The sequence below is a fragment of the Camelina sativa genome, chromosome 12 (assembly GCF_030686135.1).
Source record: "Camelina sativa cultivar CO46 ecotype springtype chromosome 12, ASM3068613v1".
Classification (NCBI taxonomy): domain Eukaryota; kingdom Viridiplantae; phylum Streptophyta; class Magnoliopsida; order Brassicales; family Brassicaceae; genus Camelina; species Camelina sativa.
In genome coordinates this window covers 5,110,941-5,239,865 of record NC_141891.1, presented here as the reverse complement: position 1 = coordinate 5,239,865, position 128,925 = coordinate 5,110,941, and the positions used below count along the sequence as shown (strand labels likewise).

The following is a 128,925-nucleotide window of genomic DNA, read 5'->3' as shown; positions in this document are numbered from 1 at the left end:
TTTAAACTCTAAAATCTCATTTGTGAACCCAAACCGACATATAATTTCGTTCTACTTTTAAAATCTAAACTCTAACCATCTCATTTGTGAACCCAAACCGACATATAATTTCGTTCTACTTTTAAAATCTAAACCCTAACCATCTCATTTGTGAACCCAAACCGACATATACTTTCGTTCTAATTGTAAAATCTAAACCCTAACCACCTTATTTCTAAACCCAAACCCAAACCGACATATATATTGTAAAATCTAAACCCTACCATTTCGTTTGTAAATCCAAATCAACATATAATTTTATTCTAATTTTTAAAATCTAAACCAAGCCAATATTTAACTTTCCTTAATTAAAAGTATACAGAATATGTTTCCTTAATTTGGTTTGCTTTTTAATTTAATTTTGATTTATTTTTTTAATAAAATATTAGATAGAAGATTATGATTGGTTGAGAGAAGAAGGGGTGAATGGAGAGGTTCACCTCTAGGGGTGAACCTAAGTATTTATCCTGAATTATCTAACCTATACGTATGACATTGAATAATAAAAAACCACCGTGTGGGAAAATTGTATTATTGTTGTGACATGATATTGTTTTTTAATCGGAAATGAAATATGATAAGATGTGGAAATTGTACGTCTAGAATCTAAAGGAACAGATAGGGAAAGATTGAGGTAGAGTGTTTTTGGGCTTATCTACCAGAAAAAAATAAAAAAGAAAAGATGACAAGTGACGGTCCAACACCTGTTCTTGCCTTTGTCCCTTTTATCATGTACATGCGATTCCAGTTATTATTATTTATTTATTTTTATTTTTCTAGTTTGATTCATTTGTACGACTTATTCCAATCTGTTTTTCTTTAGAAAAAATATTATAAGATATCTGTGATCTTACCTAAATCATCAAATACGGAAAGTTTCTATATGAGAATTAAGACGTTGAAATGTATCGGTCGTTCTGGATATGTATCAAAAAGTGTAATATACTACATTTATATAAAGTTAGGTTTTGACTATTGTAGATTTGTAGTAATCCACTAAATTGATAGACCAAAATAAAATAAAATAATAAGAGTTGAAACAATATGAAGAATTGAAGAAGAATTCACAATGGTATCAACTAGGAAAAAAATGATATAATGAGCCTGTTCGTTTCGTCGCCGCAAGTACCTGCGGCTGCGGCAGCCGCATGTGTTGTTGTTCGTTTGGTTGCTGCAGGTGCTTGCGGCAAAACGCTGCAACGAACGTTGATTCTAATTTTGGACGTCGATTAGTTGCGGCGATCAAAAAAGTTGCGTTTGCCGCAGTCGCTGCCGCTGCCACAGCCTCCTGTGTCAGACAAACGAACACGCTCAATATATATTAGAGATAGACTTCGATGGATTCATTTACAGATTTAATATATATAGGTGACATCGAACTATTGTCCCATAATATCGAAACCATCCTTACATGCTGCTATTATTCATGACAGTCGTCTTACGACTTTCGTTCTTACCATCAATATCATTTACGTATTCTTGTCTATATTGTTTTGCATTCTACGAACTTATTCATATCATTTAAAAAGTAACACAGTGAATCACCACGGCACCATAAGTATTCTTAAAATATGTATACGAGAACTTTTTTTACTTGTTACAAGAAAATGACAAAAAAAAGTAAACGTGATAAGTTAAAACTTAAAAACGGCCAGCTGACGACAAAGAAGCATGTTATCTAAACCAGCATCTTTGTACAATTTCTTTACAAAGAGACGTTGTGCGGTGTAGAATGGTCCAACCTAGTTTTAAAGTACATAGAACCGAAGAAAAATACAAGAAAAAGTTGTTTTTCAAGATTCATAACGATCTGGTTTTGCCATACAATATTCAACAAAACTTAAGAGATCGAACTTAAGAGATTAGAATAATCTCAAAACAAGGACTTCTTTTGATGGCTCTGAAAAACCTAAACTAAAATGGAATCAAAGTAAAAGATACTCGAATATGCAAACGGAGCCGACGAATTAATTTAGTAAGAAGATTCATTGATATACCTTTTGTTGACACACAAATATATACTCTCTAAATAAGTGAACGTGAGCGAAACATAAATTCTAATTATTTGGACCACTGACATTTTTTTTGGTCCACTTCATATCTGTCCAGCTAAGACGTACAGCACAACTTTGGCCTCATTCATATACAGGAACGCCCTTATCAATCACTCAACTAGATAACATATTTCAGCAGTTATCTAATATATATTTCCTGTTGAATCTTGCGGTAAAAAAGTTTAACTTTCGTATCGTAATACACGGTATAATTAACTTATAATCATAGAATTCTCGAATATCATATTACGTTCATTCGTCTACGCATTTTATATTAACTTCAATCATAGTAAGTTTTCTTTTTAATTAACCCAACCATTGTGCTCAATTCACCCATCAAAAAGATCATGGTGTTAAACCTATATAAAGACTAAAGTCATGGGAGGCTTGATTATATAAATCGTTATTACGGTTCATTTTCTTTTTTAATCTCCAACATATACAAAGAGAGAGTTGGCTAGGAGTTATTGAAAACATGTCCACATTAGAATAACCATCTTTTATCAACCAACAAATCATTTACAATGAACAAAACAAAGTAAACAACTCAATGAAATTAACCAATGTCCACCACCACGATGGGGCGTTTGATTTAGCAAAATCACAAATCTCAGGGGAAAATCAGCAAAAAAACACTCAACATTGAGAGGACCAAACAAATAAATAAAATAGATAATACAATTTCAATGACCCCTCTGTGTGTTTCTTTCTTCATTTTTTCGCCTCTCTCTCTCAAGCTGTATATGTGTTTTGTTCAATAATACAAGACGAGATGACGGTCGCAGGAAGAACAAGAGTACTTGCGTTTGACCTTGAAACAGAGTGGCAAGAAACAGAACAACCACTTTGTCTCTATATCCACCGCCGATACTTTTCCACCGCAGTATGGACACGTCCCCGGTGCTTGTTGCCTACCAAGCTCCGTCTTCTCTTCATGATACACAAATTCCAAACACATTTTTTTTTGCTTCTTTCGTTGTTTACTTCAAATCTTAGACGCTCCTTTATGTCTTATCTTTATAATGTTTCTAGCTACGTTAGCTGAGAAAAATCTAGAAGTGTGGAGAAGAAGAAGAAACGAAAAGGATTTTGTATTACCAAGAAAGGAAATAAAAACTATTTCAAGTGTACTAAGATGTGTTTTCCTCTCACAAGGACTTGGTGTAGGGTTTAGCAATACAACGACAATGAATATTTATAGACGATGGAAAGGGTGATGGCGTGGCATACTCTCCAACGATACATATATTAATATATCTTTTTCAATTTTTTTTTTTAGAGAAAAAGATCTTAGATAGAATCTTTAGAAACCAAGTCTATACGGTGTAGAAACCAAGTTTATAAAGTGTAGAAACTATCTGTGGATGATAGATACATATGTGACCGGTTTCACGATACATAAACCATATAGTTCCAAACCTAAACTAGGAATAGAAGAAACTCTAGGTCGACAAGAAGATGGGAACAAAACCTCAGTCGTTTTAGTGTTTCACTTTCTTAACAGAGAAGTTAATCTATATCTTAGGTTTCATAAGAGTTAAAACTAAAACAGATTCAAGACTAGTCTCATCTCATAACATCAGAATTTAAACAAGTCGATATGGATTCCGAAATCAATTGTTGTAGAAACTATAGTAAAAATGGTTACATAACTTACATCAAAAAAGAAATATCAGTCACATACATTTACAGACCACGTTGTTAACTTGGAAATTGCTTCTCAATACGATAAAGTTTCCGAGACATCTAAAAATAATTGCTAAATTCTACAATACAAGAGCTCTATGGAGAGTGTACCATTAGCTTCACATATCATTATCTTCTGTACAAGTACTTGGCTAGTGGAAAGCTGAGACTTCTCGCAGCCTGTAAACCATATTAGAGGAAACACATCAGCATGGTTTTTGTATTACCCCCTGTTATATGACTCAATAATTGGAAAAAAAGTGTTTTGTTACCTTCAGAGCCAGATCTTCAAAGACCATAGAGCGGTACCTAATAGAACCTTCTAATGGGCAGCTTCCGCTTTTGATCAAAAAGTTAGCATCACAAAGACTTGACACTTGCAGCAGAATATCAGACATCAGGTTGTTATTTTCTTTGTCGTAACCCGTTGGGTCTTCGTCTTCTTCTTCTTCCTCTTCGCCAAATGATGAATCTCCCACAGTGGCAATACACTGGAATATCGCCAATAGTCTTTCCAGTGGAAAGCTCCCAGGCCCTTTCATGACTGCTTCCTGCTCTGCCATTTCCTTTTTTTCCATAGATTTCTCAGAGGCCCTGAGGAGGAGGAACCATTGTGAAGAAAGTATCAGATTTCTTAATACAAATGCATCACAGGAACACACACCACCATTGCTAGACTTGTTATTAAACTCAGAGAATCAAATCATTTTTCTATTAAGCTATATGGCAAAAGAGAAATTAGACACTGTTTTTGACAACTTACTTCCGCTTTCTTTTACGATTATCCATGCCCCCAGTGGAGTCAAACATCGATGCGTCTAGCGTTGCTGGATTTCTTGAAGCGAGAAACGCCGCAATAAGAAGAAACTTTGCTGAAGTAGACATATGGAAGTCCAATGTTTCAAGTTCTTCACGGTTTTCAGAACTGTAGCTGGCTTTCTGCCTTCTCTCGCCTCTGGTGTCACCATCATGAGGGTGACTCGAGACCCTGAACATCTCATTTAAACAGAGAGCAATAAGCGGTTTAAGGTGGCTATACAGCCTTCTCTTCATATCTTCATTGGGTGAAATTCCTAAATCATCAAGTGGTTCACAATACTTTCTGAACAATGATGAGAAGGTAGTAGACAGTTCCTCAACTCTCCTGGTGACCCTACAGAATGGTTTCAACACAACACTGTTTGAAACCAAAAAATACATCAGTAAACAATATAAGTAAAGGATAGAGAAAGCTAAGTAGGGAGGCAAGGTTGCACTATCGCCTTACTCGAGGAATGCAGAGTACAATTTCCGGTTAGCTTGATTTCTCAAGAAAATTTGACGAAGATCCTCCTCAGAGTACTCAGGAAAATAAAGAGGTAGAGGGTCTGTGTATCCCATGTTTGAGTAATACACATCTGGTGGCAATCCGCTGATAAGTATTATACCAAGTTGAGGCATTTTCAAAACATTATACAAACTGAAAAGAAACTGCAGAATCATAGAGCCTTTATCCCAGTCTCTGATAAGATCCACATTATCAAATATTAAGTACACCATCTTCCCCATGGGTTTCCCATTCGAATTATCTGGTCTTGAAGTTCCAGAACCAGACTCAAGAGACTCTATCACATTACCAAGGGCTTCACGAAGCAAGTTGACAAAATCAGATGGCTTGTCACAACGTTTAGCACTAGAATACCCATTTGAAGAACACTTCCTATGAAGCAACAACTGATTCAGAATCGACTCAAACAAGATACGAGGACTGTAACATGTACGACAGCTTGAATAAACAAAAGGGCGACTGAGATGCCTGAGAACCTGAAGAACAACACTGGTTTTTCCAGTAGAAGCACTTCCATAGATCATTACTGGAAGAGTAGGGCAATCCAACGGACCCATAAGACGAATAAGGTCTAAAATCTGAGAGCGTCTGCCAGGGAAGTTAGATAGAACTGCATCCACCGTGATTGATTCATCCCCAAAAGTAAGATCATCAACGGTTGGTGGGAGGAGGGATTCATTAGGTTCTGGATTCTCAACAGTTACAGAAGATGACGACCTGGTGCTTCTTCGAGTGGCTTTCGAACTCTCCTCTCTCGTCATGTTTTTAAAACCTGTGTCCAAAAAGTTAGAACGAAACTAAACATTGGTAGGTGATACACTAAGAACAGTTACACAAATGTGAGTGATACCATCTCAATGTGATACAATTAAGCATCAAAAAAATGTGAGTGATACCATCTCAATGTGATACAAAATGATAATTCAAACTCATTCAAGCTCCAAGACTACATACAAGAATCAAGTTCAGAATTGAAATTGAAAACCCAATTACATTATATGGCTATATCAAATCAACTTCATAGCATAGCAAAAAAAATGCATAATGATCTCACTTCAACCAATTCTGTAAAAGATAAACCAAAGCATAATAAACATTATAAATACCCAATTCTGGATTGCAAACCCTAAAGTACGAACCTTTCTCTCAATATAACAAAGAATAGGAGCAGAAGAGGAGGATAAGAACAAGTGAGGACATAAATGGATAATGTGATACTAACCAGCGATGTAAAAAGACGAACTTTGGTTGGATTCTTTTAATAGAAACCCCGAAACTGGTGAACCCAAAAAGCTCTTTCTCAAACTGGTGAACCCCGAGAGAGAGTGTGGAGACCGTTGCTTCGTAATAATTAGGTCAGAAGAGATACACAGCAAAATCAACGACCCAAGGAGAGAGAGCAAGATGGGAGATACACAGTTCGATTACCCGACATCGTTTAACGGATCAAGATACAAGTCAAAAACGACACCGTTTAGCGATGTAAGTTCCGATCTAAAACGACACCGTTTAGCGATGTAAGTTCCGATCTTAAACGACATCGCGCGATTTAAGTTCCAATCTTAAACGACACCGTTTAGCGATGTAAGTTCCAATCTAAAACGACACCGTTTGACCTTAGTAATTATTTTTAACTTGGGAGACATAAATTCTTCAAGAGAATGAATATAGAATAAGATATATAAATTAATGACTATCAAACATACAATCATAAAACTTGCAAAACATAAATTTTACGCAAAGATAGTCAACAGAGCAAAAAATTTTCATCTGGTAAGAAATTACCAACCACATTCTTTCCTCTTTATTTCTTTTAATGAAAACGCAACACAATATACTTCTTTGAGCCATATATTGCTGCTAATCTTCTTTGAGTTGGGTCCTTTGAGATAACAACTTAAATTCATAGTAAACATATGTTTATGTCAAACTTGTTTTTACTTGCATGGAACAAAGTAACAGTAGCATGAGAAAATGTTGATAGTAACGAGACTCATTGCATTTTTCCTGGTCAATGCGTAAGTTTATTCACAACATCAAACTGAATAGCTCAATTACCTTCTGATCTTGTGATGTGTATTCGAACAAATTAATGTGGGTCTAATAAACAAGAACAAGTGTATTAATAGCTCCTTGATGTATATATACTCGCGTTGTTCATGACATGAAAGTAGCAAAAAAAAACAAACAAGAAGACACTAATTACATTCGAGGAATGGAGAGGCAAAACGATACCTCATTTTTGCCTGAACTTAAAATGACTTGAACTATCTTCTTAGCAATGTATGTGGTGGTGTCACATCAATTCTGGCAAAAATAACGAAGAGTATAATTTACAGAAATTGTAGACAATATATTTCCATTTACTGAGTATGATTTACGAAATACGGTTTTGATAAATTTCATTTATAAGATAAAAGTTTTATTATAATAAAAAGAAAGTGGGATTCGGTTTAGAGATAGGAAAAAGTATATAGTTTGAACAGTTCAATTATAATATAACTCGTAGTAGTGTCGTAGGACAATAGAGAGCTTTTTTCTAAACTATAATATCTTCAACTTCTTTACATTGTATAATGACATTATATAAAAGAGTCCACTAATTGGGATACACATATTTTGTTATTTGTAAAGAATTTTAAAAACGGGAGAAAGTTGCCATTTCCGCCGTCTGATACCAATATTGTCACTTAAGTATTATAACACCTTTTGGTCAAAATAATTTAAATGAAACTTTTGAGTTTCTTCAATTAACAATAAGATTAGATACACAAAAAGTTGGGGTTGGGTTGTAGTGGACAGGAATATGTGCCTCCATGTTTAATGAAAATTGAAACCTAGTAACTTTTATAAAAATGATATAAGTCCATTATTTCATTTTTATAATATCTATAGTCACACTAATTCTCAAACTAAATTCTCGATGATCATATATATTTCTGTAGAGTTAAACAGTATTAATCTCAACCAAATTAATAGTTTGTACAGTATTTAACTATATTTTATTCATTAATATATATGATCAATCTATATCACTGAATTCACTAAAAAGTTCAAATACTTCACATGCTGATACTACAACACTACACAGTCTACACTAGTCTCTGTTTTTTTACGGTACAACACTACAATAGTCCTTTTTTTTTATTGTTGCCCCACTACAATCTTACCAGTTACCACATAGATAGATGTAAAGGGAGTGCTCATGTCTGAAGCTGTGATAGTGCAACGCATGAAAGGTCTACAAGCCCTATAAAACTAAAACTAATTTTAATTAGTTGAAATGCTAATCATTGATATGACAATTGGTTTGCCTAACACATAAATACTTAATAATGATTTTATAGGCATATATTATCCATTAGTATATGCCAGTAACAATTAGTATTGGAGGATTACATGGGCATGCAAATGCAAAGGTGTCTTAGTGTCATAATTACTAGATATATGTAGACATACGAATATTGGGCCAACACTGTCTTGAGCCACTCTTTGGCATAATGACCTTTCCACTACAAAATGACAAATGATATATTTAGTTCACATGATCAAAAGCTTATTAATCCGTTCAAATAACTTTAAATGTAATTTTTTACTCAAAATAATCAGTTGAATTGCTATTAAAGATTTGTTTTTCTTGTTACATTATCTAAATGTGACAAAATATTGTAGACCAAAAATCAGAAAGAAAAAAGAAGAAGAAGAAGTTCGTAAAACATGTAATAACCAGTCTAAAAATTGATCTATAACATCGATCATGACAGTAATCACTGAAGTAACACCATTCATTTTCTAATACTACAAAGATTACCGTTGAAGCTAATGCAACCATATGATAAGAAACTATGTTTTGGGGAAAGATCATAGTTCTAATACTAATCAGTCTAATCTCTGATTTAAAAGTCTGCATCAAACTAAAGAAGATAATCTAAAGAAGAAAAGAATATTGTTGCTCAAATCTAATATACACCAAACGATGTACATTAGATCGAAGATTTATAAGAATTTATGTAAAACTAATAAATCTATACCAAAAGATAATGGAATGAAAAGGTGATAACACTATTCCTAAAAAAAGCAATACAAAAAGCACATTCTATCATGAAGCGAGGCAACTTATGTTTACACAAAGAACAATGCGGTCAAGTTCCACTTTTCTTGGGTCATAATTAATTTCTTCTTTTCTCTTCTTCAAAAGCAAAAATATAATAATAACAAAACAAGTGATTTATATATATGATTCTAATAGAAATTCAAAAAAAAAAAAAAAAAAGAGAAATAAAAAAGCCGAAGCTAATCAACAAAGGAAACTTGGATTCTCTTGGGTAGACAAGTACCCATGAATCCATCTTCTTCCTCCTCGTATACCTCCTCCCCTTGGTCAATCATATCTATACCCCCCAAACATAGGTTAATTACACTTATGCCCTCTTTCCCGCCGTTTTTGACCGTTACTAAACCCGTTTGAAAAACCTCTTTCACCCATTCCTCAAACAAACCGTTTGCAAAAAACCCACACCCTTTGTAAAACCTCTCTATCAGCTCCGCATCGACTGTAAACCCGAACCTCTCTTCTCGTTGCCCTAGGATCTCCTCGCACGAATCTTTGATCTTTGTCACAAAGAACTTAGTTATATCTTCGTTTGACAAAACTGTGAAATCAAACCGGTTTTGGATCGAGTCTAGAAAACGTTCTTCAAACTCGCTTGAGATTTGAGTGGCCGGTTTAGCTTCTTCTTCTTCTTCTTCTTCTTCTTCTTCTTCTTCATCTGCGTCAACTCTTAAGTTGAGGTCTAGAGCATTGGATTCGAACTTCAACTGTCTTGAGAACTCTTTCTTCATGTTGCTTATATCGCAAGCAACATTGCTTTCCTCATCCTCTTCTTCGATTCTCGGATTCTTCTTCTTCTTAATCACCGTCGGTGCAGCATCAGATTCAGGTTTCCTCTTGTGATTGACCAAACCTGAACTCGATTTGTTACACTTCAACACCATTGGTATGACAAAATGTTTATTCTCTACATATTCATCATCTTCTCTTGTCAAAAGAAAGATGAGTTGACTCTTCTTTCCATGAAACCCATCCAAATCTGAAGACCTTCCAGCCTCAAATCGATCTACGAGGAGCTTCATGAATTGAGCATCGGCTAAATCAACTCGTTCTATCAAAACAAGAACCTTTCCCCCCTCCTTTAAAGCGTTCTCGAGCTCCCCACACGCTTCACTTGCCTTGGATGTTCTCAAATTGATCTTCAGCATATTTTCGAGTGAACCGAAGAGAGAAGTTGTCATTGTGATAGCCAATCTTCTTTTAGCAGTCACGTCGTTCCCCGAAACTAGGATCCAAGTATCTCTCCTCTTACTCCTCTTAACAGATTCTTCCATGGCTTCAACGATTGATGGAAGAACTTCCTTTTGCCATGGAATGTTCTCATGAAGCTTTTCGGATAATTTACTCATTCTGATCGCTTTCTCTGGTTCTTCTTCATCCGAGTTCTCTGAATCAGATGGAAATGGAGAATGACCAAGTGCAAGAGTGATCTTGGTTTCTACACCTTCACCATTGTTAGTACTCTTAAATCCATCCAAACTTAATTCATCGTTTCTCTTTAGACCTTCTTGATGGTTACTTCCGAAACTAAACTCAATAGTACATGAGTTCTGTCGTCTGAATTTAGCAACTGAACTAGATGCACGTGAGTTTTGCTTCAGACCTGAGTCCACAAAAGAACCTTGTAAAACAGAGCGGCTCTGTTCCGCCTTCCAACCGTAGCCTTGAGTATTCATACCGGGTTTCTTGTGGTGAAGAGTTTGACAAAACCGGTTCCATTTCTTCCTTAGTCCATTCAATTCATCCTGAAACTTTAACCCACAAAAAGAACAAACGGTTTAAGTAACCGCAGAAACATTGATAACAAAACAAAGACCATTCATTTATCAAATTAAAAAAATGTACCTTTTGGTTAATGTTGTTGCTGTCTCCGTGAGGTTGCAGCCAAGGCGGTAAAATTTTATGCTGAGCTGATATAAAAGCTTTTGCTTCTTTTTCATAGTTAAAAGCACATTCTCCGCAGAAGTTGAGTTTATCTTCTTCCTCTTCTTCTCGTGTTGCTTCTTCTTCTTCTTCCTTAACTCTAAATGGCTTCATCTCCATCACTTGAGACGCCATCTCAGAACTGTGACCACTGAAACATTACGTAAAAGACAAAAAAAAACATTAAGAAACTTAGTATTTATGACGAGTACTTAAGTTTGTGACTAATGTTTTTTCTTTCTTTAAAAAAAACAAATGTGATTAATGAATTGAAAATAATTAAAAGAAGAGGAGACAAACCTGGAAGCATGGAGGGTTAGTGACAGTCCTCCTGAAGGAATAGAAACAGCTTGAAGAGCCCATTGAACATCAAGTGGAGGTTGCTTCATTTGACATCTCATGTATGTTTGGTAAGAAGCTGTCCCCAAAAGCCAAACTTTGGCTCCTGAGTTGCTATAATCATAAACCAATCTCCCTATCTCTTCCACTAGATGATCAGCCGCGCTGTAATTCGAAGAAGTTGTGCTGTTACCGCCGCTCCATACAGCCCAATCCAGATCTCCAAGACAAACAATGACACCTTTACCACCCCAAGATGTGAAAGAATCAATTTTTCTCTTCAGTTCCCTAACTTGTCCCTCTATATCCTCCTTCTTCATGAAATTCAAACCAACTTGAGAAAACTGAAACTTGATGAAATGGGTTTGTTTCAAGTCATCTGGAACTTCTCCTCTCTCGATTCTTCCCATGAGTTTTGCAACCACTCCTTCTGTAAGAGACACAGAGTCTCCAACTATGACAGTGTTCCTCTTCTTGTTGTTCTTCTTTCCTAGAAGCACTTCGATGACCGGGTTTGCGTCTTCTCTTACAGGAAAAGCTTGATCTGGAGTAAAGGTCTTTCCTTTAGGGAAATGGAAGAAAGGGTTTTGCTCAAAGGAGTGATGATGATTGGACAAATGCGCATGCCAGATTTTGCTAGGGTTAGGGCTTAAAGTCCCTCCTCCTTGATTGTTTTCACTAGAAGAAGGAGAGCAAGGAGAAGAGAAGACACCAACAGAGGAAGAAGAGCCGTAGAAAACAGGGGAAACAACAGAGGAGTCATCCTCTATGTTACTCTTCACGGAAACACTAGACAAACCAGCTTCTCTCATCACTCTACTCACACTAGGATCATCAAGAATCGACACAACGAGCTGCTCGAGCTCGACTTTAACCGCCAAGAACGGCTGGTTCTGCTGGCTCTGCTGCTGCTCCACACACCCTCTCCGCTGATGCGCCTGTGCTCTCTTCAGAGCCGCGACGAGTGCGTTGGAGAGCGAAGGCTGGGTCTGAAACAGAGGGTTGGGGTTCGTGGGAAGCCTGTTGAGAGCAACGTTGAAACAGAGCTCGAGAGCTCGACAATGGAGAGAAGGGTGAGCCATTTGGCGACCGAGGGCTGTGAAAGGATTTGACTTGAGACATGCCCTTCGGAAAAGATTGGATCTTGAAGAAGTTAAAAGTGTTGAAGCGACGTGAAGAGGAGTGACCTGAGAATGGCCTCTCCTTCTTGCTAAGGTTAGAGATTGCTTCAAAACTGAAGCAGCCTCTGGTGTTAGTGTCTGGTGCACGGTATAAGCCCCTGTACGCATCACAAAACCACCCACCTTAAAACCAAAACCCCTCTGAAGAATCTATCTCTCTTTGCTATGAAATTGAAATTTAATTTTCTCTCTACCCAGGACGTGACAAAAGGTTAAGACTTTGAAGCTTCTGAAACTTAGAAAGGAAGAAAAAAGTAACAGAGGAAACAAACTTAGTTGATATAAAGATATGTTTAGTGTGAGAGAAGTATCGAAGAGATGAGGATAGAGCAAGTTATGAATTTATATTGTTGGGTTGGTTTCATACTTTCGATGTTGTTTATACTTTTTAGTATAAATTAAAAATCATTTTTTATTTTTTTAATGGTTTGTTGTTTTATAATAAATAATATTCTCCTTTTGCTTTCGTCTTTTGAATAGTAAGGCAGCTTTCTGAAGCTTTTTAGAATTTCCCACTTCCTTCAAGCTTCGTTTCCCTCCACAGGTTCATCAAGTTAAAATGTGTTTCGAACTATATTATATTTCATCTTTATACACATATACATATGATATGTATTGAGGAAGGCCGGCTTAATAATAGCCTATGTTGCATGGAAACGAAAACGGATACGCAGAAACGAAACGTTTCGGAAACGGGACAGGTTTTTTCAAAAATTAAGTAATAGAAACGTGTAAGAAACGTATATATATATATATATATATATCCCCAAACATAAAAACCATATTTAAAAAATCTGAAACAATACAAATTCAAAACATAAATATTAAATAGTTTAATTAAAAGTAAAACTGTAAAAAAAACGTTCAAAATCAAATTTTTTGACCAGCATCGCCATATATTTAGAGATTTTAACTTTTAAGCTACTAATTATATTATATATTTTTATCATTATATGTATCATGAATTCTTATAATTTTAATTTATTTATTTATTAAATTTTGAAATTATAAAAAAGAGTTTCCGTCGTGTTTCCAAAACAGAAACGGAGTTTCCATCGTGTTTCCAAACAGAGATTTTTAGGAATCGTGTTTCTGTGACTTGTATCCGAGTTTCCACGAGTTTCTGTTTCCGAAACGTTTCGGAAACGGGAAACACACCTCAAAAAGAGTTTCCATGCAACATAGATAATAGCTGAGGCCCGGTTCAATTTTTTTAATGTTTCGTTATAATTTTTAATTTATACAATTATACCATAGACATTGAAATAACTGTATGATATAATTTAGGGCACTCTAAAAGTTTTTTTTGCTTCCGTTTATCAAAATATAATAATTTTGGCTTTACCACAAAACAGTTGATATTAACATCGTAGTACTTATCTTGAACTATGTCACTGATTGTTTTCTCGTATTTGTTTTTATTTCCCAAAACTTAGGCATGACGCCGGTTTAATTTTTTTTTGTTTCAACAATATCCACATTTATTTGCTTTCTTGACGAAGTTGGCGACTTATATATCTTCTCAAAATTTTCCATCAAGTATCTGATATTTGTAGTGATAATGGGAAAAGGATGTATATGAAGATTTGAAACCAGTGTCCTTCAAACTTAGCTCTAGTAAATTTCATACGAAAGATAGATATTAGGGATATTATATATCACCACACTCAATTCTCGTCATCTATACATAGTTTGAATTATCTAAGATTTAGATAGGTTTCTTTTTACATAGCCGCAAAATGTCCAATATACATTTGAGCTTATCTATAGAAGACATTTTGCTCCTCTGGACATAGCAGCGAAATGTCCAATATACATTTGAGCTTAAGACATTTTACTCCCCTGGTTCATACAAGCAATGACATCGTTCATACAATATATATGTGTATAACAATATATATATATATATGTACAATAATATTGATATGCTTTTTTTTTTTTTTTTTTGGCAAACCAATATTGATATGCATGGCTTTGCCTTGTGCATACGGATCTTGTGAGGATTAATCTCGATCCGGTTAAAACATATTTAGTTAGTCATATAAGACGACTGTAACAAGTTCTAATTATGTGCAATACATGTTTGGGCCGGTCATATAATATAGCAGCTAAGTGAGGACGTACATGTTTGATTGGTCTAGGACATGAATGGTCCTCTATATATCCATTATTTGAAAGTCGATATTGTCTAGGACATGAATGATCCCAAACGTACATGTTATAATACTATTTGAAATGACCGCATTGAAATAGTGCTTTCTCATAATGAGAACGATCCGGCAATTGAATCTCTGGTCCATAATCTTTTAAAACATTTTAAATTAAATTTTGGTAATATTTAAGGAGTCGTCATCACAAAGCTATTTAAACTTGAGAAAGAGAACAATCAAACTTTTCCACAAAATATAATTGCTCAACCAAATGAGCTATACGACATTAAATCTTAATATTTACTCTTTTGAGCTACTTAATAGTAGTTGTTAATACATATATATAATAAATTTTCTTTTTATGTAGGGAATAGTTTCATACAAAGGAACGGGTCATATTTAATCTTTTGCTTAGTCTCTCTCAAATCTCGATCTTCCTAATACTATAGAACTCAAAGAGCATAACCACAAAGAAAAGCAAAAGTTATTAATAAAGAGACGTCAAAGTAAATTTGCAATATATATAACCAACATAGAAATTATATAAAAAGGGAGGTGCGTCACTGTCTTTGAGGCTGATCTTTGAAGAGAGACATAATTTCATTCTTCAAGTCTTCCACAAAAGCAACAATCTGTCTCCTATCTTTCAATTTTCAAAGCACTACTCTCTCTCTATCTATCTATCCCTCTCTCTCCTTATAGATATATCGATCCATAATGGAATCTTTCATAATTCAGTTAACCCTGTTATGTTTTATCTGGTTAGAACATCTGAGTATGGCAAGTCTCTACAATAATTGATAAAAGTTTTGGCTTAAGATTTTTCCGGTCAAAGTTATAGCTCGTGAATCAAGAAGTGTAATGGACACTTTTTAGTGGGTTTTATAACATTACTATACATAAAGAAAATTCAAAACATTATATTTTTCAACTGAGTGGTTTTCATTTTGTTTTCTTTGGTTTTTTTCCAATTATTTTTAAAAGATGTTAAGATTCTGTGTGGTTTGCCAAATAAACTTATAGCTATACTTAGTTACCTAAACCTTTGTTGAAATGACAAATTTCACGATTTTATCGGAACTGCGACTTGTAGTACTTCTATATAACTTTTTATTCACGACGTCGGAGAATGATTGAGTGTTTATTGCGATTCTGTATGAATGTGTGATTAAAAACCTATTTATAATTGCAGAATCATTGTGCCATTATGGATTACCAATAAATACCGTAACATTTTGGAACCCTAAGTAGTATTATTCGATTGCACATTTACATGCATTCCCTTTGTAGATTTGATATGAAACTACTTCGGCTTAATAATTCGTATATTCTTCTATTATTCAAGCCATACAATAATCCAATATCTAATGATAATAGAAAAGATTGGTGGTCCTCACTGGCGCGCCATTGCAATGGTGTCAGGATGAGAAAAAAACATTGCATGTTATGTAGAATTTCAAGCTTTATTGTGTGACGCAGTTAAGTTACCAAAGACTTTTGATCATTCATGGTACTCGAATTATTGCCACCTTTCTTTATTGTATCAGTGATCAATTATTTTTACACAACATGTATACGTATCTCATAATCATTATGTCTGCTCCGTCTCCCATGCAAAGGCTGTACCTCACGTACCAAATCATCTAATCATGTTTAAAGTATTTCAAATGTTCAGTACACAATACTAATTATACAACAGTTGCTTTTTCTTAGTGGTTTTTTTTTTACAGATGTACGTAATACGCCCTCTTATTAGAGTACATCCTTTTAATTTGTTACCATGCGATGCGACCGAGTCTTATATATATTTATGAATCAACTAAGACATTGTATGAGTTAAAAGTGGATGGATTAGACCGATGAAGTGAAGTATCCTGACATTATCGAGATGCTTGTTCGTTGTTGTTACTAGGCGAATATACTCATTCATATTTTATCGTTAGTCAAATAGATGTTCTTTAGAACGGTAATAATGATCTTTCATAGTAAAAATTTAGATTAATAGTACGTCAGAATGTGTACAATCGATGAATTTTATGTTGGTTGCTAATTTTGGTTGAAGCACTTTTTTATGTTGAAGGCTGAAGCCAACAGGTTTCTTACGGTGGAGATATGAAATTTGGTGCCTAGAAAAATTATAAAACGAAAGATCTAAAATTTTATGATTACATCTTAAATATATCTAGTGTAGTAACATTTTTTATATAATTAAATGGTTAAACTAATTAGTAATACATTTTTAGCGTTAGATTTCAGGTTGAGTTCCAAACCATGATTTTTTTTTTTTAATAACCGATTTAAAATCTATGCAAGAAAATGATATTAGAGAGACAAGTCGGGGACAAAAGAAAGGACCAAAAAAAAAAAAGAAAAAAACCCCAAAGCAAGTAAAAGAATAAAGAAGGAAGGTGTGAAGAGCTTTTGCCCCTGAAATCTAAGAGAATGTGGTTAAAGTTACAGCTCAAGAAGAAGAAAAAAAAACAAATAAAAGCAAAAAGAAAAGGTTTTATAAGAAATGTAAAATAAAAGAGAGATTATAAAAGATGTATAATATGTCTGTAATAAGCTAGTAAGTACTTTCACTTTCTCGTTTTGCTTCATTTTGTATGACTATATACTGCATGCATAAAACGATGACGTATAAACTGATCATTGCTGCCACATTCTTTCTCCGATCTCTTAGTTTCTCTGATCCCAACGAGAATATTTCTCTTTATTGTTTTTCTTTTTTCTCCTTTATAAATCTTCTTTTTATGTGAATTTTAAAGATTTTTGTTTTTCAAAAGAAAGTAAATCTTCCAATGGTATAAAGGGTACAGCTTAGGGTTACTTTTATCAGATCGATTATCTTTTTTTTCTTTCATAAATCATAACCTCCAGGTTAGATTAAAGAAATCAGATTTAAAGTCGAATAAAGAAAAGTTCAAAAATCAAATTAGTCTCATCATTATATTTTCATAACTTTAGGGCTATTGCATCGGATAAAGATAATTTAGCTAGCTAGTTTGGATATATTAGTATTATAAATACATGAGAAATGGTAATGTTCATAAATTACTTGGGCTTAAATAAAATTATTAAGGGCATACTCAAAGCCCACACAAACAGTGTACGTTAGCAGATTTAAATCGGCACAGTAATTAAATGGTTCTAATTATTAAGAGCTTAAGTGAAGTATTTTTGTTATCCAGAGTTATGTATTTCTTTCTTCATTAGTGAAGACATATAAATGATTTGAACTTACAACTATAGGAGAATATTTTATTTTAGATGTATATAATAATTATGATTCTTTTCATAGAAAGGGGAAGATTAAAGTGGCTATACGATATTACGATATGTAGTACAAATGTTCAACTATAGCAGTCAAAAAAGCATTTTTAACCTTTTACATCTTTTATGGATAGTTTTCAGTATTTTTAAACTTAAAAAAGATGAAACTTTGGTTTCATATGATTCTTTTGATCATCTCTAGCGTCGTATCCAAAACTAAAGATCATATATATCTTTACTTTTGTTTTCTTTGGGAACATTAACTTTAGTTTCTATTTTATTAGTGATCAACTTCACAGTATATATATGTGTATCATGTATGTAAATTTATGTCTCAATCTTAATTAGAAACTTGAAATAACTGAATGTTGCAGAAGGAATGCTTATACAGTGAAAAATTACTACACCTTCTAAGAGGTTAGTTAACATGTAGTCATGTACAATATTTAGTTAATCGTAAAATTTATTGCTAGTCGAAGTTTGTTAACAAGATTAGACAAAAAAAAAAAATTGATGTGTCGACAAATATAGCAATGTCTGAATTATTATAGTGAAAAAAATATCATAATTGGTACTTCATTAACTGCCTAATATTTAATATCAAATTTTTTTATTAAAAAGGATAATTGAAAGCGTAAACGAGAAATGGAACAAATCATTGGAGAGGATCGGTCAAAGAGGAATAATTAAGCTCTTTCTTTTTAACACATTTTATTGTCATTCACTTTTGTATTTGTCTTTTGTTGGGTACAGTTGAACGAATGTTTCTTTACTTCCATCACAAGACAAATAAATAATTCAATACGTTTATAGGTGTTTTTAATGCTTTTTTTTTTTTTTTCATTTTTCGACTAGAAAAAATATCATAGTTACTATAGGTATATGATATTTTTCCAAAATTTATAGGTATATGATATTTTTCCGTTTGTTAAAAAGCTTCAGTATATGAATTATTACAATTAGTAAACTTGATTTAATTTGCCATAGAATCAGAAGTTACATGTTATATTATGATGATAGTATTTCTTCAGTTCTATTCTTCTTGTCCAAATGAATAGTATAATTATGTAAGATATTGATTCTCCTATATATGTAAAGGAACTTGCTTTATATACGAAATAAAACTTTATTCTCTGAGTTTTTATGTGAAAACTAATGAAGAGGCTAGAATAGAAGTTTTATAACTCTAAGCTAAGTTAAAATGAAGAAACTTAAGAGATGTTACAGAAATGGTACTACAGTTAAGCTAAGTTTCATACTCATTTTTCATAATCTTCACTAGTCACCGGATTGCAAAAAGAATTGATTTCGTCAGCGAAAGTTAATAGATTTATAAGAGTACTTGACTGATAAGAAAAGGAAGTAATTCGATCTTAGCTTATGTTTTAATCGTCGTTCTAATTAATAGACTTCTCCAATGACTCAAATAGTCAAATAAATTCACTTTTTATGATATATCATGAAATATATAATAAACCTCAAACAATATTGGTAGTTGAGTCCACCCAAAAACTTCTAGCAAACTTACATCGTATCCTTTGTGTTTTAAATGGTTCCACTCTTGCAAAGCCTGACATAGAATACGTTATGGCTTATGAACATCATGGTTGTAGACATAAGCCGTTCCTTCGTGTCATTGATGGCTTTAAAATTTCATGAAAGCCACCAATTATTTTTTGAATATCAGAGAGATATATATATCTATATTTTAACATTTTCAAAAACTGTATTGTATCCATAGGAGCTTAAGCGATTTAACATTCGATCATGTTACTTGAATGACCTTTTGATATTATATTTTCTAGGTTGTGGGCCAATATCATGCACAATATTTTCTTAAATACAGTCAAACACTCAACTCTAACTACGGATTCAACCGGGCTAAACCATAATGCATAATTCTCTGGGCCAATACGTGCCTACTTAAGCCCGATATGCTTCTTGGTAGATTTGAAACAAAAATATTGAACTAGTTAATTTGACTTACCTCTGCCTATATGTCTTTCGTTTTGTTTACTGGCTGTATTTAGGTCGTCAAAGTTGGATAACCAATATATATATGGTAGAAATCGTAACGTAACGTAAATTCAAAAAAAAAAATCGTAATGTAAGATTGAAACGAATTCGAACTACTCGTATCGTATCCTAGCTAACGTGAACGGATGTTGTTTCTGGTCTACTACACTGAACATATAAGATTTTAAAATTAATTTCTTAGATATTACACGTAACTATGTTAGAAAAAGACTAATTCTATTTCTAGCTCCAACCTCCAAGTAGACGTTTTCTTCTAGAAATCACTTCTTACTATATTATAAGAAACGAATGAAGTTAGAAGTGGAATCTACTATGTTCAGTGTTCAATTTATAAACCAAAATATAATAAGAATCCGACAATATTGGGAATGTTTAGTTGTCATATTTCAACCTAATATCATCAATCTCATATATTTTGCAAGGTGAGTCATCCAGATTTTTGAATCGTCCACAGATAACAGCTTTCACCCTAATATTTTATATTATCCAACATCTAAAGAAATAAAAACTAAATTTAATGCACATTAAGTGTGTCGAATTCTTAACCATATATTGGTCCAAAACCATATAAAGTCATGTCATATATAATCTCTTCCATACACGTGGTAACACATAATTTCTTTTTTTTTTTTAGCTAACGAATATTTTTATAATTATCTTTGATCACCAGGATCATGTTGGGCCACCCATGCAACGACTTTAATAATGTATAAAAACAAAATTATAAGGAAGTAGGAACTAAACACTGTTCTGTTCAGCATACATTTAAATACAACTCTTCCCCACACAACTTTATCAAGAGTGTGATTGTAATTGAGTCACATATGATCTCATCATGAGTTGCAAGATTCGATAGTTTTTCTCCAATTTGTTTCTAACATTCAGTTGTTCGGATCTCTCTAGTAGTCCATATATAATAAAGTCCCGAAAATATATAATCACGGGCGGCATATGGAGCAGGAGCAGAGCCGATAAAATTACTATACATTATATACTATCTTCCGTCCACTGCGTTTCAAAGACTACAGTACTACGTACGACTCGAATTTGTGTTTAACAAAATGTATAGAGTTATATTCACACTGAAACTACTTTGATTTTTAAAAAATAATAATAACCCAAAATCAGTACGACGAGTCAGCTCAAATGATAAACGGGTTAAACATTTTTGTCGTTGGACGTCAAATCAATAGGATTTAGTTGAGTGAGGACATGTACGTATTTGTGCTCATCTGCTTCACATGAAAATAGAATAATATATACGTTCTCCAAAATAATACTGTATATATTTTTTTTCTTAATATGAAAAAACTCCAAAACATTTTACCTCAGATTTTTTTTCTAAAAAAACTTGAAATTTTTCTTTGTCCTAGGTCATCCAATTTTTGGACAACGATCTATTTTCAAATTTAGTTGACACCAACAATTAATCGATATTTCTTCAGTTACACACTATAATAAATTTGCACATGCAATTCGAAGAAATGGTTTCTCATCTGACATATATGCTTTTATGATATATATATATATATATATATGATTTTTCTATATACCTTAGAGCATCTCCAATATATATCTCTATTTTTTCCTCTAAAATAGAGTAACTCAAAAATAAAACATTGACTAGTTTTTCTCCAATGTATTATTCTATTTTCAATTCTAAAATAGAGTTAGTGTAAAAAAATAGAGGTGAAAATAGAGTTGCTCTATATATAGGGTCCAAATGGTGCCGCGTATTTGGTTGTGCGGAGAAAGCGGTTTTAGAGTGCGGTACAAATCAACTGCAAGACAAATGTATTTGCGGTACAAGTGTGATTCATACAAATAAGTGGTGCACAATAATGGTTGATTGGTGAAAACTAATTTGCAGTACATTTATTAAAAATAAATTTTGTATAATCTAATAAATCTTTAACAATTGTAATTTTGTAATAAATTTTTGAGTTCAAAGAATATAGATTAATAAACATTAAACCACATGGCCACTTTGTATAATTAATAAACAATTCAAAATATTGAAAAAAATATTTTTAATGGGTTGAAATTCTACTAAAGAGTGATTAAAATTTTATTAGCTATAGGTATAGATGTAGTCATGTAATATAGCAAATTCAGTTAACTAAAAACAAAAACATAGAAATTCATTGATGTTCTATAGGATAGCAGTCCAGTATACTTTCCATCTAAATATAAGTGAACTAAAAAAATAAAAATAGAAAATTTAATTTGACCTTTTTTTTTTTTTTTTTTTTTTTGATAACCATATGCTTCATTCCATTAGAATAGAACACCACATACAAGGTAAGATACAAAGTTTAAATAACAGCAAAGGTAGGCAATCCCCAAAGCCAAAAAAACAAAGGTACATAAGTAGATAGGGGTCATCGAGATTGTAGTCTTGAGAGCTATGAACCAAATCCTGTGAAAGATTATGGAGTCTGTGAGGTCAAGCAATATCGGTGTAACTTCCAAAGACAAGTCGGTGGAAGAGAAGTTGGCCGCTGACTTCGATTGAAGACTAAGCGACGTTAAAGAAGCCAAGGTTGGGAACCTCATCGGGGTGAGGATGTCTACTCGAAGTAGAGCCTTAGCAGAGGTGTGAGCAGGGTTGCAAATGCTCTGGTTGAGGATAAAAGGAGCGATGGACAGGGTAACTGGGTACTGTGTGCAACTCGGGCAGAAAAGGTGGTAACCCCCACTCCATGGAGTTGGGATCATAATGCCACTGATCTTTAGAGTTTTGGGAGGGAACTTCACAAAGTTAAAAAATTGCAGTTTAGAGTTCTTAGTAGGCAAACGAGATGGTGAAGGGAGCGTGAAGATACATCGGTAATCACAGCGCCTTATGGTCTGGATCATAATGCCGAGTTCATTCAGGCATTTGCCTTCAAGAGCCGAATCAAAGGGTAGAACTAAAAGCAGGTTCCCTAAAGAAAGCCTTAACCAATCTAGCAACAATGGTGATTTACTTTCCAAATGCAGTCTTCGAACAAATGGTTCCATAAATCTACACACTAATTGCCTAGGGTGGGAAGGATGAGTTACGAGCAAACCTGGATAAAAGCATATGAGGAACAATTGCGACATCTAATGGTAACGGGCTCCAAAACCTTAGTGGGCCGAGATTTGTTGGGCCCAACAATGGGAAACCTAGTTTCTCAAGCGGGTGTATCGTACGGATCATGCGGCGGCCAGGTTGGGCGGATGTCGGATTCAGGGTCTCAGTCATCTCCGGTGAAGAGAGGGATGGTGGTTGGAGGTTGAGAATGGAGCTTGAGGTAACAGAATGAAGCTTAAGATCTCCGGTACAGGAACTCGATGCCAGAGTGGGAGAGCCGTCGTGTGCCATCGACATCCTCACCAGATTCAGCGTAATCGATGGTTCAAGAAGGTCTACTTCCGCCATCTCTGAAGTCTGATATGAGGTCTCCTCTTGGTGGATCATAGTTCCAGATCTGATAATAGTTGGGTCATCAGATACCATCTCCGGGAAAGAGTCTTTTTGCATGTAGGAGCAGGAAAACTCCGGCCAGCAGCTGTTCTCTTCGGAATTCAGATCGGTGATTGAGGTTAGGTGAGTGGGAGGGGATATAAAGGGATTAAAGGGGAAATAGAACTTAACTAAAACTAAAACTAGAGCAACAACAAGACAAAGAGAGCGAGAACGGAGAGAGAGGAGTTGGGTTAAGTCCCGACGCCGGCAAAGAAAAGCTTCGCCGGCGCCGGAAGAGAGAAACGAAAGGGGTTCCTCGATTATCACGCCTGAGAGAGAAATAAGAGCTACTTTTGTTTTAGACTTTTTGGTATTTTAAAAAAAAAAATAATGAAAAAATTTAATTTGACCTAAGTTTTTGCTTTTCTTCTAAATCTTTTTTTGTTCATAAATCTCATTATTTTATAATTTATAAACAAATATGAAGTAATTTTTATCTCCCACCCAATTGGCTCGTTTGAGCTGATATTTTGTTGAAAAAAAAAGGAAAAGTAATTTTTATCATTAAAAAAGACACATTTTAAAAGTAAATTATCAATGAGAATTATTAAAAACTTCAAAAACTTTTTGTTGATTATTAACCATTTTTATTAGTAATAAATTAAACAAAAATAATAAATCAACATTTACTTTTAGCGAGTGCGTAATTGGAAACAAAAACGCTATATAATTGGGAGTGACATAAATAGGTGCGGTTCATGAGTTAATAACTCTCCTTAAAAAACGCAAACTGATTTTTCTCACTTTTTCAAAAAAGCGCTAATAACAACTCTGTTTTTTGTGGATGGTGTATAAAACAGATTTTAAAAAAACGCACTTAGAAATTCGCAAATGTAATGGTACCATTCAACGCCATAGAGCAATCCTTATCATTTTCTCTATTTTAGAGTAAAATATAAAGTAGGGTTGGAGCAAATGTTGCTCTATAATAGAGATTTGACTCTAAAATAGAGTGGGGTTAGAGATGCCCTTAGGCTTTGGAATGATGCCCACATTATTTTGGTTTTATGGGTCACATTTTACGTCTATTGGTTGATTAATAAGTCCATGGTTATTGCTTAACTTGTTCAAAGCACCTTATGCAAGTAAGTTATTTCATAGCATTTTATATGGAGGATATGGAATTTTGATAAATATATAGACACTCACAAATCACAAGAAAGCATCCCCAAGACCAGAGATAATTGACTTTAACATAGATTTTCTGCATTCAATTCAAGGGACATTAAAGAATCTATTGGGTCCTATTGGGTTATTTTCAATAAAATTTAGCAAAAAAAAAGTTGACAATCAACCTAATCATCACCATTATTGGCCATAATCATTACGTACGCATACACATAACCATGATACCTATGTTTTAATATTTGAATTCTGAAATTACGTATCTCTTTTTTAAGACACATCATTTTCTAACGTTCGAATCCGGATCCTAACAAATTAGAAAATTAATAGGTAAAATATCTTTGATACTCTACTCTAACCTAACAAAAGAATACGAAATTGGAACCGTAAACACCCTAAATTCAGTAGTATAACCCAGATGAATGAATAAATATGACGACTAAGTAATGCATATTATGAGTGAAAGAGAAAGATACGATAATTTAGATTTCCTTATCTTCATTGGACAAAAGAAATCAGATTTTGATTGAACGGTCAAGATTGGATCAGGAGATTAAGATCTTACAATATCCCACGTGCCTAAAAACTCTCTGTCAGACTCTTTTTTGTTGTCTATAAAATGATCCATCGGCCCACTCTTGTATTGATAGTACACTAAATAGAAAGACACAACACCAAAAAAGAAAGAAAGAACAAACAAGAAGCAAAAAACAAAACCTTCCATTTCAAGAAAGAATCGTTTTTTTCTGTCCGAAAATGGACGATCTGGAACAAGAGTACAAGAATTACTGGGAAACCACAATGTTCTTCCAGAATCAAGAACTCGAGTTTGACAGGTACTTCCAGAATCTTGTAAACTTTTTCATTTTTATTCTCTTCTTAATTTTTTTTTTTTTAGTTCGTAGCTAATGTAATCAGATTGTTTTCAAATTGTATAAACTCTAGTTGGCCAATGGAGGAAGCGTTTTCAGGTTCGGGTGAATCTAGTTCGCCGGATGGAGCAGCAACGTCGCCGGCTTCTTCTAAGAACGTTGTCTCTGAGAGGAACAGACGGCAAAAGCTTAATCAGAGACTCTTCGCTCTCCGATCAGTCGTCCCCAATATTACCAAGGTCTGATTCATTCCATTTAATGCTTTCTCTTACTAATTTAATCAACTGTCTCTTTTATTCAATTTTTAGTCTAAATAATTTAATAAAAAAGTTTCGTCACCAGCAAAAAAATAGTTTTGGTCAACAAAAATTAAATAATCGAATAAACTTTGTTTCTCTTCTTTCTTTTGAAAGGATATAAAACTATACAACCTGGTTAAACAAAATCCAACCAACATTAAATAAATAGGCAAACCAAATTTTTGATACTCTTAAAAATGTATTTTGGTCCCCTGATTAGCCTAATAGCGTATCATTGTGTACGTGTATAAATGATTTGATTAGATTTGGATTTAATTAAAATATATATTCATGTTTATGTATTATATTCTTTTAGTTGGACAAGGCATCTGTCATCAAAGATTCAATAGATTATATGCAAGAACTTATTGAACAAGAGAAGAGGCTTGAAGCAGAGATCAGAGAGCTTGAATCACGATCAATGCAACTAGAAAATCCGATGAAAGATTACGATTGCGTCAATAATTTTTCTGAAAATCAGCTGCAAAATTTCCCGGACGACATAAATGTCATGAGATCAAAGAAGTTCAAGCAAATCGATTACAGCACTAGAGTACTACAATACTCCCCGATCGAAGTTCTTGAGGTAAGTGGTATAATGCATTTTTTTTTTGGGGGGTAAAGTTAATTATTCCATATTCCAAATGTTTATTTATAAAAAAATGAAAAACAGCTGAAGGTGACATGGATGGGAGAAAAGACAGTAGTGGTATGCATAACATGTAGCAAGAAGAGAGAGACAATGTTGCAGCTTTGTAAAGTGTTGGAGTCTTTAAATCTCAACATTCTCACTACTAACTTCTCTTCTTTCTCCTCTCGTCTCTCGACTACTCTCTTCCTCCAGGTCACACTCTCGCTCTTTCTCATATTTTTATTTTATAGTTAAACTAAATCTTATTTGGTAATACTGGCCATACTAGTACAAACTACAAGATTCTAAGTGCATTTGGTTGAAACTCATTTTGCACTAATCGAGCCAAATTATAAAATGATATTGAAAAGATATGCTAACATAGTTTAGAGGATTTTGTCTAATAAACAATTCTAGATCGATATGTTAATTGTAATAAGCTAGTATAAGATTAGTAGTTTGAGGCACTTGTCGGACTATAAAACACACCAACTAAAAAGATTTCTCTGCTTATTCCGTCGCAACTATTCAGACTTTTATTTATAATTTGATTTATATCTTTTTTTTTATTGGGTGATTTTGGGGGAAAATGGTCGCCTGACGGCACGTAGACAAATCTCTTACTAGGTGTACATAAATTAATAATATGAATAAAAAGCATATTACTAAATGCTTTAGTAAAGTGGATTGTTCTTTTTTTTGGATTTTTGGTTAAAGAAAATAGGTTACCCTTATTCATCATACAATAGTACCAAAATGTAATTTAAAGTTTCAAACTATTTTATCGAAAATCACTATCAAATTCAAAAGGGCAAACCTTTAGATGGACCCAATTAATACTTTGCTCCCACTTGTCTCCATTTAGTGGACCTTAATTCACATTACACCTTAAGTTTAATTTGTCTTTTTATATAATAGTATTATCCTAATCAAATCAATTAAAAGCTCCAATTATTGAGGTAGCCTCGAGCCCATCAGAATTTTTTTTTTTGAATTTCGCCTTGACTTTTTTTTGTTTCATGGGAAGTTAGATTCTCTTAAAAAGTTAAATGTCATACTCCATAAAACATTAGACTAATTTTAATTACTACATTTGCGTTGTGAAATCTTTAAATCTTAAGTGCATCGGTGTCGCATAAAGCGTCGTCTAAACATACAGCAAGCAGCACAAGAAGAACGTGGCTAATTAATAATTATATAACCTCACGCGCTTCAATTTAACGTTTGTCTCTTTCTCATTCACTCGTTTTTAGCACGTGACTTTTTCCCACATCAATTCTTTATAAATTAACAATAGTATATGCCGGCCAAACTAATTTAATTAGCAAATTTTATTTGTGTCATCTCCAGATATTTGTTCTTGTTATCTTATTTCAAATGAGATGATTGAACGTTTAGCCGGCCTCTACTATTGTTATGTTATTAGTTCTGGTACATACATACATAGACGGTCTTCATAGTAGTCCCTAGCTAATAAACCTTTTTCATATTAGAATTCGTTAAACAGTTAGTAATTAGTATTTGTGTTATAGTTTTATAATATCTCTATGTATTTTCTTATCATTCAAATACTAGGGGACTTTGGTTCAGAAAATCTAATTACCGAATGCTTAATTAGTTTCGTGATCTAACAGTCTATTTTGTTTTACTTGGAGTATATGCATGCCGTGTAGGTTGGAAAAGTCCAACTACAACATACTGTATATGGATGTTTCTTGTCTAACAAAAGAATATAGTAATAGTATATCGTTTATTAGAGCCCACCTTTATAACATTTCCTTAACACAAATTAATATAATCAGACGCTAAAGATACAGTAAGGTATATATATAGACCAGTGGTGGAGTCATGGAGAGTTGGTGAAACCTTACTCCAATCATTTTAACAAAAAGTATACACAAAGTCGATAATATCATTTTCAAACCTGTCTTAATCTGTCTTATTAAACCAAAGTAATGACTTTACCCCCCAATCTAATTTCCACAGGAAATAATTATATTACTTATGCATGCTTTGTCGTGTATAACCAAATTTATCAGTTCTAGTTTTTCTTTAACCATGTTTTGGTCCAATTAAACTCACATATGTGAGTTAGATATATAATCATGTAGGAATAACTTTGTATTTAATTTTAGTAAATCACTGAATTTGCAGGCGGATGAAGAAGAAAGCAGTGCAGTAGAGGCCAAGATACAAATGGCAATCGCAGCTTATAATGATCCAAATTATCTTATCAACTTCTAAATTACTTTTATTTTTTACTTAATACGTTTTATGCAATATATGTGAAGAGGTACATTGTTGTAACTTGTAAGGGTTGATTTATTTTCTGAGCTACAAAACGTCTGATGGTATCATCTTAAATTTAAATAATATATGAAAGTTCCTTTATGAAAAGTGAAAACTAAAAAATATATATCTAAAATAATCCCATTTAAATTAAGATGACAATCCAACCCGAGCAGTTGGATTCAAAACACACATAAAGGAAAAGGCTAAAAAGCAAATAAAGACTTTTTAAAAAGATTTTGTGGATGTTTTTGTCTTTGATTGATGAACAGAAACCAAATGCATATTGTAAGTTGTAAATAAAGCTAGATATGCCATTTGTAAAGTTAGGCAACAAATGTTTAGTAACTCATAAAAGTGACAGTAGGCTTGTTAAGGGGAGATACGTACTACTCATTTTAACCGACAACTTCCTTTTTCTGTGACATTGTTAAAACTTTAAACTGTAGTTACCATCTACCAATCATACTTAAAAATCTAAATCTTTCAGCTTTCTTTTTTTTTTTTTTGGACAAAAATCTTTCAGCTTTCTTATATTCTAAACCTAAAAATAAAAGCCAAAGTTATTCGAAAAATAGAGTAAAAAAAGTTCAGAAAAAAAGAAGAAATGTATTAAAACACAGCTAAAATTTTCTATTTAAAAAGTCCCAGATTTTATTTTTCCTGGGATTTTTTTCTGTAATTTAAATGACACATACAAACTGAATGATACAAAAGCTACATTAGGTATTCTTCAGACCTAAGTTCCAAAAGAATCTAACAATACCAAAACTTCTGCAAAGGATTCTTTTCTTTTTTTTTTCAATTGTTTTCCTTTTTCTCCATGACCTCTACTATTGGAACATACACTACTGAGTCTTCTTCAGATAAAGAAGAAGAACACCTGCCTAACTTTTTCCGGCCTTTCGGTGTTTTAAATCTCTCAAGTCTCTGACTCACGTCCAGTAACTTGTTTTTTGTCCTACAAAGCATCTCCATTACTGCTTCGTATTCTTCCTCTTCCGTAATCTTGCTCTCTGTCTCCTCCTCCTCTTCAGCTGTCTTTAAGCTCATTCCGCTGCTTAGCTCTTCATCATGTGGCTGAACACAATAAGAACAAATGTCTTTAACAATCTAAAGTATTCCAAAACTGCTGGTCAAGGCAAGTTCATGGAAGCAGAACTTAATTGTGGTTTATTCCTTTTTTTTTTCATATTAGAAATGCTGCAAAAACTCATTTTGCCGAAATAGTTATATCTCACCTCTTCGGTCGTCTTACTCTCTGTCTCTTTCTCCTCTACAGCCGTCTTTAAGCTCATTTCGCTGCTTAGCTCTTCATGTGGCTGAACACAATAAGAAAAATTACGTAAGAAATCTAATATTGTTCAAAACCACTGGGAAAGACAAGGTATTCTTTTTAATAGTAGATATGTTCTTATAAACTTATTTTGGCAAAAATGGTTAGTTTCTATCTTACCACTAGAGCGAAAGAAGAGTCATTCTGTTCCAGATACTGTTGAATTTCATCTGTGGGTGCAGGAAAGGAGACATTGGCCTGTTGAGTTTCCTCCTGGTTGTTATTGCAGGGAGAGAGAATATTCTGATTGGCAGCTAAATCATTAAATCCGGGTGGGAAAGTCTCGTCCAAAGAATCTTGAACTTCATTTGTATCGTTCTCCATGACTGCTTCTGGTTCAGAGTCTCCACCAGAGACTGTCTTCAAATCCTCAGGAATCTCCGGGCTGTTATTACAGGGAGAGTAAATTTTCTGATTGGTAGCTAAATCATTAAATCCGGGTGGGAAAGTCTCGTCCAAAGAATCTTGAACTTCATTAGTATCGTTCTCCATGACTTCTTCTGGTCCAGAGTCTCCAGAGTCTCCACCAGAGACTGTCTTCAAATCCTCTGTAACCTCCTGGTTGTTATTACAGGGAGAAATGGTTTTCTGATTTGTAGCGGAATCATTAAATCCGGGTGGAACAGTCTCGTCCAAAGTATTTTGAGCTTGCTTTGTATCTGTGTTGTTCTTCATGACTGCTTCTGGTTCAGAGTCTCTTCCAGAGACCGTCTTAGAATGCTCAGGTTGTTTCTCGCTCTCCATCTATCATATAAAAAGAAGGACTTCATTGTAGTCTCTTAAGGAATCCAGATAATATTCACATGTGAGAATGAAGCAAGTAACTGCGAGAGTTTTGTAACGAGTTATTTACCTTCCTATTCCTCAGTGCCATATACCGTGTATTTTTAAACCATTTGCTGACCTGAAAAAATTAAATTTAAGCACATGGAGAACCAAACGTTCCTTAGCTCTTTGAATGAGCCTTATAACCTTATATAACCTTCCACTAATATAAGAAACACTCGCAAGCCTGGTACATGTTTACCTTCTCCGGATCAAGACTCAGCTCTTTTGAAAGCCTATCCCTCACATCCTTTGAAGGAAGCTCATTCTCTGCAAACGCTATACGTAGCTTCTGGTACATTTATGCAAACAATTTCAAACTTAGTAATGGGATTTTTCTCTTCTTTTTACACATATAAAAGATACTAAAGCCGGGAAGAAGCAATTTCAGACCTCAACTGCAGCTTTTGGGAGTCTGAACATCGGCCTTCGACCTCCTTTATTTTCCACAGAGACAGAATCTCTCTTACGCTGTTCTGGTATTTGTACAGCATCTTGATCTTTCTTACTGCTTTCACACATATTTACAAGCTCGCTTGTTACATCAGATTCCTTTCTTCTCTTCCTTCTGTCGTTCGGACCCCAGTCTTCATCTTCACTACCTTGCTCTTGCAAAACTGCATCCTTTCCAAACATTTCCTGATAAATACAATAAAAATCCAAAAATTCACCAACCAAAACAATCATCAATAACAAAAAAATAGCAGAACAACATCGAAAGATTTTGGAAATCCATGGATGTACTCACATAATACAACTTTGTGTAGTCGACAGTTCTTCGCTGTCTTGGCCCACATACAGCTTCTTCATTACTTGTTTCGCATTGTTCCACCATATTGTTAAATCCATGGCCTTCCCATGATCCTGTTGAAAGTGCTACACCATCAGAAGATAAGCTAGTAGAACTGCTTTCTCCATCGTTATCACCACCACCACCACCACCACCACTAACATTGCTGCTGCTTCCTCCACCTTTTTCCCTCATTTCAGGGTCATAGTCATCATCCTTAGAGTCATCTGAAGGCCAATCCGCTTCGTTGTTAACTGTAGCTTCAGATCCAATAGGAAGACTAGCTTCTTCTTTGAAGATATCCTTATCCATAGAAAAAAAGGGTAAGAGCTTCAAAATAAGAAGTGTAAAGCAGAGTTCTGATAGTGAAGTGTCTCGACAGACTCTAGTACTTGCCAAAGTTTTACCTGCCAGTTGCTATCCGCAGGGAAATGAGTTCCAATCTGCGCATTCATTGTGTCGATGATTTCCATCTTGCAATCACACAATTTGCAAAACCAGCCCTGATCTCCGGGAGGTACTGTTAAGATTATTGAAAGCAATATGATTTTAGGAAAAAAAAAACCCAGGTGGAGAAGCAACACTGTATAAACTCTCTAAGACAATATATATGTATATGTACTGCTTTCTGTTTCCAAAGGAGGGTCAAGGCACTTCTGGTGAAATGCTCGATTACACGTTCCATCACAAAGTATTATATCATTGTCAGGAAAAGCTTCTCGAGAATTGCATTCTGCACAAAATATCTGCAGAAGGTAAAACCCCATCAGGCAATTCTCCAGTGTGACTTTCAGTATCACAGATAAAGATATGAATTAGAAAAACAGAGATTTTTTTACATGGTCATGATGAATAGATCCATCTAGAGCTATCACTTTATCTTCCATGCTTCCCACAGAACTAAGCAAATCAAGCTGGCGAATGGCGTCGCGTAATCCAAGCTTGCAGTTTAAGATCTCTTTTCGTGCTCTCTCAAGCTCCTTGTCTGGTCTAATCTTTTCTCGGCTGAAAAAACAAGGAAATACAAGAGAGTCAAACCACATAATTGTTTGCAACTTAATAAGGCCACGATTGTTTCTTCGCTTTTGCATGTAAACGCAAACGCAAATGCTCAGTTCGTTTTTATACAATCGAGGCCTAAGGAAAACATAGGAGAACTCACATTCAATTTAGAAACAGAAAAAGGTTGAAAACGCTAACAAATCTGTGGACCGAACTATTGACAGCTATAAACTTGATAAAACTCGTTTGTAACGCATACTTAACTATTCTATTTGGTAATATATCCGAGGCAATAGTAAAACTATAAAAAAAATTTCCATATAAGAGACACTGAGTCAATAGAGAAGAAATTAAAATTTTGTACCTCTGACCTTTCCAACCTTCAGTTGCGTATGCATCGATAAGATTCTGCTGCATCTTCATCTTAATAAGCAAATACCTTGTTCGCCTCTGCAACCTTAAAGAATCATCTACCTCAACCTTGTTATCCTTTTGCTGTCTCTTGCTTTTCCTCTTCCTTGTTCTCTTACCTTTCTCCTCCTCCTCCTCCTCATTCTCCTCCTCACAATGTACCCGTCCTCTAGTACACTTCTTGTTTCTGGATTTTGAACATATTTCTTCTTCGGTTTTGCGCTTATTAGGCTTAGGATTTCTCTTATTTGATGTTTCTTTACCTTTCTTTGCAAGTGATGAAAGTAAGGTAGACCCAATTCTCTCAACCGAAACACACGCCTTTTCGGTTTCGCGCCTAATTCTCCCCTTTGTTTCACTCTCCTCCATATCAAGAGTTCCCCCCAATCAAAGAAGACTTATATACTCCTCTTAGCAGATCATTTCATATTAAGATGTTCTTACCCTAAAATATTCAACACCCTTCCCAAATCAGTTTCCCTCACAAACACACAAACCCAATTTGAGATCAAAATCAAATCAATGACTCCTAATTTATCCATTTAATTGAGTGAAAAGGACTGAAACAAGTCTTATACGAATTAAGAAACAACACACAGGTAATACACATTAAAGGCCACTACTAAATTCAGACATGTTTTTTTGACTTTTAATTGAAAAAGATTGCAGATTTCTGATTAAAGCTGACACTTTTATACAAGATAACTAAACAGATCCAACATTACACTAATCAAACACAACCTTCGATACACAACACTAATCTCTTCAATCATGCTCATGACCCAATACATAACTCAAAATTAAATTCGAAGGGTCAATTCTAAAACTAAATCAGAGCAAAGGAATCCGAAGAACCAAACAAGAGATATATAACAAAGCCTAAGTTTTTACACAGAAGAGAGCAAACAAAACCTGGAAGAGAGTAAGGAGATGGGTATGAGGGAATTGGGGAAGGAAGAAGCCAAAGTGAAGATCTTTACGACAAGGGTAATGGGGAGATACTATAATTTTGAGGATTGAGTCACCGGCGGCGAGTTGAAAGGGTGCTTTCAACGGTCGGGTGTTTACGTCACTCTCCGGTCCTCTCCTTTGGTACTTTACTTTGGCAATGGTAATGCTAATTTGCTCACAACAACTCTTATTTATTTTCATTTTGAGTCCCTGTATTTAGACACCTTGTTTTAACTTCCTATTCAGGTTTTAGTTATTACATTTTTATACCAAATTAAAAAAAAAATGTTTTCCTTATCGGTTGCGAATATTGATATTCATTTCCTTTTTTAGTTTATTCTTATGTTTGACTCAGCCCATAAGTATTGGACTTCTTGTATGTATTTTGACTCAGCCCAGTTAAAAAATGGTTATCGGGCTGAATCACTAACTTAAGCCCATTACGGAATAAATAAGACAATTGATTTTTAATAAGGGGTTCAGAAAAATGAACGAGTGCGTCTAATATTTTGTTGGATATGGACTATGGAGATAGGAAATAGCGAGTATAGATTAATTTTTAGATAACAATTTGGATAAGAATCAACTTTCAGATAAGTATGTCTTGTTATTTGGATTATTTTTCAAGAATTTAAAGTTTTTATGGAGTTTTTAAATGATTGTAACAGTTAACTACATAAACAAACAGGTAATACTAATCCCAAACGACTGATATTTATGTAAACAAGAAAACATATATTGAATGAAAGATTTGGAATGAGTAAATGTTAAATCGGGAAACATGTCCCTGAATGGACAACCCTAATTAAAGAGGTGGGGCGGGTTACTGTTGTCGGCCTAAAAGCTAGTTTCTTGTTTATATTTTAAAAAACTTTTTGGAAAAAAAAACAAGTTTGGGTCGGTTTGGTCCATATAGAATTGAATATATCGTCGGCCTGGCTAGCCAAAGTAGTCAAGTCAATGTAGACGGTGAATACCTAACTTCCTAAATCTTATACTGAACCAGGTGTGGACTAAATTAAGTTTAGGCTTAACAGATATGTGCCTATAGTCTTAACGTTCATCATATCCAAAAACCAACTTTTTACTATCACAGTCAAATATTATGAAGGATTAGGAATTTGATTTACTGCATATTTATATGTACTGTTGTTTAATAAAGATATCAACATACGGACCACATGGGTGGAACTGAGATAAGAACAAAAGCTAGCCCATTATATTTTTTCACATTGTTGTTGTTATTCACATTAAGTTTGAAATAATCACCGACTTTAAATTTTGTGGTGTTGAGCTTGTTGATTGCAAGAAAACAAATCTATAATTTATGTGTCTCTATACTAAATGGGATGCATTACTCGGAATTGCCATCTTATTGACATGTGGGGTTAAATGTACTGTATTATTCTCTTTTGATATGGGAGGGGTCGTAAGATTTACATGAACGTCATGTTGCTTTGCTAAATTATTGTTATCCCTTCAAATCTAAATGATGGGCTATAGAGACAAACCGAGAATAGATTGTCTGCTTATGAAGTAACATTTCAAAATTATAATAATTCATTTCGTTGATTATCTTTTAAGACTGTTTTACTTACATATGCTGTGACAGTCTGATGAGTTAACTCTACCAAGATTAAATTCATTTTTACATGATCGGTTATAAATAATCTTGATTTTGTGCCTTGTGTTAACTCACAGCTGACTCTATAGTATAGTGAATAACGGATCAAATCTATTCATTCCCGTTCAGTTGGCAATGATTTTTCTAAACTTTTGAAAATGTACATGTCGGCTGTAGATTTTGTATTCCTGACCAAATTTATGTAAGTTTATCGTTAATGTTAAACAACTATGGTCATTTTTATATGTTATGGTGCATGCATATCTATACTTGTATACATAACATAGTACATTATATATACCTAAGATACTAATTAATTGTTTGTAATTGCTTCCAGTTAGCTACACCCAAAACTTAGATTATAAACAAACATGAGTAGTTGAGTACACGAGGGAATTACTGATTTGTGGTTAGTGTGTTGTTTTCGCCTATATGTCGGATAATGTTATATAATCACTATGTGTGCTAATTCCAGTTGTCACCTCTAAATCTATGATAAAATAAGTCATATGATTGCGATTGTAAACATAGATGTAGAGTTTTTTTTTTTCTTCTCGACTATGAAAATTAATTGTTCGTTAATAAATTTACCTTATCTTAAATTTGAACTGTGGACTAATTCATTTGGAAATTTTTGTGAAGAAGAAACATGAGAAATAAAAGGTTTAAAGAGTTTTGGATTATATCTAAAATTTAAGATAAACATGTTATTGGCGGTGAAAGACTGAAAGTGATGTTGTATTATACTGTTCTTTTTGTCCATCGGAAAAAATGGAGGTGATGCAGAGAAATCCACGTGGAAGATTCTATGTGGCGTAGAAGATTAGGAACGACGTTGAAAACAATAAAATATTAATTTAGAAATATTATAGCTGTACAATAGTATAATATACAATATTATATACAATTTATAAATGGGAAAAATCAAATTGAGGACCGACTCTTACCAACAACTATATGTTGGCTCTTTTTGGATGTATCTAATTACACCAATCATCCCTTCATGCACTGCTGCCTGAAGATAATATGACTTTTGGCGTCCACGAAAAAGGTGTTATTCTCCCAAAATAATTTCTGTAAAGGAGAATTACAGAAATTAATAAATACTATTTTGGTGCTTGGTCGTGTTTTATCGTTTTCTACTAGTAAAACGTAGTATATTGATAAAGACTACTACTTTAAAAGGTCCACACATAGTCATCGGGTCGAGTTTCATAGACTCATGTTGGGGAATGTTTTTAAAGTTTTAAAAGAACATTTAAGGTAAAATGCGATTCATATATATAGGATTAATTTAGAGACTGATATCACGACATAGATTATTTTGTTTTCATCAGGCAGTTATACTTGTACATGCAAATTGATCTGCCTAACCACCTAAGCCTTCGAAAAATCATTGTCTACTGTTAAACATTAACCAGTTCTTGTCGAATCAATCTCTCTTTATAGAACTAGACAACATAGTCGTTGTGTCATTAATGTCATCCATATTCAAAATATGATATTAATGTATGTACTTATTGATAGCCAAAATAAGGAAAAGAAATAACAACCCTAGTAGAGTAGTATATATGTAGTACAATCCGTTGTTTTAATTAGGTCACGTGAATATACGTGAATACAAATAGTTAGTATTCCACACATTACTACTACTAACGTATATATAATTCTATCTACATTGACACGTAATGGAGACGTGTCGTAAAGGCTTAGGGAGAGGTATTGGTTTAGGATTTAGAAAGAATTTTAATGACTTTAAAAGTTATGTAAAATATGTTGTTATTCAATCAAGACTTTTTAAATCTCTTTAAAAATTTGGTGTTATTGGTTGTGGATTTATAAAAAGTTATCTAAAATCTTGATAAATCTAGTGTTATTGGATTAAGAGTCTTATAAAGTCATAAAAAGTTTTATGTTATTCAATTAAAACAAAAGAATCTTGGATTGTTAATGAATTCAAATTTTGTGTTATTGGTTTAGGATTTTATATCATTTCCTTCATAACAAAAGTCATGAAAACTCTTTCATCAAATAGAAAGATTTTGAAAGATTTTATGAAAGATTTTACAAGATTAGGAAACACAAATCAGCAAGATTTAAAATAACTTCCTAAACAATCTCTTATAGAATCCTTCATTTTTACTTTCTCATTTTCTATGATTTTAAAAGTCAGCAAGATTTTTAAAAATACAAAGTCATTAAAATTCTTTCTAAATCCTAAACCAATACCTCCCCCTTACTTGGCTATGACTTTTGGCAACTTGCAATGATGATACTCGTGGTTAATGCCGCCACATCTGAAAATTCTTAGGAAAATTCTACGAATATACCCTTTTTATACCCATATTTTACATTTCTCTTAATCAGAATCAGAAAATTACAAAACGTTAAGCATCTATAATTCGTAAGTACGGGCCATGCAAATCAATCATTTTTTTTCTTCCTCTTCGTCAATGGAAATTAATCCATTACTTGATTATATATGTAGACATAACTATAACGTCAAGATTATCTATGGCTACTCACTGTTGGAACCGTTGCCTTAATTGTGTAACCCGTTTTTAGGGATGTCAAAATAGGTAATTCGACTCGATCCGATTCATACCTACATAAGTTCGAGCCTTTCGTGAACGGATTCAATCTAACTCATTTATTATAATAGTGTTAAATTATATATATCTAAATCTAATAATATAAAATTTAGTAACAAAATAGGTTGTATGGATTATCCATATATAAATAAAATAAAATAAAATAAATTAATTAATATTAAATCTATAATATATTATATAAAATAAAATTATAAAACCAACCAAAGTAGAATTTTATATATATATATATATATATATTTTTTCTTTTTAATTTACAGTAACAAAGAAAAATTTCACACTTATTTTAAATCATTGACATATATATTATTGTTTACTCTTTTTTAGCAAAAAAGAAAAACTTAACATTTATTTTACATATTTTACATAAATTACTTGCAAAAAAAAATATTTTACATATTAATATATACATATATATTATATTATTTATATTTTTTTGATTAACCTATAGGTAATCTATAACCTTAATAGGTTTACTTCGATAAACTTATAAAACCGTTGGATGAATACATCTAAACTCATTACATGAGTTTAAAATTTTAATTTATATCCATTAAAATAATAGATAAATATGATAAATCACTACAAAAAAAAGTTGAATTAAATCACTTAAATTGTATCAAAAACCTAAGTGATATTATTTTGAATCACTTATGTATAAATGAGACAAATAAAAATGATATAGCATCAATTATTATAATTGATGTTATCAGTAATTAGTTTGGCATCAATTCAATAAATTGATACAAATCTATATTGATTTGCATCATTTTTAAAATATTGATACAAATCTACATATTTACATCAATAAATAATCGTTGTATTTTCTAGCTTGTTATAAGCATCGCTTATAAAATGATACAAAATAAAACATCAATTAAATAAAAGATACAAATTAGTATCAATAATAAACTGATGTTAATTAACACCGATTCAATAAAATAAAACAATATTTAAATAAAATGATAATAATTAACACTGATTCGGTTTGTATAGTTCATTTTTCAAAAATACCATGTTTTAAAAACTACACAAATATTTCAAATAATTAAGCAATATATCACAAATCTTATGCATCAGTAATTATCATTTATTTCTTTATTATGTTCACAAACGTAGATTTTTTTTTTCCGAGTCAAGATTGTGCTTTTAAAAGAAAAAAAATTGAAATGCCAAAAGTATGATTTTCCTTATTCTTTTTATTCCTCATCTGTTATTGTTTTCTTCAATTATGTATAAAAACTGTTTTGTTAAAAATCAAAAAATCATTTCCACTATCCAACAAACCCCACGATCTCTCCGGATCTACTCAAATCCTTTTTAGTATAACTATTTTCTGAAACTCTTCTCCTAATTTCGCATAACACAAACAAAAGAATTTAGAAATGATCACACAAATATAAAACTCTTTTCTAAGAACTGTCCAAAAGGTTAATTTTCTTAGAAGTTCTTCTTTGAAGGATGCCAAATTGCCAATTGCCAACCATACTACTCCCAGTGAATCAAGTTATATGTGTACATCTCTAACACACAATCATATCGATAAGTTCATCTTCTAAACCTCCAAGATGACAAAGATTTGTTTTTTCCTTATTTTTATTATTTTTTTCTTTTGTATTTCGCACGTATGGCTCTGATTTTATATTTATTGGTTTTCATACTCAGAAAATCCTCATGGTGAAAGAACAACCAAGACAATGGAAAGAAAAAAGTGTGAAGAAAAAACAAGATGTGTGTTTATATATCACTTCAAGAAATCATAGCTAGATCGTGAAACTAAGTTCATATCACTTGTTTTGTTTGTTTGTTTTTTGTTTTTTGTTTTTTGTAAGAACTCTAATGAGTTCTATTAATTGAGTTAAATTTATGTTTTTTTCTTTTCAATTTTCAAATGACGTTCTTGTATAATAACTATTTGTAAAAATATTATAGAATATTTAGTAGATATTAAAAACAATTTTTGCTATATAAAAAAACAATTAATAAAGATACAAAATATATACATATATAAATGGATAAATACAAAATTTTATTTAAGATAATAAATCTGTTTAAATCAGAAATTATATTAATTAGAATTTTTCTATTATCATCGTTTATTGAAAAATTAACACAAATATTAACATCGGTTATTAATAAGTGATGTAAATAATTGAAATCAGTTCTTTTAGGGCATCTCCAATGGTCCTCTATTTTTGCCTCTAGTTTTACTTCAATGGTTCTCTATTCTCACCTATAAAATAGAGATTGCTATTTTTTCCTCTATTTATAGAGGAACCTTTGTAAAAAAAAATAGGGTTCCTCTATAAATAGAGGAAAAAATAGCAATCTCTATTTTAGAGGTGAGAATAGAGAACCATTGGAGTAAAACTCCCCTATTCTCACCTCTAAAATAGAACTCCTCTATTATAGAGGCAAAAATAGAGCACCATTGGAGATGCTATTATAGAGTTACTCTATTATAGAGGAAAAAATAGGGAAAACCATTGGAGATAGTCTTATAAAGTTACTCTATTATAGAGGTGGGTTTTACTCCAATGGTCCTCTATTCTTACTTGTAAAATAGAGATTGCTATTTTTTCCTCTATTTATAGTAGAATCCTTTTTTTTTTTTAACAAAGGTCCCTCTATAAATAGAGGAAAAAATAATAATCTCTATTTTATAGAGGACTACTGGAGTAAAACCCACCTCTATTATAGAGTTCCTCTATTATGGAGGAAAAAATAGGGAAAACCATTGGAGATGGTCACTCAAATAAACTGATGCAAAAATTAACATCATTTTTTGCAATTGACACATTTTCATATCAATTACAATAATTGATGTAAATATTTTGTTTATTAGCATCGGTTATTAATTAACGGATGTAAATTATTTGCATCACCAGATTATAACTTTTACATCATTTATAACTAATGCAAAAATTAAAAATAAATGATGTAAACTAATCCTTTTTTTGTAGTGAATCCATGAATTAAAATCTCGAGTGATCGTTGGATAAAAACATAGTCATATTTTGAAAGAATGAACATATTCAAAGGATTATAACAATAAATTGAAAAAGCGAAATACGTGATAAATCAAACGGTAATAGTAATAACAATTAATACTCTTTGATCTTTCAATTAACAGTCATATTTATCGTATAAGGAAATAAATACTATAATAATAAGTCAAGTCAATAATAAAATAATAATTTTAAGAAAAAAAAACAGCAACAAAGGAAAAAAATAAAAAAGAGAGGAGAGGTACATTATTATGTATATTTGAGCTGGTGCTGCTTCATCATCATCGTCTTCACCACTTTGCTCCGACAGGTCACCTTTTTCTCACGAAACAAACAAACTTCCTATTTTCTTCTTTCTTCTTCTGTGAAAACAAAAATTAAAAAACACATCTTTAATCTCTTCCTCTTGGATTCGGAGAGAGAGAGAGAACATAAAAAAAAAGAAGAAGAGAGAATTGAGAATTGATTCTCTCTCTCCTATTTTATTGTGTTCCGATCTGATCGGACTTTTTTACATTCTTTTATCATTATTATTTTTTCCGATTCTTACAGTTTCTGGTGTCAACGGAGAAATTTCCCCGGTGGTGGCAGCTTAAAGTTTTGATTTTTATCCTTCATTTATTTTTTTTCCTCTGTTTCACGAAGAAGAAGAATAATTCTTCGTTGATTCCAATTTTGTGATACAAAGAGAAAAAGGCTTTATGGTTCCATCAGAGATTGAAACTCTGGGAGATGAATCTGATCATCGTTTCGCCAATCTAAGAGGCGTACGTTGGCGTCTCAATCTCGGTGTTCTTCCCTTTCATTCTTCTTCTTCCATTGATGACCTTCGCAAAGCTACCGCCGAATCTCGCAGACGGTAATATATGTAGATAGCTTAAGCTTTTCTTTCACCCATTGCATTATGTTTCCAAAAAAGTTTCCTAATTTGGAGAATTAAGGAGCTTCTTCTTCTGGGTTTTAGCAAGGGATCTCTCTCTAATGGCTTCTTGTTGTGTCTATGTAGATATGCTGCTTTAAGGAGACGTCTCTTGATTGATCCACATTTGTCTAAACATGTTAGGAATTCCCCTGATCTCTCTATCGACAACCCCTTATCTCAAAACCCAGGTATATATAATAAGCTTTGGTTAGAATAAGCCCCTTTGGATAATGATACATTCTTGTCTTTAGAGTTCTTTGTTGCTGAGATTCTTTGGTGTCCATTTCTGATGGCAGACAGTACATGGAGTCGGTTCTTTCGTAACGCCGAGCTAGAGAAAACATTGGATCAAGATTTATCAAGGTTATATCCAGAGCACTGGACATACTTTCAAGCTCCTGGATGTCAAGGAATGCTAAGACGTATTCTACTCTTGTGGTGTCTTAAACATCCCGAGTATGGTTATCGACAAGGTACTAACAAACATATTGACAATAGTGTTGCTTTTGTAAATGTATGATCTGACATTTGTTCATTGGTTTCATTTTCAGGAATGCATGAGCTTTTGGCGCCACTGCTTTATGTACTTCATGTTGATGTAGATCGTCTCTCTGAAGTGCGTAAAAGTTATGAAGATCATTTCACAGACAGATTCGATGGTTTGTCTTTCGAAGAAAGAGATGTTACTTACAACTTCGATTTCAAAAAGTTTCTGGAGGATTTCACGGATGATGAGATTGGTGGTATTCAAGGAAGCTCAAAGAAAATAAAGAGTCTAGATGAGCTCGATCCCGAGATCCAGTCCATTTTGAGGTTAAGTGATGCTTATGGAGCCGAAGGTGAACTCGGGATTGTCTTGTCTGAGAAATTCATGGAGCACGATGCTTACTGCATGTTTGATGCTCTTATGAATGGAGCTCATGGTTGTGTTGCTATGGCTGGTTTCTTCGCTTACTCTCCAGCTAGTGGATCACACACGGGTTTACCTCCTGTTCTTGAAGCGTGCACTGCGTTTTACCATCTTTTGTCGTTCGTTGATTCGTCTCTGCATAGCCATTTGGTTGAACTCGGAGTTGAACCTCAGTACTTTGGGCTTCGTTGGTTACGAGTTTTGTTTGGAAGAGAGTTTTTGCTTCAGGATCTGTTGATAGTGTGGGATGAGATATTCTCAGCAGATAATACAACGAGAACAGATGAGGATAACAATACAAACCAGAGCTACAAGATCTTTGATTCTCCTCGGGGAGCTCTGATCTCAGGGATGGCTGTTTCGATGATATTATGTTTAAGATCATCACTGCTAGCTACTGAAAACGCAGCTTCTTGTCTCCAGAGACTATTGAATTTCCCAGAGAAGATTGATGTGAGGAAAATTATAGAGAAAGCTAAGTCATTACAAACTTTGGCTTTGGATGATGATGTACGATCATCAGCTCTATCTATAAACGATGGCTTTGATCAGAGCGTAAGTCCTGCAGTACCGGCCCGAACTAATAGCTTTCCTTCGGGATCGACTTCACCTAAGTCTCCACTGATAATTGCACCACAAAGTTATTGGGAGGAGAAATGGAGAGTTCTACACCAAGCCGCGGAGGAAGAGAAACCGAGTCCTTCAGTACAGAAGAAGAAGCCTTGGTTCAGGGTGAAAAGACTTTTCAGAACAGAGTCTGAGCCAACTCATAACGCCAAGTCATCAAATGGGAAAAGTGAAGTCAAGGTATCATCAGCTGCGCGTAACTTGCTTGAAGATTTTAATCGGCAGATCGTTTCTGAACCTGAGGAAGCTAATCCGATAGACGTTGTGAACAATGAAGATAGCTCAATTCGAGAAACGGAGGAAATAAACACGGATTTCGAAACTGCTGGTGAAGAGAGTATAGCAATAGAGGAGAATTCATCTGATGTTTCCTCAGATCCAAACAGTCCTCTCAGAGACTCAAACTACATTGAGAATGATACGGATAGCAGTAACGAGTCAGATTTGTTTCCTAATGAAACAGTTAAAGATCAAGAAACAAGGGTAGTAGATTCGCCTCTTTCCATTTCTTCCCAACCGAGCATGGAGTTTCCAGTAAATCAGTCTAAAGATCAAGAAACAGACGTAGTAGATTCGCCTCTTCCCGTTTCTTCTCAACCTAGCATTGAGTTTCCAGTAACTCAGTCTCATGAAGAAGAGGACTCTGCAGATAAATCTGTGGCCATTGTTAAGGAGCGTAGTAAGGTTTTACCGGGAAAATTCCAGTGGTTTTGGAAGTTTGGACGCAATCTCGCTGCTGAGGAGACAAGATCTAATAGTGGTGAAAGTAGTAAGAGCAATTTGGTTGGTTCTTCCGAGTCACATTCTCTTCCACAGGCCTCATCATCGTGCAGCAAAGGAGACGCAGACCAGAAGGTGATGAATACTCTGAAGAACCTTGGCAACTCCATGCTTGAACATATTCAGGTAATTCACTCTCATTCTCTCTCTCTAGTTCTATCATCTATGCTGAAAGTAGTGAATCAAACATCTGATGATTTTTGATTATATATGTTTCAGGTGATCGAGTCGGTTTTCCAGCAAGAACGTGGTCAGGTTCAGGCAGGATTAATAGAGAACTTATCTAAGACCAATTTGGTCGAAAAGGGACAAATCACAGCTATGACTGCTCTCAAGGAGCTTCGAAAAATCAGTAATCTTTTGTTGGAAATGTGATGGATCCTTTGATTCTTCTTGTTCGGCTCTCTGTGTATATATATAGTCTACTCTTTTTTTGTAAAGTATTGTTATTTAGAGCACGAAATATAAATAAAGGAATCATTTTCCTTATCATCTTATTCTTCAACTCTGCAGACTTTGCTGTCGAGAAAACAAAAGTTTTGGTTTTATATGGTGATGTATATGATATTATCAATAAAGATGCATAACTTCTGAGTACCTGTTCTTTGAACAATAGAGGCATAAGCATTAAAAATGCTGCTCACATACATTAGTTTTGAAGTCTTAAGGTAAAATTTTCTAGTACTTACACATGCGATCGAGAAGACTAAAGTAGAACACAACATTTCCTTTTCCGAGTTGAAGAAGATGGAGAGTATGCAGAAAAAAAAGAGAGTCTAATCTATGTTGTGAAAACCAGGGAGTAGTGAAGTTATGAAGCCAAAAACTATCATTTGAATCTCTTTCACTATTCCCCACCATTGATTCCCTTGGTTCCCTGCATCGACGTTTTCATTTTCATTTGCTCGGTTCCCATTATCAGCTTGATTCTCTTGTCCCTCTGAGCAAGAAAATAGAAACAAATTGCTTCGGCATAAGTTGTTTTTGTGATGGCTTCAGTAAACACCATGGGAGAGAGATTTAGCAAGTAATGTACCTGGAACTGCATCTTCATTTAGTGGCACTGCAGCTGCAGGATCATTATCAGCTCTTGCAGCAGGTCTATGAGGTCGAGGAGGTGGTACTGCTGCTCTATGCATGCCTTGTGAAAGCCATCGCACAAATGGTGCGAGAGCTCCAGTTTGGTATCTGTCAATATTTCAACACCAGACAGAGGTTAACTTTTTTGTTAACAAACTCCCAAAAAGAAGGTTCTCAATACTTGTCTAATGAATCTTTACCACAGGCCAATTTAACAAATTTAAGCATAGATTGGTTGCCATACTCAAGCTTCATAGACCTTTAAAGAGTGAAAGTAAACCAGATTCTCGAGACTTACAAGTAAATTATGGTAGCGAAAATCACAAGAACAGCAAGCCTTTGTCTTGATCCATCTTGGTTGAACAAAAAGATGACAGCAGCAAGCTTGAGTATGAGAAACAAATCAAGCTGAAACGCAATCTGAAACCTCCTTTCCACAACATGCCTCTGATGTGCAGCAGGTTGCTGCTGTTGCTGACCCTGCCCAGCTTGCGCTTGATTCTCTCCCCCAGTCTCACCCTCATTACTTGGTCTAGTACTAAACAACAAAAAAACAACCCATCAACCCCATCAAACCTATACTTTCCTACATAAACTCATCTGAAGCCAAACCATCAGTAATTTGACCTAAACAATGGTTTACACAACTCCTTAATTCTTCTAGCTACAAAGACACAATGGCATGATCATGTATCGAAAGGCTACTCCATCAAAACCGAGGGAGATTGAAAAGAATTACTAACGTGGGAACATTGTAAGTGAGAGGGATAAGATAATTTGAAGGAAGACCAGCGACATGTCCTCCAAATTGATGCACAGGAACAGCATAGATCCCAGCTCCACGGTTCATTTGTTCCTCATACTGGCCAGGATTCAACCCGGGAACAAGACCCGGATAAAAAACCGGGTACATTGGAGGAGAATCACCATTGGGATAAGCACGAAACCCAGAAGACGACGCTGGGTCCTGTATAACCAAACACCCAGAAACCAAATCACGAAGTCAAATTCAAATTCAAAATCAAAAATTCGCAAACCCTTGAATGATCTAGAGATAAAGGGGGAAACTTTAAACTGTTCTATCACTAATCTAGTAATCAAAAGACACAGATAACATCAACGGAGACGATGAATCAAACTAGGGCAAATCAAAACGATCGAAGTCGAAAGAGAAGATATAAGTCACAGACCTGAGTTTTGATCCCAGCAGCATCTTCTTTGTTAGCAGAAGGTTGATGTAACGCTGGTGAAGAAGAAGACACCTTTTCGGGTTCTTCCGCCATTTCTCAAAAAGGATTAAACTTTAACAAAGAAGCTCTCTGGCTCTGTTTTGAATCCGCGAAATTGTTCCTTCTTCTTCTTCTCCTTCGTTTGATAATTTTTTTCCCGATTGGGAGAGGAGGTGAAAAATGCTCTGCTTCTTCGTCAGCTTCTCCAATTAAATTTCGACACGTCAACCAATGCTTGTGACATTAGTATTTATTTAGGTTCGAAGTTATGGTAAATTGCATAAAACATCCTTGATTCTTCACAAAAAACGCAATTTTGTACAAACTAATAAAATGATGCTGAAAAACTGCTCCATCCAAAATTGAATAACCAAATGAAAGTAACATAATTTACCAGAGTAATCAAAGTCGAGATGGAATTCATTTTTGTTCTTTAACCCTTCAAAAAAAAAATTTCCTCTCTTCAAATATAATAAATCAAATAAGAAACCTGAAGCTTGTTCTAAAGCTCCACCAAAAAAAAAAAAAGATTACTTTTATCAAGTCATGAGCGTACAATGCCATTAAACAATACTAGGACTAATCTTAGATAAGATACTATCCAAGAATAAGATCATACATAAGGCTTGAACAAAAAAGAAGAAGAAGGAGATAAAGTTAAATGCAAAGACTTTGGATTCATTGGATTAACACACCGTTGGTACGTAGAAACATTGGACTCTCTACATGATCCAAAAAGACTTTAGCACGATGGTCATTCCCAAGTCCTTCAATCACAACTTTTCTGGCATGGTTTACGTTGAGATCGTAACAAATAAAAGAGAACGGTTTAGGGTTCTTATAATAAAACGGTACAAATATAAGCTCGCCGGTACGGAGTGCACCCCGGAACGTAAAACATTCATCATCCCCAACTAAGTTTGTCAAAGAAGGAACCAATAGAGAACATTTTGACCATTCTTGGTTACTGAAATCCTTGAGAACCCACAGGTCAAGTGTACCTCTACATATGGTACCATCCGTTAAAGCTATCTTTCCACCGTAGTTCACCAGTTTACTAAAACGTCTATCAGGTAACTCAATAACATTAAAGTCTTCAGACATCAGATTGAAGCTTATTAGAGAAAAGAATCGTATATCGACCTTAGCTAAATAATACACAACCCCATTTATGCATATTCCTTTACTTTCAAAGGAAGAAACACCTAGACGATGGCCATGCTTACATTCAATCATTCTCCATTCTTGGTTAGCTCCTAGAGTGAGAACTTGATGCTCCTCCGTCTCAATATTTTCTAAGAATTTAGCGCTGAAATGAACACGTGGAACATACCGATTTGTCATGCACAACACTTTGTATAGATCGTTAACTGGATCATATCCAAAAAAAAGATGATATGAATTTTTTATAGTTTTGACTCTGGGCAAAGCTACGAATTGACCAGTGCTAGGATTTCCAATCAACGCTTTAGTACCATTATAACAGCATATCAAGCCGCGGACGGGTGGAGAAATGCAATACCGTGAATCGGGTTTCGGAGTAAGAGTTACCCTATCCCTATGATGATCATCAGAAGACAACAGATGATCCTCCAGGGATCGGGAGACAAAGAAGTGCATGTCCAGACGGTTGACTGTGAAAAGAAGACGAGGCCGAGTAATAGAGTGAGTCAGGTACAACTCGGTGAAGTCTTTGTCGCGGATGATAGATGACCAGTATCTAGAAACGAAGCTGAGTTTGACTATGGATTTGGCCGGCGATTTTAGGAGAATCTCAAGTATCAGTTCCGGAGGAATATTCGAATACAGATCGATTTCTTCGCTTTCGTCTCGTTTCTTGGACCTAGTAAGACATTGTCGATTTTTCTTCTTCACCTTACCCATGGCGAGTCTCGGTGTTCTGCTCCCTGTTTTTTCTTTTTTTTTTTTACTCTTGGTTGGGTTAAACCCTAATCGCCCTTGTACTTTTTTTGCAAAGTCGAAACCCTAATTTCAAGAATAAACATAAAAAGTTTTGCCGGATTAATCTCCAATAATATTTTTACAGTTGATGAATACAATGCAACTTACTACAAGACAAAGCTGAAGCTGAGGTTTGGATCGTAGAACCAGAGGAAGTTGAGTTTGAGCAATTTGTTCTCGCCTTCAAGAGTTGTTTATGGAACGGCCAAAAACACTTGGGTTATAAATAAGGAAATAATGAAAACTACAATTCTATTTATGCACGTGAAGACTAGTGGAGAATATTGTAAAATTTTTGGTTTTTGGCCTACCTCAAAGTCCTTGTGCCACAAGATTCCTCTGTTATTCCTTTTTCTATAACTCGATTTTCCTTTATCTTTTTCGATTAATCAATGTAGGGTATTACTTCCATATATGCGGTTTCTTTGTTTCAAGGACAAGTAACAAACCCTTTAATTTTAAAGAAAATGTCAAAGAACAAAGTAATTGACAAACCCTTTTAAACCAATTTAAAGTAGTAATTAAACTACATAGAAAGAAAAAACAAAGTGGAGAAGCGAATTAGAGAGTGACTATAAAACGCCGTCGCTACCACCATAACGAGAGAAGTTAAACGGAGAAGCCATTCGATGGATAACTATGGAAGGAGAGACGAAAAGATCTGGCTCGGAGATGAGAACGCCATCGAGTGTAAAACCGGAAGCTGAATTGTTGGTAACTACGATAGAGTGTCCAAAGAGAAGCGTAGGGATGCGAGAGAAAGGCCTCATGAGACTTATGACGGAGAAGTCAAGCCATTGTGGAACGATGTGGTAAGAAGCTACGAGTGGTGACGTGGCGTTGATACCTTCGACGGATGTTTTAGGGAGGAAGAGAGTGGAAGTGAGGACTGGACCGTTTATCTCGTCGTTGGTGTTGAGGAACGCTCCGCTCCAATCTTCGAAAGAGCCGCTTGAGATCATTGCGTCTATAATTTTGGTTGCGATTTGGTTTTGCTCCGGCATGAGAGTGGGAAGTGAAGTGGAGGATGTAATGGTGATGATGGTGATGATCATAATGATGATAAGGAGGTGTTTGATGGTTTCCATGGAAAAATATATAATAAGAGAACCCTTAAATTTCTCAAGTCAAGAAAAGATGAGGAATGAAAAATATTTTTGTAGTGTAATGTATAAATAAGAGGATAATTAATAATGTGGGAGAAGTAGTTGAATCATGTAAAATTAGTTTTCTACTTGGTAGTGGTTGGACGGTGCAGATTCTGTAAATATTTTCAAGTGGATTTAACATGTGTGATGCCATGGCTGATTATGATTTTTCTACAAACAGATTTTTACAAAATATAGCAATAAGATATATATGAATATGATGATAATACTAGCTTACAAAATACAAAAAGATATACTTAATAAATTTGGAGGATTATGTTTTACGAAATCCATATATATCGTGGTGGGAATTGTAAAAAAGAATCACAAAGAGATTAGTAAAAGGAACGTACGAGACTAAAGTTTGTTTTAAATCAAAGTCGGTCTAGGATCTGAAAAACAGTTATAAAAGAGCTTCTTGTCTTAAACCTTTCTTGTTTTACACGATAACCAAAAAAAAAAACAAACACACTGAAATCTGAATTAAGGAGATCAATCAATCAACCAGAAAAGTGTTGCTTGTGAAATTTCTGTAAGGAGAGGATGTCCAGTTACGCCGGTCGGCCGCACAATAAAAGGCAGAAGAAGGAGACGTCTCTGTCTCTGTCTAGGTTATCGTTGGTACCACACGATGTTGCTCTGAACTGCTTGTCCCGCCTCTCGAGATTTGACAGAGCGGTCTTGTCTGTAACCTCCAAGAGCCTCCGCTCTCTCGTGGTTTCACCTGATCTCTGCCGCACGCGTGAGCTTATGGGTTATAGTTCCGACGAGTACTGGTATGTTTGCTGAAGCATACCTCCTTACTCAACTCCACGCTGGTTCATTCTCCGCCGTACTCGTGGAGATGATGACGACAACAACAAGTCTGTGAATCGTAGGCTAAGACCGATCCCATCCTACCCTTATCAGCCTCCGGAATCATCCTCTTTCGTGGTGTTAGGTTATGGGATCTATGTGATCGGTGGAATCATACACGGAAACCCCACTTCGGATGTCTTGCTCCTCGATTGTCTCTCTCACTGGTGGCGCCGCATCCGGTCCATGAGGTTTTTGATCCAAGACACAAACATGGGACACCTTGCCGTTACCTGAGGATCCGGAGATACGCAGGAACACAAGTAGGATCGACAAAATTGTGGTGATGGAAGACAAAATTTATGCGGTGGACGAGGATGACCAAACCATCTATTACCTGCCGCGTGAAGGTATATGGAGAAGAGGTAATATTGATTCTAAGGGGGGGAAACAGAAGAGACTGGTGTGCCGTAGGGGGGCTCTTGTATTGTACTGGTACTCGCGGGAGTTTAATGTGGTGTGAGCCAGATGAGTTGGATTGGAAGAAGGTAATGGGTTTGGATGTTTATCACTGGTGTAGATTTGGTTTAAATGGCAAATTGTGTGTTGAGAACGTTAATACCGCGTGGAAGCTTTACTGGACCGATTTTGGTTTCAGCAGAGTGACCAGCAACTCTCGTGGGAACATTGTGGTCTTCTGGAAGGTGTATCTCCCTAGAATCTAGGAGAAGAGATATCCTAGTCGTCATCACAAGTTTCTTATCACTGGTACTAAGAGGTTGGAGCTTTGGTGCGCTGAGATTTCCTTAAAGAGAAACCCTGAAGGCGAGGTTTGGGGGACAATTGAGTGGGCCGATCTTGTCTCCAAACTTAATCCTCACTCATACAACGTTAAGGTTTTGTGTTCTGTTTCTCTCAATGTCTGAAACTTATATGCTTCCAAGTTTCTTATATCATCCCATCTCATTGCATGTTTAATTTCTTTTCAGGTTTTCTTTTGGTCCATCTTCTCATTGCATGCATGTATGTTTCTTCTTGCTGAATATATCAGCCATTTTATGGATCTTACATTCTTCTTGCGTTTTTAGAATGCTCCTGAGCAACAACCAACGCTACAAGAAGAATCGACTCTGGCTCAGCTTTGGTGCATGGTACGCTTTTTTCTTTCCTATTCTTATTTTGCATGTTAATGGGATTTTTTAATCTCCATTTCTCAGTAACCTGAAACTGAATCTACTGGGATCATAGTATCATACATAACTCAACAAAACCAGGATTTGCTGGATATTTTGATTCATTCCTTTATAAAGATGTCCATATTGGAATCGAGCCTACAACAGCAACACCAAACATGTTCAGCTGGTAATGGCTTAATGTTATAAATGTAAATGATGTTTAACAGTTGATTCGCTCTCTTCTATCGAGCCTTCTTACATAAACCGAGATAATACCGTGTTCCTTCTGGCAGTTTTCCCAATCTTTTTCTCATTGAAGAAGCCTGTGGAGGTAAAAAAGAAGTTGAAACCATAAGGATTCCACACAAATAATTCTCTCTGTATAAAGAACTATTATTGATCCTCTGATATCTGGATTCAGGTTTGGTATGAATGGTCGGTCTCTTCACCTACTATAACTCCGATGCACAAGCCCTTAGGATTAGAGAGACTTTGACTGATGATGAAAAGTTGTGTAATCTTATTGTGCTGTATATTTATGTCACGAGGAAGACCAAAGTTTATGAGTAAATCAAATCTCTTTTGACCTTATTAATGTTGGATTTTTTTTCATTGCACTTCTACTACCGAGCTATCTCTATAATACACACGCGATTTTGCAAGTTTATTTCATCAATCACCCATCATCATACAGAAGATCTGCTCTATTCACCAGCCACACAAGATCAAAGCAGAAACATTGCCTCATTCGGCATGTTCTTCTTTACTAGCAAACTGCTGTATAGACCTGGAAACATAACCTTAAATTAGGCTCATGATTATATCCACCAATCATCCTTTTGACCTTCTTCTTCTCAACATTGCGTCGCATACTTTTGCTGCGTCTGCGTTATGTCTAACATTATGAACTCTAATGATATTGGCACCTCCTAAAATGCCTGCAGTAACAGTTGCAACAGTTGCAGCATCTCTGTCAGTGGCCTCAGGACGTCCACATATATCTCCCAAAAATCTCTTCCTTGAAGGTCCTATGAGTATAGGCGCATGAGACACTGCTATACTTCTCTTAGCCATCTCTTCTCGGATTTTTGGCAGATCCATAATAATGTCTAGATTATGATCTACACTCTTGGAGAAACCAATCCCTGGATCAATCATAACCCTCCAAGCTGGAATCCCAGAGAGTTCTGCATCTCTTACTCTCAAGTAGAGTTCAGAAGCAACATCCTTGCAGACATCATTGTACTGCAAATTCTCTTTGTTCTGCATAGTACATGGATCTCCTCTCATGTGCATGGCCATATAAGGAACCCCAGATTCTGCAACCACCTTATGCATATTCGGGTCTAAGCTTCCAGCAGATACATCATTTAGAATGTCAGCTCCGTTGCTTATTGCTTCTGAAGCAACCTCGGAGTTGAAAGTATCCACCGAAATGAGCTTTTCCTCCATCTCTGGCATACCACGTACAGCCTCTAAAACTGGTAGTAGTCTATCTAACTCTTCTTGACTAGATATTCTCGTGGCCTTTGGTCTTGTCGACTGTGCTCCAATATCAATTATATCTGCACCCTCGGAGATCATAGAGCGAACACGAGAAACTGCAGAATCTACCGATTGAAAGTGGCCTCCATCACTAAAGCTGTCCGGGGTAATATTAAGTATACCCATCACATGAGTCTTGTTAGAAAAATCCCAAATTTTATCTCCAATTGGTAAAACCCTTTGTATACCATCTTTTCCAATCTGTGACTCGCCACCTAGTCTCTCCCACGCGCGAAAAATACCACCGGGATGTGAAGTGAGTGAATGCCAATGCGCAACACTATCATTATCAACAGCTGATCCAAGCAAATCAACCAAAGGTGCCAACACAAATGACCTTTCCCAGAGTCTCTCATGAGGTATGATAAGTTTATCAGAACATATTCTCATCTTCCCGTAGAACAATATGTCCAAATCAAGTGGTCTTGGTCCATACCGTATACCATCCACACGTCCCATGTCTCTCTCAATTGTCTTGAGAACAGTCAATAGCTCATGAGGTCCAAGCTTGGTGACACCTCTCACTGCAGCATTGAGAAACCTGGGTTGATCAGTCACATGAACGGGAGCCGTCTCGTACAAACAACTGTGCCTCGTTACACAAATGCCACTACGCTTCATCAATCTCAAAGCTTCTCTGAAATTACTCATCCGGTTTCCAATGTTACTTCCCAAAGCAATCACAACTTCATGCTCTGTAGATTGAACTTCGACAGTTGTTGCCGAAGTTGAGAAAGCTGAATTACATAACAAAGTAACAAATCACACATCTTTAGAAACTTTTCTAGATGGCAAACCCAAATCAGCAGTGGAATCAATAAATTAGCAAAAAAAATTAAGTCTTTCACATGCTTCCACCGTTCAAGAAGTAGCTGACACTTTGATTCCCGAAGCAATAGTGACGAAAAATCAAAACTTTTTATGAACAATGAAGGGAAGAGGAAGCTGAATAGCTCAGTAACAGATACCTGAAGGAGTCAGTAAACGCGAGCCAAGAGGAGACACGAGGGAGAGAGACTTCGACGAATAGTATCGGTGGAAGCAGACTCGACTCGGAGCCACAGGCGGTGATGAGAAGCGACGGAGAAGGAATCGTCCGGTGTGAAGTAAGGTTTGTGACAGCAAACGAGCCATTATTGGAGAGAAAAAGTCAAAGATGCAATGTAATGATTGTGCTGATCACTGAGGAAGATGATGAAGGTGAAACGGGTACCAACTTGGATCCAAAAATCTGACTCGGACTAGACCCGACCCGTTTATCTAAATGCAATAACCAAAAACAAAACCAACGAAAAATAGCATAATTAGCGGTTTTTGATCCGGTTTTATTGTTCGGAACCGAATTAAGACAGTACTGAACAAATCAATTGAGATTATTAGTCCACCGAATTTAAATCAGAACAAAATCAAACCCAAATTTTTGGGTTTTATACAAAACAATAATCCAAAGATATCGAAATCAAACCAAACCGGATTAGATAACCGAAAACCGAATCAAACCAACAATGATATTTTTTGTTGGACAATTTTGCCCTTCTTTGTTGTTGTTTTTAGCTTCGAAGAGTCATTTGTCTCGATCCCCAATTCGTGGATTAGGGTTAAAAGGGAACCATTTTTATTTCTCGTCGCTGAAACAACAAATCTCAGATCGAAGAAAGGATCCGATCCAATGGCGTTGAGAAGGGTTTACAGTGAAATCAAAGGGAAGAAGGTGACAGAGCTACCAGGCTATTTCAAATCGACGTTTTCGATGGAGACCGTGAAGACCTCTGTGAGGAGAGGACTCGATAACTACAATGACAAATACATTCAGACTAGCTCCGTCGAGCCTCTCCTTCACGTCTGCTTCGGAGGTATGGCTTTCTCTTACCTCGTCGCTCTCCCTAATGAGCGTCGCCATCTTGAGCACCAGCAGCATGCTAAGGAGCACGGTGGTCATTGATCTCAGAGGGAATCGTTTCAATCTCGAGATGGTTTTTAGGTATTTTTGCGATTCGATCCTTTTGGTTAATTCCAAATTTTGGATTTTTGTTGATGAATGTGTTAATCATTTTGTGAATTGGGATTTGGGATATATGATTTGGGGTTTTGCATCTGTGAATTGGTACATCTGAATGTTTCATCAAAGTCATATTTGCCGTCTTTTGTTCCATTGTAAAGGATTCATCTTTCGTTCTTATAAGAGTTTGATGAATAGCAAAAGTTGTGGACTTTTTCTAATTTGGGAATTGGGTTTAAATCTTTCTCTCTGATTTCAAAATGGTTTGGTTGAGATGTCTAGTTTGGCGACACAGTGGCTATGTTTAGGCTCTTTGGCAGTTCGAGTATCATATCACATTGATTCTCATTGTTCTTTGGGGGTTGAATGGTTGAATTATACATGTGAAGTTTTCTATATAAATGTCATGAAGCATCATCAGTGTCTTAGTTTCTAATGTATGGTGCTTGTGTCTAATGTAATGTATCATATCACATTGATTCTCATTGTTCTTTGGGGTTGATGGTTGAATTATACATGTGAAGTACATAAATGTCATGAAGCATCATCAGTGTCTCAGTTTCTAATGTATGGTGCTTTGTGTTTATGAATGCAGGGATTGGTGTGAAATCTTTCTGCGATGGTGACGACTCAAGATTATGTGTGTCTTATTATTGTTTTGTTTACTTGAAATTTCCCCTGGATAATTGTTGACCTAAAGGAAAGGGCCTTTGTTTTGAATTGCACTCGATCGATAGTCAATAATTGAAACATCATGATATGATATCCATGAATAATGAAAGCGTTTTTGTTTCCGGTGAAGCTGTTGATTCAGTATTTGTTTTATCATATATTTGATTGATTTGGTCTATACATGGATCAAAAACAGAAACAGAATACCGCTCATACATGTGTTCTTTTGCTGTGAATCTTGATCTTTCTATACTCATTTCCTTCAAATCGAAGTCTACTGCTTTCTTATTGTGGCAGGGTCATTCTTTGGACTTGTGACTAGGCTGTTTGAGAATTCATTCACATCGAACACTTGTATTTTTGTCATTTATATATGATCAATTATAGATTTATATCAATACAAATTGGCAATGAATGTAGAGATTCTTATCTTTTATATCCAACAAATGAGAGTTGATTCATCTCCATTTGGCATTTCCAATGATGTATTGTAAGCAGTGTTCAAGAAAGCGGTCTAGGCGGCCGCCTAGGCGCCGTCTAGGCGCTAGGCGCTCATCAGGCGCCTACATAACCGCCTAAACCGCTTAAAATTACATTAATTTAATTTTAATATTTATTTTTGATTTTTAACTATATATATTTAAATTATTAAGTTTTATATCTATATACGTAATTATAAATGTTTATATGTTGTTAATATAACTTAAATAAATGTATTTTTCTTAATTTTGTATATAAATTATATTTATTTTTATTTTTCTAACATATATTTATACATAATTTTGTATATATAATGTTTTATGTTGTAAACGCCTAAACCACCTAAAAACTGTCTAGGCCCCGATTAGGCGTTCTATGCGCTAGGCGCTGGATCACCGCCCAGATACCGCCTAGCGCTTTCTTGAACACTGATTGTAAGAAACATAAGAGTAACAGTGACAATGTGACACTCTCTTACCTGTCATTATTGGGCCAAAACAAAGCAAGACGTCCACAAATTAAAACTAAAACCACATCCAAATCCGGATGGGCCAACTTTTTTACTTTGCTTGCTGGCTGCTGCGATGCAGGAATTCGTGGTCGACATTATCTTTACAAAAGATGTGCTTCACATGCCTCTCGTTCCAAGTATTTAATTTATACTTGAAAACAGTAAAAATGTTGGTTGACATGAGGAAGCTATATATAGGATAACACTATACGTGAACATGAATATGATTATGATAGAGGTGCATTTGAGTAATCATTGAAGGTATCGATTTAGTCATTTTACTGAAGTTGTTTTGTACTCAAAACACGTTTAGTCGAGATCACCTTTGGGAGTATTATCTTCACGGGAAAGCCAAGACGTCTTTTCATTTCTCATCATGATACTAGATGAATGAACGTATAGCTAACTGATAGTAGATGGCATCACAATAGTGATTAAGAGATAACTCGGACTTAAGATATACTCCTTTTACGGCAATCAAGTTTATAAATAATCTCACATTAAAGAAAATGAGTTACTCTATTCTGTAGGGAAGTCATTTCAAGAAACAAAAGTCGTTTATGAATTTCATCAAAATAAAACCATAACAACCCAACAAGAAAGATAAGAAGGAACATGATAGAAGATGAATGTTCTATAGCTGAACCTATCATTAATGATACTTCATACTCAGTTAGGTTGCAAGAGCTTAAATACAAATAAATAAAGGGCCATTTAATAATATGTGTGTGTATATATAGATGACATAAATACTAAATTCAATAGCATTTTTGTCGTTACACCTAAAATTTAATAAATACTTAGTATAAAGAAAATGATTTGTTACATAGACTCACGAAAAGTAAGTTGACACGATTTCGCACATAACGAATTCTGTCCCTTTTGACCGAAAGACAAATTTAAAGCATCTTTTTAAAAAATGATCAACAACAAAGGATTCTCCATAATCAGTGGGCAAGTAAAACAAAGAATTACCTCTTTCAAAACAGTTTGTGTCTATAATATTTGTTTTTTTTTTTTGGCAATACCAAACCAGACGTAACTTTCATGTCGTTGCAATTGTGTATTCCACAGTGTAGAACTCGTTTTATTCTCATGAGAATAGTTCTACTGGAAACTGAAACATGCATGACTCATTTGTCTTTTATAAAAAAATGGAGGAAATTCATATAAAACCCACAACCTAAAACGTCTATAGTAATATATATTTTTCTTTTGTTACATCTCTCTATACACTTGCTAACGCCAATCCATAGCAAGTTCGGGTTAAATTGGTGGTGTACTGAGGATTACAATTTATAATTTATGTGAAGAAAAGAAATAGGATAACAAATAAATAATTTTATAAGTTTTGGGGGGAGGTTAATTTTGGTTGGTGTAAGAGGAATCAAAATTTTGGACAAGAAGAAGGCGTCACATGACACATGATGTGTTTCGACTAAAAGACATATCACCTGGGAACAATCCTTCACATGTGCCTTTCGATGTTCACTTTAAACGAACAGATACCTCCAACTCCAATTACTTAACTACGTTACAAAATATCTTTTTTATTCATTCTCTCAACTGTGACTATTTTGTTTTCACTGCAGCCAATGTCATAATTAAATCTCGTGTGTTCACAATAGTTTTTAAATGTAACTAGAAGTTTTGAGTAACGAAGTATCACATCCATTCAACACATTAGCAGCTAAACTATAGAGAAGCACAGACTGGAGAAGCATATTAGAATGATTCAATAAAATTTTACGTGTGGAAATGTCAAAATAATATCTACATATATGTATATTAATGGAGAAAGCATTAATTTCTAGTTTGACCAAAGACATACATGATACCTGTGATAAATTTGAGCAGAAGAATTTTGGAATTGGAGCCAGGTAAATATATTTTTTTACAGTTTCATCACTTTCATGAGTTGTTCAAAACTCATATATAGTGAGAGCCACGTAAATACCATACTGTGTGCCACATAAATTTTGCAAGACGCACCATGAATTATTTAGAGGATTATCTTACAATGTACTACAGTACCACATAGGCACATATTACTCTCTTAATAATACTTCATTATTACTCCAAAAAAAAGAAGAAAAGTGAGCTGTGTAATCAGGCCCGGCGCGTAACTAAAACCCATAAAGCAAGAGTTTTAGGCAACAAATGATATAAGTTATTTTAAGGACATCATTTCCATAAAAGTTACCTTGGCACTGTGATTCAAGCCTATTTATTCCTGTAACAGGTGCAGAATGCTTTTTACTAAATTTTTTTAAACTATGTTTTAGATTGGCCAAAAGTAAATTTTTGCTTTAGGCAGCAATATATGTTGCGCCGGTCCTGTGTGTAATCCAAAAAAAGAAACACCAATCAAGTGGTAAATTACTGTGTTCATAATGCTTTTTGGAGGGGAAGCCGCGTTTTATGATTGAAACATGGATTCTAATCAAACATCATTGCTCTCTCTTAATAATACTTTAGCATTAGGTCCCCTCAAAGATTATGAAATTAATATTTGAAAACTTTTTCTTTACCTTTCATCACAATTTAGTCAACTATCTTTTCTCTCCCTCCTTGGACTTTTCACGTATTCTTATTTCTTCTTCTACCTCTTTTTGCGTATTTCTATCCAATATTATTTCCCAATTTGTCAAAAACCAAAAGTTACCTAGGATACTAATCACATTATTTATCTATTTTTTTCACATTATTTATCTACTAATCAACGTGAAAAGAATAATGGAATAAAAATACTCAATACAGATTCACTACACTAACCTCGTATTTTTTGTGATAATTGGTAAAAACATAAATCTTTCAAAAGTAATTTAAAAGATTATTAAAAACATAAATCTTTAAAAAGTTACATATGTGTGAGAGTCTCCATTATCCACGTTTCATTGTCGCCTTAACAATGTTTTAAAAAAGAAGTAATTAGAATAAAGATTAACGAATTAAGGAAAAGAACAAAAACCCTAATAAATCTCTAAAGTCCACACTAGGCCTGGGCATTCGGTTAACCATTCGGTTTCGGTTCGGTTGTATTCGGTTTCGGTTATTTTGGATATAGTAATATAGTAACCATTTGGATATTTTTGAAATTTTGGTTCGGTTCGGTTCGGTTTCTTTCGGTTCGGTTTCGGTTTGGTTATTTAAATAAATAACCATAACTAACATAAATTATATTAACATTAACCAAATAAACCAAATATAACCAAAACTAACCGAATATAACAAAAATTAACCAAATATACAATAACAAAAATACAAAAAAGGGAAAAATATGGATTCAATTTTACAAAATAGTATTTAACTTTGTAAATTCAAAATAATAACATTTACATATATTGATTATTTAAAATATTTAATTGTTTTGAATCTAGAAATAATTTATATTTTAAGTTTATTTTATAGTTTTGCATAATATTAAGTATATAATATTTGATATCTTCTAGGTTTTCGGATATTTCGGTTAACCATTTAATTGTCGGTTCGGTTCGGTTCGGTTTCAGTTAGTTTGGATATAGATTTTTACTAACCATTCGGGTATTTGAAGAATTTCGGTTCGGTTCGGTTTGGTTTTTTTCGGTTCGGTTTCGGTCGGTTATTTGGTTATCGGTTATTTTGCCCAGCCCTAGTCCACACACTCACACACACTCTCTCTCTTCGTCTCTCATCACTTAAAACTTGTCACTTACACTTCATCAATCTCTCATTTATCTCTCTGTTTTTTCTCATTCATTCTTTTGATCTTTCTTTTGCAAGATCTCTTTTTTTTTCTCTTCCCAACCAAAAAAAGGAAAAAACAATACTTCAGAATCAAAGTTTCTCCATTTATCAATCCGTTCAGATTGTTCTATATCTGCACATTTTGATTTATGTGGTGAGTAATCAATCTCACCGTCTCCTTCTCAAATTTGCTTTTGCTTTTTTTTTTTCTTCTTGATTCGTTTCGTGAATCCAACTAAGTTTTACCCTTTTTGTTTTTTTTTTTGCTTTTTGGCTTTATTCCATTCAAGTTTCAAGTTTTGAGGATCCTTTTTTTTGTAAATGTATTGGTTTGTTTTCTGGGTTTGTTATACTTGCTTATTCCTTGCTTGTATGATTTGTGAAAGTGGGTTAATTCTTCTTTATCTTTAGATATTTTGATGTGTGTTTATAATTTTTTCAAGATTTGTTTTTTTTTTTTTAATTTGTCTTTCTCTGTCTCACTGATTGCTCAGTAACAGTTGCTACTGTAGTCTCTTTCAAACAGTTGATTTTGTCTAGAGAAGGTTGGTTTACCAATCTACAGTGAGATTGAAGTCTCCCAAGTTTTTATGTTGGTTGTTTGATTTTGAGTTGTCAGATTTAGAAAGTTTAGTCCTTTGAAAGAGAGCAGAACTGTATCTTAAGGCCTGACATAGAGTGTGAGATTAACTGATCATTGTTGTTTTAGAATTTGTATGTGGTGGTTTGTGATTGTTGCTATTTATAGATATTGTTTTGTTTTTTCTCCCAGGGATGCTGCTAATACTTCTCATTGGATTTTGATGCTGCAGAGTAGTCTATAGCGAAATCAAGTTGGTGCTTCTTTTGGTGAGAAGCAAGATGGATGTCTGGTGTAAAGTTTTTGTCTTTTTCACATGTTTCTTCTCTGTCACAGCAGAGATTTACATTGTGACTATGGAAGGAGAACCAATCATCAGTTACAAAGGTGGTGATAATGGTTTTGAAGCGACTGCTGTGGAATCTGATGAAAAAATTGATACTACAAGGTACTTTTGTGTTTTCTCTTCTTCACAATCTTATATAAACAGTTGAGTTACCAAAGGCTTTATTTGGTTTAACAATTACAATCTAGAGCCGTGTTATCTATGAGCAGAGAGGTAATATTAGATTTTGCTAGTAAGGATTTGGTGAATTCTTTGATTTTTGTAGCTTTGATTAGACCTGTCATTGTTTGATGTATATCACAATGCTAGACTAACACTCTGTTGTCTTCTTTTTTGGCAGTGAATTGGTGACATCATATGCCCGTCACCTTGAGAGGAAACATGATATGCTTCTTGGAATGCTCTTTGAGGAAAGATCATACAAAAAGCTTTACAGCTATAAACACCTTATAAATGGATTTGCAGCTCATGTTTCTCCTGATCAGGTGAACTCCGATTTGAGAAGGTCTCTACAGATTTCCTTTCAATGTTTATTTTATAGCTCCTTACACTGTTCCACTATATTAGTAGGCGGAAACGCTTCGTCGCGCGCCTGGTGTGAAGTCAGTAGACAGAGATTGGAAAGTGAGGAAACTCACCACACATACACCACAGTTTTTGGGATTACCAACTGATGTTTGGCCAACTGGTGGGGGATATGATAGAGCAGGAGAAGATATTGTTATTGGCTTTATTGACTCAGGGATTTTTCCTCATCACCCAAGTTTTGCTTCTCACCACACATCAGTACCTTATGGCCCTCATCCTAGTTACAAAGGGAAATGCGAAGAAGATCCTCATACTAGGAAGAGTTTCTGCAACGGGAAGATCATAGGAGCACAGCATTTTGCTGAAGCTGCTAAAGCAGCTGGTGCATTTAATCCGGATATTGACTATGCTTCACCAATGGATGGCGATGGACATGGAAGGTTTGTTTTTTTTTTTTTTTGTAGCAATATACAACATTAAAGTTTTATGAAACTTCTTGGTTTTCCCAATGGAAATTAGTTTTAGGATAGGATTAAGAACACGCCTTACATTCACAGAATATGATTCATTCACGTTTCACACTCACATTACTTAGAACTGCTTATTCATCTGTATTTTGATTCATATGCTTCTTTTTGATCCAATGAAAATTTGGCCTTTCAGTCACACAGCAGCTATTGCAGCTGGGAATAATGGTATTCCAGTGAGGATGCATGGCTATGAGTTTGGAAAAGCAAGCGGGATGGCTCCTCGTGCAAGGTAGATAGATAATCAATCTAGAAATTGGTGGTTTTAAAGACATTTCTTCTAAATTAAATGCTATCTTGTTTCAGGATTGCTGTTTACAAAGCTCTCTACCGGCTTTTTGGAGGCTTTGTGGCTGATGTGGTTGCTGCCATTGACCAGGTGAGCAAGAACTTAGCAAACTACTAAATTGGATAGACCAAGTTTTACCAAATATATGAAATAATGATTTCTCCTGCTGGATTTATTCTACATTCTTCAAAGCTCTGCTTCTTTGTTTTGTTTTGAGAAGTTCATAAGTGCAATAATCTCTTGAACTGCTAACTTCCATGAATCTCTAATATTTACTACTGGTCAAGAAGTTTCTACAAATTTCTTCATTTAAACATGTATGCTTTTCTGAGCAGGCCGTTCATGATGGAGTAGATATTTTGAGTCTCTCGGTCGGTCCAAACAGTCCTCCAGCTACTACGAAGACAACATTCTTAAATCCATTTGATGCTACACTTCTTGGGGCTGTAAAAGCTGGTGTTTTTGTTGCTCAAGCTGCTGGAAACGGAGGTCCCTTTCCGAAAACTCTGGTTTCATACAGCCCTTGGATAACTACTGTGGCTGCTGCAATTGATGATCGCAGATACAAAAATCATCTGACCCTTGGAAATGGAAAAATGCTGGCTGGGATGGGATTATCCCGTAAGTTCTGTCCTTTCTCTGTTCTATATATATATAGATTCACACACTAATATCTTATTTAGAAACCGAGCGTTAGTTCATTCTGCGTTTTTTGATGAATAAATTATGTGTTTGTGCAGCTTCTACTCGACCTCATCGTTCGTACAAGATGGTCTCTGCAAATGATGTTCTGCTTGGTTCTTCTGGTATGAAATACAATCCGTCTGATTGCCAGAAGCCAGAAGTGTTGAACAAAAAATTGGTAGAAGGAAACATTCTGCTCTGTGGATATTCTTTCAACTTTGTTGCTGGTTCAGCTTCCATCAAGAAAGTTGCTGAAACTGCCAAGCATCTAGGCGCTGCTGGTTTCGTTCTTGTTGTCGAAAATGTTTCTCCAGGAACAAAATTTGATCCTGTTCCTTCTTGCATTCCTGGGATTCTGATTACGGATGTCTCTAAGTCAATGGTAACACAGTTTCGTTGCGTTCACTATACAGTTATTCCCTTCCTCATCTTTTCCTCAACTTGGGATGCCATTTTTTCTTCTCTAGGATTTGATTGATTACTACAATGTCTCGACGTCGAGAGATTGGATGGGAAGGGTAAAGGACTTTAAAGCTGAAGGAAGCATCGGAGACGGTTTGGAACCCATTCTTCACAAATCCGCACCTGAAGTAGCTCTCTTCTCAGCTCGAGGACCCAACACTAAAGATTTCAGCTTTCAAGATGCTGATCTTCTGAAACCAGATATTCTTGCTCCAGGTTCTTTAATATGGTCTGCCTGGTCTGAAAATGGAACAGACGAGGCTAATTATGTTGGTAAGCTAATCCTCAGACTCGTGACAGAATTTATTCTTAACTACTCTATGGCAAGAAACTAAATGGTTTGGTTTTTGACTATTGAGCAGGCGAAGGATTTGCACTAATTTCTGGCACAAGCATGGCTGCACCACACATTGCTGGTATAGCTGCTCTGGTGAAACAGAAGCATCCTCTATGGAGTCCAGCTGCCATCAAATCAGCTTTGATGACGACTTCAACAGTCATAGATCGAGCAGGAAGGCCTCTCCAAGCACAGCAATATTCTGACACAGAGACTATAACTCTAGTTAAAGCAACTCCATTTGATTATGGAAGTGGTCATGTCAATCCAAGCGCTGCTCTAGACCCTGGTCTCATCTTTGATGCAGGTAAATTCTCTTTACTCAATTGACATAAACCACGGTTTTCTTTACTTCCTCTTAAATATTTATTCAGTACGTTTATATAGCCATACCTTTATGATTGATTGGATTTTTCTTGAAGGTTATGAGGACTATATAGGGTTCATGTGCACTACACCTGGTATCGATGCTCACGAGATAACAAACTTCACAAACACTCCCTGCAATTTCAAAATGGTTCATCCTTCAAACTTCAACACGCCATCCATAGCCATCTCTCATCTCGTGAGAACACAAACCGTGACGAGAAGAGTAACAAATGTTGCAGATGAAGAAGAAACATACACAATCACATCGAGGATGGAGCCAGCAATCGCCATAGAAGTGAGTCCTCCTGCAATGACAGTAAGAGCGGGCGCTTCTAGAACCTTCTCGGTGACTCTAACAGTGAGATCAGTGACCGGAGCTTACAGCTTCGGAGAGGTTACATTGAAAGGAAGCCGAGGGCACAAAGTGACTCTCCCAGTGGTTGCTATGGGACAAAAGAGATGAAGACAAAATATGAGATTTTGTAATATTATTATTGTTATTATTTTTGTAATATGCAGTAATAATAAGGTAGTTTTGTGTCTTGAGTAAAAAAGAATAACACAGTTTGTATAATTAGTTTATTTTTGTTTGTCTTTTTAAAAACTCAATATATGAGATAATAATAGTAATATGATTAAATGATATACATATTTATGTTAACTAGCAATATTGTTATTAAACATTGAAATGTTAAGAATCAAGAAGCTCACAATCAGTCCTCTGGAAATAAACATTCATGGTTCGAAGATCATAACCAACATTATAACTCTGTTGAGCCATGGCACCAATAACGCTCATATCATCAAAGGAGTTCATATTCATAGCCAAGCAAAATCTGTCTCCACTGTCACTGCTAACGAACAAGCTCTCAACGTCTAACGCCAGCTCAGCGCCGCCGGCGAAATGGAACGTAACGACGGGAAAGCCGTAGAGATCTAGTTTAAGATTGCCTTCATAGCAAGGATTTGTGTACTGCTCCCAACCTTTAACGCGCCTGAGAACTTCTCCTAGGAAAAAATCGATTTCTTCAGAGAGAGTTTCGTAAGCTTCCCTGGCTAGAATCGTTGGTGAGCAGCCTGTGTCGATGACCGTGCCTCCTTGGGATCCATATCTCTTGAAAACTCCGGGTTCGATATCGAGAAGTTTATCTCCTAAAGAGATTCCTTGGAGGTCAAGGTAGTAACGGTCTTGGAATATCTGTAAAGGCGTTGGATCGCCTTCGATGTTGGCGCCATTTCCGAGGATTAAAATGTTGTGAGGGTAAGTTGGATCGCCTACGTTGCCAAAGCAGTATGAGAATTTGGATCCGAAATTGCGGGTTACTACAGAGAATGTACCGGGACCTAAACCTAGCACGCCGCTGTATTGAGTGAAACCGGAGTTGTCTTGTCCGCAGCCGATAACAATGTTTTGTGTAGAGATTAAACCGTCGTCAGATGTTTGAAATGTGAGTTTTTCTTCAGCTAAAACGCCACTGGTGTTAGAAGAGTCGCGGTAGCGTAGATGATATTGGCAGTTTCCAGTCTTTTCGTCACGAAAGATTTGGGGCATGGCGTGTGGTGCGGATTCACAGGACGCGTTACGGTAAGTGGAAGATCTTGAAGGGTGGAAAAAGGGAATGGTTTGAGGGTAACATTTGCAGGGAAGACATTGGACCCAAGTTAGGTCACTACCTGTGTCTATGAGTAAGAGTTGCGGGACCGGTGGATTGCCGATAGAGATATTTGCAAGGAATGCTGCTGGATTTGCAATAGGAGTGACATGTGAGACGATATCCACTGTCTCCGTGGTCCTCAAGTTATCTAGGCGAGAAGCGGGAATTGACTTGGGATGCAGGTAACTGGCTTTTGTTTTCGGTAGTTCTTGGGTTTTGATTGATTTTGTGTGTAATAGCCTCAGTGTAAGTCGGGGATGCGAGGTACATTGTTTTGGGCACATGAGAGCGAATAGAGTGGTCAGAAGGGTAGCACGAATACGTAATGTTAGAGAGATGGTCATTTGATAAATCACAAAATGTGGTTTTACTTCCAATCGTCCTTTTAATGTGAGTCGAAAGAACAATATATATGACATTGAATCTTTGTGTGAACTTTTATTTTTTCGTTTGTAAGGTTATTTTCTTGCATGATTCCTTGATTTTACTAACATAACTTCAAGTCTTTAACACATACCAGTCAGATTATATTCTAGGCAAAAAACAAAAAATATCACGTCCATATATGTATCACTTTAGTCTAGATTCAAATATATATGTTTTCAACAAAAAGAGTACCCCGATCATGTATCAACTTTGTATTTTCTTTCTAGATATATATTCAGAGAAGAGTAATCAACGAATCACGATCATGAATATCACATTGGGATTTTTGTAAACTAAACAAACAATTCTTGCCATCAGTTCCTCTTTAAACCTCAGCACTTCATGCTCAGTTCCTCTTTAAACCTCAGCACTTCATCCTTAATTTGCACCTAAAACTTTTAAAAAGAAAATATATTTTTATTCATCTTCTTTGGGTCTTCTTGTTCTCAAACTATTATAATTCACCCTGACCAAATCTATTCCGCATGTCTAGTCTTATGCCATCTTAAAGGAGAGTAGGGGCAGATTAGAGTTTTTTTTTTTTTAATTTTATTTTAGGTTGAGTTATAAATCATTCACACATTATCTATCTCATACCTACGAACCTTTCTTAAAAATGAAGATACACAATATAAAAGTTTTACTGAATATCACGCTGCCATGCATCAACAACTCGACTGCTCAGATAATTCGTAAAAAGCTTGGAACAACATTGAAAAAAATAATCCCTCAAAAAAATAACAAAACAATCTCAAGTACCAGATAGACTTTTACCAAAAACCAAAAACAAAAAAAAGTACGTACCAGACATTTTGGAAACCTAAGCAGATTTCGATAACCTAACATAATTATAAAAAGAGCAATCCTATATATCAATTTGGTGACATATGGGTTTAGACGCTTAGTATTGATGTAAGCATGATATGCTGATTCGGCATTCTCGTTGATTGGGTCACCATAATATGATTTGGTATTCTCGTTAAATGGTTCAACATAACATGCCAACTTGGTATCCTCGTTGGTTGGACAATATTCCTCAATCTGGTCATCATGATTTATAACTGTTTGGACTTGTTCACCAATGATGAATGTCCCACCTATGCGAGCCTGTGAAGTTCCCACAAAAAGTAAGACGAGGAAGACGATGAAAAAGAAACCGAATTTTCCCAATCGAGTGGACATTAGACCAGGGTTTGTTTTTCCGAGATAGAAATCCCATGTGTAATTTTTCTAATATATATATATGTTGTAACTTCCTTTTTCTACTAGGATATATTTTTTAAAATTATGTAGTATTTGCGTTATATATATATATATATATATATATATATATATATATACTCTTGTGGATTAACAATTGAACTCATGAATCCCTTAAACCCTAATGAAATCAAAGTCAAATCGAAAAAAAAAAAAAAAAAAAAAAAAAGGTTATGATGATTGATGATGAAAACGCCATGCATGACTAAAATTGTCACGCAAGGAATTAGTTAAAGGCTCAAAAAGCTTATTGATACATATTTCTCCGTTCCTTTCGGATACCAACATATCTTCAAACACAAGTTAATAAATTACATATATAATTTCAACAAAAAGAGGCATAAGATCATGGATACACGTGTTTAGTCTGGATTCAAATATATACTATATATGTTTTCAACAAAAAGAGGAACACGAACAAAAAAGTAACACGTACGATCATGGATTTACTTTGTTTTTTCTCAAAGAATATAATTATAAACGTATCACGATCATGAATGCTCTTTGTGTGTTAACTTCTTTCTCATGTGCAAGGTTTATTTTCTTGCATGATTCATTGTTTTTAGTTTCTACGAACATAACTTCAACACATACCAACTAATCTGATGATCATATTTTAGGCAACAAGATTTCGTTCATGTATCTCACGAAAAGAGTACTATATGATCATGATTGGATTAACTTCTTTTTTTTTCATTGTTTTATTTCTTCTATATTTTCAATGAAAAGTATACCAACATATCACGATCAAGGATATCACATAGGTTTTAGTAAACTAAACAAAACAATTCTTGCCAGTAGTTCCTCTTCCCACCTCAACACTTCATGCTCACTTAAGAAAATGTAAAGATTCTTTTGCACCTAAAACTCTTACAGGTATATGTTATTGCATCTTCTTTAAGGGTCCTAGCTACTTTGTTTCAAAATTATTAACAGTCTCTTCGTTACTTATATATCCATTGCATGCGTATGTTAAGTGTTTTACGTAAACAAAAAAAATGGCGATTTTCTTTACAACCCCTCTCGTCTATGATCTCATCATCCTCTGTTTCTCTACCTCTGTAGTTCTCTTGTCAGCATCACCAACCCTTGTTCTCAATCTCGTTCACTCCAACCAAATGCATTCTTCCCAAGAACCACCATATGTCTCCCGTAGCGAGAAAGCCTCCATTGCACGTCTAGAGTACTCGAAAGCCAAGGCAACTGGAGATATCATCGCACACCTTTCCCCTAACGTCCCTATCATCCCACAAGCTTTCTTGGTCAACATATCAATAGGTAGCCCACCAGTCACGCAACTTCTCCACATGGACACGGGAAGTGATCTTTTATGGCTACAGTGTCAACCTTGCATCAATTGTTATGACCAGAGTCTTCCTATTTTCGATCCTTCTAGATCTTACACTCACCGCAACCAATCTTGCATAACATCTGAATACTCCATGCCTAGCTTAAGATTCAATTCAAAGAGTAGATCTTGCGAGTACTCCATGAGATACATGGATGATACAGGGAGCAAAGGCATACTAGCTAAAGATACGCTGGTGTTTAATACAATCTACGACGAGTCTTCATCAGCTTCTTTACCTAACGTAGTTTTTGGTTGTGGCCATGACAATTACGGTGATCCACTAGTAGGAACCGGCATTCTCGGTTTAGGATATGGTGAATACTCGTTGGTTCATAGATTCGGTACAAAATTCTCATACTGCTTTGGAAGCTTAGACGATCCTTCTTACCCTCATAATGTCTTAGTCCTAGGAGATGACGGTGCCAATATCTTGGGAGACACGACACCCTTAGAGATCGAAAATGGTTTCTATTACGTTACTGTCGAAGCGATCAGCATGGATGGAACAATGCTCCCGATCAACCCGGGGGTATTTCAACGTAACTACCAGACCGGTTTTGGCGGTACAATAATTGACACTGGAAATTCATTAACAAGCCTAGTAAAAGAAGCGTATGAGCCACTAAAGAACAAAATTGAAGAAGTATTTGATGGAAGGTTTACGACAGCTGATGTGAATCAAGAAGGCATGTTTAAAGTGGAGTGTTACAATGGAGACTATGAGCGAGATTTGGTTGAGTCTGGATTCCCGACTGTAACGTTTCATTTATCAGATGGAGCAGAGTTGTCTTTAGATGTGAAGAGTGTATTCATGAAGGTTGCACCAAATCTTTTTTGCTTAGCCGTGACACCGAGCATTGGTAATATGAACAGCATTGGTGCGACGGCTCAACAGAATTATAACATCGGGTATGATCTGGAAGCAAAGAAGATTTCTTTTGAAAGAATTGATTGTGGAGTCCTCTTTGATTACTGATTTAATTAAAAATTAATATCATCTATGTTCATTTAATTATTTGTATTTAAATAACCATGACAATATCGTGCAAAATCTTATAGATATAATTTTTCAAAATCGTCAATTAACATAAAAACTCTTACGATATGAATTTATTGCTTATGAAATTAACGTAAAAACTCTTATCTGCAACTACTCTTCTTGAGACAGATAACCTCACCGAAACAATTAATAATGAAATCTAAAACTAGCAATCGTATATTTTCACAAAAACAATATCGTGAAGATTAGAGTTTTAATGTTAATTTCATAAGCAATAAATTCATATCGTAAGAGTTACTCCCTCTGATTCTTTTTAATTGTCGTTTAAGGTTTTTGCACACAAATTAAGAAAACTATTAAATTTTATGTTTTTCCTTTTATTAATACTAGGAAAGCGACCCGTGCATTGCCACACGGAGAGGTGAAATCCTAAATTGAAATTTAACACTTGTAATTCATCTTAAATTCTTTATTTTCTCAATCAATTTGATCATTTTCACTTCTTGCTATTGCTTTCTGCTGATTAAAAAGCCAAAAGTTCATTTCAATGTTATTATATTTTATGTTGTCACACACAAAAGTGAGCCTTTTTTAGAGTTTGATTTACTATGAACATTACTTTTAACCATATATAAAATTTTACTTATGTTTGTCTCCGACCATATGGTGCTATATATTGGTATCCTTTCTTAATTCGCTATTAGAAATTGTCTTTGTTGTTGATCATTATCAATCAAAATACATATGAGGCTGCTTCTCTCTTGGTTTATTTACTATATCGAGAAAATACTAAATGCCACTTGTCGAAGGAAGGTCGAAGATTGAGATCAGAGTAGATGGCTGGATTGAGTTTCGTTTCCCCTTCACTCTGATACGCGATTTCTCTTTCCATAGATTACTGATTCACAAATCACAATCAATATTCCGATGTTGTAAGCAAGTGGAGTTTGTATACAAATGATTTACTATGAACATTACTTTTAACCATATATAAATTTCACTTATGCTTGTGGATGTTTTTTTCTCTCACTTTTAGATATGTACAAAACCGAGTTTTATATGATGGACCAATCAAACCTAATTGGTTAGTATAGAGTAACTCACATTCTTCAGCTACAACTTTTAGAGATATATATTTGGCTATAATGCTTTCCACAGTTACATGCATATTGGTCTCACGTTTTCCCTCAAAAGACCCCCTTCTTTCCTCCCTTTTAATGGGTTAATCTTGATTGCCTTATTTCCTACTAACACATTTGATACATGGATTTGTAATATTTGCTTCAAATCACATATTCCTCTTTGGAAAAGAAAAAAAATCCAAGACGTAACAGACTAAGAATGCATATAGACAAAAACTTGTACACTCATCAGCTATTCAATCAAAGTAATTCAATTAAACTTAAAAAGTCAGAAAATTAATAAAATATAGAACATAGGATTTTATGTTGGTCTCTCCCAATCCATCCCATTCCACCGTGTCGACTGCTCTCCATCCAGGCTGCATCCCCCTCTACTTGATTTCCCACTTATGTCTATGAATCGGTACCATCATGTTCTTCAATAAACGACAGCGAAAACAAAGTCGATGTGGTGAAACAGGTGATAATAATATCTCACCTTTTGATGTTCTCTTCTTTAGGCTAAACACTAATTTTATAAATTTCTTGCATTTTCTTTTTTTTTGGCAGATTCCAGATCACTCTAAAAGTGACTGTTATACATTATGTTTTTAAAAAGTTGTATATACAGATTAGAAAGTCATCAAAGACTAAATAAGTTACCTTTAGTAGATCTTTTCTTTCTAACTTGACTTGTCATTTGGTCGTGCTTACGCTTTATAGAATTTGATTTTGTGTTGTCACAAGCTCTCTATTTCCATGCTCATTTGTAATATTTCAATATATTATCAAAATGTTTGATACCCAGAAATTATAAGAAATTATAATTCAACTAAAATTTTTAAAAACTTTATTTACAAAAAATGCAAACTAACCTGGATCATGAACATCTAATGGAAAAAAAATTAACATTTATACCATGTTTGTTAGAAAAAAATAGGTTAAAATAAGAACATATATAAAATTATAATTATACCATGTTTGTTAAAAAAATTTGGCTTATCCGTAGCTCCAGCATCACTGCATATCATCATGCCTCTCGTATCTTGGTATTGGTTTTTCCAAAAAGTCAAAAAATAAAATCTGCACATTGAGAATCAAAAACATTAGCCATGCAAAAAATATGGCACACGTACTTAATAACATTAGCCATGCAAAAACATAAAAACCGGAAAGGCTAAAAATTTTGAAGAGACTAAAATTTAACAAAAATAAGATTAATGTATGAACTTAATAGTGTCGACTAACAGTAATAATAATCTAACCGAGAAACACTACAGGTCATTCGCAGCAAAAATATTAAATTACCTTGAATTAGAGATTGATGCTTGAAAGTTAAAAAAATACTTCAATAATACAATTCTTTAGTACTCATAATTTTTTTTTTCGAAACTTGTTTATGTAGTCAAGAAAAGTTTATATATAATAAACAAAGTGGTGTAAGACATAGAGGTGTGAAATTTAAAGGTGTAAAAATTAATAGATGTGAAACATGGAGGTACAACAAAGAGGTGTAACACATAGAGGTGTGACATTAAAAGGTGTAAAAATTAATGGATGTGATTTTTGAAACCAGGAGGTACAACAAAGAGATGCAAAGACTAAGGATGTGTGATTTAAAAGGTGTAAAATTTAATGGATGTGATTTTTGAAACCAGGAGGTATAACAAAGAGATGCAAAGACTAAAAGGTGTGATTTAAAAGGTGTAAAAATTAATGAATGTGATTTTTGAAATCAGGAGGTACAACAAAGAGATGCAAAGACTAAGATGTGTGATTTAAAAGGTGCAAAATTAATTGATGTGATTTTTGAAACCAGGAGGTACAACAAAAAGATGCAAAGACTAAGAGGTGTGATTTAAAAGATGTAAAAATTAATGGATGTGATTTTTGAAACCAGGAGGTACAACAAAGAGATGCAAAGACTAAGAGGTGTGATTTAAAAGGTGTAAAAATTAATGGATGTGATTTTTGAAACCAGGAGGTACAACAAAGAGATGCAAAGACTAAGAGGTGTGATTTAAAAGGTGTAAAAAATAATGGATGTGATTTTTGAAACCAAGAGGTACAACAAAGAGATGCAAAGACTAAGAGGTGTGACTTTTGAAAGATGGGGGTGCGAGGAAAATACACGATTAATAATTTTAAACCGTTAGATTAAAACTGTAACTAATCTCATCCGTTGGATTAAAAGTTGACACAAAAAAGTGGGTTTGCTATTATATATAGATATTTCATAACTTTTTGATTGGTTAAAACTTTAAAACAGCAGGAATATTCACCAAACATCTGCATTGAAAATCTAAAACGACAATTATTATAAAACAAAAATTAAGTCCCAAAACGACAATTAAATTAAAACGGAGGGAGTACCTTATACGAACTACGGTTTTAAAAACAAATTACATGGTTTGGACTGGTCGATTGAATAAAAAAAATGTATAGTACCAATCAGAAGTAAAAAAAGCTTTCAAATGTACAGTACAAATCAAATCTTGAGTATCAGACATATTTAGAAAACCTAGAAGAATATTTGCTTGTGATGCAAAAGAAAACCCTAAAACATAAATCGGTAAAGAATAAAGAGAAAATAGCAAGAAGCAAAAGGACATCAATCCTCCATTGCCAATTGGTGCGGAATGTGTTTAGACGCTTGGTATGCAAGTAAGCATAGTATGCCGATTAGGCATTATCTTTGGCTAGGACACCAAAATATACTAACTTGTCATCCTCCTTGAGTGGGTCATATTCCTCAATTTGGTTATTATTTACTTGGATTTGTTCAGGAATGATGATGCGTGGCTGAAGATTGCGAGCCTTTGAAGCTCCCACAAAAAGCAAGACCAGGAAGACGATGATGAAGAAGAAGAATAAGCTGGTTTTTCCCAATCGAGTGGACATTGATGGCGGCATGGAGATTGGGGTCAATTAGGACTTCCTAAGTTGCACTGAAACGGGTACGGGAACAGGAATCGGGTACGAAAACGGGGACGGAAAACGGCAAAGTAAAAATTAGTAGATACGGGTACGGCTTGGGTACTTCAATAAACATATAAGAAAATATACCCATACCTTGAATAAGAGGGGATTAGTAAAGCTAATGGGAAAAGGAGAGAGGAGAAAAGAGTCTAGAAAGTAGAAAAACATAAAGAAATGAAAGTATGCTTATGATAAGAGTGCTTTGAATGAAATGAAATGGATGCAAATATCAAAAAATTTGATGTTATCTTCCCCTAAAGCATCTAAGGCGTCCCCATAGAGTCCCCGTAGAGTTTCCGTCCCCAACATGTCCCCGGTACGGGAACGGCTACCAAATAGACGTACCCATGCATCATAGAGGACTTCTTTTTCTGAGACAGAAATCACAGGGTTACGTGTTTATTTATATCAAGCAAAAAAGTAATTACAATGTCCTATTTCAATTGTGATACAAATCTTTGAAGTTTTTAACAACAAAAATAAATTGTTATTTTTGGATAGATAGATTTCTTTACCAGTTCAAAAACTGTTTTACTAAAATATTTTGGTTTGGGATATTTATGCCGTGCTTATTAGTTACTAACAAAGACAATGTTGGTCAGTATGCAATTTTTTTATTTATGATGTTTGTGGTAAAAAACCAAAGAACATACTCTCTCTGTTTCATAAAAAGTGTCATTTTGACACAATGCACACATATTAAAAAAATTATATAAAGGCTGCAAATGGATACACAAAATTGAAAAATTAGGCTGAACAAAATTGGGTTGAATAATATTCAACTCATTCATCTCCAAAATAGTTGTTGAACAAGTTGAAGATTTTTGCAATAGGATTAGTTTATTTTTTCAACTTTTTGATTTGAACGGGCTGAATAGTTTTTTTCAACCTATTCAACCTTTACAATGCAAATGGTGAAAATTGGTTGAATAATTTGTTTCAACCTGTTCAATCTCTTCAACCTTACAACCATTTGCACCCAAAATTCTATTTTACCTTTTATAAATATATTAAAGCAATTTCTCTTTCTAATTAATAAGCTGAAATAGTAGGGATAAAAATGAGAATTAATATTAAAAACTGCATTGAAAATATAAAATGACACTCTTTTGTAACAAAAAAATCTGTGTCAAAATGACACTCTTTATGAAACAGAGGGAGTATATATATACGTGCAAAGAAACTCTATAAACCTGTATAACTTTTGTTTGTTCAACATTCTGAACACAAAACAAAATCGATCCAAAAGAAAGAAAAAGTACAACCAGTCTAAAATTCTCCTTTTTACAACAGTAAAAAAGTAACAAAATATATATCCAAAAAAAACAGAGTAATGAAGAATAAAACCAACGTCTCCTTCCAATCAAATGAATCATATTATGAGAAGAAATCTCATAACTCCTAAAGCTTCTAGACTTGTAGTGGTACAGCTTCAAACGAAACTTGGATTCATGTGGGTGGGGAATCGAACATTGGTCAAAGAATGTGAGTGTGTATAGAAGAAAATAACCTTTTAATCACAAATTCCAAGTGACCGATCTTGTGTAATTTGAGAAGAGATCCAAGAGTTTATCGAGTGTATCCGGGTGAAATTTCCTTCCAAACAAGTAGCAAGGTCTTTTGATTCCGTTCCATATACAAGGCATCCATATTTCTTCACCCTATATTAGCCAAATGAAAGGTTTGTGTTTTGTATAAAATCCTGGAAAAAGATCAGAGCTGAAAATATGATAGAAAAAAACTGGTTTTATAAGAGCGTACCATCCCAACACTTGTGACATGTACAACTGTGTCAGCAGACTGCAGATATAAAAAAACAGAATTTAAAACTTAGTCTTATTCTTAATCAAAGCTATGGAAGAAACTGATGCATAGTGGGTGGTGTTTGGTTATATTTATTAGCCTACCGTGAGGTTGGTTAGTAACTCGGGTGTGATATCCTTAGGCATATATGTTTTGGGATGCCACTTTCTTTCAGACCAATCAACTTGTGTTACAGTCCAGTTAGAAATGCCAGTGGGATCGAGCATCTGCAATCAAGAGGTATAAGAGATGAAGAGAAATAAGGAGATTTTATTTTAATTTTGAGTTGTAAATGAGTTCTTACATGAAAGAATGTTGGCAGATAGTGTTCATCAGCTATGCAGTTCTTGTTGTTCTCTATGCCTGGCTGAAGAAAACAAAATGTAGGCCTTGTTATTAACGAATGGTTAAGTTTCCATAGATGTTCATGTTCTGCCTTTGTAAGAAAGAAAACTGCATAGTAGTAACAGCTATATTAGGGGTTATGCTGATACTCACCCCGCAGTAATCTCGGAATTTAGAGTAGTAAAGACTGTCTGCCATAGTTGCTACAGCGTGTTGTCGCTTCATGGTGAACCACTGCATGACAAAGTAATTTGGGGGGGTCAAAATGTAAATTTCGGTTCATAAATATGAATGCCGGACTTGACAGACATTTGTTGGTCTGTTACTAGTCCCTAAAGGATCTACCAGCACTGAAACAGAACCAATTCTTTATATGCCCAAGCGTTTGTTTATTCAATACATCAGGTTGAGAATTGTTACTAGATCAATAAAAATTGTTTACCTGTGCACCCTTTCGAAAATACTTCTTCGGAATTTCAGGCAACATGTGATTCATATGCCTGCCTGATCCATGTTGACCTGGATCGTCAAAGCTGAAGAGTTCGAAGGTAATCATATTTGTTAGAGTTAACAGACGTTGGGAAAGAAGAGTGAATTTGTCAATCTGATGAATACATGACTTTTACCAGTCAACATAGCTGACATTGCTGTACATGAGGTAATTGTACATATATTCAAAACTTCGAAGTGGTATACAACTGCAAAACAAGAAACACTCAAAAAAGTGTTAAAGACAAATTCAAGAGTGATCATCAATGAGAAGGGAAGCAAGAAAATCAACAAATCACCTATCAGAGAGTAAAACAAATTGCTGGTTTGAAGGATCTCTAAGAGCATTAGCTAACAACCGTCTCTCTGCATCAACCATTGAAATTCTTCCCCACACCACCTACACATAGCTTTCTCATGTTAATAAATCGTAAAAAAACATGAAATCTACAAAGATACGCATCAGAAAAGATGAAAAAAGGGGAGACAAACCTCATCACTACGAATTTCGCGGTTGACAAAGTAACTACTGTAGTGAACTGGCCTTTCCTTTGATGCATGGATATAAACAGAGAACTTCCCTTCATGTCCCTGTGAAGAGGGACAAAATTCTAAAACCATATAAAGAAGGCCTATTAATCAAGAGTGACTAGCTGCTCTCTCCAAAGTTATATACCTGGAAAAATCTGTCCCATAACCTCTCGAAAGGCAATGTACCAGGAGTTAAGAACATGAAAGCAATTTTAGAATTCTTTCTAATAACAGGAGGTGAACTCAATATCTCTGCAATGACAACACGAGCTGCAATCTCATCGTCCGAATATTCCCTCGGAGAAGGTGGAAGCCAATCAGCTAAAGCTTTACATCCTCTTGACGAAATCATATAATTACAAGCACGTTTACTGTGATGAGGATACATGTAAGCGACGATAAAGAACATGCTGATCAGAGATAACACCATAATGATCCATACTCGTCTTCTTCCAGGAGGAGTACGCGGGTATCTAGCTCCAGGCAAAGATGCCATATCAGTTAAGTTCCCTACACTCCACCTTTTAACTGCCTTCATCTCATCAAAAAACCTTTTTAAATTACAGAAGAGTCTACAACTAGATGGCTTCTGATAACCTTGGAAAAATAATGAATATTCAAAGAATCAAAGATTAGTCCCAACAACCAAGTTGAAGCTATCCACCAAAAACCACAGGGGGAAAAGTCAAACCAGTTCCTAAGAAAGCTAATTCGAAAGACACGTTACACTGTTTACACGCATTGATTCGGGTCAACGAGATCATAGAACATAGAAGAAACGAAACGAAATCGAGAGACCATTACAGTTGCGTTTAATTTCGAAATTGTGAGTCATAATTCAGAAACACATTACGATCTCTTCCTAAACCAATCGAATCCGCCCCCAAAAAAAAAAAAAAAAATCGAAATCGAAATCAAAATGTATCAACGAGAGGAAACAATGTGAAGGAAGAAGAACCTGAAATTTTTTACAAAGGGAAGCAGATCCAGAGTATATATATATATATATATCTACGAAATACGAATCGACGTCGTCTTCTCCGGTCAAAGATCTCTCCCGAGACAACTCTGTAGAGCTATATTCGTATAAACGTATATATATACACGTATCGTCCTTTTTCGTATTATGTTTCTTTCTATTATGATGTAAAAAAAAAAAAAACGTCTCTTAACAGTTTCAGAAATTTTCCTTCTCTCTGATTCGTTTCGTTTTTTTTTTTTCTTCAATTCTCTCTGATCTCTGTGTTATCTCTCTCTCTCTCGCACGCGCGCGCTTTTGAGAATAAAAGAATGTGAAGAGCTTCAGAGAAGATGATGAAGAAGACGAAGAAGAAGACGAAGAAGAAGACACACAAATTTGGGTTCGAAACAGGGGGAAGCAAATTTTATTTATTTACTTTTTTTTTTGAGGAAGTAGTGAGAGCAGAGATTATTATTACTTTAATAAATTTACATTGGTGGAGAAAATATAAATATGAAAATCATATGATTATGAATGACGTGTAATTTTCTTAATGGCCAGATGATATGAGAGAGAGAGAGAGAGACAGAGAGAGTGCGTGTCTTTTTTTTCCCCATGATTTTTGGACCATTGTAGCCCGCTAGCTTAATTACAAAGGTTAAGTAAGTAATTACCATGAACGGTTTTACCAAAAAAAAAACCTTGTAGGAATATATTATTAAATGTACTATAAACTTTAGATTAATTTTTTTTATTCATCATAATTATTGAAGATTAAAACTTAAAAAATCTGCATCTACCACTTGCATCGCACGTTTTACAAACTTTCTCATCCCATGCAATGTCCTGGCTTCCTTTGGATTTATTTGGTTGGGACCTTTAAAAATAAAATATGGTCCGTTGAATCTTAGACCAGATTTGTAAAGTCGATTTTGCCCTTGGTTACTCTGTTTAACAAAGTCATTAAGTCGTTGGCCAGCCAATCTAGTTTGTCTTATGATTGTTTGATTTGATCTGTGATCTTTAAACTAATACTCCATGTAATCTTAAAATTATGCTAATTTGGTCAATATCGATTGGAATTAAGTATTATCCACTTTTAATTAGCTCATACATATTATATACAAAGTATATTATCATTCATGTATATTGACACTTTCAAAAAATTTATATAAAGACTTGTTTTGTTTGAAAATTAGTTCTGACTTCTTGCATTAGATCGATCCAATTGGATCAATATTATGTGTGTTATTATTTTAATATCAATAGTTTGGAGGAACCTTCTTCCGCCAGACCGATTCAAGGGTAGATTCCAATTATATATATATACCACAAAGAATAGTATATGAAAAATATTGAGCAACTTGACATAAACGTCATGTGATATTATCTTAGCCAGACATGCATGATTTTTATTCTATTGTCCAAACAAATGATCAACGTTGTCTGAGTCCATGCATCGCATGCACCTCAGTTCCTTTTAATTAAGTATATTTTACCTTCTTCTTGACAGTTGATTTTTTTTTTTCATTTGCTCGAAACAGACTTTAATTCGATTATAATCGCCCGCTAGCTAGAACAATTCAAGAAAAACTCAGGGAGTTGTTATTAATTAATTATATATATATATAATCTTTCTCATGATTAAAAGAATAAAATGGTACATTTGTTTGTATATACATATTTACCAAGATATGTTCGTTATTTGACGAACGACAAATTGATACCTTTTTGTTTCCGATTGAGTTAAAACCAAACGACTTTGAAATTTTATACTTCTGAGCCAACTATTGGGTGGACCTAGCTATATATATAGACCAAGTCAATCTAGTAGACCAAATTAGTCAAGTAAAATCATCAATGGATCGGAGTGCCACTTTCCGGTAGTAATCATCCTCAGTTGCCGTTAGTGTGATATAGCCATGGCCCATGATATATCCTACATAAGTAACCCACTTCGAACTGATCGAGATTGATATGATCAACGTTACGTTAAATCATCCTCACACCATCTGCAATTGAAGAAAATTGGGGACTTCAATGAGACTTGATTCATTAACACCTAGGAACTGCTGCAGTAGAAGAGAACACCTGGCTAGCGTTGGGGATATATCAGAATGTAACACCTGGCTAATGTAATTTACATTTTGATACTCCTTCCGTTTCACAAACAGTGTCATTCAGATACTTTTCACACAAATTAAGAAAACATTGAAATATACATATGTGGCCTTATTTAATAGGTTAATTTAGTTATAGTTAAGGGTAAAACTAGAAAATCTAATGTAAATTATGCATTGAAAATATAAAATAATGCATTGGAATTGTAAAGTGACACTCTTTGTGAAACAAAGAAAAATCTCCAAAATGACACTCTTTGTGAAACCGAGGGAGTAGTAAAATTTGTCAAAGTTCAACTTAATTTTGTAAATTATTTTTGTTTTCACGTTTTAAAACTCACTAGTAGCTAATAATTTACAGTAGTTCATATAGTAATTAGCTTAAATGTTAGAGCTAATTTTATTTAATTAGTTTATGTGTTACTCCAGTTTATAGAGAAAGTTTTTTTATATAATCTTTGACTAATAGTAGATGATATTCTTAAATATCAGATTAAACTATTTTTAAATATTTTAAATTAAATTATTTAAATTTTTTTATCATGGTATATAAAATTATATAATTCAACAGAAAAATAGAGAAAGATTTTGTTAAAGATTGGTTTTTATTGTTTCATTTGTCAATATATTTTATTTCTTTAAGTTGTATTATTCTTTGGAATATCCTCTTTAAAAGTATTCATGGTTAATATTAATAATAATACTGGTAAAGTAATTATATTAATCCTTAAATCTCGATTGACTAACGAAGTCAACTTATATAACATATTTTGTAACCAACTAATAAGTCAAATAATAACTATAACTTTCTAACCTATAATTATTATATTAACTCTTAAAAAAGAAGTTGTGTACTTCTGAAATATTTAATAAGGATAAAAGTACAGTCAAATGATTTTGTTCAAAATTATAATGATAAAATAACTATATTTCTAAAACTTGATTACCCAATAATTCTATAAATCTCCCTTCGGCAGTCTCCCAGTTTTTTCAAGTCTATCAACAATATTCCCTACTTGCTAAAAGTTTAATTTAAGAGAAGAAAAATGACCAAGACAACTTCTTCACTTTTTCTCCCTATCATCTTCCTTCTTATGTTTGTCTTAGGTATATATATATTTATCTTAAAGTTCATTTATCATATTATAAAAAAAAAATTCTTACGTTTGAGCGTAACTCAATTGCATATGCCTCAAATGTTATAGTTCATTCTGATATATGTTAACATTATTTACGCATTTACCTTTATGGTTTTTTCATATGTGTGTACTATATACATTATATATGCTTCGTTTTGGCTCTATTCATTGGCATAGATCATAAGATTTCTTGTACAATGTATTAATTTCTTCTAGGGAGTAGTATATTTTATGTTATCTAATACAAAAACGGTTTTGTTGGATGTAGTTGAGCAAAATATGGGTGCTAATACATGCATGGCAGTTCTTGGCTCGTGTGGTGTTATTACAGACTGTAGTGGAGCATGCAAGTCTAAATTTGGACCAAATGCGCATGGCTATTGTGACCGCGATGGTGGTGCTGGAACATGTGTTTGCTATTATCCTTGTTTGACTGGTAACCCCCATATGTAATAGATACATATACAGTACTGTAAAATCATAAAATTTTCAAATACAAAAATAGGAACACAATATTAATGTCAAAACCGTACTATGGTCTTTCGTAATAAAACTATATATAAGAGAAGAATTCGGGCTGTGTCCGCATATATGTTTAGCAATTGACAAATTTAGAGGATAGTTTTTGCTTTTTTACATTATTGGGATAGACAATGTCTGATCTTATACCAGTCTCTATTACAGTATATGGGATAACATGAGTTACTCTAGTCGAACTCCGGTTAAGAAAACTATAAAGATGAAATCATAACCACTTGATTAAAGTCATTTTCCCTAAATTTTCAAGATAGCTATCTATTTTTTGTTTACAACATTTATTTAATTTTAGTTAGCATTTTATTCTAGCAGACCAACTATAACCAATCATTCACCTATATATCATCAATCAAATCATTTATCTAGTAGTTCGGTTATAGAATTATAAAGTGACAATTTTTTCTGTTCTCTCTAATTTCAGATTTATCAATCATGTTCAAAGTATTGTATTCTGATCATAATTCTCATGCTTCCACTATTTTCTGTTCTTCCATATTTATCAACTGTGGTCAAACTACTAATTTTGAACTAAACAGTCGACGAATAATAATACCTTCAAATAATTCATATTCATAATAAGAAGAAAATTTTATTATTAGAGAAAAGATAAAAAAAAAAATTCAAACCTAAAATTCAAATATTGCAAGTTTCAAAATAGTTTTTTACTAGTTACTAATATATATTTTTGTGCATTTTGTATTCTGATAATTCTAGTGTTTCCACTTTTTTTTTACTATTGATTTTAATATCATCTATAATATTTCATATATCTCAATTTTATAAATTAATTTTTTTGTCATTTTCAGATTTAAAAGTTAAGGTTAGTAATGAGTGAGAATTTTTTATTTTACACTATTTTATTAAAAATATAAAAAAACTCTTGTAGAAACACATGTTTCCATATATAAGTATATTTTGGCTTGAGTAGTACATAATGCACTAAATAATTTTTTTTCTTCTAATTAATAAGTTTAGATAACAAGCATAAAAATAAGATATAATTCTTAAAACTACAGTGAAAATATAAACGACATTTTTGTGAAACAAAAAAAATATTAGTTTTATATTTTTAGTACTTTAATACTTTTTATTTTCTTGTCTGATTTGTTTCATAAGAAGTGTACACTCTATACCATCGTTTGTATGCTACCAATCAAACATCTCACCTTAAAATAATATGCAATCATAAAATCTATTTTGACCAAGAATAAAACTTTACTAGTCATATCAATTTTTGCAATAAATTGGTGTGTTTGAATAGACTAGCTTATTCATGAACGGAAAATTATTTTTTTTTTGACCCAAATTTCTTTTTTTTTTTAAATCCTTTATGTTGAAGTTTACATCTTGCATTTAAATAGATTAACAATGTTCAATAACATACAAAAGAGCAGTTTAGAGAGATATAACTGGAGAAGAAGAAGAAGAAAGAAAATAGAAAACCTGAAAATATGGCGAGGATGACATTACTTGTCTTCATTGTTAACTTACTTATCATATTTACCTCAGGTATTACTATATATTCTATATATCTTTCAACTGTTATGTTTTGTTAAAAATATCATTTAACACATATTTCTTACAGTTTTAAATGTTGTAAAAAATATATTTTCTATGATCAGAATTTGACATAGCTAGCTAGTTATGCTTATCATCATCTTGGGTATAGGGACTGATCGTTTATTCCCTAAATGAAATAAAATACGACACAGAATTTTGAATGATAAAAAAAAATATGAAAGTGATAATGTGGGTACTTTTACAATAATAACACATTCAAGATTCAATGTCTAATTAACCATAAACAAATACACATACAAAAAGAAAAAAAAAAGGAAAGAAAATATGTATATGTATGTTAAATTTAGTGATATATACAATGTAACAGTTGTGGATCAAGCTAGAGCAGAGACATGTATAGATGGATTAGGCACTTGTGAAAATTGCGACCAGAGATGCAAGGCCAAGCATGGACCATCGAGCCAAAGCAACTGTGGTACTAGTACTGGGGTGCCGCTGCCGCTATGCACATGCTACTACCAATGTGGATCCCCATCACCGAAACCACCCTCGCCGAAAAAATGTAATGGTGGAGCTGGTATATGTAGTCAAAGATGTCCCGAAAAATGTTGTGATATGAACTGTGCACAAAAATATAATGGTGGACATGGATTTTGTAACACTCTTGGTACATTTAGTTTGTGCCAATGCGAATACCCTTGTTAAAGCCGGTTGAGAATATTGTAAACAGATTATTTATTATTATTGCAACTTCAGTAATGAAATAAGAAATTAATAACAATTACTATTATTGATAATTGTGGATGACGTAGTTTCTTTGAATTTAGTTATATATCCAGTGTAAAGTAATTGAGTTCACTATAAATTTTGCTAAATGAAATGAGTAAACAAAAGCATAATCTTTTTTAGTTTCGAAAAAGGAAAGAAGAATGACAAAACCATTAAACATGGTTAAAAACTAAGGATTAGTGAACTAGCTTTTATAATAATTAAAAACCTAACGTACCCTTAGTTATCTTATTATATAAAGTTGGGTTTTGAAAGTTAGCCATTAACAAGATTTTGACATGTGTCAAGTTATGAATCTGAGATTTTGACATGTGTAAAAGTTAATATTTAATAGGAGGAATTTGATTACAACAAAAACAAAATATTTATTTAAAAAAATATTAATAATATAAAAAGATAATTATCAAAAATTACAAAAATAATTATAAGGAGATTATATATATAATATATATATATATATTTCATAAAATTCAAAATTATAATATTACCTATTTTTAATTTTAAGTTATTAGTTCTACAAAAACTAGAAATAGGGAATAAGGAAAATATACAATTAATTATTATTTCTAAATTTTGAAATACTCACTTCTATATAAACATCAATCGTCTCATATTTTTCATCTAACAAAATAATTTATTCAAAAACATTGCTTTCAACTTTGTTTAATTGGGAAATTTTTTTTAATGGGATGGTAAATTTTTTTATTTTTGTAAACCATAATTTTCTCCTACTTTCTCCTTTTTCAGTTACGAATATGTAAGATTAATATGTTGACCCAAAAAACGATTAATATATGCGTCTTTGTTTTCTAATACTGTATTTTAAAATTTATTGTAGTATTTTTATATTGTTTTGTTTAATTTATATTTTTATCTTTGAATTATTTGGGATTCACATATTACCATATTTCTAATTTTCTATTCTTTCTTAAATTATGTCAAAATAATTTTCTTCTAATTTCTCAACTTTGATTGGTTGGTCATAAACTCTTTTTTTTGCAAACATAATTGTTACCATTATTCATTTAATCCCAAAGGGAGATAACAAGTAGAAGCTCATCAACGTAATAGATGGATAAAATAGGCAAATTAAACACAAGCTTACAACAAACATAGATAAATAGATTGGAAAACACATAAATCGTTGTTGGTCAATCACTTCCAGAAAGGTCACCCATCATGAAGTTTTCTCAAGACCCTTGACCGAAAAGATAAGTGCATTTGTTAATTTGTAGGGTCGGTAAACAAGTTTTTTAAGACTCCCAGACGTAACAAACCGGTCATCGAATATGGATGGATCCACGAGCTGGGAATACATGTAGGGGCAACATAGGAAGGTGGTCCCATGAACTGAGAGTGGACATGAGCTCACTAAGCAAGGTGGCGGTTGAGGCGTTACAAAGACAAAGGCTACATCATGGTGTGTCAAAGATCCTTCCATGAATACATTGGAAAATTTAACATTAGTTACTATCAAAAGATTTTGTGACGTTAGAAAAATGTTTTTACTTTCATTGGTTGTCAGAGGCTTGGAGCAAGCCATTTTGAGATAGTAAAGAGACATGAATAGTTATCTCCACATAGGAGGAGGGCAGAGCCGATGTTCTCTTTATGGTGGAGAAGGTTGGACACAAGGTTATCTCCCCAAGGGAGGAAGGTAGAGGAAGTTGAACGCAAGTTTATCTCCCCAAGGGAGGAAGGTAGAGCCAAGGTTCTCTCCATGGTGGAGGAGGTTGGACGCAAAGTTCTTTCTATAAGGGAAGAGGGCGGAGCCGAGGTTTTCTCCATGGTGATCATACATTATTGTGATGATACATCATTGATTAGTATACTATGTAATATATTTTTTATTTCGAAATGTTTTTTGAGCTACATCATGGTGTGTCAAAGACACTTTCACGAATATATTGGAAAATTTAACATTAGTTACTATCAAAAGATTTTGTGGCGTTAGAAAGGGTCTTTAATTTCATTGATTTTCGGAGCAAACCATTTTGAGATAGCTAAAAGAAGTGAACATGTTCTCTCCACACATGAGGAGGACAGAGCTGGGGTTCTCTTTATGGTGGAGGAGGTTGAGACGCAAGGTTATCTCCCCAAGGGAGGAAGGTGGAGAAGGTTGGACGCAAGGTTATCTCCCCAAGACAGGAAGGTGGAGCCATGGTGTTCTCCATGGTGGAGAAGGCTGGACGCAAAATTCTCTCCATAAGGGAGGAAAGCGGAGCCGAGGCTCTCTCCATGGTTGGTCATACACTATTGTGATGATACATCATTATTAGTATACTATGTAATATATTTTTAATTCAAAATGTTTTTTGAGCTAATAATTTTATTAATTAAAAAAATTATGCAAAAATGAAAGTAAAAAGACATAATAGTTGGCTTTGTGTTCATACAGACATTTTCTAGGTGGTGGTAAAAAATATATTTGTAATATAGAGTATATTTAGGTGTAAAAAATACGTTTTTAATGGTAACATACATAAAAGATTTGTAAATGGATATAAAATCAGTATATTATAGCAAAATTAAAATTTATAAATAATATAAAACAAAATTTAATATATTTTTATTAAATTTAATTTTATTTACAAAACTTTAAACCCGCACATCGGATGGGTCCTTATCTAGTAAACTATAAAATTAGAGCAGCACAAATGAAGAAAAACTCGTCAGTGTTGTGTGCATATTTTACAACTCACAAGCAATAGGAACACAACGTTTAGTGAGCAAGTTTTACTGTAGGTGTGTAAAAGGACAAAACAAAGGCATTACACCCTCGTTTTGAAGACAAAAGCTCGAAGTGATTATCATGACGGAGACGTTGGTGGTAGTAGAATGGTGACGTCATCGATGGAGGTGAATACCGGAGGAAGAAAGTTGAACCGGTGGAGAGTAACGGTTGGGTCGGGGATTGGAGTAATTCTGTTGGGGATGTAGTAAAGGTGAAGAAGAAAGTGATGAGAGAATGTAACATTAGTTTGGTCTATCTGTATATCAGTATATAGAATGCTTAATGTTATGCCTCATTATTAATATTTACAAACGTTTTGAAAATAAACTTCTGAATGAGATAGAAATTGATCTCTGTAATAAATGCTATGTCATTTAGACATTTGAAGTCAAACTTTTGAATAAGCCATAAATGGATTTCCATAAATACCAAAGATATTAGACGAAATTGATGATTTTGTTTCTATAAGACCTATCTTTTGAGTTTTGAATACGAATATTTGTAAAGATATGTTCAAACGAATCTTTTATGAATAAAAGTTAGGATGACTATAAAAAAGTTACTAAAATTTTGAAATATATACCAAAAAACTACAATGTATAATACTAGACGTATATACTAAGATTGACTAGATACAATACTGACATATTGACCGAATATAAAATAAATACTTGAAAGATATTGGTGATGAGATTGCACTCAGTGTCATTTTAATTAGTAGTATCATACATTTATACGTTTTGTTTCTGAAACTTGCGCATACAATAATAACTAAATTCACATTTCTTGTGGGTATAACCAAAGAGTATATTAGTATTTCAAAAGTCAAGAAGATATACAAAGCATGGCAAAGTCATATTCACTTCTTCTACCTATCATATTCCTTGTTGTGTTTGTGTTAGGTACACAACATTAATTAAAAACAAAATTCATATTTTGGTTTCTTAATATTCTTATTATATTTATCTACTTATGTTGTTATCTATATATGAACTATGTCTTTTGTTGGATACAGTTGAAAAGAATATGGGATGCCTTACATTCATTGGGACGTGCAAGAGAGACGTAAAAGACTGTTCTCAATCGTGCAAGTCAGTGTTTGGGCCAAACGCCGGTGGTTTATGTGACAAAGGGAGTGATGTTGGACAGTGTATTTGCACTTACCCTTGTCCGGCTAATAAAGCTCATGCAGTCAAAAGTTCAATTCCTCATAATGTATAAGCGAAGTCAAAATTCTTATAGTATATTATATGCTTTGTTTGTGGAAACATCATAAACTGTCCAATGTTCTACGTACGTACGTATGAATAACATAATGTTTTTGCCGTTCATAACGAAAAAGAATCATAAAATACTAATTTGTCCTCTATCAAAAATATTTTATTTGCTAAGTTCAAAATAAGTAATACCATGGACGATTACATTGACCAGCACAACCAAAAAAAATACTTGCCGTTCATTTTTGAGGTTTCTCAAAAAGTTCATCGACTCGCGTTAAACGCCGGACCTAGCGAATAACATTTTCACATTTATATTTGGTTGATCTTTAGACATCACAATATATAAACAATGAACATCCACAAGTGAAATTTTAATAATAATTATTATTTATTACTAGTTTTGCCACATCCAAGTTGAAACAAGAAAAAAGAATGACAGAATTGATCGGTTCTGTTTCTGTCTATTCTAGAAAAATTGAAATAGTTTTAGGCTTTAGCAAGTATATTGGCATTTGCATAAATAAGTATGGCCAATGCTGTCACAAAATCCAGTTCCTTCATTATACTTTTCCGCACAGTTTTGGTTGCAACACGGAGGACCACATTTATCGCTGCACACGCCAGCTCCACCATAACATATTTTGGGCTTCAGAGGCGATGGGCCTTGTCCGCACGGATAAAAGCATGTGCATGTTAGACCCTTGACATCACATTCACCTTCAGCCTCTGGTCCGTGCTTAGCCTTACATCTCTCATCACATTGCTGCGAGGTACCCTCGCAATAACCGAGATTCTCCATGCATGTCTTTGCGTTTATCTTATTTTCAACTGTAAAATTATACGCATGATTATTATTATTTTATTTATTTAGGACCTGCAAAAGGAACCATTAGAGAAATTTATAACTATAACATAAATGATCCTATTATTTTGAAAGCTTTGTCAAAATTAATGTCTTGTCACAAACCAAGAAGGATAATGAATGTGGTTTCTTATTGATATTACAGAAATATGCTAGGCAGCCATGCATGTATTCTTCATAATTCCTAATTATTGAAAAACAAAGCAGAAATAATACCAGAAGCAAACATGATAAAGAATATGATGAAAAGCAAGAGTGAAAATGCCTTCTCCATTTTATTTTTCCTTTGACAATTTTTAATATAACAATGAAACAGTTAGTGGGTCTATATATAATGTTATGCAAAAGATAATATATTAATATTAGTATGTTACCAAAAAATATCACTAGTATTGAATGTTGTATGTTAATTTTATCATATTACTAAAAGTTTTGAAATAAAATTTCTGAATGAATTGTAAATGGATTTCCATGCATATATATTAATGTTGTTTCTTGTAGACTTAAGTTTTAAAATATCACTAGTATTGAATGTTGTATGTTAATTTTATCATATTAATGTTCTTTTTTTTTTAAGTCAAACTTCTAATAAGCTATGAATGGATCTCCATGTTTTTTAATTCCTTTTTCTCACAATTGGTTGAAATTATTTTTAGTTTGAATATCTTATTATATAAACTTTGATGACAAAACTACTAATTAACAAGATCATGACACATGTCAATTCTAAATTTATTAAAATTTTAAAAATATAAAAATGTAAAAATTCAAAACCTACCATAAAAAGGTTGTATATAAAAGTAAAATATAGAAAAGAAAACCTAAGTTTATTTAAAATCTTTTAAAGAAAATAAACCTTTGTAAACTTCCAAATGTAAAACAAAACTATTAAAAGTTTTTAAAATATTAAAAGGTAATTATAAGAAAATTATAAAATTTAAACAGCTTTAAAATTTAAAAAGATCATTATAAGAAAATTATATATATAAATAAAATTCAAACTTAAAATATGGTTTATTTATTTTAATTTTAAGTTGCTAATTTTACAAGAAAATTGATTACTTTTTATATAAGATAAAAAATGATTGTGAAAATATACAATTAATTACTGTTTCTAAGAAAAAGATGGTTGAAGTAAAAAAAAAAAGATCATCTCATATTTTTTTTACCAAACAATTAATTTATTCAAAAAAACTGTTATTGTAATATATAAGATAGGAGTATGTAATATTAATGTATGCGTTTTTTAACTATAAAAATGTTAAAGTGAAGAGACATATAATAGGTTATTTAATGTGTTCATAAAGATAATTTGTTGGTAGTAGTAAAGACTAAAGAGTATATTTTAACAGTAAAATATATTTGTGTGTACAAATACATTTTTAGTGGTAATGTATATAGTAGATTTGTAAATAGATATACATTAGTAAACTACAGAAAAAAATAACTATTTTCTATAACTAAAAGTTTATCTCTTTACTTTTATACATTGTTTTTACTTATGAAAAGAATTAAATATATATTTTTTGTTAAATTTAACAATAAATTAACTAAAATTTTAACTTTGAACATATCTACAACTATTTTTTTTAACTAAAAGTGTATCTATTTTTTTTTTTTTTCAACCAAACAATAAATTAAAAAGAATTTCCTCGGTTAGTTGTCCAAGCTAGAGGGAAGGGGTTTACAAAAGAAACTTCAGAGATAAGAGAATGCGAAGCACGGGCAAGACAATCTGTCTTCGTATTTGATGCACGGAGGATCCAAGAGATATAGAATAGTGGGAAGGACTCCAGCAAGTTAAACTCATCGAGCATGTTGGAGAAGGACGGCCAATCTTCAGAGACTGCACAATAGTGAGTAACTCACACAATCAGTCTCGAAATGTTGACAAGCGATCTCTACAGCATGTATCCGCTCCATGACCGACAACAACGCTTCTAACTTCGAATGTATGGGGAGGGCTCCATCTTAGACACTTGGCCTCCAACAACAAGGTTCGCTCCTCACCAACACAACACCACCAGCCCAATCCTGAATGCACATTGGTTGCTTTCCAAGAACCATTAATCTGACAACCAGGTGAAGAAATTTGGACCTCCGAAGACGGAGATGGAGCTGACATGACCGCCGTAAAAGAGAGCGTCTCTTCCCAGGCTAACTTCCCAAAGCCGGAGCAATTATATCATTTGCCTCGATCTCTAAATTTTATTTTTTTTTCTTTTTAGTTATGGCCTTCCAGATTGCCCATAAATTCTATGATAAGTTGATCAGAATCACTCTGTTGAGAGGCAATCTTTCAGAAAACAAAATCCAAATTCGAGTACACTGACTCATATAGAAAACCCTCTGACGAGACTAGAGTCGGAGGTAAATCTCAAACTTCACACGAGCAAGGGCATTCAAAGAAAATATGATTAATAGTCAACCGCATAGTCGCACCATTTACACCAAAATCACATTGGACAACTCAGTGTATCAATTTATTTTTATAGATAGTTTTTACTTACTAAAAATATTTTTGTTAAATTTAATTTTATTTTAAAAACTGTAAACCCGTACATCGGGCGGGTCTTAATCTAGTATATTTATGTATGCTTTAATTAAAAGGTTCCTAATTAAAAATATGTTCCAAAAAAAAAGAGGTTATGACATACATCCTTAGAAATTTGGAATCATGTTTATTTTGTTCTGGTCAAAAATCCCTTTTTTAATTTAATTAAAAGAGAATTAAAGATGGCGAAAACGTTCCCATCGGTTCGGTTTTGACGCACACCAATGCATACATTTGTGTCCGTATTCAGAAATTGGAGACTCAATAATTTCTCTCGAAGATGAAACCATCGTAAACCTTAAAACAACATATAATTTTTCTTTTTACAATATTTATATATATAAAAAGAACAAGAAGTATTTATTTAACTCACAATACCTTTAGAAAATTGGTTTCCAGCCTAAAAAGATGTTGTGAACTGCCGTGTTACAATTATTTTGGCGTCTTGCAACTCCCTTGGTTACAACATGTATAATCCAAAAGTTGGAAGTCCATTTTATTATTGGACCTCGGGTTAGCTTCAAACTGTATAGTATACGTCGGCTTGTAGTGAATTTGATTGGTTTTTGGATATCATTTTACAAGACAAACAATATTGGTCGTACTCGTAAGGGTTAGACTTAGACCTAATATGTCGTGATGGGCTAATTCTACTCGATCAGATTCGTATTAAACCCAATTTGAAATTAGATAATAATAAACTCCAAATTATAAATAGGCCCATATATACATAGATCTCCAGAATACTCTATTCAACACATTTGTTCTCGATAGTTTTTCTAATCACTCACCGATCGTATCTGATGTCATGTTTTTTACTCAAGAACACAAAATATTTTTCAATTGTTGCTTAATGTTAGCTATATGAAATTTATTCAGGCGGTGGTTGTAAATCTCGAGATTAGTATTATATTTTAGGTTAAGGGCAAAAAAAAAGAAAAAAATCGTAAGAATGGACACGTGGAGGAAGAACGTGAAAGAGAAGACAAAGACAGATTTAGTTTTATTGTGAATGAAGAGGACACATGCATTGATGTTTCTTCACGTAAAGAAAGGCCTTCGAGTTGGCATTTCCTTGCCTCACGAATCTTTGTCTACCTCGTGCCTCTTTTTAATTCTCTTGTCCTCTTTTTTTTTTTTTTTTAATAATCTATTCTTTTTTAAAAATTATTTCTTTGTTTACGTAAAAAAAGTGGTATTTCAAAGTGCCACAACGTTCGCTACTCTGTCTCTTCTCCTCTTTGACTTTTGTCACACTTGTCTCTATCGATAATCGTCTTTAACTCAACCATGGTTAACGAAGAAGTTTTGTTTCAAAACCCTAAGTATCTGCTTTTTCTCGACATTATTTTTCTCCTAATAATTTAACTTATGATTTTATGATCACCAGTTGATTAACTTGACTTCTTTGATTAGTTTAATGATTAATCTAAATCAAGACTTCCCCATGTATCTCTCGTTTTGCTGTTTGTTTTCTCTCATGATCTTGTTGGGATTGTGAATTGTGAACATGTGTGGTTCAAGAGTCAACTTCGGACGTAGAGAGTTGTCACAATCACTTTTGATTAATGTGAAAACCCCTATAATTTTGATATTATTCAGATATGCAATTAATGTTTATATCTCTTTTTATATACAATGTTCATATATCTCTTAAGCCACTTGAATTAAGTTTTGGTTCCATTTATATTAACTCTAATCATGACATGTGACTGGATTCAATTAAAATATCTCCTTTTCGTGTGTTGTTTACACAGTCCATGATGTCCAATTGTCCATCACTCTCAACTAACAGTCTTAATTATTTTTGTATACATGCTTAGATCGCTAAGGCGTTAGATTAGATCGAACAGTAGACCAAAGCTACGAGTGACTAATTAATCTGAAAAAAAATATTTTACACATAATTAGAACTTGAATCCTAGGGAATTCCGAATTTAGATCGAATCTTACTTGATTAATTTGTAATCTAATGACACTTCCTTTTTATAGGACACTAGTTTAGAGCAGGGCATGCAGGAAAAGTGAGTATGGCTATATAGGATTTAAAGACTAAAAAGTAAAAAGTGCTACAACTTTTGTGTCTTTTACATTAAATAAGAAGAGAAAAAAGTGAGGTTAGAACTACATTTGACTTTGAGGACCAAGAAGCGAATATACAATGTACTTTCCAAAATAATTTTAGTGAGGAGGCTGAAGCTGATACGGAATTTTCGTTTTGTATGCATTATTGGAATAACTAAAAATATATAATATATACAGGCCTGAATATATAGTGTTTTTGAGTTATTATTATAAATGAAAAGTGGGAGATCCAACTGAACTTAGGTGTTGAGGACTTTGTGTTTTGTCAAACATAGGATCCGACCGTTGTTTGTTGTGCATGTGCATAGAGACATGACCCTCGCATCACCCTAACTAATTGTCTTCCAGATTTTTATTACTTTTCATACCTCTCAACAACTTAAATGAACCCAAGAACACACTCAATATTGTGACTTTGTGTAGCCAATGCTTGTTGTAGCCTATTCACCATCATATAATTTGTTAAGGTTATGTGTAAGAATTGATTGGATGATCTCAATTATATAAAAGACCTGCATATGTATGTATAACGAAGCTTAGCTTTTCATGAGAAGAAGAATCTATTTTTATTTGCAAATAGATTGTGAATTGCATTTTGAAAATTACAGAATCCAAAAAAGTGGAACCAAAATAAATAAATTAAAAAAAGAAGCTTAAAGATTCATTCAAGCTTTGACTTTTTAACTTGCGAGCTCTCCAACGAAAAACACCTCTGCCAAATTATATTACAACGCTCTCGCTTCCTTGTTCCGTTAAAATCGTCAATCTCCGAGCTGTCTTCAAGAACTCACTGCAAGAGTTATAAAAAACACTTATTAATTGTTTTGCTTCATCATCCAGTAATATGACAAATCTTCACTTTAATAATAATGTATGTACCTGAAAGGCTCGTTTCCTGCGTATTTGATGGCTCCTGATGCATCCCTATAGAGAACAGAACTCAACATCTCAGACTTTTGGATCCCAAACATGTCAGAGAGTTTCCTGCTCAATTCTTCATACGAACCAAGAACCGATAAGTCTAAGGTTCGACCTACATCGTCTGACTCCATAAACACTTTACAATGTCCTGTTTCCAAACCCGATGCATCTTGAACTTTCTTGGAGCAAGGTGATCCTTCGTCTGACGATGACAAGTCCCTTCCCGCAATACCGTTGTTCTGGTTCGATCCGCCTGACGAAATCTGCGTTTTCTCCAAGTTAGCTGTATCCGTCGATCCTTTTTCTGATAGCTGCTCCTCGGGTAGTATGAGCTTTCCGAACAATACAATGTGGGAAGACTTTTTAGATTCGGTATCGTTGCATGGTGTTGTTCCCATCGTTAAGAAGCAAAAGCCTTTCTCGTTTTTGGTATCGATGTTTCGCAACCCTAGAGAAGGAGAAAGAGGGAGAGATGATGGAGGAGGAGGTGGAGGTGGTTGTCTATTCAAGTAGTAATGGTGGAGATCCGAAGATGATAACCCGTAGTACTGATGAGCATTATGCCTGGCTCCCTGTAAACCCACGGGAACATTGTCCAGAACAGAGCTTAACGGGCTTGATCTAATGAGGGGATTGCTTGGGAATGAAGGTATTGGGATTGAGTTTATCAGATTGTTGTAATCCGGATGCTGAGGTAACCTCATCTTTTTCCTCGGTGGTGAAAACGAGGTAAGCGGGATCGGATGTACGTTGGATACCAATTCAACTAACCACGGGTTAACCCGCTTCACGTTTTGGAGTAAGTCTGGTTCATCCCACGCTACCTAAAACACACACAAAACCCAACCATGAGTAACCAACTCTATCATCTAACTAGAAAGAGACTACAAGTAAAGATGGGAGAGCTTACTTGTAGAAGCCGCCAAGGAGAGTTAGGCCAACGGATAGGATCAGAGACGTTAACAGCCGAAACAGTCCCCATAAACCAGCTTATCCGAGAAGAATCTTCAGTCTCAAAAGCCATTTTAAACCTCATACCTGAGCACCAAGGAATCCGCATTGCAGCTCTAGCATCCAAGGCCTTGACACAAAACTCCGACGTGCTAGCCCTAGGATAGTACACAACCTCAAACGGTCTTCCACTAATAGCGAGCGTAGCTGCTTCTATAACAGATTCAGCAGTCACTTTCCCTTTTCTATCCGCAAGGGAACAGTTACTTCTCCTCAAACTATTGCTTTCATCTTCCCTTAAAAGAGAAGAGTAGCCACAACTCCCACCGATGGGATTCCAACCCGCTGAGTATTCAGGTCCGTTACCGATCCCTCCTCTCTTAGCCCTCCTAATACCTACACAAAGATCTCCATTCTCAGCTCTCATGAAGACAATCGAATCTCCCGCCACAAGCTTCTTCTGGTTCACGAAATTACTCCATCCGGTCGTGAGAAGATGCCTACGAGGCGTCCCTCTATAAATATGCCTAAACTTCCAAACATCTCCATGAACGTCTTTGGCAAGAATGGTCTGAACCGGTGGCTCAGCGTTATAATCCAACCTAGGGAAGATCGTCTCAGCGCAATAACGAGGAACGGAGAAACCACCACCGTTGTTAGCATCAGACTGAGTAAGAGTCTTGGCAAAAGAAGGCGTTTTCTCACTATTACTCTCGAAACCGTTACTGTCTTCCCCATCTGCATACTCATGATGATGATCAACGTACTCATCTTCTTTCAAAGGAATAAGCCTAAGTTTGGCGAAAACCTCGTCTGATTCAGGATCAGCCATATACTTAATAGCCAAAACACGACACAAAACCATGGGATGAATTGGAAGGTTACCGAAATCGACACAGTCGTAAGCGTTTTCAGCGTGACCTTGAGGGAAGTAAAAGACTTTAGAGTTCATAGGAGGCATACGAACCATACCACCAGCACATGCATGCCATAGTTGAGGATCTAAACCTTTCTCTGATCCACTTTTCATTGGATTCATAACATTTATCATATTTGTTGTGACCCTATCTCGCTGCAAAAACATGAATAAAATAAATGTATTTAGCTTTTGGAACAGAGTAAGTGTAACAAAACAAAAACAAACACAAGAGAAAACAATTCAGAGTTCAAAAAATGCATTTTTATAGCAACTTATATCTTTAAGTCGTTTGTATCAGTCAACTCTAGCTAACAAACGAGATTTTCCCGGAAAAAAAGAAAGAGTTACTAGAAAAACCCGACAGAAAGGTTCGTTTCAGATAGAAAAGAAGAATTCAAATATCAAATCTTCCGAGAAAAACTCGAAAATATCAGTGACACAAATTTATAAAACTCAATACAACTATTATATATCCAATAAGAAATTAGCAAAAAAAATAAAGAACACAAATTTAGAAACTTTATTCATAAAAGCTATATATAGCTAAGAAGCAGACAAAACAAAGATTACAGATCGGTCTTCTTTTAACTAACAACATAAAAGAACACAAAAGAACAGTATAAGCTAAGAACAACCAAATCAAATTTAACATGGAATCGATTGAAGCAAAAACAAAGATGATGAAATTGATCAAAACAGAGAAAGATTAAAGAGACAAAATTTAGTTGAAAAAAGAACAAAAAAAAGATTATGGGAAGTAAAAAGGAAACCTGAAACAGTGGCAGATCTGAAACAAACTAAGCGAAGATTCAGAATAGGAAAAAAAAACCAATCTTTGGTTTGGTTTTTTGGTGAGAATCTGAAAGAAAGATTCCCGCAGCTAATTTTTCTGCTTCAGAATCGGATAAGGAAGTTCCTTTTTTTTCACTTTTTTGTTTTTTCACTTTTTTGCACAAAGAAAAATGGAAAAAAGGGGTTCGTAATTCGTATATATGAAGGAAACAGCTTTGTTCTCTTCCTTCTGCCAAACCCAAAATAAAAATTATTATCTTTTTTCTTTTCCTCAACTTACATTAACTCTTTCACATGTCTTTTTTATTATTTTCTTCTTCTCTAGTTTAAGTTTATTTTTTTTTTAAATTGAAGCCCAAAAAAAAAGTAACAATTTGGTAAGTCAAACCCTTGATTCCGGGCATAAAAATCGACAATACGGACTGTGAAAAAAATAATAATACTATAATAGTAATATACATAAAAAAAAAAAAAAAAAAATGGACATACGAGTTAAAGAGTTTTGCATCGCGCACGTGACGGATCCGCACGTGTCGTCGGTGCTTCCGACATATCTCCTAGAAATCTGATTAGAAGCATCTAATTAGTTAAGTATTCAAAGTTTAAAAAGCTCGTTAATTTTTTTTTTGACTCAGCCATTAATTGTTTCTTTGATTAAACTAATTTTTTTTGACAGTTTGTGGTAATCCCAATATCATTTTGTTTTTTAAAAAGTTTTCTTTTAACTTATTGTTTACGAAACACGATATTTTTGTTGATAACCATGTAAGCAATTTGCTGTTGCTTACCAAATTTTATTACTATTTAATACCACTGTCTTCAAATAAATCATTAAATACCCAAGTCAATTGGCACATTAATCTAAACTAGTAGAGAAATTTGGACATCTAATAATATGTTAAACCTGAATATATTTAAATATCTTAAAAACAAACATTGATATGGGTTGGACGAAAATATTTGTATAAAATATTGTTTTAGATTTGCACATATGATTATTAGTTTGTTATATTGTTTTTGCTTTTATTTTTCTTCTTCTTCAACATTCCGTTCTCCATCTTCTCATCATTTACATATTTAGAGAGACAAATTTATCAAATGATCTAAAACCATAGGGGATTAGAGAGCTAATTTGTTAGATGAGATAATTCACCAACTACTATTTTGTTTATGTGGTCGGACAAAAGTACTCTTATGTGATATTTTGTCTTTAGCAATTAGCATAAATAGTTATACCGAACTTTAATAGTAATTTATATTGGACTTGCAAAGAATCAAGTAAGTGCATTTTATATAAAAGAAATGAAAAACTATCCGATAATGTTATAATTGCACTCCATATATCCAATATATACTAGCTAGATATACATGTGTGTATATGTATGTATGCAATCCTGTATGTATGTCAATACTACGATCATAGCAAGGCTCAATAAATTTCCGCATGTGTCATGTATTTTTTTGTCGTAAGAGTTAGCTTTCCCATTAATACGAAGAGTTTGATCTAGGCCATACGTAAACAAAAATTCAATATCCAATTATATACACGAATATAAACCAGTTATGATATTTTGTAGTTGTTGTTGCACTTATATATGAAATATCGTAATAAATTCATGCAAATTTAACGCCGAAACATATTTTGATTTAACAGTGATTTGGTTACACTTTTCTATCAACGTTTCTTTGTCAGCTTTTCTTCTTGCAATGTTTAAATACCGAATCGATCATATATATATACATATCTTAAAGTGATTTTTCTTTCTATGTGAGAACTTAGAAGGCTGATGAAAACTGTAGTGTAAGCTGTGTAGCTTTTTACTTTTAGTAGTTGTTATCAAAGTATTATATAGAAGAATTATAAGTTAATTCGGGATTAGGATTCTCATTTCAACATTTAGATAATACTTGAAAGAATCGTAATATGAATGGGAATGATGATAAGAAAATAATAGTAATAATTAATGATAATGTAAAGAGTACATATTTGACCAGAGGACATAGCACGTGCGACTAACCATGGTTAAGTTTGAAGTGTGTCTGTCTGTGTTGTATAAGTATGTTGTTTTGTCAACACCACAGACTCTCATTGTCAATAGTTAATACGTGTGTCTCCATTTATGTGAATCCAGTAATATTTGCATGTCACAAGGGCAGATTCGACACTTGAATCTAAACCACCGGATCTGATCTGATTGTCCTCTTATTCCTTCAGATTTGGTTATCACATTTGCATGTAAATCTAATACTTCTTGCACCTTTTATGTTTCATGGTTATCTTAGCATCGTGAACTCGTAGGTAATTAAGTTTTGGACTTAGCTTACTAGGTTAACTTTAGGAAAAGTTGGGCTTGTGGGCTCAATCTACAGAGGTTTTGTTCAATTCAAATATTAGGGTTTTTTTTTTTTTTTTTTGAACAAAGAGATTAGAAAACATAAATTATGACAATTCATTTTCCCGAAATTAATAAAAGTTGATATGAAATAAAAATAGATGATAAATGAAAAAGCTAAAAAGAGAAATGAAAGCTAAAAACAAGAAAGAGCGTAAATGTAAAGCGACCTTTTAAGGAGGAGACATATAAAGACATGAAATTGGGATCAGACACAAACAGTCGTTATAGACATTGACTCTCTCTTGTCCTTTTCTTTCTCTCCTTTTGTCTTCACAATTTTCATTTTTTTTTTTAGTTTTAAATATGGTTTTACATTATAAATTTCATATATCAAATCAAAGAGATGAAAGAGATATTTTTACTTTAAAAAAAAATAGTATAAGGCTTTTTTTTTAGTTTCCGACTCGTACCAACCCAGTTGGGCTGGGCCTGGCTACATTAACATGCCAAACCAAAAATTAAACTACGAAAACTCAAAATATTTGTTCCAAGGTTTCTTCTAACGAGACATAGTTTTTGTGTAGAACAGCTCTGCTCAATTTCTTCAGCCCAAACTAATTTAACTGTTATATGTGTCTGAGAAACCAGAAAGGTATATACAAACCACCTGCAAAAAAAGATTTACTTCATTTGAGTAACCGTCTTAACAGGAACCAAAACCAATGATATATCTAAAAGAAAAGTCACGAGAAACCTTTTTGATTTCCTAAAGTTATAGTTCTATTGTTTCATTGGTGAGGATGACGGCGTTTGGCTCTGCGGTATCCGACGACTGGTTCTTTTCTATGGCTGTATCTCTTCTTCCCCTTGGGACTGTTTTACCCGCAGAACAAAAGATTCAATCTCATAGTTAACTTCTGTTGCAACAGCCTGATTTTTTCTTCTAAGTGAAGTTATAGACTATTGTTGAAAAGATGTTCAAAAGCTTACTTGGAGACTGCAGAAAGAAATTTGATGATGAATATAAGAGGGAAGCCAATTAAAGCTGTGGCCTGTTGAAATTAAAATAACAAGCGACTTAGTTATGATTTGCAGACTCTATAGATGGATTGAATGAATGGAAATTGTTGGAAATACATACCCCAACCCAAGCTAAGTCCATGGTAGCAATCGGTTTCGTGACCTCATTGTTCTTCAGCATTTCTTGAGCCTTGATTCCAAGCAAAGAGAAGCTTATCAAAGTGTCACTGTAAGTTATATTCAACAAAACTGGAATGCAATTTGATGAATATACCTGTCGATGGTAGATTTTTGTCGAGTTAACCAACTTCTTAAAGCCATGTCTTACGTTTTCTGTATATGGCTCTAAGGCAACTTGTACTCTCTCCAAGTGTGGTTTCGTTATGGTCATAATCCGGGTAGTGTATGGGTGTGTATGTGTTCTGATTACCTAAGACAAACAAGACAATGCTCACAATGTTTTATGCAAAGTCAGAATAAAAGTATGTGGAAATATATTAACCTCAAGATAGTAGTATGAAGCGTCGAATCCTTGGAGGAGATGTGGTGTCAAAGCCTGCTTAGATGTACATAACACCTCGATGGACTTATCGGTTAAATACTGAACTTTTGGTTCGAGATACATAGTAAATGTCACACATGCATCTTTAATGCTTGGGATCCATTCCTGAAAAATCAAGGGGAAGAATTCTCAGATGCCAAGTAAATGAGAAGTATATAAGCGTGCAATGAGAACAGTACTCACTGAATTCAGGGTTTCAATGTGAGGCTCTGACCATTTTTGGACTTGGCCAATTATCTGCGACACCTGAAGAAACAAAAAGGACTTGTCTATACATGGAAGTTTAAAAGACTTTCAAAGGTTAATTTTGAGTTGAAGACAAACCTTTTGAAGAGTGATATGAAGAGTTGGGCAAAGATGTTGATGCCATAGGGTCAATAGATATGCCTGCAACAAATGTAACAGAGGCCTTATTAGAAGAGTTAAGCAAACTAAGATTGTGCGATGTTATGCGCTTCTTTTAGATTAACCTGAGTTTCATTCGGGTAGAGACCAAGCTTAGACAAGAACCACTTGCCATCCATCTGACCACAGGAAACAAAAAGAAGAGTAAGCTATTGTAATATGCAGATCAAATCCTAGAGACACCATATCTCTTACATTTTCAAGCTTTGAGCTAGGTTGTGCAACTTTCTCAGCTTCCACTTCGATCCTTCTCTTGCGTTGCAATTCCACTTCCCGTTTTAGTCTAAATACCTGCCAAATGCACAAGTTTTATAAAATGATTGAATAAAAGTAATGATGAACAAAAAGAAACACACAAAACTCAAGTTACAAAACCAACCTGCTTCTGAAGCTCATAAACCTTTTCTTCTGCTTTACTCGCATGCTTCACCGCATCCTCAGACTAAAATAAAACATATTACAACCAACAAAAGTAAATAACTTTCCTCTACATCTTGTTTATAGGCCAAATGAATCAAACTCAGAAGAAGAATGAAAATCTCACTTGAGAAGAAAAATCAATCTCACTCTCAAACAAGTAAGACTTCTCCCGGATATATAACTCCAGACCTCGGATCTTCTCGTCCTTGCTAACCAAATCTTGGTTTTTCTCAGTGATGATTGACTCTTTAAACAAGGAAAACACAAAAAGCCTCTCAATATAGTTAGCAACCAGATTCAAAATGCAGCTGAAGAAATTGTAAAAAAAGCCATCAACTTTGGAATGGAAAACAAACGTTACAAGTTAATCTCTACAGAAACAGAACTGAAGCTGGAAACGTGAAACGTCACTCTAACATAAACCTCATATGAAACGTTACTCAAAATCTCCAGAATTTTCCTAAGAAACGCAACAAATCAAAAACAAACCTCTTTTCACATTTCCCTACAGTTCTTCAGAAACAAAAACCTTTACATAGTAGACAAGCTAAAGCTACAAAATTTGCATAATCTTCAACAAAATCGAAAAAAGGGTAAAAGTGAAATGAGACGTACGAAGAGCAGAGACGGTGGATTTGAGTTTATCACAACCAGATGAAGAAGAAGCTTCAACATTTACAGTGAATGAAGAAGAGAAACAAGCGATCTCGAGGGTTACAAGAGAAAGAAACAAAAGCAGCTTAAAACCCGCCATTATCGGAGACTGCAACAGAGGAGAGGACTTGGCACAGTCAGAGAGCTAGCGCGAGTCGCGAGAGAGAGACAGAGACAGAGACAGAAGACTAAAGCGTACCAAGTCAAATAAAGGGCCAAAGGGGTCTCACTATCTTTTCTATAAATTACATTTTAGTCCATTTACTTTTGATAAATTGTATAAATTGCCAAAATATTATCTTGTGCAAAACGCCTGTTTTTTAGGCCGTATCTGAAAAGTCGTAATTAGCCCTTAATCTGACTCTTAAAACGGAAGGATATCAACTTAAATGTAAAAGTATATTTTAAAATGTATAAAAATGTTTAATTTCCTTCTTTATTTTGTTGACTTTTTAAAAATTAAATAAAAATATTGATATGCAATATTAGGATAAGAGTGTTGCATAGATTTTTTTTCATCCAAAACTTTTACCAACGTGGCTCTCTTTTAAAAATTAATTGTGTAATTTACAAACTGTAATAGAGCATTTAATATACAATAAGAAATAAATCTTATTTGTTTCCTTTTTATTTGAAAAAAAGCTACCAATATTATTTTGTTTCCATTTGCATTGGTCATTGGTGTCATCATGATTCATGAACCATCGTTTAGGAAACAAATCTTTCTCATTTTTATTAAATCCCCTATATATTAACAGGGAAGCACTCACTTGAAAAAACTGATGTATCGCTGCCAAAGAGCTCTAGACATATTTAACTATTTAGCCTCATTTATATTTATTATTTACAACTGTATGTCATTGTGTTTTTGACAATACACGGATCTCATAAATTCAAGCGATACGGATGCAAAGACATTTTACGGTTCAAAGTATTTAAATTCGTTGCATGATGGCTTAGCTAATGGGTTTGATTGGGTTACAATTTTATTTAAATTATCCGGTTCATGAAATTTTAGTTTTTTATGATTTTTATCTGATTTAATAGTTCAAGATTTTTATTAAAATCTAACGATCACTAATTCGGTTTAAATTCTATTCAGATCTGCCATCATATCAATCTAGCGATTACTATTTTAAACTTTCATAAACTTGATTTTCTTTTGGTGGGAACTTTCATAAACTTGATGAATTCAAACCAATATAAGTTTGTATTATAAATGTTATACTAAATAAATATATTTATAAATGTAATATTTCAAACAAAAATTTCACTCAATGCAACAGCACAGGTTATTACCTAGTATTTCTTAAAATATAAAATTTTGTGAGGTTCTCTGTTTGTTTAAGAAAATAAATAAACTTTTTCAATACTATTAACTAATCGCTAGTCGCTAGAGACGTTAAAAAAGCGCTAAGCATGTATTCAATTAGAAAGATGTAAAGTAATCTAAAATTTTACTTTTTAATGTTTATTGTTATAAGATTTCTAGTTTTAAAAAATTGTTTATTTACCACCAATAATACCGTTATTGTTACCATATTTTCTTACTTTATATGGTTATCTTATCACATTATATTATTTTAAAGCTTAAAAGAAACCAAATGTGATTAACTTAAGATCAAACTTTAAAAGAAAGCTAAAATCCCTACAACCTCCTTACTAATGTCTATCACCAATAAGCTCCATAGTCTAAGCTAAATTCAATTATATATACTGTCCATTATACAGCTTCAACAACCCCAATTTTCACCACTAATTCTTAACTAAAACCAGAATAATCTACACATGACATTTGATTCAAAAAAACATCTATATGACATAATGTTACATGACAAAAATAATACTACTAAACTAGATTTTAACTCGCGGTACACTGCGTGCATATAATTTTTATTATTATTTATATATAATATTGTATTTGTTTGTTAAATCTTGGATGTTTTGCAAATAAAGGAATAAGTAAATTTCCCGACCGTTTGTGCGGCTAAATATTTATATTAATTTTTTAACTCGCAATATACTTCATGACCATTTGTTTGTTATATTTAGTTTGTTTTGTTTAGTGTTTGAGATTCTATTTTAATTTTTATTATAACAAAAAAATAAGAGATCTAAATACATAGTAAGTCATTTATACACTATGATTAAGTCACATTTTTCCTAATGATTTAATTATTTTACACACTCTTAGTTAAATCAAATTAGTTTTTATATGTCAAATATTCTAATATTAATAATGTTGACAAATAATAAAATGAAGATTTAATTACCCGTAAGCACAAATTTAGTGATATTTTATTAATTACAACATGTCCTCTTTATAAGCCATCTACTATATAATCATATTATATAATACTTTAAAATCTTTTTAATTTTACATATTCGTAATATTTTAAAATTTTATTAAGTTCATATATATTATTATAATATTTAAAAAAATGTGAATCAATGTTCTTCTTACATTAAGAATCAAAGCTCATAGATTTTGGAAAACAAAATAGGAATCAAATTGTTGTTTTTTTGTTTAAAAAGAATTCAGATATGGAATATCTTTACTAAACAATAGAAGGGTTAAATATATCATAGTTTTTGTTTCCTTATTGATTATGTTGTATTTTTGTTAGTTGGAATGATATATGTAAAATATGTAGGAAACAAAAACTGAAGTAATGCTAATTTGGAAATGTTTTAGGGATTGATTTTGTAAATAAGTTTTTAAATAAGTATAAATAAAAAGGTAGAACCGAAAATGTACTTCTAAAATGTATATATAATTATATAGATATAAATCTATTCTACACGAACCAATAAAATAATAATGCAATTCTAATTACTACATATGAGGAAATCAAAAGAATTAAAAATATTGATATATAATAATCATGGAAACAAAGCTTTTGTTTGAACAAAAAAAACAGAAAAAAGGAAACAAAGCTTTTTATTCTTTATCCCAATTACAAGCATTATGACACAAAGGGGTCCTTAGACAGTAATAGAGTATCCAAAATCTAAAATAATTGACCAGTTATTTATAGGATAGATATCACAAAACCATAAAATATAGTAGTACTAATAAATTAAACAATAAAAAAATAAAAAAAAATAAAAAAATGAAAAACCTAGTTTTTGACGCAATAATAGAAGCGAACCAAACTTGGCCTCTCTTCTCTCTCTATCTCTCGCCTATAAATAAGATTGAGTTTATGCAATTGCAAAGTACACACAAACACCCAAACCAACAACAAAGGTCTTCTCTTCTCCTTCCTACACTGTAAAACTCAATCTTTTTTTAATACTTAAAAAAAACTTATTGGCTTGTCCTAGACCGTCGGATCAGTTCTCTTTGGTCTAAATCCAACGGTCTTGATCCGATTTGATTAGCGAAGAGTCTCATCGTCTCTCAACCACCAGATTCTTTCTCTCTCTCTCGTCTCGTCGTCGTCCTAAACACCTCTCGAAATCGACGAATAACAAACAGACCAGATCTTCTTCCTTCGATCCGTCTCCTTCGCCGTTGCTTTCGGATTTTATTCAGCCGCCGTTTTGAACTGTTTTGCCCTTATCGCCGGATTGAGAGATTTGGGATTGAGATTAGGATTTCTTAGGGCAATCCGATCAATTTTTCTATAGAGGTTTTTGCCGCCCCGTCCCCCACCGACACCGTCACTGGTTCGTCTCCTCGATCTCGATCTTTGCTTTTAATTTTATCTCCATTGATCTCGTCTTTGATATAGCTGATTCATGGGTTTTGGTTTGTTCATGCGCGTGATTGGCTTTAATTTTTTTTTTTCTTAGAATTTTTTTAGGTTGCGGCGATTTTATTTTATTTTAGAGATTTCTTAATCGTCTTTCCTAATTGCGTGCATTACCTAATTAATTGGAGTATAAAAGCCGTCTTAGTATAAAAAGGGGAAAGTGAGAATCTTTGTCACGTTGAAAGGTTGTGTGCACACTGAGTTGAGTAATGCACTAGGTGATTTGAATCGATATATCAATTACTACTTGTTTGTTTCGTTTGGCTGTTCTAAGTTTTCTGTATCAGGCTTTATATCAGCAACAATTTGATTGTGGTTTCTTTTTCTGCAGAAGCTGGTGTCGTACGAGGGGATACGTCTTTTGGCATCTTGAGATATTATAAGTTGCACTACTAGCTTGGAATTATACACTAGTTTATGACTATACGTACGAGATGGCTTCAGAAGGAAAATTGTTCTTTGATCTTAATGAACTTCCTACAGATGATGATGATGGGAATGATAATGTTAACTTCAATCAGCCACAGACGGCTATCCCATCTGCAAACCCCAATACATCTGGCTTGCTTGCAACTCCGTCGTCCTCCCAAGACAATGTAAACAGCCGAGTGTTCTCACATGCATCAACAGTTTCTGATGTAAACAACCGACTGTTCTCACATGCATCAACAGTTTCTGGTTTTCAACCTTTTGTCCGACCTATCTCTGCCCAACGCACGGATGTCTCAGTTGAACAAAAGATGGATGAGAACTCTCTTAAGGAATCATTGTCATCATCAAGGCCAGACACATTGGAGGAAGCAAAGGTTGCACCATCAATAGTACCTGATGATGCCGGAGCACCTGAGAGAGAAGAAGGGGAATGGACAGAGTCGGAGGTTCCTGCCAGTGAGAATGTACATAGTAGTTCTGAGTATTCTAGAGTTACAGAGAAGGATAATGGCACAGTAGGATTAGATATCAACTCAAACTTGGGTCTTCAAAACAGAAACGTCAATCATATTTCAGAAAGCAGTGGTAAAGATAGTGCATCTATAGATAGTCCGCAAGAACAGGGTTTAATGGTGAGGCAGAGAGAAACTAAAGGAGTTGAAGCAAGTCATGCAATCAAGTGCGCAAATACCACTGTGAAGCGAAAGATGGATCATCAGAAAGAGACGATGTTGGGAAAGAAGCGGAACAGGCAGACCGTGTTTCTCAACCTAGAAGATGTCAAGCAAGCTGGTCCTATTAAGACCACAACACCTAGAAGACAGAATTTCCCACAACCTATTGTCACGCGGACGGTTAGAGAATCTCGCGCAGGTCCTCCACCTGCTGAACAAGGAGGCGGGGTTCCAGGGCATGTTGTATACCGGGATCAGAAACTGAGTGACATTCCTAATGGGGGAGTACATCCAGAAACATCTGAACTTAAATTAGAATCTAATGGTGAATCACAATCTGGGTCAGTTGGTAAAACTAGGAGAACAAATGGGGAGGCAGGACCTTCTGCTGAAGGTTCTGTGTCAAGGCAGGGGTCATGGAAGCAGCCAATGAATTCGCGGCAGCCGAAGAGTAGCCATTCGTCAAATAGACAAGTCACCTTGTCCAGTCAAACTTCTGCAGACTCAAAGTTTGGAAACAAGAAATTTACTTCGTTCAAGAAGCAAGCCAATAGTACCCAATACCAAGATACCTCCGTGGAGCGTCTTATACGAGAGGTGACCAACGAAAAGTTTTGGCATCATCCAGGTATGTCCTATATAGTGTTTCAACTTATGGAACGTGTGTTTGAGTGCTCCTACTTTTCCAGTTTAAGTTATCTTCATTTAAGGTAGGAACTTTTATGCCAATTAAAATCTACTGCTCTGGTGCCAGTTTCCCTGTGTCCCGAATCATGGCTCAGTGAGAATCATAATGGCCACGGGATTTGGAAGGTGATACGATTAAATCATACTTGTAAACGTTGATGACAGAATTTTAGTTTTTGTTTTCATTGTCGATGAATATCAGTTATCAGGTTGGCTCTTGTGGGCTTTAATTTAATTATCTTAGTTAAAGAAAAAACTGGATGCATTTATGTGTATCTGAAAACTTGAATGGGCTAGTAGTGAAAGTAATTATTGGTTATTAGTAGGCTTTTTGATTGACATGCCTCATTTCTGTTCTGTATTGCACTGGAAAATTTGACTTGTATGGATGATGATATTTCAACTTTTTTATATGGCCGGTGTTCTTTCAAAGATGTCTATTTCTCTGCCTTATTAGTTATTACCCATAGTGTAATTGACTCTTATGCATAAAATTTTCTTGTGTGTAGAGGATTCTGATCTCCAGAGTGTCCCTGAGCGGTTTGAATCCATGGATGAGTATGTTAGAGTGTTTGAACCTTTACTTTTCGAGGAGTGCCGGGCACAACTTTACAGTACATGGGAAGAATTGGCTGAGGCAAATTCATACATGAAGGTCAGAATAAAGTTCATCGAAAGAAGAGAGAGAGGTAACCAGCCCTATTACCTTTTTCACATTTGTAAAGGCCTTTGGGCAACAATTTTAACTCTCTACTGATTTTTCTCTTGTTACCTGACTGCTAGCCTTTGTTTTTATCTGGTTTAGGATGGTATGATGTGATACTTCTCTCAGTAAATGATTGTAAATGGGGTTTCAAGGAGGGAGATGTTGCAGTTCTTTCAAATCCTGTGCCTGAATCAGGTGCGGTTAGAATTCGTAGATTGTCTGGTTGGTTTTTATATTGCTTGTGCTTCTCTGTATGTTCTGTAATTTTTTCCTTTTTATGTTTAGAAGGAGAGCATGATGATGCTGGACGTGTAGCTGGTACAGTTAGGAGATATATACCGGTTGATACTCGAGATCCTCCTGGAGCAATTCTCCATTTCTATGTTGGAGATACTTATGATTCTGGCAGGTATATGCTTTTCCATATGTTTGATTTTTAAGCTGTATTTTCTACCCATTCTTACTGGAAGCATTTATTTCCGTTCTCTCATTTCTTTACTTTTTTCCCCCTTTTTGATTTGTTTTTTTACCAGCAAGATTGACGATAATCATATTTTACGGAAGCTTAAACCTAAGGAGATCTGGCATCTGTCAGTGCTTGGTTCGCTTGCAACCACACAAAGGGAATATGTTGCTTTGCATGCGTTTTCTCAGCTTAACCCACAGGTTGGTTTTGTTTTTAATAACAAATATTTCATAGATGCATTTTATTATGCTGACGCTGTGAAATTCTTATATTCTTCAGATGCAAAATGCAATTCTCAGGCCTAGCCCAGAGCAGTTTCCTAATTACGGGGAGCAGACTCCTACAGTGCCCGATTGTTTTACTCCGAGCTTTGCTGGCCACTTACATAGAAGCTTTAATGCTCCTCAGTTGGCTGCAATCCATTGGGCCGCAATGCATACTGCAGCTGGTACTAGCAGTGGGGTAAAGAGGCAAGATCCATGGCCATTTACTCTTGTTCAAGGCCCTCCAGGAACAGGCAAGACACACACAGTTTGGGGAATGTTGAATGTTATCCATTTGGTTCAGTATCAGCAGTATTACACTTCGTTGCTGAAGAAATTAGCTCCTGAAAGTTATAAACAAGTAAGTGAGAGCAGTTCAGATCATATTGTGTCAGGATCAATTGATGAAGTCCTACAAAACATGGACCAGAATCTATTTCGTACGCTGCCAAAATTGTGTGCTAAACCAAGGATGCTCGTTTGTGCTCCGTCAAATGCTGCGACCGATGAACTTCTCTCACGTGTCCTTGATCGTGGTTTTATTGATGGGGAAATGAGAGTTTATCGCCCTGATGTGGCTAGAGTAGGTGTTGATACCCAAACGAGAGCTGCTCAAGCTGTTTCTGTGGAGCGTAGAAGTGAGCAGCTATTAGCCAAGTCCCGTGATGAAATTCTAGGACACATGCACAACCTCAGATTACGAGAAACGCAGCTATCTCAAGATATTGCTGGACTTAAAAGGGAACTTACTGCTGCAGCCTTCGCTAACCGTTCTCAGGGATCCGTTGGCGTTGACCCTGATGTTCTTATGGTTAGGGACCAGACAAGAGATGCATTGTTACAGCGCCTTTCTGCTGTTGTTGAAGCCAGAGATAAAGATCTTGTTGAAATGTCTCGCCTTCTCATTGTCGAGGGGAAATTTCGTGCTGGTGGTAATAACTTTAATCTTGAAGAAGCTCGTGCAAGTCTTGAGGCAAGTTTCGCGAACGAGGCTGAAATTGTTTTTACAACTGTATCAAGCAGTGGTCGTAAACTGTTTTCTCGTCTTACGCATGGCTTCGATATGGTGGTCATCGATGAGGCTGCCCAAGCTAGTGAGGTTGGAGTTCTTCCTCCCCTTGCTCTTGGTGCTGCACGATGTGTACTTGTGGGTGATCCTCAACAGCTTCCTGCTACAGTTATTAGCAAAGCCGCTGGAACCCTTTTATACAGTAGAAGTCTCTTTGAAAGGTTTCAGTTAGCAGGTTGTCCAACTTTGTTGTTAACAGTTCAATATAGGATGCATCCTCAAATACGTGATTTCCCTTCAAGATATTTCTACCAAGGACGCCTCACAGACAGTGAAAGTGTTTCCGCTGCTCCTGACGAGATTTATTACAAAGATTCTGTCCTTAAGCCTTACCTTTTCTTTGATATCAGTCATGGGCGGGAATCCCATAGAGGTGGATCAGTATCTTATGAGAACATTGATGAAGCTCGCTTTTGTGTTGGGGTGTACTTGCATCTTCAAAGAACTCTGAAGTCATTGGGTGGGGGTAAAGTCTCTGTTGGGGTCATAACCCCATACAAACTGCAGTTGAAATGCCTGAAAATCGAGTTCGCAAATGCTTTGGGCCAAGATGAACTGAAAGAGATTTATATCAATACTGTAGACGCGTTTCAGGGTCAAGAACGTGATGTTATAATTATGTCATGTGTGCGTGCTTCCAATCACGGTGTTGGCTTTGTCTCTGATATCCGGCGGATGAATGTTGCTCTCACCCGTGCCAAAAGAGCTCTATGGGTATGATATCTCTCTATGCATGTACTTTTTTTTTTTTTATATATGATAACTTTGTTTTCTTGGTCAAGTTTCTAAGGCTCGTTTTTCTTCAACAGGTCATGGGAAATGCATCTGCTCTAATGAAGTGCGAAGATTGGGCAGCACTGATCACTGACGCCAAAGCAAGGAACTGTTTTATGGAGATGGAGTCTCTTCCTAAGGATTTCCCGGTTCCAAAGGTACCTAGCTTTATCCCAAAAGCACCTAATGCTAGAGGTTTCAGATCAGGTGGGCCAAGAACCAGATCCATCGAGATGCACCCTGAATCCAGGTCAGGGACACCATCAGAAGATGACGAGAAGCTGAGCACAACAACATTTCCAAGAAATGGGAATATTCGAAGGGAGAACTCAGTTGATGAATCTGATCTGCCCGGGGATAGATATAGAGATGCTTGGCAACATGGGATCCAAAGGAGGCAAAATTTTGGACGGCCTTTAGGGAGAAGAGACTAATTTTATAATTCCAACTAGTCTGAACTTCATTCACTGGTGGAGATACTGTGTTCCTTGAGAATTCAGAGCATCTGACCTAGCTCATGGTCTCATAGGCTCATCACCACGAAGGAGTGACTCGAAAAGTCATGAACTGTTGAACGGAGTAATACTTGAAGGCTGTGTACATGAAAGGGTAAACATGCTCAACTGATTTGTGCTGGCGAAAGATGATTCATGCTATTTCTTTCAAAGAAGTTGCGCTCTTCTGCTCTCAGATCACAAAGAAGCATGTCTGGTTCTTTGTGCTTCATTAAAAACCTGGAACGGACCAGTCGGAGTCTACACTGTAAATCCAAGGGGAATCTACTTGAATGAAAAGTCTGAACCTGCTGCTAAGCTACGAGCTTGACTCATTTACAGGAACTATAAAGCTATTCCAGCATTGTAAACGGTGTCATGCTGATGCAGAACAACAAAAGATGCTTAATTGACAAGCATACCATAGGAAATGACATTTGAAGGTAGTGTATAGCTAGTGGGGGGTTGGGATTATTCGTTTTAGTCTGCAAAAGTTCTTTTAGAGTATCACCATACCACACTGGCCAGTCCACTGTGTTAGCATTTTGTACATAATCTCACCATATCTAAGATTATGAAACTTTAGTTCTTTTTTCCTTCACTATATTTGTTTTTATCTCATATTTTGTTTATTTTATCTGATCAATGGATAAGTATCATATTCTTTTAATTGTCAGTTATTCGTGTAACAGATTCATCAATTTCATCTACTTGTGTTTCGTGACAGACTAATTTTTTTTTTCTGGAGATAAGTTTTAAGTTTTAACTATGATTATTTGTACCCTTTTGCAAGCATCTCTCAAGTCTGATGATAAGTGTTTAAAAGGATCAGTCACATTTGTTTGATGAATCATATGGGAGCTTAAAGCTTGCTTCACTGAACAATTTAAAGTTAGTCAGTGCAAAGAAACTGAGGGCAGAATGATCCAATAATCAATTTCAACACTAGAGGATGGTCGATGATAACATGAGACGATTGGATCATTCACATTTCTTTGATGAATCACATGGGTTTCTCGATTGATAATACATCATCCTTTCTGATGATTGCAAGATGAAAAGGTTATGAGTACAAATGTTAGCGAGAACTGAACTTTATTCAATCACAATCTCTGTTAAGCTTCCCAAGCCAGCCGCAGCCCTTGTGTGGTGGTGATGGTGACTGCCACACTCCTTAGCGTAGCTCCTGCAACAACTGCTACCATGGTGGCTCCTCTCTCTGCTGCTACAGTTAGACTTGCAAGCCTCCTTTGCCTGAGAACATGCTTCTTCTTTTAAGCTAGCTACCACGGGATCAGCAGGACTTGAGCAACAAGCTTTGACTAACGCTTTCACCTCCCCTTGCTCATCTCCTTCCAGATTGACCAAGGTTGAAGAGCCTTCTTCTTTTGAGCCAGAGCCAGTTCCAGTGTCCAGGCAGAGTGGCTTCTCATGACAGCTTTGTTTCACCCCATGTTGGTGATGGTGTGGTTTCTGAGTCTTGTCACCACAACACCCAGAATCACGGCCTTGTTCTAGAACACCAGGTTCTGCGCAACACGTCTTTACATTGTCTTGTTTCTTCTCACAACAACCAGAGTGACCATGGTCTGGACTGCTTTTAACTGATTTCACCACCTTCTCTTGATTCTTCTTTCCACAACAGGCTTCTTGTTTTGAGCCAGTTACAATGTGCAGGCTGGATGGCTTTTCATGACAGCTTTGTTTCACCCCATGTTGGTGTTGGTGTGGTTTCTGAGTCTTGTCACCACAACACCCAGAGTCACGGCCTTGTCCTAGAACACCAGGTTCTGGGCAACACGTCTTTACATTGTCCTGTTTCTTCTCACAACAACCAGTGTGACCATGGTCTGAACTGGTTTTAACTGATTTCACCACCTTCTCTTGATTCTTCTTCCCACAACAGCCTGACTCGCAATGCTTACCACTGTTTTTTGGTAAGAAACCTGCTTCCATATCTCTAGCAGCATCACCTTCAAGTTTCTCCACGATTAAGACAGAAGACGAAGAAGACTCCCTATAACATTTGTTTCCAGCTTTGTGTTTATCACTTAGCAACAACATGCTATTAAGGATCACAAGCAGACAAGTTCCTACATCAGCAAGCACAGCTGCCCAAATCAGTGGATGACCAGCAAAAGCCAGCGCAAGAATTGCTCCTTTCATAGTGATTGATATGATCACATTCTCCACCACTTTCCTTTTAGCTCTACGTGCAAGCTTTATCGCCTGTGGTATCCTTCTGATATCATTCGACATGAGAATGATATTACCAGTCTCTGTTGCGAGTGCAGAGCCAGAAACACCCATCGAGATTCCAATATCCGCTGTAGCTAAAGCTGGTGCATCATTCAACCCGTCTCCTACCATACCTGTTGGCCCTTCTCTCTTAAACTCTTTGATGATTTCAGATTTACCTTCTGGAAGAAGCTCTGCTCTTACAATATCCATAGCATTCCCTAGCTGTTCTTGAGCATGCATGGCAGCAGCTTGATTATCTCCGGTAAGCATAGCAGTCTTTATACCCAAAGACTTCAGTTCTTTCATTGCTTGAGCTACACCAGATCTACAAGCATCTGAAAGATTGAAAACTCCAGCCAGTGTTTCTCCAACATATACATACCCAACCGTCTTCCCTCCTTTGGTATCAACATCAATATCTGGAACTGTATATACATACACCAAAGCAAAGAACCATCAGAGATTATTAGATAAAAACCAAAAAAAAACTCAATGCATTAGTTTTGATATGTACCTGATGAACACCCAGCTCTGGAAGCAATCCTTTTGTTACCGATGTATACTTGTTTACCATCAATCTTCCCATATATTCCTTCTCCTGGAAAGTTTTGGTAATCCTCAACGGCTTCAGGCTTTGGTTCAACAGAGACAGATTTTGCATAGTCTACAAGTGCAGCAGCCATTGGATGGCTTGACTTGCTCTCTGCGCTTGATACCCTGAAATAGTCATATTCCACAAATGCTCAGAACAAAACCATGTGTGTTCTGTTTAGTAAAGTGGTTTAAAAAGGTTGGAACAGATGTGTCACCAGTAAAGCAAACTGTGAAGGCTTATATCACTGGAAAGTGACTTGAAATCCATGACGATGAACTCGCCTCTAGTGATGGTTCCCGTTTTGTCAAAAGCAACAATCTTGATCTTGGACAAGGTCTCAAGATAATCAGCTCCTTTGATCAAAAGTCCTGATGTGGCTGCCTTCGTGAGAGCACAGAAAGTGGCTACTGGTGTAGAGAGGATAAGCCCACAAGGACAAGCACTTACTAACACAACTAGTGCTAAGTGAAACCAATGTTTCGGGTTGTGAACCTTCAGTGCAAGTGGTATAACCGCAAAACAGATTGATATCACCATGATCGCTGCATACAAGTACATAGACATTTCTAAGGTCTCAACTCTCAAACAAGAATATAAAAAAGATGTAATGAAAGAAAGACCAAAATCAGTTGTTGATACCTGGAGTATAGTACTTGGAACATTCGTCTATAAATCTCTGAGTTTCGGTTTTGCTGTTCTGAGCTTCTTCTACAAGCTTTGCCATCTTCGCAACCACGCAATCCTCAGCTAGAGCAGTGGTTTTCACAGTTATATAGCCTTGAAAAAAAAAACAGAGGAGCTAGTTAAGACCAAACCTTGAAAAGTATCACAGTTATGTAACCTTCATCAAGTCGAGCTGCCTTTTCATACCATTTAGATTAAAGGTTCCAGCCCAAACCGTTGAATCTCTCAGTTTAGGCACGGGGAAAGCTTCACCGGTCAAGGTCTTCTCATCAACTTCACAGTTTCCATCCACAACAACTCCATCAATAGGTATGGTTTCACCAGCTTTGACTGCTATAACTGTGTTGATCTTGAGCTCATCAACTTCAACTTCTTGTCCAGTTTCTGCAATCACTGCCTTCTGTGGAGCTAAACTCATCAGAGACTGCATCACTGCACTTGCCTGAAATGTATACCAATATATACTTGAGCAATCTCAATTTTTATTGATACAAACGACTGAACTAAAAGTGATGGAAGAGCACAAAACCTTATAGCTAGCTCTTGATTGGAGCCATTCGGCGATTGTGAATAAGAAGACAACTACTGCAGCTTCTGTGTAATCCCGCATAGCAACTGTTGCTCCCACTGATAAAAGCAACAAACATGATCAATACTAACTCTTTAACGTACAAGACTATATAACTTATACTACTCATAATTTTCCTAAATTATATTATTGTTTTTGTTGAACTAGTGTGTTAAATACATTTCATCTATTTTGTGTCAGCAAATTTGTTAATAAAATTTCGTTGGAAAATTTCTTTACCAAAAAGTTATAAACATCTTCTAAACCAATACAATGGTTTCTTTTTTTGGAAAGAAAACAGCTTTAATTTTTTTTGTTTTTTAGTGTTTTTTAGTGTTTTTTTCATTATCTCTTTTGGTCTCAAAGTAACACTAAAGAAAAGGCAAAATGCAGAGGAAAAGACAACCAATAAAACTACAAAACAATTGCTTTGTGTTGACCATAAATAATTCCAAATTGACCCATCACAACTTTATATGACACATACTTATATCTACTATTAACGGTATAACCATTAGTATTTTTAATTAATAATCATCTTCATTAATTAATAATGTGAGAAAAATGTGATCCATATCATATAAATTGGCGAGTAAAAAAAAAGAGTAAAATCATAACGTACCAGTTATAACAACAAGAATGTTGATGTCGATTCTACACCTTGCAAGGGATGCTATAGCTTTGGCGAATATCGGATAGATTCCAGCGACTACGGCTGCCACAGCTAGCCAACGGAAAGGAGAGTAAAGATATTTGAAGAAGGAGAGGAGGAGAAGCACGCCGGTAACCACCGCAAATGGACTCGGCCATTTATTCTTGAAATTGGTTTCTCCGGTTACTCTCACATTTGCTTCTAACCGTGCTTGGTTCAGTGCTTTAACTGTAAACCATTATAATTTTACTAAATGAGTCAATGGAAAAAAACAGAGGAGATAAAATAAAAAAATTAAAGGCAAAACTTATACAAACGTTAATTATGTGAATCAATGAATGATGATGCGTAACGTAATTACGTAAACACTCACATTATATCGTTTTGTCTTCTTTTTTGAAAGAGGGTAAAAATTTCACATGTTACTACATAGTTATTATTGACACGAAACAGAACAAAAACAAGTAACTTCCAAGATTTTTAAAAGTGTCATTAAAAGTAAACTACTGAAAATGACGTTTGCGTTTTCCAACAGCAGCGACTCGAAAAAAGCTTTATTAAATTTAGAAAACAGAGAAGGGAAAAAAAGAAGCTATACCGATTTGGAACTGGGAGAGGATGAGAGTGTCGTGGACGACGATAACGGTTCTTGTTGGAACAATTACAGAGTATTCTTTGACACCATCCATGGATTTGAGGATATTCTCAATCAATGGAACCTCCGATGTACAGCAAATTCCAAGAACGTCAAAGTAACTCTTGGTCATCTTCTTCTCGTTCTTCACCAACGCCATTCTTGTTTTAGGATTCTGCAAAAAAGATAAAAATAACAAAGGGTGGGTTTCTGATTTCTGTTCTGAGTTCATGTTTATGTTGCTGGAACACGATTTAAGGAAAAAAAAGAAGCAAATAAAAACATTTAAGGGATGCATGTAACGTGTTTGAAGGAGATGTTTTAAAGAAGATGGGTATGATTTGATAACGTTGTCGTCAAGTTCACTCTTACACTTGGCGAGAACAAATTTTTTTTGCAAAAAGGATTTTAATTTTTTTGGGCATGGGTATATTGAGTTGTCGAAACTCTAACATTTGCTGAAAAAAAAATGTTTAAAACGTAGAGAAAGATTCATTGCAAAAATTTAATTAAAAAAAAAAAAACTCATTGGAAAGAATATGAACAGTCACGAAACTCATGTAAATGTTTCAAAACTAATGCGTGGGAGAGAATATGAACAGTCACGAAATCAATGCGAGCAAGAGAGAGAGACAGAGAAAAAGAGCGTTTCGAAGCCGTCATGTAATCTATGTGAAGAAGAAGAAGATTACCGGAGACAGAGACACAGAGGTAGCAGATGGACAGAGAACAATGAACGAACCGGTTTAGGTTCGGTTTTGATGTTTTTGTTAAGTTAGTCAAAAAGAGAGAAGAGGATTGGGTTTTTTTTTGGGTTTGATGTAATGATGATTATGATTTGAAGGTGAAGAGAGGATTGAGAGTGGCGTTTGCTTTATATAGGGAAATGTGTTAGAAAGTGGAATTTAATGAAATTATGATAATTGGTGGACTCTGGTTTACTTCCTTACCATAATTATATTCTTCCCAACATTTTAATTTCATTTTTTCGGAATTCTGACCAAATAAATGGAGTATAAGTATAAATTTGTTATCTTACTTGTAAAGAGTCCTGGAATATATTATCTTAATTATGTAAATTCCAAAGTACGGTGGTAGGCTGCTCCCTCTTTGAGATTCCTATTCTATTAACCTTCCCATTCTAATTTTCATTTTTTAATGTATGTATATATACTAGAAAAAAAAAAAGCGAAATTCGATTTTATCCTGACATAAAAATACTATTGGAGATTTTGTACCTTGAAGGATTCTATCTGATTTGTACTGTCTGATTTTATTTTGGGTTTACACATGTGTGGAAAAGATGAAATTGCGTTAGGCAGAACACTTTATCACTCGCTTTAATATACTTGGAAAAAGAATGCGTTTAAGTTTTTTTTTTTTTTTGGCATTGGGGGATGTTACCTATCTACTCTTTTATGGTATTGGGGGATGCCCACCCTTATAACCTTTTAAACTTTGATCTTTGCACTTCCTTTGTTTTTGCTTTGATTTGAATGAATGAATGAAAGCATATGTTTTTTTTTTTTTTGGCAAATTCTTGCAAGACGTTTCCTGGTACTTCATGTGTTACACTACAAATTTAAAACATATTTCAAAAATATTTGAGAATTGAGACTGTAAGTAACGTTTTGAGTTGGAAAGAGGGAGAGAGAAGTAGTTTGATACGTCACGAATTTAGTCATACTATTTATGATGTATCTTGGTTATAGACAGTATGTTTATTTGTCTACTTATTTATCTTTTTCTCATTAAGAAGAAAATATATAAAGCTAAAGTAGTGTGTGTTTAGGGGAAGAGGTTTTAATCTTGTAGGTGAGAGAGACGAGAACAAAGGTGTACTACAAAACATAGTGAAGAATCCACAGTACAATGTCACCGAATGGAATCCATGTGTGATTCCTCTTGCATTAGTTTATTACTAGTATTATTTTCTAATATTTTCTTTTTTTCGTATGCTTCACTATTTACAAAACCTTGTAATGCCAAAGTCTTATTATACGACCCGGTTTCTAATTTTATGCGTAGCAACAAAAAAATACGTGTACGAGTAAAAATTAAATTCAAAGAAGTGGGTAAACATATGAAATTAAGCGTAGACTATGTGATATATATAACGTACGAAGTAGTGTGTTTGTAGAGAATATTTTGATTGTGGTTATAACAAAGAATACGTACTGAGCAAACATAAAATTATCAAATTATTCTGTTCTCTGCTTGCGATTTAGTTATATAGAAAAATTTTTGGGTTAAATTATGTGAAGTTTTGTATGTCACTGTTTGATTAAAAAATAGTAATGAGAACCATGTCATTGTTTCAGATATATATAGCCACACAATGCAACTTGCAGTTTTGTTACAGTAACAACATTACTGTTCATCAGTTCATATCATTGTTTCTTCGTCGCCCAATATAATTATATATGAAGATATAGTCATGATCATCATAATTATCATAATCTTTTGATATTTGGATTGAGTTTATCAACCTTTTTTTTGTGTGGTGTGTGTGCGCAAAATCTTAAAAAATAAATTTTGTGAGAGGTTGAAAAAGAAATTAAAAAACATATTTCCAAGAGCTAGAAATCAGAAAAAACAAAAATCTAAAATCATCTCCCACCAAATCTTTCATTACCTGTTTTTATTTTCACTATTCTGACTGGAAATATATACTGTCGTCAACTTTTTTTCTTTCACTTTTTGTTGTCGATTCTCACCAAAATTTCCCTAGTGTTACTCGCTTCGTTTAGTCTCATGAGGGGCTCTGATTATAACAAGCGTGAATAGGTGTATAACACTCAATTTGTAATTCCGCAGTAATTTCTAATTCCATTAATGTTACGCTCCTTCGACCACATATATATATAGGTCTCTCTATATGTCGATTGGTTACACAAATTTTTTGAACATTCTATATAGAGACTAGCTATAATACATTTTTCTATTTTTATTTTTTTATCTTCACTTACATAATCATAATAAAAATATGTTAAACACATCTAATTCTAGAACGTTTTCATGAATCTTCTACAAAGTTTTAAGCACAGATGTATTTCTATCTCTACTGATAGAGAGAGGTCGACGTACGATTCCATAGGATCACGACTTAGAACAATAGTGGAGCCAGGGCTGAACTTCTCGTGGACATAACATGAGGAACAATGATAGGTCACAAATTCACAATATATTGTGGGGAAATGTTGATGAAATATCTATGTGCTTCATCTAGTATAACTGATGAGATTTTTTTTTTGTTTTTGAGATATTTATAATAACGGTTTTGCGACAATCAAACATACAATCACGAATTATCAACGGTTGAAGAAATAAAGGTTAAAAATTCATAAGTGCTTGGATATATATACCAACATTGTTTTACAAAACCCATAATATTTGTACAACCAAAGATTGCCAAACATTTTTCCTTTCGTAGTAATGCCCACAGTCCTAACTTTTATTTTTTGTTAAATTCCACAAAACCTAAACTTTATTTCTTTTTACCCATATCTTTTATATATATAGCTGATAATTTACATATGTCCCTTTAAGATCTTAAAGACTACACAAATAATTTGCGTAAAAAGACTAAAAGAGAGTAGAAATAATTTAAGCAGCACAACCTCCACTATCTTTTTTCAAAAAGGTTTTCGAGTAGTGGAGGAATCTCCCAATGTCTCAAAACAAAACAAAACAACTTGCTTTCCTTTTAATTTAAAATATATGTCAAAGTAAAAAAGGCAACACGTAAATGAGCCAAAACACTAAATAGATATTATAAACAAACATATTAATTAAACATGTCTAGTGGGAAAGCGAATTTTAATTGAGATATGAATTGCAGTGATAGATATCCTTCTTTTGTGTTGCGATAAGTCGTTCTGCTTATATTTGTTCTACCACCTGATACATTAAAATATTAGTTCCCGAAACTTCGGAACTTTTTCTCAGAATAGTATATTTACTTTTTTATCCGATTTTTTCAAGTTTAAAACTATATTATAGTTTTGAAAATTATCAATAATTTTTTGTCTGAAATTAAACTACGAAAGAATTGATAAAAGATACATATACGCTAGCAAATTTTCTAATTACATCTGTGATTTTTTTTTGCGTCAATAACTTATAATCTACATCCGGAAATATCTCTCAACAAGAACTGTACTATATATCATTTTTGTCTTCCCTTCCAAAGATGTAGAACATGATTTCAGATTGACGTAATACGATTCCACAAGTTACGTCTATATACGTACAAGCTTATTTAGTCTTATGAAAAGTTTAGTTGGCGAATATGAATTATATGGTGGGTATGTATTTGTGATGCACTAACATGAAGATCTGTATGGATTATAGAATGTTGATGGCTACGTATTATTGATCAATAAATATTGTAGGTGGATATGAAAAAAGTCTAAAAATTAAGATGCTCAAGCTTTTACATAAAGAATTAGTAATTCTTTTCAACATTTTCTCCAATCTTTTCGTTCTAACCAGTGACCTAGTTTTTCGTGTTAATAATCAATGGCCAAGTTTTTTTATTTAAAAATTTATGCCAATCATTTTAGTAGGGTTAGACACATGCTCAAGCATTTTGACATATGAATTTTGGTTTGATATAGTGTGAAATTAGTTGCAAAATATAGAGTATTAAAACAGAAGGTCTATTTTGCAATTAATCGCTTACTTAACTACTATTCATTAAATGGTTCTCAAATAATGTCATCTCAACTTTTCCGATTTTCTAAAAAAAGGCATACATATCATTTGCTTATTTTTGGTGGCAAAATATGCAATACAGTAGTAACTTTGAATATTTGAGGAAATAATCTTTGGGAAATATCGAGGAGACCAGAAACATTTGTGGATGTTTAATAGATTCTCATGATCCATTGCTTGTTCTTGAATAGACATTAACCATCTTCTTTTTGCGTATGATTTATCTTCTAATTAATTAATGACCACATAAGAATATTAATAAAATTAGAAAAAAATGTAATATAAACCACGATTAAAACAAATGATAAAGCAAAATAGAAGTGTATAATCAGCACAAGTCATAATAATGGAACACAATGAGGTTAGTGGGTATACGTCAGCACCTCGCAATAGCAAGGTTGAAACTGCAAGTAAGTAAACCAATATATACATACATATATAAACTCTATGACATATAGGCCTTTGTCTCATGCAATCTTTGTTGTCTTTTTGACAAAAATAGCAACTACATTAATTATTACTTACTCCATAGTGAATTTTATAAACAAGGTAGATAATGTTTTGGTGGAATCCACATTAGTTAAACATTTTCTTAAGAACAGCAGAATTCGTATTTCGTAACTGATTAGACTAGAGCAATACCTTTTTTTTTTTTTTTTTTGTCAAACAAGCTTTCATTAAACTTAATACCTCAAAAGAGGAGGGTTCTTACAACTTAAAAGCAGAGAATTAAGAGATAGGTAAAGATACAGACTACATGAGTCTTCCACAAGAATGCACAACTTTGATAAGCTTGCAGATGATGAAAGATCTTTTGATGTCTTGTGGGATTTCAGCTTGAAGGCGTGCTTCAGAAAGTCCCTAATCAACAAGTGATTAAAATCAGCTCGTACGATAGACGTATAAGAGCTTTTGAAAGGGTGCTCCATGGCGGAGGCTAGGGGGTTAGGTGGTCTCCAAGGGTTGGTAAGGTTTGGTGTGAGAGCTTTCTCCAAAATGGGATAAACAAGCAGGATTAACCAGGAGCAATCACAAGACCATAACTCACCAAGAACCGCATCATCTTTTGTTGATGAGGTGAAGGTAAAGTGCTTGTAGAAAGGGTTCATACTCAGACTATGCATCACCACCAAAGCAAAGTCGTGAAAGAGTACAACCAACAAGCTAGTGCAGTACACATACCTCATGGTTTTTGTAGAACCTAAAAACGAGAACCGCATATGATGGGTGACAAACCGTAACATAACAGGTGGGTCCTCCTTCGCATGAAACCATTGGCCATGGAGGTTAAGGAATTCCACACAAAGCATGTAGCCAGTTTGGCCCTGAGGATTGAAAGCAGACTCGATTTCTCGATCTTTGGGCGGTGGTTGACAAAGGGGAGCAGCGGGTATTAGCAGCGGATTGCAGCGCAAAGTCGGATCAGACTCAAACTTAGAATTCAACACACTAGACATCCAAACAGAGCTGTTCAACTGGTCACAACAGCGACATCGCTCAAGCCTTTCGGAGGCAACCAACATTCTGCTTCCGAGGAGCACTCGACTTGACCAAGCAGATAAGGCTGGTGCCAAAAGCATTGAGCTTGACATAACATTATCATAAACAGGTCTAGGTATGCAAACAGTTCCCATTGTAAGAGTTGTATCCCTGAAGTAAATAAGTTTTTCATAGATTGGCTCCAGGCAGAAGGGATACAAAGATGAGAGAAAGATGAGGCAACGGTAACCAACACTCCTTGGATGTGTGGTCATAATGCCGTTCCTGATCAAACCATATAGCTGACTTCGACACCATAGAATCTCAAAGTCACCTAGGGCAACAAAAACTCTTCTAGCATAGGATTCAAACCCAGCCAAAACAGAATTATAATGCATCACTAAAGTGGTGATTGATAGAAAGTTATGCAGATCTGACCTGGGCATAGAAAGTCTAAAACCAAGATCACTTCATCGATAACAGTTCAGCGAGTGTAAGCTCTTACAAAGCTTGGCCATAAGATAGCATGGTAACAGGGTTTCAGAGGAAAATTGCCAAAACTTGTTCCATGATGCCGATTCATCCTTCAGGTGGAGTCTTCGACCACCGTACTCATAGAATCGAATCATCATATCAGGTAGTTTTGACAGAAAGGAGATAAAGACCGACCTGAACCAGCGTCGTGATGGGTTTGTGCACAAACTTTTGCTAATGGGCTGAAGCATGATTCTAAAGCGCAATAAGGGGAACAGGTCCACCACGAGAAACCCTAGCTTTTCCTTGGTTACGCGACGGCTGCATCGAGCCGGAAAACGAATCGGCGGTGAGACAATCCTCTTCAGGGAGAACAAGCTCCATGTTGCACATGGTATTTGAGGAGCCTTCAAACGAGATTCGCCTTAAAACTTGACAGCACACAAGGAAATGTTTTGGGAGTACCAGCTGCTTACTCAAGATTTTTGGCAGAGATTGGATCTTGAAGAGAGAGATCAGCCACTTCTTCCATCTTCTGCCATTAGATCCGAGTTGAAAGAAGAAGGTTAAAGGTTTAGACAAAGATTGGGAGGATGAATAGGTTCGAGTAGATTGAGATATACGCCGGAAAAAGATAAAAGACAAAGAGAACGAAAAGCCGGTAGCAAAGGAGAAGGAGGAATCCCGACGCCGGCGATTCATCGATTCGCCGGCGCCGGAAAGCATGATTCGAAAAGCTTTCTCGATATTAGTGCCTGGGAGCAAAAGAGTCTAACTCGAACAATACCTTAATACATATAACATCAATATAATCAAATCATATTTATCTTAAAAATCATTGAAATGTTTATAAGTCACAAGACCGCATTACATTCTTTTTTAAAAGTGATAAATTTTACACACACATAGATATCATCATACTCTTTAAAGAAAAATCACTTTTGTGATTTACACTTCAATCTACAGTCTCAATGAATTCAGCTAAAAGCTAAAATATGATTCGGCCTTCATCAGTAAAAGGAAAGCTAGTGAACAAGAGTAGGAGTGCTAGCTGAATTTATATTGACAAATAGGGTTTGTAGGAGTGCTCAAGTGAAATATGTGATTCTGAATGATTAACAAAACAACTGTTTATTTGATAATATAGATAAAGAATATATGAGGAATATTCGGTTTGTGATTCTATATCAACAAGTCATAATCAGTCTAGTAAAGTTTATTATTTCCTTCAAATAGCTAAAGTGTTTTCTGGACCCCTTTTCCCAGCAAAATTACTTTGTAGATGACCACAAAATTAATTACCTGCTATAATATAACTCACCAATAAGACAAATATTAATGTTGTGAGAACAAACATTAAGAAAATCTATTCATGTGGAATCTAAGACAATAATGGTAAGTGCAATGTGATTGTAAATGACTCAGAAGCCCACAATATCATATCTATTGAAAAACAGACTGCAAACGGATTCTAAACACCATAAGAAAACGATATAGAAATCCCACAAAATTAGTGTGTATTTTTTTTGTTGTCATTCACTTTTATTAAAATTTTAATTAGTCCACGTACATTAGGACTAGAAATACATATTTTAGTAGTGTAATTTATTGACTTTTGAAGAGATTTTTCTAGAGCTTCTCCCCTACAATAATAGCTTTTGCCTAGAAGTAGAAATAACTTGCCATAGGTTATTTTCCATTGCCAAAACTCAACCTAATAAAAGACCAATCCAGACCTAAACTCAATAATAAAAGCTAAGTGACCAATGGCGAGCCATAAGTATACAAATGTTGTAGTTTATTTTCGTTATCAATATGATGTAGTATCAACTAAATTCCCAATTTTCGCAATTATTCTTCTTATTGGTGGTGACAATTCATATTAGTCAAACGTTTAATGTGACACTCACTGTAGGAAATAAAAGTAATGTGGGGTTTAGGCACTGGTCAAGGAAACAATGATTTGTGATAGGTCCCTGCTTATATATATTGGTCATATATACTCATACACATCGCTCGTTTTCTTTTTTTATCATAAACCTACAAACAAAAATATTTCACCGAATGTTTTTGGACGGAATTTGAGTTATGTTAAAAACTATCATATTTAAAACTTCAACTTTTTTGGAAAATTAAGTAACACTGCGAGTATATATGGTTCGAATGAAAATTATCGATTCTATGTAACTGTTAATATTCGACGAAATATATAAACGTATCCACTTTGAAAATTAAAGTACAGTAAAACCTCTATAAATTAATACTCTATAAATTAATAAACACTATAAATTAATAAATTTTGTTGGTCCCAAGTCGGGCTAGTATAAAAATTAACAAAATTCGATAAGATAATAAGATAATAATTTTTTTGAAATTCCCATATAAAATATGGTCCCAATAATATCATAAATTAATAATCATGTAAATTTACATATATATATATATATATATATATATATACTGATATAATAATGTATGTTTATCTTAAAGCTCATTTCTATAGAACAGTTGTAATGTTGTATTTTCAAACTATAACTCTATCTCTAAAATATTCTATAACATGTCATAAAAATAGTTAAATTTTTTAAGTTTTCAGTTTTTAGATATTCATCATTTACAATTTGATAATTTGACAGACTATTAAAATAGGACAATTGATATTATTATTCATGAAATTGAATTTATGTATGTATGTATATAAGTCAATTTGTCTATAGTATTTGTAATTAATTGTCAATAATGTTTTCTAAATATTACAAGTTCAATTCCTAAACCATAAAATTACAACATCCGAAAATATAATCTTATTTTGCTAAAATATTCTCAATTCATAATTTTAAAAAATTTAAAAATAAAAATATATCTATAAATTAATAATTATTAATTTACAATAGAAAATAATAATTATTAATTTATAGATAAATTAATATCACTATAAATTAATAAAATGTCTTGGTCCCAACATTATTAATTTATAGAGGTTTTACTGTATTACTAGATTTTAACCCGCGGCACACCGAGGGATTATGTATTTTTGTACATTTTATATAACTTACTAAAAAACCATTATATTGGATCAAATATATGTTTGAAACTTTTTTACAATAATATTGAGATATTTGTAATTTTATTTTCTCTATCTATTTAAAAAATTTTATTTTCATTTAAAATTTAATTAATCAAAATTCTTTTATTTTGGAATTTAATCAATCAAAATTAGTTGTTGTGAAAGTAAACATCTGTTAATATGTATAATACTTTGTAGTTAGTATAATATTATTTAAATTTTATTCACCAATATGAAAGTAGTTAGTTTTGTCTATGAGTGTAATGGAGCGGGTTAGTGTTGGTTTTTAACTCCTTTCATATAAAGTTAAGTTTTAAAATATTTTATTTGTGTTTTTAGACCAACCCGTAAAAATATATAAGTGTACTAATATTAACCTAATTCCCATCACATACTTATGATTATTTTTAGTCTAGGTTTGGACCCGTGGATAAAAAAAAATAGTTATTAAAAAAATAGTTAGTTTTATATCTGAGTATGATGGAGCGGGTTAGTGTTGGTTTATAACTCCTTTCATATAAAATTAAGTTTTAAAATATTTTGTTTGTATTTTTAAACCAACCCGCAAAAATTTATAAGTGTACTAATATTAACCTAATTCCCATCACATTCTTATGATTATTTTTAGTCTAGGTTTGGACCCGTGGATAAAAAAAATAGTTATTAAAAAATAGTTAGTTTTGTATCTGAGTATGATGGAGCGGGTTAGTGTTGGTTTATAACTCTTTTCATATAAAATTAAGTTTTAAAATATTTTGTTTGTGTTTTTAAACCAATCCGCAAAAATTTATAAGTATACTAATATTAACCTAATTCCCATCACATTCTTATGATTATTTTTAGTTTAGGTTTGGACTCGTGGATAAATAAATTTTTTCATAAATTATTGTTGTTTTTTTAGTATTGTTATTGATATTTACACAGATTTGGTTTTATTATCACAAAGTTAGTAATATTATTGA

The 128,925-nt window shown here is 34.3% G+C and overlaps 21 protein-coding genes and 2 pseudogenes across 30 annotated transcripts; 8 read left to right on the top strand and 15 right to left on the bottom strand.

The window, feature by feature from the left end:
- Positions 1 to 2,577: 2,577 nt before the first annotated feature.
- On the bottom strand, positions 2,578 to 3,269 carry LOC104730331 (uncharacterized). Its single transcript, XM_010449491.3, has one exon. It carries the CDS (start codon positions 3,049 to 3,051, stop codon positions 2,848 to 2,850), a length of 204 nt encoding a protein of 67 aa, XP_010447793.1. The 5' UTR covers positions 3,052 to 3,269; the 3' UTR covers positions 2,578 to 2,847.
- A 409-nt stretch (positions 3,270 to 3,678) lies between these two features.
- On the bottom strand, positions 3,679 to 6,554 carry LOC104730330 (origin of replication complex subunit 5-like). Its single transcript, XM_087477589.1, has 5 exons — positions 6,329 to 6,554; positions 5,047 to 5,878; positions 4,543 to 4,956; positions 4,052 to 4,373; positions 3,679 to 3,959 (listed from the first exon to the last, which is right to left on the bottom strand). The coding sequence occupies exons 2-5, from the start codon at positions 5,865 to 5,867 to the stop codon at positions 3,909 to 3,911; spliced, it is 1,608 nt and encodes a 535-aa protein (XP_087333715.1). The 5' UTR covers positions 5,868 to 5,878; positions 6,329 to 6,554; the 3' UTR covers positions 3,679 to 3,908.
- Positions 6,555 to 9,259: 2,705 nt separating this feature from the next.
- On the bottom strand, positions 9,260 to 13,055 carry LOC104730329 (protein SMAX1-LIKE 4). Its single transcript, XM_010449489.3, has 3 exons — positions 11,441 to 13,055; positions 11,063 to 11,291; positions 9,260 to 10,968 (listed from the first exon to the last, which is right to left on the bottom strand). Exons 1-3 carry the CDS (start codon positions 12,766 to 12,768, stop codon positions 9,400 to 9,402), a joined length of 3,126 nt encoding a protein of 1,041 aa, XP_010447791.2. The 5' UTR covers positions 12,769 to 13,055; the 3' UTR covers positions 9,260 to 9,399.
- Positions 13,056 to 25,378: 12,323 nt separating this feature from the next.
- On the top strand, positions 25,379 to 28,847 carry LOC104730328 (transcription factor bHLH27-like). The gene is made up of 5 exons (XM_010449488.2): positions 25,379 to 25,574; positions 25,684 to 25,849; positions 26,226 to 26,495; positions 26,583 to 26,753; positions 28,695 to 28,847. The coding sequence occupies exons 1-5, from the start codon at positions 25,495 to 25,497 to the stop codon at positions 28,782 to 28,784; spliced, it is 777 nt and encodes a 258-aa protein (XP_010447790.1). The 5' UTR covers positions 25,379 to 25,494; the 3' UTR covers positions 28,785 to 28,847.
- Positions 28,848 to 29,437: 590 nt separating this feature from the next.
- Positions 29,438 to 34,383, bottom strand: LOC104730326 (pathogenesis-related homeodomain protein). 2 transcript variants are annotated; one of them, XM_087478572.1, is made up of 12 exons: positions 34,106 to 34,383; positions 33,147 to 33,638; positions 32,620 to 32,785; positions 32,403 to 32,526; positions 32,188 to 32,300; positions 31,739 to 32,083; positions 31,384 to 31,629; positions 31,193 to 31,282; positions 31,019 to 31,069; positions 30,286 to 30,909; positions 30,071 to 30,151; positions 29,438 to 29,909 (listed from the first exon to the last, which is right to left on the bottom strand). In XM_087478572.1, exons 2-12 carry the CDS (start codon positions 33,560 to 33,562, stop codon positions 29,631 to 29,633), a joined length of 2,535 nt encoding a protein of 844 aa, XP_087334698.1. In that variant the 5' UTR covers positions 33,563 to 33,638; positions 34,106 to 34,383; the 3' UTR covers positions 29,438 to 29,630. The 2 variants fall into 2 exon arrangements, with proteins under 2 accessions (XP_087334698.1, XP_087334699.1); XM_087478573.1 differs by having other exon boundaries at positions 33,154 to 33,638; positions 34,106 to 34,376.
- A 7,165-nt stretch (positions 34,384 to 41,548) lies between these two features.
- On the top strand, positions 41,549 to 45,116 carry LOC104730325 (uncharacterized). The gene is made up of 5 exons (XM_010449483.3): positions 41,549 to 42,244; positions 42,392 to 42,495; positions 42,604 to 42,780; positions 42,859 to 44,750; positions 44,844 to 45,116. The coding sequence occupies exons 1-5, from the start codon at positions 42,087 to 42,089 to the stop codon at positions 44,997 to 44,999; spliced, it is 2,487 nt and encodes an 828-aa protein (XP_010447785.2). The 5' UTR covers positions 41,549 to 42,086; the 3' UTR covers positions 45,000 to 45,116.
- A 112-nt stretch (positions 45,117 to 45,228) lies between these two features.
- Positions 45,229 to 47,163, bottom strand: LOC104730324 (uncharacterized). The gene is made up of 5 exons (XM_010449482.3): positions 46,895 to 47,163; positions 46,448 to 46,671; positions 46,003 to 46,242; positions 45,661 to 45,812; positions 45,229 to 45,564 (listed from the first exon to the last, which is right to left on the bottom strand). Exons 1-5 carry the CDS (start codon positions 46,985 to 46,987, stop codon positions 45,401 to 45,403), a joined length of 873 nt encoding a protein of 290 aa, XP_010447784.1. The 5' UTR covers positions 46,988 to 47,163; the 3' UTR covers positions 45,229 to 45,400.
- Positions 47,164 to 47,611: 448 nt separating this feature from the next.
- Positions 47,612 to 48,817, bottom strand: LOC104733212 (F-box and associated interaction domains-containing protein). Its single transcript, XM_010452812.1, has 3 exons — positions 48,409 to 48,817; positions 48,160 to 48,228; positions 47,612 to 48,081 (listed from the first exon to the last, which is right to left on the bottom strand). The coding sequence occupies exons 1-3, from the start codon at positions 48,815 to 48,817 to the stop codon at positions 47,612 to 47,614; spliced, it is 948 nt and encodes a 315-aa protein (XP_010451114.1).
- Positions 48,818 to 49,336: 519 nt separating this feature from the next.
- LOC104733210 (uncharacterized) lies at positions 49,337 to 50,011 on the bottom strand. Its single transcript, XM_010452810.2, has one exon. The coding sequence runs from the start codon at positions 49,981 to 49,983 to the stop codon at positions 49,468 to 49,470; it is 516 nt and encodes a 171-aa protein (XP_010451112.1). The 5' UTR covers positions 49,984 to 50,011; the 3' UTR covers positions 49,337 to 49,467.
- Positions 50,012 to 50,478: 467 nt separating this feature from the next.
- Positions 50,479 to 51,764, top strand: LOC147930186 (putative F-box/kelch-repeat protein At3g24610; annotated as a pseudogene).
- Positions 51,765 to 52,572: 808 nt separating this feature from the next.
- LOC104730323 (folate synthesis bifunctional protein, mitochondrial-like) lies at positions 52,573 to 55,124 on the bottom strand. The gene is made up of 2 exons (XM_010449481.3): positions 54,527 to 55,124; positions 52,573 to 54,295 (listed from the first exon to the last, which is right to left on the bottom strand). The coding sequence occupies exons 1-2, from the start codon at positions 54,690 to 54,692 to the stop codon at positions 52,845 to 52,847; spliced, it is 1,617 nt and encodes a 538-aa protein (XP_010447783.1). The 5' UTR covers positions 54,693 to 55,124; the 3' UTR covers positions 52,573 to 52,844.
- A 27-nt stretch (positions 55,125 to 55,151) lies between these two features.
- Positions 55,152 to 56,358, top strand: LOC104730322 (uncharacterized). Its single transcript, XM_019233402.2, has 2 exons — positions 55,152 to 55,539; positions 56,153 to 56,358. Exon 1 carries the CDS (start codon positions 55,228 to 55,230, stop codon positions 55,498 to 55,500), a length of 273 nt encoding a protein of 90 aa, XP_019088947.1. The 5' UTR covers positions 55,152 to 55,227; the 3' UTR covers positions 55,501 to 55,539; positions 56,153 to 56,358.
- A 3,357-nt stretch (positions 56,359 to 59,715) lies between these two features.
- Positions 59,716 to 65,713, top strand: LOC104730321 (subtilisin-like protease SBT2.6). Of its 5 annotated transcripts, none has more exons than XM_010449476.3 (12): positions 59,716 to 60,208; positions 60,856 to 61,100; positions 61,759 to 61,974; positions 62,213 to 62,357; positions 62,443 to 62,840; positions 63,064 to 63,159; positions 63,234 to 63,306; positions 63,552 to 63,837; positions 63,957 to 64,282; positions 64,368 to 64,635; positions 64,725 to 65,006; positions 65,122 to 65,713. In XM_010449476.3, exons 3-12 carry the CDS (start codon positions 61,808 to 61,810, stop codon positions 65,529 to 65,531), a joined length of 2,451 nt encoding a protein of 816 aa, XP_010447778.1. In that variant the 5' UTR covers positions 59,716 to 60,208; positions 60,856 to 61,100; positions 61,759 to 61,807; the 3' UTR covers positions 65,532 to 65,713. The 5 variants fall into 5 exon arrangements, with proteins under 5 accessions (XP_010447778.1, XP_087334288.1, XP_010447779.1 ...); XM_087478162.1 differs by having other exon boundaries at positions 60,155 to 60,208; positions 62,440 to 62,840; XM_010449477.3 differs by having other exon boundaries at positions 60,166 to 60,208; positions 61,719 to 61,974.
- LOC104730320 (aspartyl protease UND-like) lies at positions 65,626 to 67,082 on the bottom strand. The gene has a single exon (XM_087478164.1). The coding sequence runs from the start codon at positions 67,065 to 67,067 to the stop codon at positions 65,760 to 65,762; it is 1,308 nt and encodes a 435-aa protein (XP_087334290.1). The 5' UTR covers positions 67,068 to 67,082; the 3' UTR covers positions 65,626 to 65,759.
- A 2,325-nt stretch (positions 67,083 to 69,407) lies between these two features.
- LOC104733209 (aspartyl protease UND-like) lies at positions 69,408 to 70,772 on the top strand. Its single transcript, XM_010452809.2, has one exon. It carries the CDS (start codon positions 69,408 to 69,410, stop codon positions 70,734 to 70,736), a length of 1,329 nt encoding a protein of 442 aa, XP_010451111.1. The 3' UTR covers positions 70,737 to 70,772.
- A 3,611-nt stretch (positions 70,773 to 74,383) lies between these two features.
- On the bottom strand, positions 74,384 to 74,782 carry LOC104733208 (uncharacterized; annotated as a pseudogene).
- A 1,247-nt stretch (positions 74,783 to 76,029) lies between these two features.
- LOC104730318 (glycosyltransferase BC10) lies at positions 76,030 to 79,470 on the bottom strand. 3 transcript variants are annotated; one of them, XM_010449474.3, is made up of 11 exons: positions 78,987 to 79,470; positions 78,174 to 78,625; positions 77,990 to 78,088; positions 77,797 to 77,897; positions 77,635 to 77,706; positions 77,451 to 77,541; positions 77,162 to 77,242; positions 76,968 to 77,030; positions 76,768 to 76,890; positions 76,622 to 76,660; positions 76,030 to 76,521 (listed from the first exon to the last, which is right to left on the bottom strand). In XM_010449474.3, exons 2-11 carry the CDS (start codon positions 78,564 to 78,566, stop codon positions 76,378 to 76,380), a joined length of 1,206 nt encoding a protein of 401 aa, XP_010447776.2. In that variant the 5' UTR covers positions 78,567 to 78,625; positions 78,987 to 79,470; the 3' UTR covers positions 76,030 to 76,377. The 3 variants fall into 3 exon arrangements, with proteins under 3 accessions (XP_010447776.2, XP_010447777.2, XP_087335654.1); XM_010449475.3 differs by having other exon boundaries at positions 78,174 to 78,560; XM_087479528.1 differs by lacking the exon at positions 78,987 to 79,470 and having other exon boundaries at positions 78,174 to 78,701.
- A 4,691-nt stretch (positions 79,471 to 84,161) lies between these two features.
- On the top strand, positions 84,162 to 85,103 carry LOC104730317 (defensin-like protein 182). The gene is made up of 2 exons (XM_010449472.2): positions 84,162 to 84,294; positions 84,674 to 85,103. Exons 1-2 carry the CDS (start codon positions 84,237 to 84,239, stop codon positions 85,009 to 85,011), a joined length of 396 nt encoding a protein of 131 aa, XP_010447774.1. The 5' UTR covers positions 84,162 to 84,236; the 3' UTR covers positions 85,012 to 85,103.
- Positions 85,104 to 89,413: 4,310 nt separating this feature from the next.
- On the bottom strand, positions 89,414 to 90,256 carry LOC104730316 (defensin-like protein 183). The gene is made up of 2 exons (XM_010449471.2): positions 90,128 to 90,256; positions 89,414 to 89,877 (listed from the first exon to the last, which is right to left on the bottom strand). Exons 1-2 carry the CDS (start codon positions 90,183 to 90,185, stop codon positions 89,543 to 89,545), a joined length of 393 nt encoding a protein of 130 aa, XP_010447773.1. The 5' UTR covers positions 90,186 to 90,256; the 3' UTR covers positions 89,414 to 89,542.
- Positions 90,257 to 95,091: 4,835 nt separating this feature from the next.
- Positions 95,092 to 98,416, bottom strand: LOC104730315 (auxin response factor 16). 2 transcript variants are annotated; one of them, XM_087479447.1, is made up of 5 exons: positions 98,112 to 98,305; positions 97,308 to 97,494; positions 96,382 to 97,213; positions 95,430 to 96,295; positions 95,092 to 95,340 (listed from the first exon to the last, which is right to left on the bottom strand). In XM_087479447.1, the coding sequence occupies exons 3-5, from the start codon at positions 96,847 to 96,849 to the stop codon at positions 95,271 to 95,273; spliced, it is 1,404 nt and encodes a 467-aa protein (XP_087335573.1). In that variant the 5' UTR covers positions 96,850 to 97,213; positions 97,308 to 97,494; positions 98,112 to 98,305; the 3' UTR covers positions 95,092 to 95,270. The 2 variants fall into 2 exon arrangements, with proteins under 2 accessions (XP_087335573.1, XP_010447772.1); XM_010449470.3 differs by having other exon boundaries at positions 96,382 to 97,494; positions 98,112 to 98,416.
- Positions 98,417 to 100,869: 2,453 nt separating this feature from the next.
- LOC104730314 (uncharacterized) lies at positions 100,870 to 103,743 on the bottom strand. Its single transcript, XM_019233769.2, has 13 exons — positions 103,492 to 103,743; positions 103,001 to 103,122; positions 102,836 to 102,898; positions 102,652 to 102,747; positions 102,522 to 102,575; positions 102,376 to 102,438; positions 102,235 to 102,297; positions 101,992 to 102,156; positions 101,764 to 101,919; positions 101,611 to 101,679; positions 101,460 to 101,521; positions 101,224 to 101,342; positions 100,870 to 101,136 (listed from the first exon to the last, which is right to left on the bottom strand). Exons 1-12 carry the CDS (start codon positions 103,628 to 103,630, stop codon positions 101,258 to 101,260), a joined length of 1,137 nt encoding a protein of 378 aa, XP_019089314.1. The 5' UTR covers positions 103,631 to 103,743; the 3' UTR covers positions 100,870 to 101,136; positions 101,224 to 101,257.
- A 2,935-nt stretch (positions 103,744 to 106,678) lies between these two features.
- On the top strand, positions 106,679 to 113,523 carry LOC104730313 (putative helicase MAGATAMA 3). 2 transcript variants are annotated; one of them, XM_087478646.1, is made up of 9 exons: positions 106,708 to 107,202; positions 107,620 to 109,022; positions 109,149 to 109,207; positions 109,591 to 109,770; positions 109,887 to 109,982; positions 110,073 to 110,196; positions 110,321 to 110,453; positions 110,533 to 112,299; positions 112,395 to 113,523. In XM_087478646.1, the coding sequence occupies exons 4-9, from the start codon at positions 109,632 to 109,634 to the stop codon at positions 112,791 to 112,793; spliced, it is 2,658 nt and encodes an 885-aa protein (XP_087334772.1). In that variant the 5' UTR covers positions 106,708 to 107,202; positions 107,620 to 109,022; positions 109,149 to 109,207; positions 109,591 to 109,631; the 3' UTR covers positions 112,794 to 113,523. The 2 variants fall into 2 exon arrangements, with proteins under 2 accessions (XP_010447770.2, XP_087334772.1); XM_010449468.3 differs by lacking the exon at positions 109,149 to 109,207 and having other exon boundaries at positions 106,679 to 107,202.
- A 320-nt stretch (positions 113,524 to 113,843) lies between these two features.
- On the bottom strand, positions 113,844 to 119,242 carry LOC104730312 (cadmium/zinc-transporting ATPase HMA2). The gene is made up of 9 exons (XM_010449466.3): positions 118,920 to 119,242; positions 118,192 to 118,402; positions 117,564 to 117,821; positions 116,903 to 117,000; positions 116,560 to 116,815; positions 116,329 to 116,466; positions 115,904 to 116,231; positions 115,609 to 115,811; positions 113,844 to 115,519 (listed from the first exon to the last, which is right to left on the bottom strand). Exons 2-9 carry the CDS (start codon positions 118,385 to 118,387, stop codon positions 113,949 to 113,951), a joined length of 3,048 nt encoding a protein of 1,015 aa, XP_010447768.1. The 5' UTR covers positions 118,388 to 118,402; positions 118,920 to 119,242; the 3' UTR covers positions 113,844 to 113,948.
- Positions 119,243 to 128,925: the final 9,683 nt, after the last annotated feature.

Excerpts from the sequence above, each read along its gene's own strand:
- LOC104730331 (XM_010449491.3), bottom strand. The coding sequence starts at position 3,051 with ATGTGTTTGGAATTTGTGTATCATGAAGAGAAGACGGAGCTTGGTAGG.
- LOC104730330 (XM_087477589.1), bottom strand. The coding sequence starts at position 5,867 with ATGACGAGAGAGGAGAGTTCGAAAGCCACTCGAAGAAGCACCAGGTCG. Across the intron at positions 4,957-5,046 it reads TTGTACTCTGCATTCCTCGA|TGTTGTGTTGAAACCATTCT; the intron begins GTAAGGCGATAG and ends GGTTTCAAACAG. Across the intron at positions 4,374-4,542 it reads AATCGTAAAAGAAAGCGGAA|GGCCTCTGAGAAATCTATGG; the intron begins GTAAGTTGTCAA and ends CCTCCTCCTCAG.
- LOC104730329 (XM_010449489.3), bottom strand. The coding sequence starts at position 12,768 with ATGCGTACAGGGGCTTATACCGTGCACCAGACACTAACACCAGAGGCT. Across the intron at positions 11,292-11,440 it reads CTAACCCTCCATGCTTCCAG|TGGTCACAGTTCTGAGATGG; the intron begins GTTTGTCTCCTC and ends GTAATGTTTCAG. Across the intron at positions 10,969-11,062 it reads GCAACAACATTAACCAAAAG|TTTCAGGATGAATTGAATGG; the intron begins GTACATTTTTTT and ends TGTGGGTTAAAG.
- LOC104730328 (XM_010449488.2), top strand. The coding sequence starts at position 25,495 with ATGGACGATCTGGAACAAGAGTACAAGAATTACTGGGAAACCACAATG. Across the intron at positions 25,850-26,225 it reads TCGTCCCCAATATTACCAAG|TTGGACAAGGCATCTGTCAT; the intron begins GTCTGATTCATT and ends ATATTCTTTTAG. Across the intron at positions 26,496-26,582 it reads CCCCGATCGAAGTTCTTGAG|CTGAAGGTGACATGGATGGG; the intron begins GTAAGTGGTATA and ends AATGAAAAACAG.
- LOC104730326 (XM_087478572.1), bottom strand. The coding sequence starts at position 33,562 with ATGGAGGAGAGTGAAACAAAGGGGAGAATTAGGCGCGAAACCGAAAAG. Across the intron at positions 32,301-32,402 it reads TCCTTTGGAAACAGAAAGCA|TACCTCCCGGAGATCAGGGC; the intron begins GTACATATACAT and ends TAATCTTAACAG. Across the intron at positions 31,630-31,738 it reads ACTACACAAAGTTGTATTAT|GAAATGTTTGGAAAGGATGC; the intron begins GTGAGTACATCC and ends TGTATTTATCAG.
- LOC104730325 (XM_010449483.3), top strand. The coding sequence starts at position 42,087 with ATGGTTCCATCAGAGATTGAAACTCTGGGAGATGAATCTGATCATCGT. Across the intron at positions 42,496-42,603 it reads CCCCTTATCTCAAAACCCAG|ACAGTACATGGAGTCGGTTC; the intron begins GTATATATAATA and ends TTCTGATGGCAG. Across the intron at positions 44,751-44,843 it reads CCATGCTTGAACATATTCAG|GTGATCGAGTCGGTTTTCCA; the intron begins GTAATTCACTCT and ends TATATGTTTCAG.
- LOC104730324 (XM_010449482.3), bottom strand. The coding sequence starts at position 46,987 with ATGGCGGAAGAACCCGAAAAGGTGTCTTCTTCTTCACCAGCGTTACAT. Across the intron at positions 46,243-46,447 it reads CTCACTTACAATGTTCCCAC|TACTAGACCAAGTAATGAGG; the intron begins GTTAGTAATTCT and ends TTTGTTGTTTAG. Across the intron at positions 45,813-46,002 it reads TTCGCTACCATAATTTACTT|ATACCAAACTGGAGCTCTCG; the intron begins GTAAGTCTCGAG and ends AAATATTGACAG.
- LOC104733212 (XM_010452812.1), bottom strand. The coding sequence starts at position 48,817 with ATGGGTAAGGTGAAGAAGAAAAATCGACAATGTCTTACTAGGTCCAAG. Across the intron at positions 48,229-48,408 it reads CTTGATATGCTGTTATAATG|AAAATATTGAGACGGAGGAG; the intron begins GTACTAAAGCGT and ends CTAAATTCTTAG. Across the intron at positions 48,082-48,159 it reads AGAATGGAGAATGATTGAAT|CTAAGGTCGATATACGATTC; the intron begins GTAAGCATGGCC and ends TGTATTATTTAG.
- LOC104733210 (XM_010452810.2), bottom strand. The coding sequence starts at position 49,983 with ATGGAAACCATCAAACACCTCCTTATCATCATTATGATCATCACCATC.
- LOC104730323 (XM_010449481.3), bottom strand. The coding sequence starts at position 54,692 with ATGGCTCGTTTGCTGTCACAAACCTTACTTCACACCGGACGATTCCTT. Across the intron at positions 54,296-54,526 it reads GCGTTTACTGACTCCTTCAG|CTTTCTCAACTTCGGCAACA; the intron begins GTATCTGTTACT and ends TATGTAATTCAG.
- LOC104730322 (XM_019233402.2), top strand. The coding sequence starts at position 55,228 with ATGGCGTTGAGAAGGGTTTACAGTGAAATCAAAGGGAAGAAGGTGACA.
- LOC104730321 (XM_010449476.3), top strand. The coding sequence starts at position 61,808 with ATGGATGTCTGGTGTAAAGTTTTTGTCTTTTTCACATGTTTCTTCTCT. Across the intron at positions 63,307-63,551 it reads TGGTTGCTGCCATTGACCAG|GCCGTTCATGATGGAGTAGA; the intron begins GTGAGCAAGAAC and ends TTTTCTGAGCAG. Across the intron at positions 64,636-64,724 it reads AGACGAGGCTAATTATGTTG|GCGAAGGATTTGCACTAATT; the intron begins GTAAGCTAATCC and ends ACTATTGAGCAG.
- LOC104730320 (XM_087478164.1), bottom strand. The coding sequence starts at position 67,067 with ATGACCATCTCTCTAACATTACGTATTCGTGCTACCCTTCTGACCACT.
- LOC104733209 (XM_010452809.2), top strand. The coding sequence starts at position 69,408 with ATGGCGATTTTCTTTACAACCCCTCTCGTCTATGATCTCATCATCCTC.
- LOC104730318 (XM_010449474.3), bottom strand. The coding sequence starts at position 78,566 with ATGAAGGCAGTTAAAAGGTGGAGTGTAGGGAACTTAACTGATATGGCA. Across the intron at positions 77,898-77,989 it reads GCGAAATTCGTAGTGATGAG|GTGGTGTGGGGAAGAATTTC; the intron begins GTTTGTCTCCCC and ends AGCTATGTGTAG. Across the intron at positions 76,891-76,967 it reads ATCTGCCAACATTCTTTCAT|ATGCTCGATCCCACTGGCAT; the intron begins GTAAGAACTCAT and ends TCTTGATTGCAG.
- LOC104730317 (XM_010449472.2), top strand. The coding sequence starts at position 84,237 with ATGGCGAGGATGACATTACTTGTCTTCATTGTTAACTTACTTATCATA. Across the intron at positions 84,295-84,673 it reads ACTTATCATATTTACCTCAG|TTGTGGATCAAGCTAGAGCA; the intron begins GTATTACTATAT and ends ACAATGTAACAG.
- LOC104730316 (XM_010449471.2), bottom strand. The coding sequence starts at position 90,185 with ATGGAGAAGGCATTTTCACTCTTGCTTTTCATCATATTCTTTATCATG. Across the intron at positions 89,878-90,127 it reads CTTTATCATGTTTGCTTCTG|TTGAAAATAAGATAAACGCA; the intron begins GTATTATTTCTG and ends ATAATTTTACAG.
- LOC104730315 (XM_010449470.3), bottom strand. The coding sequence starts at position 97,473 with ATGATAAATGTTATGAATCCAATGAAAAGTGGATCAGAGAAAGGTTTA. Across the intron at positions 96,296-96,381 it reads CTCCTTGGCGGCTTCTACAA|GTAGCGTGGGATGAACCAGA; the intron begins GTAAGCTCTCCC and ends TGTGTGTTTTAG. Across the intron at positions 95,341-95,429 it reads GCAGGAAACGAGCCTTTCAG|TGAGTTCTTGAAGACAGCTC; the intron begins GTACATACATTA and ends TAACTCTTGCAG.
- LOC104730314 (XM_019233769.2), bottom strand. The coding sequence starts at position 103,630 with ATGGCGGGTTTTAAGCTGCTTTTGTTTCTTTCTCTTGTAACCCTCGAG. Across the intron at positions 102,899-103,000 it reads AGATTGATTTTTCTTCTCAA|TCTGAGGATGCGGTGAAGCA; the intron begins GTGAGATTTTCA and ends GTTTTATTTTAG. Across the intron at positions 102,157-102,234 it reads ACATTGAAACCCTGAATTCA|GAATGGATCCCAAGCATTAA; the intron begins GTGAGTACTGTT and ends TTGATTTTTCAG.
- LOC104730313 (XM_010449468.3), top strand. The coding sequence starts at position 107,723 with ATGGCTTCAGAAGGAAAATTGTTCTTTGATCTTAATGAACTTCCTACA. Across the intron at positions 109,023-109,590 it reads AAAGTTTTGGCATCATCCAG|AGGATTCTGATCTCCAGAGT; the intron begins GTATGTCCTATA and ends TCTTGTGTGTAG. Across the intron at positions 109,983-110,072 it reads AAATCCTGTGCCTGAATCAG|AAGGAGAGCATGATGATGCT; the intron begins GTGCGGTTAGAA and ends TTTTATGTTTAG.
- LOC104730312 (XM_010449466.3), bottom strand. The coding sequence starts at position 118,387 with ATGGCGTTGGTGAAGAACGAGAAGAAGATGACCAAGAGTTACTTTGAC. Across the intron at positions 116,232-116,328 it reads TTCCAAGTACTATACTCCAG|CGATCATGGTGATATCAATC; the intron begins GTATCAACAACT and ends ACTTGTATGCAG. Across the intron at positions 115,520-115,608 it reads CAGAGCTGGGTGTTCATCAG|TTCCAGATATTGATGTTGAT; the intron begins GTACATATCAAA and ends ATGTATATACAG.